The sequence below is a fragment of the Salvelinus namaycush genome, chromosome 41 (genome assembly GCF_016432855.1).
Source record: "Salvelinus namaycush isolate Seneca chromosome 41, SaNama_1.0, whole genome shotgun sequence".
NCBI lineage: Eukaryota > Metazoa > Chordata > Actinopteri > Salmoniformes > Salmonidae > Salvelinus > Salvelinus namaycush.
Window position 1 is genome coordinate 6,868,341 of NC_052347.1, and position 144,179 is coordinate 7,012,519.

The following is a 144,179-nucleotide window of genomic DNA, read 5'->3' on the forward strand; positions in this document are numbered from 1 at the left end:
GTTGCCACCGGACCTGGCATCGGGCCAGGAAGGCTCTCCTTAGAGTTTCTGACCGGTATCAGATACAGGCGAACCGTCGCCGTATTCCTGCCCCAGCTTATACGGTTGGAGATAAGGTTTGGTTGGCTACACGGGATCTTCCTCTACGGACGGAGTCAAGGAAGTTGTCACCTAAGTTCATTGGTCCGTTTGTAGTGGAGAGAATCATAAATCCTGTGGTGGTTCGACTCAAGTTGCCTGCAACACTTAGAGTGCATCCCACTTTTCATGTCTCCTGTCTCAAGCCGGTTCACCTCAGTCCTCTGTTGCCTCCTCCTCCTCGTCCTCCTCCTCCTCGGATGATCGGAGGTGGTCCTGTCTACACGGTGCGCCGCATCATGGACTCCAGACGGCGGGGTCGAGGGTACCAGTTTCTAGTGGACTGGGAAGGATATGGTCCAGAGGAGAGGAGTTGGATTCCTCGGCGACAGATTCTGGATGACGACCTGATTCGTGACTTCTACCGCCTCCATCCTGGCGCTCCAGGTAGTCCGCCCGGTGGCGTTCGTCGGAGGGGGGGTACTGTCACGAATCCCGCTTCCTGAGTCTGGGTTTGCCTGTGTGTCTGTCCTGGAGTGTGTTTCAGGTGTCCTGGAACGCACCCTGTCTGGTTGCCGGGCGAATTAGCTCATTGGGAGATTGATTTCACCCGCACCTGTTTCCCGTCAGTAATCTGCACACCTGTCCTGATCATCATCTCTACCCTTCAAAAGCTCTGACCTGACTTCCATTCCCTGCCGGATCGTTAGCCATGAACAGTATGTTGTGCCTGAGTACCAGACTCCAGTTGGATAGAATTTGTTTTGTTGTTTTCATTTACGTATTGCTTGCCTTGAACTTACCTCCGTTTGTTTTGTCTTCAGTTACTCACCTGGATCATTCACTCCATTCTCGCCTGGTTGACAGAGGATTCTGCTACTACATTGGATTCACCTATTTCCTCTCATCTACTCACCACCGCTGCCCGCTACGCCATCTGGATATATCTACCTTTTCACATTTCACTGTAAATAAATACTCACCTTCTTCCTACGCTCCTTGTCCTGGTCTGCTTCTGGGTTCGATCTTGAAAGATCGTGACAAGGAGAGAGATACTCAACAACAACAAAAACACCCTTTTGAGAAAAAGTAACACATACTCTCTCCACCAAATACACACACAGGTGCAAAAGACATAGCCCAGCTCATCCAGTGGGAAAAATAACCATGGAGACAGAAAAAAAACATCCATTGCATTGTGCCCTTTTAAACTGTCAACTAATGATTTAGGATGAGTCTGGGGCACATGTCGCCCTTTCTTCAAGCTAGGTCCCATCACTTCGGAGAGCGGGAGTGAGGAAAGTGGAGCAGTGTGGGAACGCAGTGAAAAGAAATCCATATTTACGCCTGGAAACATCCGTCCGTTCCGTCGCTCGGAATTCATCTGCAGTCAAAAGCAAAATGTCACACCTTTCATCTACCCGCCCTCTGCCGCCGCTTAATTGCACAGGAGGAACCTGGAGTGATCGAAGGGAATGTGGCGTAGGAACAGGGGTTACGGGTCTAGGAAGGGCAGCGGGGGTTGGCCAGGGATGGTGGCAGATAGCAACAAGACAGTAAAGCAATAAAACTGATAAATGATGCCAAACTTCTCAGATGCTAGATGTCCCCCCACCCACACTTCCACCCCCCTCCACTACCTCCATCAGAAACACAACTATCCACTACAGCAGTCGTTCCCTCCCTGGGGTGCTCAGCGCCTCCTATTGAGCACCAGTCTGTTTACAGAGCAACACTTCCCATCGGCTTTTGGGTCAATGGGATTATATTTCTTATAAAGCAGGATGGAGGACTGAGCGAAGTGGAGGAGGTGGGGCTGGAAGGAGGGGAGGGGACGGCTTGTGTTTGTAGAGGGGACTTGAGTGGCAGGGCATGGGTTGGGTTGGGTTGGGGGATTTAAGAGAAGGAAAAGCCCATGCACAGAACAGAGATGGGATGGGCAGTGGTTTGTATTGATCTCCTGTCTGTCTTGCTGTCAGAGGATCAGTCCCAGACAGAGAGCTGGCGTTCGTCATTTAGCCAACGTGAGGATGAGAGAGCACAGTCTGAGGATATGGAAATACACAGCAACTATTCAATAGAACCTTTTCGCTTACATGCAGATTGTGTGTCAATGTTTGAAGGTAATTCAGTAAATGGCTTACGCAAGCCACTAATTACTACGTGTATAATGTTGTGTATTGGTCTTGCAACAAGGAAGAGGAGAGGAGAGGAGAGGAGAGAAGAGAGAGAGAGAGAGAGAGAGAGAGAGAGAGAGAGAGAGAGAGAGATGTTGAGTCCTTTTACAAGGACTATGGAAAAACAAAGACACTCCCAGCAGAGCCAGAGTGTACAATATATTTGAGAGAGAGAGAGAAAGAGAGTATTTGTGTGTGTGTGTGCATTTTTGTTTTTGTTTTTGTTTTGGCATAGTTAATAATTAAGCAGAAAAGATCTGTGCCCATTTGAAAAAGATTAGCCATTACTCAAATGAGGTTGAAAACACATATGGGAGGAGGGTGAGAAAAAAGGGGATGCTTGCCAAACATTAGATGGAATATGCTTACTTCAACAATGCTTGTTGAATATATTTGCATATTTAGACAAATCAAATGCAGGAGCTTCAAAAGTTACTGATTCCTAAACTGCCAATTTGAATTTTCTCTTACTGAGTTCTAACAGATTCAAATCACATTGGGAGGGATGTGTACGTGAAATAGAGCTGTTAGTATTCAATTGGGATTACGTTGTCTTGTTATGCCTGTCACTAAATGGACTGAAGACAGTTGGGCCTATGATTTTAAATACCATATTGAACTGGTTTTGCTCCCAATGCCTTCTTACTTGACCAGGCTTTCCTCCCTGGATCAGCACTGATCGTTTGGAAGTTGTGGGTTTTAGTCATTTTGATGTGTGTTGTCTAAACCCATTTCCTGAGCAAGGTTTCCTCTCCTTGTCCCCTCGGCAGGCAGTGACACAAATGTATTCATACAGCACAGCGCTATTGATTTCTCTTTGGAGGGGGAATTATTCCATGCTGAGCACAAATAATCTTTAAACCAGGCGTTTATTCACACTCTCACTCCAAGTGCACCGCCGTGGATGCTTTTAATCGCTCCGTAATTTGAGAAGGGTGATGCACTGGCATGCTCTGTCAAGTTAAAGCCTCCCTATCTTTAGTCCTCCTCTTCTCGCCCTCTTGAAAACACGCGCAGGTCTGCAAACACACACACACACACACACACACACACACACACACACACACACAGAATAAATGAGATTAACGTCAAGGACTTTTCCCCTCTGCTGAGAATTCTAACATTTGTTAGAGGAGAATTACAAACACACAGGCAGCCATGCACCTGGACTGTTCAGAGTTCTCCCCCAACCCCCTCTTCCCCCTCATCCTTTTATTATCCCTTTTTCAAAGTGGCACCAAGTGTAATCCCCCTTAATGGACGTTTAATATTTATACTTATAGCATAATCGCTTAAACATTCATTTACGGGGCCATATTTGGTTGTTCTCGGGCCCTGACAGCCTATTCATCAAAAAGGTAACGTGCAGAACCTTGCGCCCCCTGCGGCAATCAATCAGCACGCTCCTCTCTCTCCTCTCCCCACTTTACCGCCATCCCCAGAGATAGGTCTCAGGCCAAAATGAATCACACGCTGAAGTTTACATAATCCCCCTCTCCTCCCGCCTCCTCCTCCACCCATTAGCCCATGTTTGAGAACCTTTACCTTTTACAGACTATTCCGATGGCTTGAAAGGATTCATCAAAATAGTTCATTCACAGAGACCTATGCATTTATACGACTTCTGCACAGCCATAATATGATATGTAAAATGGCGAATTTGCATACAATCATTGGATCACAATCCTTGTTGATTAGACAATTTAGCATTTCTTCTATACTGGAATGAAGCATTCAATGTGTACCTGGCGGACCATTAAACATGACTGACTGGAAAGTTACATTAAAGGGTAGTATAGATAGATAGGGTTTAGACACAGGAAAGACTGAACGTTTCCTCAAAATTGAATGCTTAGTCATTGGTAAGTGGCAGGTAATGGCAGACTGACTGAAACTGTTCGCGCTAAGTTGAAATTCATAGACAAAACAAAATACATGTTGTTTTTAAACTCTTGTTTCACATGAACTACATGTTCACTCATTACATGGTTCTCCAATAGAACATGTTCCCGCAAATGAATACTTAGGCATTTAGATTGATATTGTCGTGTCTTTGGCATCATTAAATTGAAGACTGTTATTTTATCAAATCAATTCTTTGAAATGATTATTACGTGATTAAACTAATCATGTAAATGTAATTAACTAGGAAGTCGGGGCACCAAGGAAAATCTTCAGATTACAGAGTTATAATTTTCCTAATATAACTCTTCAGATATTTTTATATCTGATCAATTAGTCTTCTAATTAATGAATTATTCTTTACCTCACGTTAGTCTCATTCCGAACGTCGTAAATCGTTGGTTATCTGCACGAGCCCAGCCTTTACTATGAATCATTCATACATCAATTGTCTTAATCATTTATTTACTAACTAAATAATCACAGAAATGCATAAACAAACAAACAAACAGTAGATATGGTTACAAGGAAATGATAGGGGAGGTTCCCTAGTGGTCTAAGCCGATATGACGGCTTGGTGGACAAACGGAAGTGGGTGTGGACTGAGAAGGGCGGGAATTACAAGAGTCACTACACAGTTGATAATTATTAATTGAAATGCTAATCCTTTGCACATGAACGCTCACTCATTCGGGAATCATTGCAATCAATATATATTTACGCTCAGTGTGTCGTCAGAGATCTCTGTTGGAATCGTCCGTCTTTCTGTTGTAAAGTTCATACAAACTTCTCTCTCCTTACCCTGAAGTATTTCGTGGTTAGAATGGATACTTCAGAGTCCCATTCCGAAATGTTCTTATAGAATAGATGTTTCAGCGGTTGTCGGTCTTCGCATTCCATGGTACATAATTCCTAGCTGCAGACTAGTAATTAGTATCGAAGATTTGCTCTTATTCTGTCGGTATCGATATTTTCAGAGTTTCAACAACCATTACAACCTTAGCTTCTACTGAGGTTTTTTTGTGGTCTCTACTCAACCTTCGCCCCCTCAGCTGACCGAGGTAGGCATGGTCTGAAGAGGATTCCTTCAGGTGGGGGTTTTATTCGGAACAGTAGAAAAGGGCTGTCCCATGATGCCAGATCAATGTCTGTGCTCATGGGGGTGGGCCTATGACCTAATTAAACTTTGAAGGGAATACGATTCTCTCACATTAATGGTTCAACATCACCTTACATCATTTCACAAATAGTTTCATCTTTACTCATTCATTTTATACAATAATTAGATGCAAACCTCCTGTATAAACAGAGTTATGGTAATGTGACCGTTTTGTCTTTCCTGAGGTCACAATCATAAAACAAAACGGACCGGGTCATAGCTGGCTTCTTCACCGACCGTTTACACATTCTCCAAAACATGGATATTGTTCAGTTCTCAAGTTCTGTGATGTAGAAGAAGTTCCTTTGTTCTACTGTGAAACCCTCTCTCTCTCTATACTGCCTGGCCCTGAGGAGAGTCTCCTCATGGAATTTACGACCTGAGATAACAGAACCTGGGTGTAGGGGGAAGAGAGAGTTGGTGAGAGAGAGAGGGGGAGGGTACTCGCTATACCCAAAGAGGGCCATGTCATGACAATATGAATTTGACGTTTAAAAAACATATAGATGAGCCGGTTAAGAAGCTAAGATTTAAAGTTGGCTTTTTCTATAGAAACAGATTGTGCCTTTCTCTAAGCAGTAGGAAGCAGATTATTCAGTCAACCTTTTTATCTGTTCTTGATTATGGTGATGTTATTCTCACCACCAAAGTGCCCTTCGTTTTGTTACAGGTGACAGTTTTGATACTCATCACTGCATCCTGTATCAAAAGGTTGTCTGGACTTCGCTAAAGACCCGTAGAACTCTACATTACTCCCTTTTTGTGGGCCCTACATCATAAACTTCCGTCTTATCTAACTTTGCTGTTGAAGTATAGACACTTGAGTTGCCTAACCCATTCACAGGATTGGTTAACTCTTGAGGTTCCTATGGTATTTTAGTTTTAATGCACCGTATTGCTTGAACAAAATTACAAATACATTTAATCTTGATGTTCTGGTGCCTTTCGAGCAATTTAAAGTATTGACCGGAGACTTATTGGTCGAGGAATGTAACTGTTCTTCTGGGTGATGTTTTATTTGTGCTTCCCATGACTGTGTTTTTGTTTTGTAATGTATGTATGCATATACAGTACCAGTCAAGAGTTTGGACACACCTACTCATTCAAGGGTTTTTCTTTATTTTTACTATTTTCTACATTGTAGACTTCAAAACTATGAAATAACAGATATGGAATCCTGTAGTAACCAAAAAAGTGTTAAACAAATCAAAATATATTTTATATTTGAGATACTTCAAAGTAGCCACCCTTTGCCTTGATGACACCTTTGCACACTCTTGGCATTCTCTCAACCAGCTTTACCTGTAATGCGTTTCCAACAGTCTTGAAGGAGTTCCCACATATGCTGAGCACATGTTGGCTGCTTTCCTTCATTCTGCGGTCCAACTCATCCCAAACCATTTCAATTGGGTTGAGGTTGGGTGATTGTGGAGGCCAGTTCATCTGCAGCACTTTGTCACTCTCCTTCTTGGTCAGATAGCCCTTACACAGCCTGGAGGTGTGTTGGATCATTGCCCTGTTGAAAAACAAATGATAGTCCCCACTAAGCGCAAACCAGGTTTGATGGCGTATCGCTGCAGAATGCTGTGGTAGCCATGCTGGTTAAGTGTGCCTTGAATTCTAAATAAATCACTGACAGTGTCACCAGCCAAGCACCCCCACACCATCACACATCCTCCTCCATGCTTCACGGTGGGAACCACACATGCGGAGATCATCCGTTCACCTACTCTGCGTCTCACAAAGACACAGTGGTTGGAACCAAAATGTTCACATTTGGACTCAGACAAATGGACAGATTATTGAAAAAGGAAATGCCTGACAAACTAGTCTGACATTCCAGATATACTATAGATGGATGTGACTGCTAGTATCAGTCTTGGATATGGTGCATCAGGGATGGGGCAAGATACAAGTTTGGCATAGACAGCAAACGATGTCTGGAAGCCCGGTAGACAGTGAGTCAGGAGTCTGAGTGCCTCAGTCACCCTCTTTGTCTCCCTCTCTCTCTGTCTGCTTCTTTCTCTCTCTTTGTTCTTTATTTCACTCTTATTATTATCTATCCTGATGCCTAGTTACTTTACCCTGCCTTCTAGTATATATCTACCTCAAATACCTCGTACCCCTGCATATTGATCGGGTGCTGGTACTCCCTGCATATAGCGCCATTCTTGTGTACTTTATTTAATTCCTTTTCTGTTACTATTTTCTTTTTCAACTCTGCATTGTTGGGAAAGGCTCATAAGCAAGCATTTCTCAGTAAAGTCTACAGCAGTTGTATTCAGCGCATGTGACAAATAAAATGTGAATTGATCTCTCTCTCCCTCTCTCTCTCCTTCTCTCTCATTACCTTTCTCTCTCTCTCTCAATCTCAATCTATATTTTATTCCCAACATGTGTACTGTGCATTGTGTAGAACATTCCATAGCAATTTGCCATCAACCAAGCAGAGCACGTGATTGTCTTTCTTCAAAGATTGATATACAGTAGGTGTGTTAATGTCAATAAGAAATGGTTCCATATACAGAACAATGATATTTCAGAAACTTTGGGCTTCTATGCATGAGTAATAATAGTGTAATATGCAGTTCTTCAGTCACGGATGAACCCCAGCGACAAAGATAAAAGACAATCTAGGCATAAACTATAACAGTTACTGTGACCGACTATTGGATTTTCACTGCATCTTGTCGAATGTTTATTGTGTCTTCAGCTCTTATCCGGTTATGGTTTTTAGTTTTGGGTGTGTAAGTTTAAAGAGGACTTTGAATGTAAATAGTATGACTAATACGATTAGGTTAAGATTTTTTTTATTAACATATCCCACTTACACAAACACAATTACCAAGATGCATTTAACATTGTGACTCTAGTCCTTATGGCCGAAGGTTGCTGTGTGTCCTATGTTCACAGCAGTGGAGGCTGCTGAGGGGAGGATGGATAGTAATAATGGCTGGAATGGAGCAGATGGAATGGCATTAAACACATGGAAACCATGTGTTTGATGTATTTGATACCATTCCACCAATTCCGCTTCAGCCTTTACCACAAGCCCGACCTCCCCAATTAAGGTGCCACCAACCTCCTGTGATTCACAGTTATTGTTATTGACCATAACATGAAATTCAGAGGAAATTTTCACAGTACTGTATAAAATCTGTGCAAGAATAAATGTTAATTTCTGATATTGAAAGGTCAAAGGGGTAGGTGTGGTTTATTGTCAAATTACAACACAGAAGCAGCGGTGCATTTCTGAAAGCATTGCGACCTTGGTAAAGCAAGTTCCGTTTGTCCATAAGGCTGACCATTCAAACTGTAAGTGCATGTTTGGCGCCATCTGGTGAAGTCTGAAATCTGGCAGCACTATTACAGTAGTCAGCAGCGGTCCAATTACACCAGCACATCTCACAGCATTTAGTGTGTCCCAAACGGCACCTTATTCCATTTATAGTGCCCTACTTTTGACCAGGGCCCATAGGGATCTGTTCAAAAGTAGTTCACTATATAGGGAATAGGCTGCCAATTGGGATGCACCCTTAGATAATTACATGGGTTTCCAAAGCACACATTTGTAGCTCTTGTTCATTCAGTTGTCATTCCCAGCCACCAATAACCAGCAGACGTTTTGGACATCCAGTATCCACTGGGTTTCTCAATTGATGCTGAGTAATTATTGCCCCGCTCAGTTTTTACATTAAAAGAAGGGTGTGTTTCTTTTTCCATTGACAAATGTGAGTGAGGGAGAGGCTTGTGAAGCCGGGGTGTGTCAAAGGATGTGTCACGATGTATTGTTGTGATAGGGTGGTACCTGGCTGTGAGGAATCTGTTACAGGTCAGTACATGCACATGTACAGATGCAGAACCCACATCTTTTCCAGACCTGCAGTGACAGCAGCAGCAATGTTTTCAATTTGTTCTCCCTCATCATGTCAGAGCACAAAACACATTACTCCGGAATGTGCTATGAGTATTGTAGCACTGGCTGTATGGATAGCATTTGTTACAACAGTCTCATTGGCACAAATCCCTTACACTTTATTTTGCATCTAAAATATCTCCCATAGTATTAGATGTAATAGAACCAGCAGTAGCCAGTAGAACACCAGCAAATACAGGAAAAGTCTGAACTATTACATTGGTATGCAGTATTCCCTGTTCTTCGTTCAAAAGAATGCCTCATTTTCTGTGTTCCGTGCCACACCTGTGTTTGTGCACGAACACGCAAAAGTGTAATCAGAGTAGGTGTGACTTCAGCCAATTCCTCCTCTCCTCCACCAGTCTGGGGAAACACGAATCTACTCTACTCTGCCTGACACAACTGGAGTTTTCTGAACTTAGAAGGTGAATATCTTTACATTGTCTTCATCATAATTCACATCTTCTGCCTGCTACAATATTTAGCAAGTGATGCATTGGGATCAGAATGGTTTGTTTGCTACCTTGCCTAGACTTTTAGCAACATGCATCTGCCTGCAAACCGTTCTGACGTTCGAGTTTGAAAGGGAAGATTAAAGAGATTTTTAATGAATGTTATTTTGATTGTGTTGGCAAAGCTACTCTCATGAGAGAAATATTATGTATTCAGCTGTCATTATCTTTACACTCCAGACGTACTCTGTTTCCACACATCTAAATATCACTAGACAGCTTTTTTCCTCTCTAACTCACTCAGACCAGCCAAGATGCCAGAGAACGCAGAGGCCGTTTCAGCCACTCTAACCACCAACAGGAACTGTACTATAGAGCTCACCAATGTCACCACCGGTTACTGTCTCATCAACCCCAAGTATGTTGGCATTCAATACTCTAATCTCCTTACATTACATACAGTATACCACTATGGAAAATAAATGAATTAGCCAAATAACAAACCAGCTGTCCATCCCCAGATTGTTATTTGTCTGTTACTTTTCGGTGGAATTTCTCAGAGTAAATATATTTTATGACAGGCTTCTCTTGGATGGGTGGTTTTCATGTGTAACGTGGCTTTGAGTACATCCACCTATCCATCATGAAGTGACACAATGTGGCTCATTGCACACTGCACGCTGGCTCACTCTGTGTTGCTTACGAATCCATAGCAGCTCTCACACTCCATCCATCAGCACAGAGTGGCTGGACAGGAAGAAAGAAACAGTGAAACGACTAAAAGTAGAGGGACAGTGACCGTAGAAGTTAAAACGTGTATTTTCACACAACTTTAAGTCCAGTAGTAAGGTTTAGCATTTTATCAGCAACATGAATGTTCAGCTAATTCATTTGAACTTTAATGACACCTCATTCCCGTTACTAACCCCCCCAGGGTGTATATGTCCAGTGGTTACTGCTACCACCCACCCCAGCCCACCGTCCGCCCCGCCAAGACAGAGGTGTGCTCCTTCACCAAGGATGACGACACAGCCACGGGCGCCGTGGGGGTCCTGACCTACGACCTTTTCCACATGCAGAGCCGCGTGTGCTCAGAACGCATGGCCATCATGTTCTCTGTGCCCTACGACTACAACTTCTACAAGAACTGGCTGGGGGTGGGCGTCTTCGACGTGGCACGCGCCTGCGACAAGCAACTGTACAACCACATGTACAATGAGAAGGACTTCAGCAAGTTTGTCCGATCAGAGGCCAGTGGGTCAGGAGTGGTGTACAAGGCCCAACACGTAGACCTGAGGGCCACCATGTCCAATGTTGGGAAGTCCATCATTAAGGTGGAGCTCTATGATCAAATGGGGCACAAATAAGGGTAGACAAACTGGTAGCTGAGCCCTTTTACCAACTCACAGCAGGGAAAGAGTTTATATTTACACATAATCATGTACTAAATATAATAATGAACGAATCAACCAACTTAGCTGGTTAATGTTATCCAATTAATAAATCTTTATCAACTGGAAGATATTACTGTCTAATTGTTCACAATACTTGATTCGGTGTCTTTTTCTGCACCTGTACATGTTTGTTTAAATAAAACATTCAACAATGAATTGGTGTATGTTTTAGTGATGACCTTTAACCTACTTACACACCTGATCTACTGAACGGTTTCATGTATCATTAATATTTGCCATTAAGAATAAATGATTGTACATTGAATTTCCTAGAACTGTCAGTGTTTAATGAATCATAAAAGGACTTTATACTAGCCATAATACAATAATCCCATGTGATTCAGTGACTATTGGCTCAGAAATTATCATTATCCTGTCAGGATTTATATGGTTATTGGTCTCTTGCCTTGTCCATCGTCCTGTAGAACTGCACCATATAAGAGATGACCATAGCTTCAGGGGTGCATGTATTTACTTGTTCAGCTTATTCAGTGCCTCTTTTGCACAATTCCATTGCAACAAATTACCCAATTCCTCCAAGTCAGTCAAGCATCCAGTCACACATGTTTGTACATGTTTGTACATCATGAGAAACGGAGTATACTGCAGAGTGACTGCTCCCTGCTTACATAATGGGCCTTTATCCACCAGGAACCATCTATTGTTCTGGTCTGCCAGCTCCAACCCAGATTAGGGTGTGGTACTGACTCGTTCCCACAGAGCTAGACAACATAATGTTGGCTATAGACATTATACTGTACTTTAGTATGAGCTCCAAGATGTATTGGTGGCAGTGTGTGCCACACGGTACATGTGTGTGTGGGAGGAGGGTGTTTTTTTGTTGGGGGGGGGGGGTTCTGAGGGTGTTTGACAGGGTAGTGAAACTGTTTCCTGGTTTGAAAAAAAAGGTCCCTCCTTTCAGGTGCATTTTTACTAAACTAAACTCTAGAGCTGAGAGAACACGCTGAGAGTCTTTTACAGGTAAGATATTACTCCTTTTCATGACCACTTTGAGTATTACTGGAATAAGTAGTACTAGAGGTTGTATAGAAATTGTAAGGGTGACAGTATTCCACCTACATTTGATCACTTTCCAAGATCTATTTTTAACACAAATCGTATTTCCATTTGGTTCTCCCCCGGTAACCATTGGTATGATGACAATTTAGAGATTCATTACTGGGCATATGTGAATCTATTAGTGCAGTTTACATGTGGGACATCCGTTTGATTTGTAACCGTTTCCCTGCAAATGAAAGTGGAGATGATTTTCTCCAGGTTTCGCCTCTCTAAACTGGTTATTGCACGGTTACTTAGTAGTGTAATTAAAGAGCCAGGCTTCCTAATGAGCCGAGCAGAGTGAGCAGCCATTCTGTTATTGTTGAGAACTGCCTTGAAATCTTCCTTATTACACACAGGCTCTCAGGCTTTTCTTACATCTCCCATTCTAAACTGGCTATTTAATACCTGTGTGTGTCATCAGGCAAACGGCCAACAGAGGAGAAGAAATTGCTGTTGAAATTTGAAAAAACTGTTCTCTACTGTATTTGATTCCGAGAAAAACCTCTTGACACTGAGCAGGGCATGTCGTAATAAGAGTGAAGCTTTTCAGAGGGACACTTACAGTAACTGTATTCTACAGTACATTTTTGGACGGAATTGGATCAGATACGAATACAGATCCTCTTGGCATTCCAGGGGGTCAACCACACATGTATTTCTGCACAGCAGTCTAACTGAAAGGCTTAACCCTGCTAGTCTCTGTATTATAGAACTAAAGAGGTACATATCAGAACCACTCCAAAATGGCAGAGTCAGCCGAGGCCGTGGTAGCTAACCTGAGCAGCAGGAGGAATGTCACCATTGAGATCACCAATCTCACAAACAACTACTGTCTCATCAACCCAAAGTGAGTACACACCTCACCAAGCTACTGTTATTGTCACACTGTACATTCAAGGAAATGATGAAAGTGTAACGTTGTGCGTGTGTCCTCACTAGGGTATTCCTGGAGAGTGGGGATACCTACCACCCTCCCCAGCCCACAGTGCGCCCCCTAAAGACCGAAGTCTGCACGTTCAGCAAATCAAGCGCCAAGGCAACGGGCAGCTATGGCGTTCTGACCTATGACCTCTTTGAGAAGTCCCGGAACGACTACATCGAGACGGTGGCCCTCATGTTCGGTGTGCCCTGGGACTACAACATCTACAAGAACTGGTTCGCCGTGGGCATCTCCAACAAGGGCCGAGCCTGTGATGCGTCACTGTATAAAGAGATGTACAACGAAAAGACCCAGAAAGGTTTCATAAGAGAAGAAGCCAATGGCTCAGGGATCACCTATGAAGGGAACTACCTGGACATCAAGGCCACCATGTCCCCCATGGGCAGGGCCATCATGAAGGTGGAGGTATGGGACAAGCTGTTCACTCCCAGCCAGCAGACCCACTAAGGGGAACATCCAGCCTCCACCCTCTCCACCAGCACTACAGTATACCTCTGCTGTGTTGTACCTCTGTAACCAATCCATCCACCAATAGATATTACTATTCTGCCGTACTGCTACTGTTTGTATGTTTTGTTGCTGACATGTCTGAATTTCAAGACAACACCTTTCAGTAAATCTGCTTAAGATCACAGTTTAGTTTGCTTATGAATCCAGGCAGAAGCGATATCTGCTCTTTTCTGTAGAAGTCACTGTTCTGTTCATCTCTCAGTAGCATCCTCTTTCAACTGGCATCTTCTCTAGAAATGTAAATCAAACAATGACTCACCAGAGGACGAGGGTGCATAGCTTACTTAACAACACATGGCCAGGAGCTGTCTCTGTCTGTATCTTCTTATGGCATTACTAGTCTATGAAATAAATGTTGTTGTTTTGCTAAAGCTATTTGTGTATGATGAGTTTCTCTCTATTGATTGAGCCTGGAAATATTATGCAACAGTGCCCCTGAAGGAAAATTATACTGGCCTTTAATGGATAGTTAATACTGATATGAAGTCTTCAACTTCTGAATAACATTATGCATTGCATACCATGCAGGTTATGTGCAGTGGTGGAAAAAGTACTCAATTGTCATACTTGAGTAAAAGTAAAGATACCTTAATAGAAAATAGCTCAAGTAAAAGTGAGTCACCCAGTAAAATAAGACTTTTATAAAAATCTAAAAGTATTTGGTTTTAAATATACTTAAGTATCAAAAGTAAATGGAATTGCTAAAATGTACTTAAGTATCGAAAGTAAAAGTATAAATCATTTCAAATTCCTTATATTAAGCAAACCAGATGGGGCAATTTTCTTGTTTATTTATTGACGGACAGCCAGGGACACACTCCAACACTCAGACATAATTTACAAACAAAGCATTTGTGGTTAGTGAGTCCGCCAGATCAGAGGCAGTAGAGATGACCTGGGATGTTCTCTTGATAAGTGTGTGAATTGGACCATTTGTGACCCGATTCATGAGATTCAGGAAACTAGGCGAGTCACAAGTCCCGACTTCACAGGAGAGCCGTTTGAACTTTTAAAATATGTTTTACCAAAAAGCATTTTTTGGCAGAAATGCCTTCTTGAACATGTGAACTTTTATGTGCCTTAATAACAAACTTGTATGCCATCTGTAAATACGAATAAAAGAGTTAGGAACCTTGTTGGTTAAGCCACAGAAATGTTTCCCTGTCTAAATGTAACGAGTACTTTTTGGTGTCAGGTAAAATGTATGGAGTAAAAAGTACATTATTTTCTTTAGGAATGTAGTGAAGTAAAAGTAAAAGTTGCCAAAAATATAAATAGTAAAGTAAAGTACAGATACCCCAAAAAACGACTTAATTAGTGCTTTTAAGCATTTTTTACTTCACGCCACTGGTTATGTGCAGTATGTAAGACATGTAATTTCATGTCTTTAAAAAAAATGGTATCAAATAGGAAATTATCCTTGGTGTGACCTTCTTAAAACAATTCCATATGCTGTAGCTTAGTAGAACCCCCCCCCGGCTTAGACAGGGCTTAGTCTGTAGAGTGTACCTGTAATCAGCTAAATTATAGTGTATCTGTAGCAAGATGAGTGACTCACAGAGTTGTAGTGAATGGCCATGCCTGGCACACCCGAATTCCACCACAATATGTTTTCCTAAAATGTTTCAAGGCGTAATGCACAGTTTGCAATATAGTAACCCTTGAGAAGCACAACCATGTCAATATTAAACCTCTATTGAAAACAAATGTAGCATTTGAAAGGCTCTTCAGAGGAACAGTAGGCCTGCCGACTGCTTCGAGGGCCTGACGGAGGAGATGACAGCCAGTGAATAGGAAGTCTCTTCAACCTAACAGCTATCATTCACTAAATACCAACACAGAGAAGAAACCATTATCACTTCTACTTACAGTCTAATTCTAATTCCCTAGCCCTATAGGCAGAGGCATGGGTATTTCTTGAAAAGCTATCAGACCATCAACAATACTGCACCAGCCCCACAATGGGAGTGACTTACACACATAGAGTACACACTTATTATGCTAATAGTACTGCTACGATTGGAGGGATGCAATCATTAACCTTGTGAAAATGAGGGTACTGCTAGGAGAGAACGCTGCAGAAGCTCTTCAATCACATCCCAGCCAGATGTTATTGTGTTTCTAACAGCAAATCCACTTACAATTCCAACTCTGCATTTCTAACTCTGTTTCCCCCCGCGCGGTAGATTCATTCTGCTTTAGCTGCGTTAACTGGTTACCGCCACAAAGAGGCCCTGATCAAAGGTTCCTCTTCCCGCTGTAGCATTTACATAAGATAGAAGCATAAACTAGCTCTATTTAGGCTCAATCTCAGAAGCGTTGTTGAGTGGTGCATTGAAACAGCGACAGGCACTGGCGCCTATAACAGATGGGGCCACTCGGCAGCGCTAAGCAGGGCTTTTTGTCTGTTACATCTTTGAAAGAGGATAAACTCCCTCACTCCTTTCACATTCTCCCTCTTTCAATCTCCCACATGTATTCACTCATACACCTGCATATACTTATGCATGCTTTCATGTATTGTGTTGTATGTGATTGTGTTTTGTGTGGGTGCGGGCGGGCGGGCGTGCGTGACTACATTCGTGAGTCTGTTCGTGTGTGTGTGTGTGTGTGTGTGTGTGTGTGTGTGTGTGTGTGTGTGTGTGTGTGTGTGTGTGTGTGTGTGTGTGTGTGTGTGTGTGTGTGTGTGTGTGTGTGTGTGTGTGTGTGTGTGTGTGTGTGTGTGTGTGTGTGTGTGTGTGTGTGCATAGACTCATACAATAGTATGCTTGGCATTTAGTACATTTCCTTAAAAACAGCCAAAGCACATAAGCCAGTATCACAGCAGTCGTTTGGTAGTCAGCTTAAGTCCCTGCTGATTTCCTGTACTTTTACTCTTTGATTTGAGGAGAATCAGTTGATTAGAGCTGAACATTCTCCTGTCTCTGGTGTTACACATAACACTGGCAAGATAATAATGCACCTTCACCTGCTAAAACATTCCATGGTCTGAACTAACGTTACCAATTTATTGTGTTATCCCAGTGCTCTGTATTACTGTGAAGTGCTGAGAGCCATCTTTATCTGCTTTCAAAGACTGCCACCTAGAGGCTGTCCCAGGTAATGACTCACACTGCATTACAACAGAACATTAGGGAGCATTTATCTAACTAATACTGGGCACAATATATAGAGGTACATCTAACTTGATGGTTAGCTGCCATTGAACAAAAACGAGGAGACAAGAGGAGGAGAAAGTTCTGAAAAATCCCAAATGTCAGTACAATGAACCAAAATCTCATGATAACAGATTTGAAAGGACACAATATCCTCAAGACAGCCTTCATCAGAGAAGAGGAGGACTGATGTCGTACTGAGAGTCAAGGGGTTAGAGTTGAGAGGTCAGCTCACCCAATGTCTCCTCCCTTCAGCAGCCTGCGGCCTTGATGTCCAGCCGGGCCTGGTACTCCTGGGAGCTGCGCTCTGTGTCTGCCCTGATCTGGGTCAGCTGTTTCTCCAGACCTGTCCACTGACGCCTGTAGGCTCATCCTCATAGCTCCGTAGCAAGCTTCCATCTCCGCAAGGTTCCCCTCCATAGAACCTTCTACAAGGGCAGGGCCACAGACACACAGTGAGAACTGAGCTGAACTCTGATTCTTCATTCCTTTTTGGTTAGGTCTGACTTGGACACTTTTTTTCTGGAGGTCATTTTGCATTTTATTTTCCAAATAGATGTATTTTCAATCCCTACAGCAGACAAGTAAGGGGCAAGAGTTGTGATATCTTTAGCTGAAGTGATCCTTGGCACTGTAAAAATCATTTGTGGCTTGTTTTGAAACTCTTTAGGCCTCTTTGTTATGAGTAACATGATGCATGATGTAATAGCAAATCATACGGTCCAAACTGAGAGTCTTATAATGTCATAGGTAAATGAGAAACTAAAGTGCTTCTATCCAAGAAGTTCTAAGTCTTCCGTGCTGGATGTGCCACCTTACCATGGAACTCTACATCGGTTGTGTTGGGAATGTGACTTTACCATGGAGTGTGGACACTGCAGCTCCAGTTCCAGGTCTCTGGCGGTGGACTGGCCGCTCTTCAGCTCTACACTGGTAGTCTGCAGGACCTCGGTACTGGAGCTCTTCAGATCTACACTGGTGGTCTGCAGGACCTCGGTACTGGAGCTCTTCAGCTCTACACTGGTAGTCTGCAGGACTTCGGTACTGGAGCTCTTCAGCTCTACACTGGTGGTCTACAGGACCTCGGTACTGGAGCTCTTCAGCTCTACACTGGTGGTCTGCAGGACCTCGGTACTGGAGCTCTTCAGCTCTACACTGGTGGTCTGCAGGACCTCGGTACTGGAGCTCTTCAGCTCTACACTGGTGGTCTGCAGGACCTCGGTACTGGAGCTCTTCAGCTCTACACTGGTGGTCTGCAGGACCTCGGTACTGGAGCTCTTCAGCTCTACACTGGTGGTCTGCAGGACCTCGGTACTGGAGCTCTTCAGCTCTACACTGGTGGTCTGCAGGACCTCGGTACTGGAGCTCTTCAGCTCTATACTGGTGGTCTGCAGGACCTCGGTACTGGAGCTCTTCAGCTCTACACTGGTGGTCTGCAGGACCTCGGTACTGGAGCTCTTCAGCTCTACACTGGTGGTCTGCAGGACCTCGGTACTGGAGCTCTTCAGCTCTACACTGGTGGTCTGCAGGACCTCGGTACTGGAGCTCTTCAGCTCTACACTGGTGGTCTGCAGGACCTCAGTACTGGAGCTCACCTCCTGCTGCAACACTTCAGCCTGAGGGAACCAACACACACAGGTCAAAATCATTAACTCATGAATAAACGTATAAGACATATATAAAATATATGATATAAAAACATAATAATAAAAAAGCATACTGTTATTTCTTGAATAGAAATAATAATCTTGAAATGTTATGTATTCAGATCCCTGTAGTCATACACTATGGATGCGTTCCAAATGCACACTATTCCCTACATAGTGCACTACTTTTTACCAGAGCTCTATGGGCCCTGGTCAAAAGTAGTGCACCCTACAGGAATAGCGTGCAATTTGGGACGTAATATATGTCTGTGTGTTTGTCCCCTTGCCTTGTTCTTGAACCAGGCCTCGGTGTCTCTGGTACTGCTCTCTGATCTCAGTGATGACAGTGTTCAAGCCCTTGCCCGGGGCCACGTCCACCTCCACCTGCACCTGACCACTCATCGTGGCACAGAACGACATGGTCTTCTAGGAAACAACAACAACATCAACAACAACAACATTACAGTAGTATCAGCATAGGAATTGGCAAGACAGCACAGGCAGATCTGGGACCAGGCTACCCTACAGTACTAAGAGATCTACCTTCTTATGGTTCTTCTTGAGGTAAACCACCTCCTCCTTCAGGTCCTCCAGCTGCATCTCCAGGTCGCTCCTGGCCAGGGACATCTCCCCCAGCATCCTCTTCAGCCCCCGATGTCAGCCTCCACAGACTGGCGCAGACCAAACTCACTCTCAAACTTTGTGGTTGACACTTAGTTTGGACTCCAGTTGATCAAATTATAATATAAATATATCTATGATATCTGACATTTCAGCAATTGTAATGCTATGGAATAATGTTGTTTTATTCATTCCTGAAATATTCATATCAATCTTGAGTAAAAAGGGTAACTAATTGCTAATGGCTTATATGTTAGACTCACTGGATTCTGAAGCCAGTTCGGTGTTATTCACTGGTAGGGCCAATTCAGCCACCACAGTGCTGGTTGCCAAGAACTTCACACAGAGAAAAGTATCAGGTTTCAGGTTAGATTATCTCCCGCCACTGGAGACACCTTTCAATTTCATCATGAAGTAGTTTGGCATGACGCCAATGTTATTTTGCGTATGTCACAATATGGATTGAATGCATCAGCGCTCAGGAAATGCAGAAACGAATTGCAGATACTCTAGTTAATCTTGTGCATTGTAAAAGTCTTGGCTGGCGGCCAGGTTACAGGGAGTTTAATGAATAAAGGCGACCAGCACTCACAAATTATATTCATGTTATGTACAGTAACACAACAAAATCCATCAGTATTTGTGAGTTTTCTCCATCCCTCGTCGATGGGTGCTGATGTCCCTGGTGTCGACCTTGACATGGCTGAGCCCCCGCACCCTGAACTGCAGCTCCGGCTTGGTGTTGGCCTCGTCCAGGGTGGCAACCCTCTCCAGGTACGTACCCAGGCGCTCCTCTGCCTCCTCCAGCCCCACCATCCATGGAGAAGCCACAGAAGATCATCCCTCCACCACCTCAAGAGCCAAAGCCCCCACCCATGGAGCTGAATCGGCCCCCACCAGCAGAGGAGGAGGCTGTAGTAGAGGAGATGCCAATCCCCTTACCCCCGGTCCCTGTGTACACACTTCCAGACCTCCCGGAAATCATGGACATGCCCGTATCAGAGCATGAGGAGTTGAAGTTCCCCATGGAGGCTGCTGAGCATAGCCCGACTCCAATGCTAGAGAAGCTGCTGCCGCGATTGGAGAATGTGGCCATGATGACTTCAAAGAGCGCAAGAAGCATGGTCTCTGGTGCGAGATGCACTGCAGGCGGGGTGCAGTTGTGGTCCCTCTGTGAAACACTGTTATTAATGGGCATTTGGAATGTGCTGACTTGGGTCTGCCTTGAGCCATCTCTGTATTTTCATGTTCACGATCACAGGGTCTCTCTCTCTCTCTTTTTCTCTATCAGACATACACTCTGACCCTGCTGGGAGTATCTTTGTTTTCCAGAGTCCATGTAAAAGGGCTATGAAATAAAACAAATCTGTTTCCCTTTGGTTGCTATGTGTTCTGCCAACTTGTCATATTGGGGATGAGTAACATCTCTCTTTCTCTCTGCCTTTCCTCTGCCCTCCCTTATTGTAAGGCCAATACACTACATTTCACAATGACTAATTAGTGGCTTGTGTAGGCCATTTACTGAATTACATTTAAACATAGACACACAATCTGCATGTAACTAAGCAAAAAGGTTATATTCAATATTTCGCTATGTATTTCCATAGCTCTCTCATCCTCACGTTGGCTAAATGACGAACGCCAGCTCTCTGTCTGGGACTGATCCTCTGACAGCAAGACAGACAGGAGATCAGTGCAAACCACTGCCCATACCATCTCTGTTCTGTGCGTTGGCTTTTTCTTCTTTTAACCCCCCCCCTAACCCCCCCCCCCCACCCCCCCCGTCTATTCCAACATGGAATAGACGTTGAATTGACGTCTGTGCCCAGTGGACATGCTCTGCCACTCAGTCCTCTCTGTCAGCTAGTCAGCCCATCTGCAGGATGTCCTCTAGCTCTTTCACTCACAAACATGCCACTCCCTCCCCTCCTACCCCCTCCTCCAACTCGTGTATGTCCAGACATGCAAACAAGAATGATAGGGTCATAGGTCTACACTGGAAGCTGCTTAGGGGAGGACGGCTCATAATAATGGCTGGAATGGAGTCAATGGAATGGTATCCACCACATGGAAACCACGTTGTTGATGTGTTTGGTACCATTCCATTGGCACCATTCCAGCCATTATTATGAGCCGTCCTCCCCTCAGCAGCCTCCACCGACACTACTGTACAACTGTAAACTGCAGTAACTGCACATTTGGTCAAAATTGAGTTAAGACCGAAATCAGGTTTTGTAGTATCTGTTTTATCTTGTGCCCTGGTTCAATTATCTTCAGTTTCAGAGAAAATACTGTAGAGTGTCAAATTTCCAGTAACTACAAAATCCAAATAAAACCCAAGGCAAACAGCAGTAACTTAAGTTACTAGGTGAAGTTACTGCACTCTGGGTTTGTTCCACTGTGTTTTGACTGCAGTTACTGCAGTTTGCCCATTCTATCGAGTTCAGGCCATCCCGATCCTGACCCACACACACCATGAGACAGCCGGTGATCCAGTTATTACCAGAATAAACAGGGCACAATCCCACAGACCAATTATGGCTGAACTCGCATTGAAATGCAAATACCCAGATTATGTATACATCGTTTGTGATCTTGTACCTACCTATTTAGTCACAGATTTAGTTCCCTAATGCAATTGGTAACCTTAATGTCATCATTTGCATATTGCATCCAAACACATCGTTGGATCTTTTTGGATGTGTTTACAGACTAAGCTTCTTCTGCCTTTAGGTTATCCCACCAATGTGAAATGAAAGGACTTGAAAAGCATAAATGAATCCAAGTATATGTCAGATATGACTGGTGTTACGTAAGTGAACGGGTCCATAGAGGGGTGTGTACACCATATGGATGAGATGATTAATGAGCTGAGCCAGCTAGCTTGACAAAACATTCAGAAGTAACTTCATATTTTTCAGAAAGACGCCCTTTCGAACGGGCATGGTCTAATTGAATCAACAATCAAATACACATGTCTGAGTTGAGCTTTCTTAATGAAACGTCAAATCTATTGTTGTTTCGGGTTGTTTATCAAAGTCAGCGGGCTAACTTATTGATCCTGCTTTGTAGCATAACGCTCTGGTCCTTTCCCAGGGAGGGAAGCAGGGAGAAGAGAAGGGAACAGCCGCCAGCGACATGTCAGCCTATGTCAGCAGTAGATCTAGGAAACGATGAGGCCGGGAGAAGTCTCTTCTATATCACTTGACTTGAATCCCTTCCCTTTAATCTGCACGTTGAGACGTCTCACAGCATTATTTTAACAATGTCGTCGATCTTCAAAAGAGTGTACACAAGGCACGGAACTCAGGGGTGTTTTTGCATAACACTAAATGCATTTTCAAAATGTAGTTGCTTTCTCAGAACAGCAAATACATTCATCATAAATATCATAATAACACATGATCAAAAGAACACGACTGCCTGCACAAATAATAACACAACCATACCTCTTGAGTCAAGTTGGAAAAAAAGTCAAGTTAGTCTGCATCCGATGTAATCAATAGATCTTCATTGCGGAAACATCATGATGATCGAAATACATCATGATGATCGAAATAGGAAAAACAACTATTAAAAGGTGCAACTACTCTCCTTTGTGCATATGCAACATTCCGTTCTGCACACCCCTGTTCTGTTGTACTGTCCCGTTATTTGTCTGTTTGTGGCCTGTTAGCTTGCATGATTATTGCCATTCTCCTTCAACCTCTCTCATCCACGAGTTGTTTTGAGCCACAGGACTGCCGCTGACTAGATGTTTTTTGTTTGTTGCACCATTCTCGGTTAACCCTTGACGCTGTCGTGCGTGGAAAGCCCAGGAGGGCGGCTGTTTCTGAGATACTGGATCCGGCGCGCCTGACACTACCACGCTCAAAGTCGCTTAGGTCACTCGTTTTGCCCATTCCAATGTTCAATCAAACTGAATGCCTCGAAGCCTGTCTGCCTGCTTTATATAGCAAGCCATGGCCAATTGACTCACTGGCTGTAGGAGCGATCCATTTTCGTAAACTCAAAAAGCCAGCGAAAAGTTTGTTGAATTCCCTAATGTGTTATCACGAAGCATAACCAAATTCCAATAAAAAAACAATGTCTGGTTTTTGGTTTAGTTGTCAGCTGTAGTGTATATTTTTAGTTGGAACGTGGGTTGAATTGAAGCTATATCAGTTGATGACCTCGCAAATGCGATATAGGCCTAAATAGCATCATTGATGTTATGAGTGATAAAGTATGGTCAAATTTCATTTGCTATGTTAAACCTACCCTTTGGAATGACTTCAATAGTAACAGCGAATTGAGTGGAGAATTGAGTGGAGAATTGAGTGGCATTAAGTGGAGATCTCTCAAGAATCATTCTCAAGATACCACAATGGTAATAGTCAGTGGCAAATATCAAAGCTTAGAAGGATTGGGCTTGGTTAAAAACCTGGATGGGAAACCAAAGGTATAGATGTATATCATGGCAGAGCAAACTGGGGACCGTGGGGCAGCCCGTAACAATGCTTTGTTTGGCCCATCAGGACCACTAGGGGCCCCCTACCAAAAAAAGTATATATATATACTTCAACCGTGGGTTGACCGGTCAAAGTACTGGTCAAAAGTTTGGACACACCTACTCATTCAAGGATTTTTCTTTATTTTTACCAGTTTCTACATTGTAGAATAATAGTGAAGACATCAAAACTATGAAATAACAGATATGAATAATGTAGTAACCAAAAAAGTGTTAAACAAATCTAAATATATTTTATTTAGGTTCTTCAAAATAGCCACCTTTTGCTTTGATGACAGATTTGCACACTCTTGGCATTCTCTCAACCAGCTTCACCTGGAAGTCTTTTCCAACGGTTTTGAAGGAGTTCCCACATATGCTTAGCACTTGTTGCCTGCTTTTCCTTCACTCTGCGGTCCAACTCATCACAAATCATTTCAATTGGGTTGAGGTCGGGTGATTGTGGAGGTCAGGTCATCTGATGCAGCACTCCATCACTCTCCTTCTTGGTCAAATAGCCCTTACACAGCCTGGAGGTGTGTTGGGTCATTGTCCTGTTGAAAAACAAATGATAGTCCCAAGTGCAAACCAGATGGGATGGCGTATAGCTGCAGAATGCTGTGGTAACCATGCTGGTTAAGTGTGCCTTGAATTCTAAATAAATCACATACAGTGTCACCAGCAAACCACCCCCGCACCATCACACCTCCTCCTCCATGCTTCACGGTGGGAACCACACATGCGGAGATCATCCGCTCACCTACTCTGCATCTCACAAAGACACGGCGGTTGGAACCAAATATCTCAAATTTGGAATCACCTGACCAATGGACAGATTTCCACCGGTCTAATGTCGATTGCTTGTGTTTCATGGCCCAAGCAAGTCTCTTCTTCTTATTGGTGTCCTTTAGTAGTGGTTTCTTTGCAGTAATTCGACCATGAAGGCCTGATTCACACAGTCTCCTTTGAACAGTTCATGTTGTGATGTGTCTGTTACTTGAACTCCGTGAAGCATTTATTTGGGCTGCAATCAACTCTAATGAACGTATCCTCTACAGCAGTGGTAACTCTGGGTCTTCCTTTTCTGTGGCGGTCCTCATGAGAGCCAGTTTCATCATAACGCTTGATGGTTTTTGAGACTGCACTTGAAGAAACTTTCAAAGTTGTTGAAATTTTCCGGATTGACTGACCTTCATGTCTTAAAGTAATGATGGACTGTCGTTTCTCTATGTTTATTTGAGCTGTTCTTGCCATAATATGGACTTGGTGTTTAGCCAAATAGGGCTATCTTCTCTATATCACTCCTACCTTGTCACAACACAACTGATTGGCTCAAACGCATTAAGAAGGAAAGAAATTCCACATATTAACTTTTAACAAGGCACACCTGTTAATTGAAATGTATTTCAAGTAACTACTTCATGAAGCTTCCTATGGCTTACCGCAAAGTGGTAGGCCACATTGGGACAGCCAAGTGCTGCCTGTCCTCTGTTGCAACACTCACTACCGAGTTCCAAACTGCCTCTGGAAGCAACATCAGCACATAAAATGGGTTTCCATGGCCAAGCAGCCGCACACAAGCCTAAGATCACCATTCGCAATGCAAAGCGTCGGCTGGAGTGGTGTAAACCACTGGAGCAGTGGAAACGAGTCCTCTGGAGTGATGAATGACGCTTCACCATCTGGCAGTCTGACGGACAAATCTGGGTTTTGCGGATATCAGGAGAACGCTACCTGCCTGAATGCATAGCACCAACTGTAAAGTTTGGTGGAGGAGGAATAATGGTCTGGGGCTGTTTTTCATGGTTCGGGCTAGGCTTCTTAGTTCCTGTGAAGCATACAATGACATTCTAGACGATTCTGTGCTTCCAACTTTGTGACAGTTTGGGGAAGGCCCTTTCCTTTTTCAGCATGACAATGTCTCCGTGCATAAAGCGAGGTCCAGAAATGGTTTGTAGAGATCGGTGTGGAAGAACTTGACTGGCCTGCACAGAGCCCTGACCTCAACCCCATCGAACACCTTTGGGATGAATTGGAACGCCGACTGCGAGCCAGGCCTAATCACCAAACATCTGTGCCCGACCTCACTAATGCTCTTGTGGCTGAATGGAAGCAAGTCCTCGCAGCAATGTTTCAACATCTAGTGGAAAGCCTTCCTCCCTTTGAGATGTTCGACATTTGGTCATGTAGTGTATGTAGACACTGGTTCAGTGCTGGAGATGATGAAAATGATGTTGAAAAGAGGAGGAATTGCCCTTTAACATCATGCTGTTATTGTTTATGCGTGTAGATTAATCTCATATCAAGTGTTTTGTTTTTGCTGTTATATGATCAAAGAATACACAATAAGATCTCTGTATGAAGAGCACTGTGTTAAGGGTACAGTTGGTTTGATTATGTGGTTTTGAAGAACAAAGAAACAAAAGGTTTTTAGAAAATGTTGTTCTCACTCCCTCTATCTAGCAGATGAGTTGCTCCTAGAGACACTAGAATCCACAAACGCAAGCTATGTTTCGATTTAAGGCATCTTCACTGGAGTGTTGACAACTCAGCTGTTGGGATTGGTTATTTTGGAGTGTTGTTATTGATTGATCTGTGACGCTATGATGGAGCAGGTAAAATGTATTTGGGTGCCTGGGCTGCTGGAAGTGCAGCGATAGCGGCCATTGAGAAGATCTCACCTATGCTTGAGGCAGAATCCACATTAGGGGATCTGATGGGGGCAGTTTGGGCAGCTGGGGTGTCTCGTGTTGCAGCAGGAATGTCAGGAAGAAGGTTTGGAGTAGGAGCAGCAGGAGCAACTGGGACAGCAGTATGGGCAGCACTTAGTACTTTTCTGTCTGTTGGAGGACAGGTGAGAATGTACAGGATGTTACTAAAGTTGGTCTGCCGCTGAGATTCCACTCGTGACGGCCTATTATGTCAGAGTGAACTGAGTACTTTGTGAAAGACAGATGTGCTCAGAGAACTATCTCAAATTGCTTACATTATTGGCATCGAATTAGTTTGGGATTCAGATGAATCATGTATGTTTAATGACATAATAGTTAACTATACTAACCAGGAATTTAGATATACTTGGTATATGTATCAAAATGTATCTAATATTTTGTAATAATCTTGAATCGAATGAATGAGGGACTGAACACAGACCCAAAGTATCTTTGCGTTTCAAAGGGTTTCAGTCTTTGTTAAATGACTTTTTTTTTAAAGAAATTTGCAAATTTAAACTAAATGAGATTAATTTAAGTGTCAATAAGTATCAATCATTTTGAACGTCTGGATGGAATAGCTTTGAAATGTTATTTGAGAGACTAACCTCTAGAGGGCAATGTCTTGCAAGAAGAAAGAAATCACTTTTTTTCAAGTAGTCTAGCCAAGCAAGCCTCTTAAATGACTCCTTACTTACTTTGCTTAAGGTAGTCCATCGCATTTGATGATGACATCCACCACTGCTTGTGGGTTTGCTGAAGACTGTATAATCTGATGTGGTATGCAATGTCTGCCACAGTCAGAGCACACAATGGCCAGTCCTTTTTTCCTCAGCCAACTGCACACCTTGATGGAAGAGCCCACGCCATGTGGAATGGTCCGTGGCAACAGTCTTTAGGAAGGCAGAGTTTACCCCACACTTCTTTAGTGAGTGTCTTCAAGGGATCCTTTAGAGTGCTTTTTCTGCCCAGTGCGACGGCCCAGTTGTAGCTGTCTGTACTGCATCTTTCCAGGAAGGCGGTCCTCTAGCATCCGGATGGCATGGCCGAGTTATCTAAGCTGCTGGTGTGTGATGGACGCCTCAATGCTCCTGCTTTTGTTTCCTTTGTAGGATCTCTAAGTGTGAAACACGGTCCTGCCAGGTCACTTTCAAAACGCGTTGGAGGCGTTTTATGTGAAAGGATTCCAGTTGTTTTAAGTGTCGACTGAAGACTGTCCGTGTTTCACATCCATAAAGGACTGTAGATACACACACTGCCTGGTAGACTGCAACATTGGTGTCTAGGTGCAGGTTGTTCTTGTTAAAAACAGCTTCCAAGGTATTTAAAGTGTGGTACAATGGCAAGTGAGGAGTCTGAGAAGGAGAATGCGGGTGGTGCAGGTGGAGGATCAGATTACCTGACATAGGACCTCTGTTTTTGGGATGTTAACAGACAGCCCCATTCTGCTGTATTCTCTCACAGCTGCTGTGAGGGTGGCTTGTTGAGCTTCTAGGCTATGAGCGCAATCGTTACCCAATCATCTGCCTACTGAAGCTCATGTCTCTTTAATGACCCCTACAACCGCTGACACAAACACACACCTCACAATGGTTGGGTGTTGGAGCAAAAACCTTAGCAAAGGCAAAAGGAGGAGAGGTGGGAAGCCAGCCGCTGATGTAGATATCTGCATGTATTATGAGATCTCTGCATATTGGGTCCTTGCAGAAATGGCCAGCTCTAACTGGCTGGTCCTGCATGGTAAGGTGTGCTATGACCATACACATATAGTTCACAGAATGGACACACAGTATGCCCTCTGACCATGGGAATGTCCATTCTAGAAATTCTAATTCTATGATTCTGACCCACTGGGACCAGAAGAGTGACACTGGAAGTGGGTGAGGTCACTAGGAGGGCGGGGGTGAGGATGACCTGACTTTTAGAGAGGAAGAGGGTCATCAAACACACTTTCCCACCCCACCCAGCCAGACAGACACAGAGATCCACCCAACAGTCGTGTCTATGCCAGATAAGGGTGTAGATTACACAGCTGCTGCCACTTCTTCCTTCGAGAGGAGACCTGCCTTTGATACCATCGATCACCACATTCTTTTGGAGAGATTGGAAACCCAAATTGGTCTACACGGACAAGTTCTGGCCTGGTTTAGATCTTATCTGTCGGAAAGATATCAGTTTGTCTCTGTGAATGGTTTGTCCTCTGACAAATCAACTGTACATTTCGGTGTTCCTCAAGGTTCCGTTTTGGGACCACTATTGTTTTCACTATATATTTTACCTCTTGGGGATTCATTCGAAAACATAATGTTAACTTTCACTGCTATGCGGATGAAACACAGCTGTACATTTAAATGAAACAAGGTGAAGCCCCAAAATTGCCCTCGCTAGAAGCCTGTGTTTCAGACATAAGGAAGTGGATGGCTGCAAACTATCTACTTTTAAACTCGGACAAAACAGAGATGCTTGTTCTAGGTCCCAAGAAACAAAGAGATCTTCTGTTGAATCTGACAATTAATCTTGATGGTTGTACAGTCGTCTCAAATAAAACTGTGAAGGACCTCGGCGTTACTCTGGACCCTGATCTCTCTTTTGACGAACATATCAAGACTGTTTCAAGGACAGCTTTTTTCCATCTACGTAACATTGCAAAAATCAGAAACTTTCTGTCCAAAATGATGCAGAAAAATGAATCCATGCTTTTGTTACTTCTAGGTTAGACTACTGCAATGCTCTACTTTCCGGCTACCCGGATAAAGCACTAAATTAACTTCAGTTAGTGCTAAATACGGCTGCTAGAATCCTGACTAGAACCAAAAAATTGGATCATATTACTCCAGTGCTAGCCTCCCTACACTGGCTTCCTGTTAAGGCAAGGGCTGATTTCAAGGTTTTACTGCTAACCTACAAAGCATTACATGGGCTTGCTCCTACCTATCTTTCCGATTTGGTCCTGCCGTACATACCTACACGTACGCTACGGTCACAAGACGCAGGCCTCCTAATTGTCCCTAGAATTTCTAAGCAAACAGCTGAAGGCAGGGCTTTCTCCTATAGAGCTCCATTTTTATGGAATTGTCTGCCTACCCATGTGAGAGATGCAGACTCGGTCTCAACCTTTAAGTGTTTACTGAAGACTCATCTCTTCAGTGGGTCATATGATTGAGTGTAGTCTGGCCCAGGAGTGTGAAGGTGAACGGAAAGGCTCTGGAGCAACGAACCACTCTTGCTGTCTCTGCCTGGCCGGTTCCCCTCTCGCCACTGGGATTCTCTGCCTCTAACCCTATTACAGGGGCTGAGTCACTGGCTTACTGGTGCTCTTTCATAATGTCCCTAGGAGGGGTGCGTCACTTGAGTGGGTTGAGTCACTGACGTGATCTTCCTGTCTGGGTTGGCGCCCCCCCCCTTGGTTTGTGCCGTGGTGGAGATCTTTGTGGGCTATACTCGGCCTTGTCTCAGGATGGTAAGTTGGTGGTTGAAGGTATCTCTCTAGTGGTGTGGGGGCTGTGCTTTGGCAAAGTGGGTGGGGTTATATCCTTTCTGTTTGGCCCTGTCCGGGGGTATCATCGGATGGGGCCACAGTGTCTCCTGACCCCTACTGTCTCAGCCTCCAGTATTTATGCTGCAGTAGTTTATGTGTCGGGGGGCTAGGGTCAGTTTGTTATATCTGGAGTACTTCTCCTGTCTTATCCGGTGTCCTGTGTGAATTTAAGTATGCTCTCTCCTTCTCTCTTTCTCTCTCTCGGAGGACCTGAGCCCTAGGACCATGCCTCAGGACTACCTGGCATGATGACTCCTTGCTGTCCCCAGTCCACCTGGCCGTGCTGCTGCTCCAGTTTCAATTGTTCTGCCTGCGGCTATGGAACCCTGACCTGTTCACCGGACGTACTACCTGTCCCAGACCTGCTGTTTTCAACTCTCTAGAGACTGCAGGAGCGGTAGAGATACTCTTAATGATCGGCTATGAAAAGCCAACTGACATTTACTCCTGAGGTGCTGACTTGCTGCACCCTCGACAACTACTGTGATTATTATTATTTGACCATGCTGGTAATTTATGAACATTTGAACATCTTGGTCATGTTCTGTTATAATCTCCACCGGCACAACCAGAAGAGGACTGGCCACCCCTCATAGCCTGGTTCCTCTCTAGGTTTCTTCCTAGGTTTTGGCCTTTCTAGGGAGTTTTTCCTAGCCACCGTGCTTCTACACCTGCATTGCTTGCTGTTTGGGGTTTTAGGCTGGGTTTCTGTACAGCACTTTGAGATATCAGCTGAAGTAAGAAGGGTTATATAAATACATTTGATTTGATTTGATTTGACCTCACACAGAAACACACAAGCTATGTTCTGTGAGTAAAACAGCTTCAATGGACTCTTGCAGGACTGCAATAAAGAATGGTGGAAATGCCACCCATGCAGTCACAAGACAGGGCAAATACTTTTTTATTTATTATTTTTGTATCTACAAGAGTGCCCTATAGGGTGAAGGTGCAAAGGGTCTATTTGGAATTCACAATAACACCCATCTCTGCACTGGGTCTGAATGAGTAAAAACCTGACGAATAATCCATATGGCGTTATCAGCTGTGCATTCCATTAAGGCAGGGGGTTTAACCCAATTAGATCCAGTTAGGAGACTTCACTTTGGACCTTCTGCGAACTTTACAACAATACAATATCTATTTCTGCAATCCCTTTCCGTAGCGTACAAAACAAAGTCAAGCGATTTGGCTTTAACATATTTAATTGCAAAATATAATTATATACAGTACATTGTGTAAGGAAAGAGGCTATGCTTTGACTAAGACCCACACCCCTCTCACAGACAGTACAAAGTCCTGTAAGTCTTATGACCAGAGTAAGAGCAGAAATACAATACATAAGCATACATATTTCTTTGTTTCTGAAACTGAACGCAATTCAATGCTTTCAGTGTCATTCACGACAGCATAATAAAAGGGGAAGGATAGACATTTGTTTTTCCTTCTGTCTTCAGTCAGTGCTCATTGCTACACTGAGCCGGGGGGAAGACCAAACGTTTGTAGTCTTTTGATCTAGTGCTTGATTCATCTCTCAGGCAAGCGTCGACTGGCTCATCATGGGCGACAGTGGGGACCGTCGTTGTCAAGAGGGAGAGAGAGAGGTTGAGGCGCTGGGCCCTTAATGCTGGGAAATAGACAATTCCTGGAAACGGATCTCATAGACTACATGTTATAGGCGTAGGCTACTCACACATTGTGTCTAGTTCCTGACTCCAACCTTCCTCACAGACTAATGCTTGGCCAAACCCCTTCATCTTGGCCCCATACTGCATACATTCTAAACCTTACACTCGGGGGTAAAGAGGGCTCTCCAGAAGCATCATACAATTCTAATATACACAAAACCCATTCAAGGACAGGAAAGCTACCAGGTGAGAGGGTACATCACATTTTGTTCTGTAGTTACAAACAGAAATAAACATAATGGAGATCCTATACGGATAACTACACTCTTAGAAAAAAGGGTTCCAAAAGGGTTCTTCGGCTGTCCCCGTAGGGGAGCCCTTTTTGGGTTCCATGTAGAGCCCTCTGTGGAAAGGGTTCTACTTTGAACCCAAAGGGGTTCTATTAAAAGGTTTCTACCTGGAACCAAAAAGGGTTCTTCAATGGGTTCTACGAGGACAGCCAAAGAACCCTTTTAGGTTCTAGTTAGCACCTTTTTTTCTGAGTGTACAGTAAATGGAGAGTGGGAATTCCTCAAACAGAATGCCTTTGTCATTGGTTATCAACTCAATTGGAATGTCCAGCAAGGCGAGACTCACGTTTTCCCAGCCAGAGGGTAGGAATTCCACTAACAAAATCGCTTTTCCGTCATCTTAACAAGCTTTACAGCTTCTGTCATCCTCCCCTAACCACAATAATTCCACAAATGCTGAAGAATATCCTGACTTTTGCCATTCTTTAATCACATATATATATATAAACAATTAAAATATTGTAAAACATGTAACCATTTTAGCATAGTCGCTGTCAGGGTTCACATCTGGGACAGGATGGAGATGGGCATGGAATGTAATGGATTGTCAAGAATGACATAAGTCCATAAAACCCTACTATCTTAAATACTTTCCTAAGGCGTGTATGGAGTCGAAACGTTTACATGGCTGTCGCCACTTTTCGTTAGAGGAGCATCGAGGAATGTGGAGAAGATGAGTTTTCAAGAAGCAACCCAGAGGATGTTGACCTGACACGCTACACAACACTGACGGACCATTTCTTGAACCCCTGTATCCTTGGACGATGCCGATGTGGTATTACTCATTCTGTATCAGTGCATCCATAAAGGTCATGTGTCAGGTGTTTGGGCTGTGAGATTGTTTTGATAGGACTCCACAGAGCTAAGCCAATCATCAGTGGCTGGAAGATGATAAGCAGTGCTCTGTAAAATAGTTGAGTCAATGGCCCCAGTCAGGGGATGGAGAGAGTGAGTCTGAACATGGAGGTGAGCCAGGGTGGATGAGGACTGATCCAGGACGTCCTATCAGGAGCTGCCATCTCCGTTCTTGGTCTTGAGCACCACCAGGACCACCATGATGGGGATGAGGCAGATGGGGGTCATCACCAAGGCAAACACGATGCTGGGCGGGGGGTCGCTCAGCGCCTCGTTGGGACAGTCCCGGAAGAACCTGGAGTGGATGTTTACAAACTCATTCTCCACCATCCTGTTGGGCCAGGGGATCAGCAGACACTCTGCTATCTCCTCCGTGCACATGGTGAAGGTGTTATACATCCTACAGAGAGGGATAGGAGGGGTACTATTAGTACAAGAGAGGGCAACATTATGTGCTCTGAAAGACATTATTAAGAGTTTCATGGTATGGATGTGCCATTAATGAGTGAGTTAACTCTGATTTCACTTGACTATGTGTTGGGTTTCTCAAAACTACTGTTTGAACTAAGCATGTGATAATGCAAGACCGACGGCATGATAAGTTGGATCAGAAATAAGTTAAACAGAATAATACGTTGATTAAAATAAGCATTTAGGCCTACCTCTTCACATTGTTCCAGTTGCACCAGTCTGTGTTGTTTAATGACTCCATGGCACTTACAAAATTAATGTAGCAGGTTCCCATAAATAAGGTCGCGTAGCACTCCGTCCTTGTGGGAAAATACTCACAAACTTCACAGTATTGTTCACAGTTAACATACGTATTCCCACAACCTGTACAATAAGAGAAAGAGAGAGGGAGAATACTGTAACGTTAGAAAATCAGTTCTGTGAAATGATCCAATCATCTAAAATGAATCCATAAAATGAAGGATTAGAAGGATGTCTAGAAGATTCATGGTTACACATTATTACTAACAAGGCCCAGTCTAATCTTATGTTGATTTAACAGCAAGCAGAAACAGCAGTGTCACCTCTGATTCAACACTATTAAATAGCCTACATGTAGAGTCAGAAAGGTAATAATGGCCCACCTAATCCACTGGAAACTCTTCTCTCTTCGATGTCTAAGAAGAGAAAATGACAATACATTTGGTTACATTTGACTGACCAATGGTTGTAATCACAACAGAAATGTCTGTTAAAAACAGCCTCTCAAACAGACAGACTGAACAGCTGTGTCATTCAACATCTTTTTTAAAGAAGGAACAAATCTTCTGAAAATGTTTTTCAAATGATCAATGTAACATTTAAGATACCAAATCGAAACGAAGCATGCAATGAATGTTATCTTTACTGCCGCACATCGTGTCAGCAACTCAATCTGACTGTCCAGCAACGCGAGACGTGCGTTCGCTGCCGCCCGGGCCGAGCCCACACACTCACCAGAAAGAACAGAGAGGAGCATCCCAAAGAAAACAAGCGCTCCCTTCATGTCAGAGAAAGTGAACATAGGAGAGTTTCCCCCACTGACTGACGACCATCTAGACTGAGCCTGAACTTCTAACACCGAGCCCTGCAAGGCATAACAGGAAACTAGACATGGGTGGAAGCAGCTAGACTCGGCATTACCCTCGGTTACCAGATGTCAGATCGGTGTATCCCGCGGTTAGGTTACCAGATGTTGCTCGAGGATCTGTCTGTCTGCCCTGCGCCTTGGCATCAAGCTCTTCCCCTCTCCAGTGCATGTCTTTAGGATTGTCTTGCCTTTTAAAGGGGTGGAGGCTCAAAAGATTGTCCTCTCTCTCTCTCTCTCTCTCTCTCTCTCTCTCTCTCTCTCTCTCTCTCTCTCTCTCTCTCTCTCTCTCTCTCTCTCTCTCTCTCTCAAATAAAAGGGAGCACACCCAAGTTGGGCTGGACTCACATCTGAAAACCTTTTACTCTTTAAGTCTCACAAACTTTTTAGTCTCCATTTCTCACAGTCAAAGGTCTGGCTGACTTGCAGCTTGTGATTTATTTGCCTTGAGGGCTGCCTCTGCCAAATCGGAAACATAAGTAAACATTTAGGACCAGGGCGTTTAGGGTGGATGTAATCATGACTCCGCACGGTGTGCTGTGCAGACAGCTGTGGATTCATATCTGGGTTAATGTGATCATATCTGGAAGATGTTATTAGAGTCAGCCAGCTGTTTGCAAAGACCAACTCTCTATCTACCCCACAGCCACAGGCAAGTAATGCAAATCTCCAACTCACTAGGACTTTCAGCGTTCACACAATAGGATAAGCCTGGGAATATGGGTGGACTCCTTCTGGATCTGTATGTAGTACCTTGAGCCATGTGGAGCTGCATGACTGTTACCTCAGCAGATTACTGTCTCCGTTTCATACTGCTTTTCAAAGACAACGCATTAGACCACTTCTTCATCCTCACTAAAACGATTATTCATATCTCAAGCTCCTTATCAAAAAGGACGTTTTTCAAAATAACAAGTCTTTGTCGATTACTGGGATGAAATAAAAACATTTAAAGTGACTTTAAAAAGATTTAGAAGATGTATTCTCAGGACAATCTATGCTACACAATGTGGTTGGGCCCCTGAACACATCTGTTTGCTGAGCAACGGTTTTGATTTAGTAATGACATCAGGAAATGTGTCTTTTCAGCAGAGGAGGAGCTCAGAGTTGGAGGGGAGCGGAGCGGAGAGAGAGAGAAAAAGGAAATCGTAGGGTGAGGAACAGTGAAGGGGAGCTAACTGCTCCAAAGTTCCAGTTGTTTCACAACTCTAGAGTTCATGTGTTGAACACAGCCGTCACATGGGGCGAATGGTGAACAAATACAGGAAGTGCAGCCCAGTTGGGGGGGCTGCCTGTAACGAGGTTTCAGTTAACCTTTGACCCCAGACAATTATGGGCCTTGTGTCAGCTGCTGCTGACCCACCACTGGTGGGGACCTCCCCACAGGTTTGTCTTGGCTTCACGTTATGCTAGAAGCCTAGGACTCTTGGCAGAGAGCTGCATCTCGGTTTACTTTTTTTTTTTTGTAAGAGGTTGGCCAGTTCAGTTCTGAACCCATGTGTTTACAGTGCTTGTCCAACAGAGTCCCCCATGGATTAAAATATCATTTCACATCAAAGCGTTGCGCGATAGCGATGACGAAGGACAAACCTCGACGGTAATGTTTGTTTAGAACATTAATGGGGTGTTACACCATTACAAACATTTACAACATAATCCATCTGTGATCATTATGTTATGCAATACCAATATTGTGAAATAGGTATTAAAATGTTGCCTAAAAAGTTTTTTATTAATCTGGTAACTTACCATGGTTTTGGTCGTTTGTATTTCTTGTTGAGTCATGCCGTGAAGTGAAACCTAATTGATGAGAATAACATACTGTTTAATCAAAGTATTGTTATAAATGTAGTTATCATTGCATTTACATGCAATGATAACATAATACATTTACATCTTATCCAGAGCGACTTGCAGTAGTGAGTGCATACATTTTCGTACTTTTTTGTACAGGTCCCCTGTTGGAATCAAACCCACAACCCTGTCGTTGTAAGCGCCATGCTTTACAAACTGAGCCACACAGGACCCCAACGGGACCCCAAGGGGACCCCCGTCAAAGTGAAGACAGCCTAACAAAAAACATGTGTGGTTGTTCCCTTGGTCTTTAACACTAGTTGACATTGATGAGTTGTGTTAGTTGATGTAGAGACCATGAGAAGAGGACAACAGTCAGTTACCTGGTGTGGTAGCTTGTGGCGCCTCGTAATGTCCTATCAGACCAGCTGCTGTAGAGCTCAGTGCTACAGGGACAGACACGAAACAGGGACAATGTCAATGGAGAGTTCTTTACAGAAAAGTGTGCACTCACATTCTCACACGTGCACAGTCAGAGAAATAGACAAAGACAAACACAAGCAAGCAGAAATACAGAAATGAGTTGACAGATTTTTTTACATATAGAAGACTGATGAACATATAGGACAGACAGAGAGAGGAGTGTGGGAAAGAGAAACAAATGAAGAGAGAGAGCTGGTCAGTGGCAGGGAGTGTCTCCTCCCTTTGTTCTCTGAATAAAGTCTGAAACAGTTCAGCCATTTCCTCAAACACAAACTATTTAATGTAGTCTTTGGATAACTTGGTTTGTTTTGTTTTTTTGAAGGAGAGTGATCTGGTCTGGCAAATTGAGTCTAAAGTTGAGGTGTTCCTTATTAAACGGTTATTGTGACATTGTGTTCTGTGAAGACCGTGATTTTCTCAACTACATTATCTTATGTATTTGTTGGTAGAAACAGATCCTCTAAATTAGAACAATAATCTGCTTAAAATCTTCAAGAAAGACACCAGATCCATAACATCCTCATACCTATATTTAACCTCTGTTTCTTCACCATTGGAGCAAGAAAATGTTTTTAACAAATCAAAATCACTAAGTTTAGGCTACTTTAAAAAATAATCTAATATTAGATCTGCCAAGCTCTTACTAAAATCCCTTACTTCTAAGCATTCCACTTTCTGTAAGAGGTGAAATCTAGGGCAATATTTTACATACTTTTTCTCTCAGTAATTCAACATACTTCTCCATACCCCTGGCCCTTTTTATATACATATAGTACTCTGTAAATCATCTACTTACCCCAGAGAAGAAGAGTCAGAAAGCAGCAAGAAGAAGAAGACACGGGAGACGGATTAGGGGCTTTCATTTCTGCCTGACACTGCTCTGTCCCTCTTCCCTGGTGGACCCAGATTACATATCTCAACCTTTCTGCAGGAAAGCTCTATAAAACAACAGGAAGCTCTCGTTTCCTAGGATGGGTGGCTTGGGCGGGTTCCCACAATAGTGCAGACAGCCCCAGATAAGGGGAGAGCTACTGTAGCCCACTACCACTTACAATACAATTCATCTCTCTCCTACTCTCTCTCTCTCCTTCTCACTCGACTGCTCTCTCTCTTTCTTTCTCTCCCTCTCTCCCTCACACTCTTTTTCCTAGTTTCTCTCTCAATTCAATTCAATTCAAGGGGCTTTATTGGCATGGGAAACATATGTTAACATTGCCAAAGAAAGTGAGGTAGATAATATACAAAAGTGAAATAAACAATAAAAATTAACAGTTAACATTACACATACAGAAGTTTCAAAACAATAAAGACATTACAAATGTCATATTATGTATATATACAGTGTTGTAACAATGTACAAATGGTTAAAGTACACAAGGGAAAATAAATAAGCATAAAAATGGGTTGTATTTACAATGGTGTTTGTTTTTCACCTTTTTCTTGTGGCAACAGGTCACAAATCTGTGCTGTGATGGCACACTCTGGAATTTCACCCAGTAGATATGGGAGTTTATCAAAATTGAGTTTGTTTTTGAATTCTTTGTGGATCTGTGTAATCTGAGGGAGGAGGTTAGGGAGGAGGTTAGGAAGTGCAGCTCAGTTTCCACCTCATTTTGTGGGCAGTGTGCACATAGCCTGTCTTCTCTTGAGAGCCATGTCTGCCTACGGTGGCCTTTCTCAATAGCAAGGCTATACTCACTGAGTCTGTACATAGTCAAAGCTATCCTTAAGTTTGGGTCAGTCACAGTGGTCAGGTATTCTGCCACTGTGTACTCTCTGTTTAGGGCCAAATAGCATTCTAGTTTGCTCTGTTTTTTTGTTAATTCTTTCCAATGTGTCAAGTAATTATCTTTTTGTTTTCCCATGATTTGCTTGGGTCTAATTGTGCTGCAGTCCTGGGGCTCTGTGGGGTGTGTTTGTGTTTGTGAACAGAGCCCCAGGACCAGCTTGCTTAGGGGACTCTTCTCCAGGTTCATCTCTCTGTAGGTGATGGCTTTGTTATGGAACGTTTGGGAATCGCTTCCTTTAAGGTGGTTGTAGAATTTAACAGCTCTTTTCTGGATTTTGATAATTAGCGGGTATCGGCCTAATTCTGCTCTGCATGCATTATTTGGTGTTCTACGTTGTACACGGAGAATATTTTTGCAGAATTCTGCATGCAGAGTCTCAATTTGGTGTTTGTCCCATTTTGTGAAATCTTGGTTGGTGAGCGGACCCCAGACCTCACAACCATAAAGGGCAATGGGCTCTATGACTGATTCAAGCATTTTTAGCCAGATCCTAATTGGTATGTTGAATTTTATGTTCCTTTTGATGGCATAGAATGCCCTTCTTGCCTTGTCTCTCAGATCGTTCACAGCTTTGTGGAAGTTACCTGCGGCGCTGATGTTTAGGCCAAGGTATGTATAGTTTTTTGTGTGCTCTAGGGCAATGGTGTCTAGATGGAATTTGTATTTGTGGTCCTGGCGACTGGACTTTTTTTGGAACACCATTATTTTGGTCTTACTGAGATTTACTGTCAGGGCCCAGGTCTGGCAGAATCTGTGCAGAATATCTAGGTGCTGCTGTAGGCCCTCCTTGGTTGGTGACAGAAGCACCAGATTATCAGCAAACAGTAGACATTTGACTTCAGATTCTAGTAGGGTGAGGCCGGGTGCTGCAGACTTTTCTAGTGCCTGCGCCAATTCGTTGATATATATGTTGAAGAGGGTGGGGCTTAAGCTGCATCCCTGTCTCACCCCACTGCCCTGTGGGAAGAAATGTGTGTGTTTTTTGCCAATTTTAACCGCACACTTGTTGTTTGTGTACATGGATTTTATAATGTCGTATGTTTTACCCCCAACACCACTTTCCATCAATTTGTATAGCAGACCCTCATGCCAAATTGAGTCGAAGGCTTTTTTGAAATCAACAAAGCATGAGAAGACTTTGCCTTTGTTTTAGTTTGTTTGGTTGTCAATTAGGGTGTGCAGGGTGAATACATGGTCTGTTGTACGGTAATTTGGTAAAAAGCCCATTTGACATTTGCTCAGTACATTGTTTTCATTGAAGAAATGTACGAGTCTGCTGTTAATGATAATGCAGAGGATTTCCCCAAGGTTGCTGTTGATGCATATCCCACGGTAGTTATTGGGGTCAAATTTGTCTCCACTTTTGTGGATTGGGGTGATCAGTCCTTGGTTCCAAATATTGGGGAAGATGCCAGAGCTAAGGATGATGTTAAAGAGTTTTAGTATAGCCAATTGGAATTTGTTGTCTGTATATTTGATCATTTCATTAACGATACCAGCAACACCACATGCCTTTTTGGGTTGGAGGTTTTTTTTTTATCCTGTAGCTCATTCAAGGTAATTGGAGAATCCAGTGGGTTCTGGTAGTCTTTAATAGTTGATTCTAAGATTTGTATTTGATCATGTATATGTTTTTGCTCTTTATTCTTTGTTATAGAGCCAAAAAGATTGGAGAAGTGGTTTACCCATACATCTCCATTTTGGATAGATAATTCTTTGTGTTGTTGTTTGTTTAGTGTTTTCCAATTTTCCCAGAAGTGGTTAGAGTCTATGGATTCTTCAATTACATTGAACTGATTTCTGACGTGCTGTTCCTTCTTTTTCCGTAGTGTATTTCTGTATTGTTTTAGTGATTCACCATAGTGAAGGTGTAGACTCAGGTTTTCCGGGTCTCTATGTTTTTGGTTGGACAGGTTTCTCAATTTCTTTCTTCGATTTTTGCATTCTTCATCAAACCATTTGTCATTGTTGTTCATTTTCTTTGGTTTTCTATTTGAGATTTTTAGATTTGATAGGGAAGCTGAGAGGTAAAAGATACTGTTAAGATTTTCTACTGCCAAGTTTACACCTTCACTATTACAGTGGAACATTTTACCAGGGAAATTGTCTAAAAGGGATTGAATTTGTTGTTGCCTAATTGTTTTTTGGTAGGTTTCCAAACTGCATTCCTTCCATCTATAGCATTTCTTAATGTTACTCAGTTCCTTTGGCTTTGATGCCTCATGATTGAGTATTGCTCTGTTCAAGTAGACTGTGATTTTGCTGTGGTCTGATAGGGGTGTCAGTGGGCTGACTGTGAACGCTCTGAGAGACTCTAGGTTGAGGTCAGTGATAAAGTAGTCTACAGTACTACTGCCAAGAGATGAGCTATAGGTCTACCTACCATAGGAGTCCCCTCGAAGCCTACCATTGACTATGTACATACCCAGCGTGCGACAGAGCTGCAGGAGTTGTGACCAGTTTTTGTTGGTTATGTTGTCATAGTTGTGCCTAGGGGGGCATATGGGGGAGGGAATGCTGTCACCTGCAGGCAGGTGTTTGTCCCCCTGTGTGCTGAGGGTGTCAGGTTCTTGTCCGGTTCTGGCATTTAGGTCGCCACAGACTAGTACATGTTCCTGGGCCTGGAAATGATTGATTTCCCCCTCCAGGATGGAGAAGCTGTCTTCATTAAAGTATGGGGATTCTAGTGGGGGGATATAGGTAACACACAGGAGGACATTTTTCTCTGTTAAGATAATTTCCTTTGAATTTCTAGCCAAATGTAAAATGTTCCTGTTTTGATTAATTTAATGGAGTGAGTTAGGTCTGCTCTTTACCAAACTAGCATACCCCCTGAGTCCCTTCCCTGTTTCACACCTGGTAGTTTGGTGGATGGGACTTACAGCTCTCTGTAACCTAGAGGGCAACCAGTGGGTCCGTCTCCTCTATACCAGGTTTCTTGCAAGATGACAATGTCTGTATTACTGACTTATTTGGTGAAGTCCGGGTTCCTGCTCTTTAGGCCAAATGCAGATGACCTCAGGCCTTGGATATTCCAGGATGATATAGTGAAGGCTTTGTTCCATAAAGTGTCCAATGTTGTTGGTCGTGTGGTTTGGCCTCAGGCCAGTAAGTGTGAGCAAAGCCTGCTGAGCATCTGGTACATGCCATTGGCTTGGGCTAGTGTAAGAGTGGGGGTTGGGCCTGTTTGCCCGCTCACTGCCTGGGCGTATGTGTGACTTCCATGTTGAGGCCCTCTTTGCGGGGGTGGGGTGCATGGGGTGGGCAGGAGGGGCATAAGTCTGATCTGTCTCTGTCTCTCTCTCTTCTATTCTTCCTCACACTCTATCAGACGTTCAGTTTGGAAGGAATAGACATCTATCTGTACAGTAGTCACTAAAGGTCTTCGTTTTGAAAATAGACTGATGACTGTAGCTTTTCTCACTTGCTCAAATCCTGTGAGTAAACTGATTTGCAGACTAATATGTGCTCCAATACACTGTTGTCACGTTCTGACCATAGTTCTTGTGTGTTTTACTTGTTTTAGTGTTGGTCAGGACGTGAGCTGGGTGGGCATTCTATGTTGTGTGTCTAGTTTGTCTGTTTCTATGTTTGGCCTAATATGGTTCTCAATCAGAGGCAGGTGTTTTGTGTTGTCTCTGATTGGGAATCATATTTAGGTGGCTTGTTTTGTGTTGGGGTTTGTGGGTGGTTGTCTTCTGTCTTTGTGTTCTGCACCAGATAGGACTGTCTCGGTTTTCACGTTTGTTGTTTTTTGTATTTTGTATAGTGTTCACGTTATCGTCTCTTTTGTTCATTAAACATGTTGAACACTAGCCGCGCTGCATTTTGGTCCTCTCCTTCATCCCAGGAAGAAAACCGTTACAACTGTAAAACCATTTTTTTCTAAATGTGTTGATTCAACTTAAAATACTCACAGCAACCAGCTGCAATGCGATTTCCAATTTGCTAAAAATTTGGGCATATTATCGACGACGTCGAAATGTCAGTTGGAGCATAACTAGAGTGTGCAACTTTCTTTATGTTTACATATTAGCTAAACAAACATAAATTCTCAAGTTGAATTGTATGTTCACTCAACTTTACATTTTAGGTTGAGGGAACATACAATTCAACTTGAGAATTCATTTTGGTTCAGCTACATATGTCCAAATGTTGAGCAAACTAGAAATCACATTGCAGCTGAACTATTTAAGCTGAACCAGTGTAGCGAATTCAGGCATAGCACCAACCAGGACACAAACCCTGGTCCAACGACTGTCAACCCAACACATTAGAAGTTACGCCAAGAGATCCGAAGTTGGGGGAACTATAATGGAGATGATTGTTCAACTATGGAAATGATTTTGTTATTGACAGATGGCAGTTATATTTCTTATTTTGGTTGATTAAAGTATGTTAATGACATAGAATCCCCTTTGACGCCTTTCCAGTTTCAGTCATGTTTCAATTAATGGACCAGACAGTGGATTATTTTAAATCACCACAGACCAGATAAACAAGTAAAACATTCTCAATAATGGTTTGAGCAAATAGACAAACTTTTTTTGCAATATATGGTTTAATGCATTGTATTTCAGCCTCTGAAGTAAATGGTTTAGTTGTAAACTGGTCCCTCAAATTCATCTGACATTGACCTGAAATCATTGGGTTAGAGTAGTATCATGTCAGCTCAACAATTTAAGTCCAGTCGGAATGGATATGTACGCTCCGGGGACATTTTTCTGAGTTGCATTCTTTACACAGATATCTTTCTCTGAAACACAAAAATACAACCTGCTAGACTTCAGCTGTCAAAAAGCTGTGGGTGTCTATTCATATAGACTGGATATACACTGAGTGTACAAAACATTAAGAACACCTCTTTCCATGACATAGACTGACCAGCTGAATCCAGGTGAAAGCTATGATCTCTTATTGATGTCACTTGTTAAATCCACTTCAATCAGTGTAGATGAACGGGGTATGAGCGGGATATGGTAGTAGGTGCCAGGTGCACCGGTTTGAGTGTGTCAAGAACTGCAACGCTGTTGGGTTTTTCACACTCAACAGTTTCCTGTGTGCATCAAGAACGGTCCACCAGAAGAAGAACATCCAGCCAACTTTACACAACTGTAGGAAGCATTGGAGTCAACATGGGCCAGCATCCCTGTGGAACACTTTCAACAACTTGCAGAGTCCATGCCTCAACAAATTGAGGCTGTTCTGAGGGCAAAAGGGGGTGCAACTCATTATTAGGAAGGTGTTCCTAATGTTTTGTACACTCAGTGTAGCTTGCTTGAAGTGGAAAACTATTTTAAAGATGTATCCTCAGTGTTGATTCACAGTAATTGAGATCACAAAGGCTGAAATGAATAGCTTCAACATGAATAGCTTCAACATTGACAACACAAACTGTCAATAAAAAAATGTGTTGCTATTTGATATGTCTCAAGGCTAGAGCTCCTTGTGAGAAACAGACAGAGCTGAATCAAGTTTGTAAGGAAACTTATATCAACTTCACTTTGTTTGTAGGGAAACGTTTATTAACTTAACACTAACAGTGAAGTGTACATAGGTCAAATATGATTTGGGTTTTCTGTCACTGTCAGCACAAGGAGTGTGGGGGAAGTCCCAGCTGGTGATGAGGGGATATATGTTTTTGTGTTTCTGTATTTATTGTGTGAGGTAATGGCTGATGACAAATCTATCCCCCCAGCAGTAGTTCTGTGGAATGTCTCACCCCCTGCAAAGCTGTCATTGGCATATCCACAGAGCTGCTGTAGTACATTGAGACACTGCTGGGCCCTCCAGTACACACAAAGAATGACGCATTCATCATGCATTCATCCACGTCACTGATGTACTGTCTGCCTCAGCTGGGACTGAGCTTGCTAGGACTCTGGGCCGAAATGACTTCCACATTTCAACACAGATCAAGGATTTGTTTTTCTTTATACAACTGATTGAATAAACCTCCAACGTTTAAGGACTTGAGTACATTAGCTAATCTGAATCTGCGCAGAGCCATCAAGGGATAAGGCAACACATGTCATCTGTACTATTGGTGCCATCGTAGAATTTTCACCATAAACTCAGCTACACTTCTTCTCTCTCTAGCGCATCAGCTTCTACCAAACGATTCCATTGGGAGGCTCAAATAAATGTCCAATGGGCTACAAGACACAAGCATATTTTGAGGAATGTCAAAAAACGCTTAGATCAGCACCTCAATTTGAGAATTATTTGAGATGATTAATAACTGTGTAGTGTATTTCACCAGCTGCACCGATAGGCCTCTGAACTGATCCATCTCCACTCTCACATCTGACGATTTAAAACCCTCTTTCCAGGTGCCAAGAGTTACACACACCGTTTACATAGAGCACAATTAAGAACTTTCCCCTGATAAGGGCCTCCCTCTCAGGCATGTCTTCCTGCTTTCTCATGTTTGCTATTGTTTCACAGTCTAGTATAAACTCGCCACGGCCCAGATCGAGCACCAATGTGGATGTGCCAGGAAAGAGAGAGAGAGCGGGCAAAGAAAAACGCACCGTAGAAGAGCACTCTAGGTGACACACTGAAACTGCCTTACTGTCTGCAGTGTCAGAATTACGGATCAGGGGCTGTATTTAGCAAGCATCTCAGAGTAGGAGTGCTGATATAGGATCTAAAAGGCAAGTCAGCGCTCCTACTCTGAGATGCTTAATGGCCTCAGGAATACACAGCCAGTAACTATGAGTGAGAATCAGAACTAATTGTACACAAAAATGATTCCATTGTAGGTGGGCCGGCCATACTGTGCTAAATGTGAATCAATGATCAATACATTATCAATAAGGCCCGATGACACAGAGTAAAGACTGAGCATATGGTTTACGTCAAAAGACAGCAACTAGACACATTTTGAAGATTATTTCTTACTTAATCACTCTTTTATTCTGGTTGGCCTGGCGTTTTGAAGATGATTTCATTACTTAATCATTATTTTATTCTGGTTGGGCCTGGTGTTTTGAAGTGGATTATGTTGTCCTTTTCCATCCTGTTGCTTGTCATTCGGCCCACCCCTGTTCTATCACTTACACTATCACCCAATGGCCCGATCATAAACCAGCCGTAGACTTGTCATTCTACACCCTGGAAGAATTGTAGGCCTAATATAGTGATATTGGTACAACTGTAATATAATGGAGAACTTTAATAAAAGTAGCCCTACAGTGCCATCTTGTGTATGGAAAAAAAGACAGCAGGCTTCACTTTCACCAGCAGTTTTGTTAGTTTTCACTCCTACCTGCACAGTACTTCATTTATAAAGCATTTACATTGCCATCATGATGTAATATGTATCTATTAGCTGTTTCTATGGTATTTATGAACACTCTATAATAGATTATGCTTTGCATAGAGTATTTTCTTTCTATCCTCCAGACAGTTATTTGCCATTTAATTTAAACAGACATAGTGTATCATAAAAAGCAGTACGTCTCTAATGGTAGGCCAGGCTACTGTTCAATGAGCACTGACTGTTGAACACAGCTAACATTGGCCTGGCTGGGCCGCTGGGTTGTCTGTGTTTCTGGACCAGTCGAGTTCTCCTTCCTCTGAGAATCACGTGACTATGAGTAGCGTACCACAGCCCCAGCTCGCGCTGCGCACCCGCCCCCTGAGAGAAGGAAAACAACATGCGCTAGACTGGAGGCTGGAGGCTTCCTCTTCCATGATCAGCATGATCTTCCTCTTCCATGATTGATTGAGGAACAATACTCATTGATAATATATGTTTATTTTTACCCCAGTATAAATGTGAATGACATTTATACATGAATTATGGAAAAATACAACAGGGCACCTTACCAATATACAGTATGAGAGCAAAGGTTGTTGGTGATGAACGAATGATGTTACTATAACCTTCCCAAATACCATCACCTGACCCTCATATTAAAATGCATTACATCCATATAGGTATAGGCATGTGTTCTATTTTACTTTTTTTATTTTTATTATATCTCATTATATGAACAAATAATAAACATATTAAACATCATTATTATGACTACCTATCAACTGTAGCATTTTGATACATTAGTACTATCCACTAGTTATTAGAAGCCTATAGTAGCTTGGTCGCCTATATAATAGTTGACTAATAGTAATAGTATTCTGTTTGTAGTAATAACGTTAGTAGTAGCCTTATACTAGGCGTGTAGCCCTTGTGAGTAGAATCATTCATAAGCTACATGTGGGCTATCCAAATGTCCATATACGTTCAAGTCGCACGCTTTTTTACCCCAGTCCAGCTACCAGTCACAGTGTGATCACAATAAAGACGTCACTCTCTAACTGAGCCAGTTAAGTGCGCAGCTTTTAACTGTACAACTTCAATTTCAGCATGCTTGCGGACGACATAGGAATCTTCGGATCCCATCGGCGTGTGAACACAAATACACTGACCCTATTATTTACTTCGCGTCCGTAGCGAAGAAATCCGTATTTTATGGTGGATTTCATACGGGGAGTTCAACGCTTTAGTGGCGAGCTCAAGTCGCTACAAATAAGAGGACACGAGGATCCTTAAAGGTATTTCTAACTGCGACACTGTATCAAAACTGAACATGTGTGCGCGAATCCCAGAGAAGCGCATTAGAAATATCACATTATAATGTTATTGGTTGGGCGTGAAAGCTGTCCATTGCGTAAAACGAACACAATTGAAATGGATAGGCGATGCATCAACGTATGTGACTTCTGTTATCGACTGTTGGTGTAGGATTCTAAGGGTGTAGGATTCTAAGGAAGGCTAATGCCTGGTACGGTTAATACGACTCATTTGCCCTGAAAACGAAAAGCCTTTACGCAGCGCGACATTTATTTTGCTTCTCACCTGGATAGGGTTATAGAATTCTGCAGAAGAGGTTATGAAATCCTGGAAAAGTGTACTACGCACTTAGCTGCTCTGTTTTCATATTGGCTTTCAGAAGAGAAACGCCCACTTTTACTAATGTTGTATGTGCATGGGGAGAACGTGTTTTTCAGACTGCCATTTGGTCTAGGTATATGACAAGTTTGACGTGCTTGCGGTTTCACTTTATTATAGGCCCGTTATTTTCTGATTCCGTTGTTCTAGTCCCGCATGATACGATTACGAATGGCACATTATAGCGCTGACCAGGATGCACTGGAAGGTGTTTTTTTTAAAGCCTTTTTAATGCAGTCCTTGGTGCTTTTGCTAACAGAAGGGGGCGGTGGTTCGCTCACGCACACGCATGCAGAAGTTTGAGTCATGCGTTTCGTTTGGCTGTGTGTGTGTGGGGGGGGGGGGGGGGGGGGGGGGGGGGCTGAATCACTTCTCTTACGGGAAGCTCTTGGAAAATTACTTTTCCAATTGCCATTGATGTTATCACATCCCAGATCCAAGTAAAACGTGTTTTTGGAGTTAGGCACAACCAATTCACACACCACATTCACACGGACAGTGACATCCTCCTTTAATACTACTTCTAACAACACACAAATTGACCCTTAAGAATTGGTGAAATAGAAAAGTGTTATTTAGCATGATTGACCAGGGCACTTCCATGTGTTTCGTCTTTGTGTCAGTGCCAGTAACTCCAGTCTTTTCTATCATTGTGCAGGACCATGGAGGAGGCCCCAGAGGTCCCTGTCTCAGACCCAGTCCCGGACCCGGCCCTAATCCTGACCCCAACACCTTGTTCTGCCTCCAACATACCCTCCCAAAGCCTGTTGGAGTGGAGGAAGAGGGTGAAGTCTGAGTACATGCGCCTCCGTCAGCTGAAACGCTTTAAAAACGCAGAGGAGGTCAAGGTAAGGAGAGAAGAGAGAGAGAGAGATTGTGTGTATAGGTATTACAAACTCTTCTTACATTTCCTGTCTTTTCCAGGCTTTGTTCATGTCCAACCGGCAGAAGATAGAGGAACGTACCAACCTGCTGAACGAGGAGTGGTCCAAGCTGAGGATCCAGTCAGTTCCCCTGTCTACCCCAGGTGGAGCGCTACCCGGTAAAAAGGTGAGAGAGAGAGAGAGAGAGAGAGAGAGAGAGAGAGACAAAATGATAGAGAGACATACAGTAGGAGGCGACGCATCACATTTTCTGGCCTATCCAGACAAAGCAACGATTTCCTGTGCCAGTGAACCTCGTAGCTGCGCTTGCAATAGCTCGTATGAAACGGGAGAGTCTAGCAGATGCAGCAATAGAAGTTTCATCTCCCAATGATGTTCTCAGATGGATTTATAGCTCTCAACAGGAAAAAATCCAAAAGAATTTTGTAGAATTGAAACAAGACCACTTTCTCTTGGTCACAGATGGACAAAAGCCCTTAGTGCTTAAATATGAGGTTGTAACGAGTCTGCACCATATACTTAAATACGTGTCATTTTGTCTTTGAAACATTTAATTTAAATAATTTAGAATTCCTTTCATTCCTATGGAGGACTGCTCCTACTGTGGAGTGCCAATATGGCCGACCGGTTGCTTCAAAGCCTCTCAATGGCCAATACATAGCATCAGCAATCCATGGTTTGTAGACATTGTTGGTCTGCACACATTTGAATGGTGTCTCTGGATTGCCCAGAGAATGTTATTTAGAACGCATTTCAATCATTTCAAGCCCTGTTGTGCCACTTTTGTTGAACAGGAAAAAATCATATCAGATTTTTCATCATATTTGTACTATGTACTTGAGTTTGTGTCCTCAAAGGGAGTACACCTCAGCAATTTATAAGAAAGATAAGTTCTAGGCCTTTCAAAAATGTTGCAGCACTACCAGTTATTGTTTATGGCCATCTCATGAAGAATATTTACTTTTGTGTATGTGTATTTAAGGGGAAATCTACATTTTGGCCATTAACTAGTCCATTCTGGCTCCTGCCTCCTCATTAACCAGGCCAGGGTCTGCTCTCCCATCAGGCAGACAGAGGACTGTGATGTTTCATCCCTTTTCAGGGAGATGCTAAGCTGCCAAAAAGGGGTCATGAGGCTGCCTTACTGAGGTCAATAACTAAACTCTCTCAGAACCTATGATGAAAACAGCCTGGAGGCAGACAGAGCAGCATCTTGTGTTCCTGAAATTCTCGCTATGCTCTTCTCTAGTGTCTTGGTATTTGTTTCCTAGTTCATTTCAGAGTAGTGTCAGTGGATATAGCGTTGTCTTTATCCATTTGGGTAATAGTAGCCTACCTGTTGGTTATAATCCAGTGCTGGTCAGTCCTCCTTTGTCATACTCACCCATCTGTCTCTGGTCCAATCACAGTTGTGCATGGTGGAGTTTGGCTTCCCAGCGATTAAAGCTCAGGCGGTTGCCATGCGGCCCCTGACGACCGTGGCAGGAATCCCCTTCATGTACTCCTGGTCCCCTCTGCAGCAGAACTTCATGGTATGGGGCTTTCCTGACAACACACACACAGTGAAACACACACACACATTCAGTATACACTACCGGTCAAAAGTTTTAGAACACCGACTGATTCAAGGGTTTTTCTTTATTTTTACTATTTTCTACATTGTAGAATAATAGTGAAGGCATCAAAACTATGAAATAACACATATGGAATCATATAGTAACCAAAAAAAGTGTTAAACAAATCAAAATATATTTTAGATGTAGAAATGTAGAAAATAGTCAAAATAAAGAAAAACCTGTGAATGTGTAGGTGTTTTAATACTTTTGAACGGTAGGAAAAACACGTCCTTATTCCACTTGTGTAATAACAATAAACGCTCAACCCCATCTCTATGCAATAGCAAAGTCATTTCTCAATTACTGTGCCACAACATGATAGGTCACTTCTAACGTTACTACGTTGTTATTACACAGGTATAAAAACCCTAATATGAACATATGCACACAGATTTATTCATGTACCACATTAACACACACACACAGCCAGATGTGACTATGTGTTTGTTGATTTGGAGTCACATAGGGCGGGTCACAATTGGCCCGGTCACAATTGGCCCAGCCTCGTCCGGGTTTGGCCGGGGTAAATAAGAATGTGTTCTTAACTGACTTGCCTAGTTACATAAAAAAATACAATAAAAATTGTTTCCTAGGTGGAGGATGAGACGTTCCTCCATAACATCCCCTACATGGGAGACGAGGTGTTGGAGCAGGACGAGGCCTTCCTGGAGGAGCTCATCGACAACTATGATGGTGTCCATGGAGACAGAGGTGACCTGCCTACCTACATAGACGAGGGATATCATCCTTTCTGTCCTGTTTCGATTACGCACACTGTCAGTCTGATCTATCACGGAGTTATATTATTGGAGACGTGGGGGTTAGGCGTGCTCCAGGATGTCACCGGTACAGTACGTGCGTTGCTGTGTGCTGCTGGGGCAATCTTAATTGTTTAGGGGATATGTGCTGACGTATATTGCATGATGTCATCAGTAGGTGCTGACATGTTGACTGTGTGGTTTGTCTCCCAGAGGGAGGGTTCATCAACGACGAGATCTTTAAAGAGTTGGTGGAGGCCTTGAGCCAGTACTCAGACCAGGAGGAGGAAGAGGAGGAGGCGGCGGAGGAGAAAGGGGGGAAAGAGGAGGAGGAGGAGAAGGGGGTGAGGAAGAGCGCTGGGGAAGGGACTGAAGAGGCCAAGGTGGGCCCCACAGCCTTCTTCAGGAGGAAGAGGAGGAGTGTCATAGAGGGTAAGTGTCCTCCAGAGTCTTTTGACTGAAAGATGGAACCACAACTAACACAGTTGCTCATGTCTCCTAGATGTGATTGGATGCTTATCTAGCAAAAGGCAATATGTGCTGTTTTCTATATGAGAGTCACTGGTTTTACTATGCTGGACTATCTGAAGGGAAATGTGCTCGCTTATTTGTATTTGCTATAGACTTGTCCTCCTACTCTTATCAGTGGCATGAGAGAACAGCGGGTACAGGTCAGGTAGATCACTGTGACTGTACTGTACCCCACGTTGTACAGGAGCCAGCAGGCCGCTCTGTCCCAGCACGGTGGCACTGCCTGGCATTGTCTACATAGAGACTGTCCCAGTCCCAGGGACAGACAGGGTGGATGGGGGGACATGTTTGGTCATAACACCAACACTGGTTACAAGGCCTTTTGACCTCTGGCACATAGAGAGCACCAGGGATTATGGGAACTGGGGGGGGAGCACATGGACAAACAGTCCTTCTCAATAGGCTCATGACTTTGCTATCGTTCCGATATGATTGCTTACATGACAAAAAGTGCAAATACAATTACATCTCAATGGGAATTTGGAACTAGAAAAGGGGTGGTTGAGTTGCTAATTATCTGCTCTTTGCTTTTCTTCTCACTACCTTCCTTAGTGAGGGATTTGCCTGCCAATAAGAAGATCCCGCATGATAAGATATTCACGGCCATCGCCTCGATGTTCCCCTACAAGGGTACGACGGAGGAGCTGAAGGAAAAGTAAGAAAAGTGCCCAACAACTGTGCTGTGCTTAGCCGAGCGTTGCTTAGTGTTCACCATGGAGATGGGAGCTCGCCGGGAGATGCTAATAATGCTCTCGGCCCTCTCTTCTCACGCTCAATAGAAAAGTTGTTGCATCCCCACCTGAAAGGCCTTTTTCTTAGAAAATACCGCAAACTAAACACTCTCATCCAAATCCACCTGCAAATGAGCATAGACCAGGGGTCGGCAACAGGGCCCCCCAAAGTTTTTAGTAAAACAAAGAATAATAATGTTTTGTTTTTCGTAAAAAAGAAAAGGACTGTAAAATCACCAGGACCTCAGCAAAATATTTGTTTCATTTAGGAAATCTGTTCCCAAGTATTCCCACAAATATTTTTTTTTTGAGTTGATCGTGTCTCAACGTAATCAACGTATGAAATTATTGTTATTTCCAAATGCAGTTTCTTTTTGGGCTTAGTTGTGGTCTATTTGCAATGTACAAATTATTATAATTATCTTCCGGCCCCCCAACCATCCGCTCCGACAAAAATCGTCCCGCGGCCTGATCTAGTTGCCTACCCCTGGCATAGACCTACTTGAGTCAGAATACAGCTACTTACTGCAGTTTCCCACTTCTACTGTAAATCATGCCATATACCATGCTCATACAAAATACAATCCTAATACAAAGTTATATTATGCATGGTAAGGCTATGTTTTTTGTTTTTATCCCCTTCTTCCCCAAATGACACCTCCCTAGGTACAAGGACCTCCTGGAGCCCCCCAGCCCGGTAAAGCTGCCCCCCCTCTGCACCCCTAACATAGACGGGCCGTTCGCCAAGTCTGTCCAGCGGGAGCAGTCCTTACACTCCTTCCATACGTTGTTCTGCAGGCGCTGCTTCAAATACGACTGCTTCCTCCACCGTAATGTGTCCTATGGGTTTACTCTTTTCTCTAACTTTCTGTATCTCTCTCTCTCTAACTCTCTGTGTTTTTAATCTATTGACATCTGTCAACATGTGGCTTTTCCTCGAGATTTATGTTTTTTCTCTCTCTCTCACTCGGACTCTCTTGGAATCAACACATCTCTAGTGTTATAATAAATGCATTATTACTAGCCAGGACAAACATATTTTCACGATTTCACTAATATCATCAAAATCAATGAATCGTAGCACGTTTTTGGGCTCATTCAGTAGTTTTTACCTGATAAAGTAGAATTCAGTTTTAAAATCATTTTTAAAGTACCGTTTGTAAAACATTGAAAATGATACTGTTGCTGCTTCTTGTTGTCATGGCTTTTTGATTTATGTCTGAGTGTTAATGTCCAAATTCATAATCAATATGCTGAAATACTTGTGATATTTTGAAGACCAATACATAAAAGTTACACCCTACACACACGTGTCACACATGTTCAGAATACTTGTATTTTGCTAAATGGTTAGTGCGTTGGGCCAGTAACCGAAAGGTTGCTGGATCGAATCCCGAGCTGACGAGGTAAAAATCTGTCGTTCTGCCCCTGAGCAAGGCAGTTAACCCCCTGTTCCCCCTGGCACTGAAGACGTGGATGTTGATTAAGGCAGCCCCCCGCACCTCTGTGATTCAGAGGGGTTGGGTTAAATGCGGAAGACATATTTCAGTTGAATACATTCAGTTGGACAACTGACTAGGTATCCCCCTTTCCCTAAATTAGCACCTTTCATACTGCACACGTTTAAATATTTACCGAGCGGTCACTCAAGAATGGAATTGATTAGCTTGCTCTACTGTAATCAATAGCATATTAATCACTCACATCGATAACGTATTGAAATCAATAGAACTGGGACAATAACCATGGCGATATGTACCATTAGCACTCTTCTACCAGACAAACCTCAATGAACTTGGGTATACTACATATATATGTCGAATGATGACAACCTGTCTTAGCCATTTATCAACTTATTTCTGTGAGAAAATGATTTTGGTAGATGGCCAATACGGAAAAGGAAACACTTTTTTGACTGGATAATTTCAACCAATCACCACCTCATCGGTTTCTAAGAGCAATAGGGGTTGGCTTTCATTTGAATGATAGCTTAACCCTCAAATCCATTAATTCATGTCATGCCAGAGCGCCCAATTTTTTTCTAGCCACTGTGGTCTAAAAATGACAGCTGCATTCTAAGTCCCACTAAGGACTGGCGTGTATGACAAAAACAGTGTCAGTGTCCAAAATATCTGATTATCAGCTGTTGTCAAACACACGTCGGTCTCAAAATTATTCTCTTCCTCAATAGTGTGCAGCGAATTCTACTAGATGAAAACCCAAAGTTAGTATGACATCCTGGCATTTAAAATAGTATAAAACGTTCTATTTTTGCACACCCAAAGTGCCTACTATTTAGAACGCAAGTACTAAACCAAAGATATTGATCTGTTTTAAGCAATCGATTTTGTGAGATCATGCTGACTATAAACTGTAGTACTAACATCACCAATCTGAGGTAAAAAGGATGTGTATTTCCTGCAATTCTTGTGTGGCAAAAACGTTAGTAGGTGTAATGTAGTAACACGTTCTGTCCACCATTGGGAAATTAGCATAATGTAACCTAATTAAATATGTCAAAGTAATTCAATATTTTAATATATGATAATAGTAAATGTAGCAGACTCACACATTTTTACAACAATGACATATATTTCTTCCTACTTTAATCATGGAGAGAATTTATATGCTCCTAAGCACAATTTAACCAGGCGCTCTAGACTAGAGTGTCCATAGGGTCTGTGCAGCAGGCGAAATGTTTTACGTCCCTACTATTACTGTTCTACTAACATACAGTATATTGTTACTATCAGTATACTAATAGTATGTGTCTTTCCAGCTTTTCACGCTACGCCCAATGTTTACAAGAGGAAGAGCAAGGAGATTCGCATGGAGACAGAGCCCTGTGGTCCGGACTGCTTTCTGCTACAGGTGTGCTCAGATCCTCTACGTGTCCTCTGTGTTTAACTCTGCCCGACAACAGACAGACAAGCCAATGATGACGCTCTGATCCATTCATCCCTCCTTTAACACTCTTCTACCTCTTCATTTCTGTCCCTCTCTTCCTCTCTCCCTCCTCTAAAGAAAGGGGCCAAAGAGTTTGCGGATCAGGAGATGCTGCGCTCCCAGAGGCCCCGGCGGCGGCGGCGGCAGCCACGCCCTCCCAGCTCCAGCTGCCCTGGCCCGTCAGGCACCACTGAGGAGGCCAAGCAGGTGGATAGTGACCACGAGACCACCAGCTCCTCAGGTAGCTTGGGGAAACACTAGCATTATAAGGGACAAGACAGACCAACACGAACGTCAGCGGTGCGCAGTAGAGCACCTGCTGGGTGTTGACAAACGGTGGCGATTCAACATGTAGAATCGTTGGGAAATGAACAGAAAATGACGACCGATGTTCTGTGGTCAGAGGCAATAGGACGGCCACCCACTGCGCACGGCCGATGTTCATGTTAGTCTGGTACGTAAGTACTTTAAGAGACAATTATGGGAAAGACAAGATTCTAAGGTACTATTCATAGGTTGCATCTCCGTCACTCGGTCGTGTCATGCCATTGTTATGAACGTTCTCAAGGCGCTCTCTACCGGGCGGCGCCATAGTGGTGCCCTAAAGTGGTGATAAGCCCAGTCATTCTGGACGGAGGCTAACGACTGTTCAGTCTAAATTACACTATTGTGCCTGGAAATACAACAAATGTACTTTAGACAGATGGCAATGTTGTCATAAGCTAGCAAAGTTTTTTAAACATAGCTATCAATGCTAACAGTATCTAGCTAAAATCCGGTGTCCTTCCCTCAATCTTAGCTAAATAGCTAACGTTATACTGCATCTAAAGTCAATCTGGCGACATCAAAATGATGACAAAAGATTTTTATTTATTTGCCTTCTTTTTTAATTGCATTGTATTTCTAAGCCACTGTAATTCCCCAGCTAGCAACGAGGAATCGGCCCAGAAGCGGTCAAAATGAATGACTGCCCAGAATCGGCCCAAGTACATCGGGCCATTTCCGTCTACCAGAATTTAGCCGACCCTTGCCGGCATCTTACCAGAATCCACCCAGAAGCAGCCCGATATAAATGTATCCAAAATTACCTGATTTAGTCATTTTAAATATTATTATTAAACATTTTGTACATACAAATTATACCCATCCTCAGAGGAAACACCATATACATCGCTAGAGAGCGATGGGACAAGGACATTCCGGCCGGCCAAACCCTCCCCTAACTCGGACGACGCTGGGCCAATTGCGCGCCACCTCATGGGTCTCCCGGTCGCGGCCAGCACGGGTCTCGAACCAGCATCTGTAGCAACGCAGTTTGCACTGCGATGCGGTGTCTTAGACCGCTGCGCCACTCGGGAAGCTCCATACACACAAAGTATCACACAAAGTATCACAATACTAAAATACTACACAGGACTCTTAAAGAATTTCATTTAAATGTTCATTGTATTTTTGATCACAGAAACAATGAGAAAATATGGAAAAATAAATAATGAAATGTTCATTATATAAAGCGGCCCGTGTAATCATCTGTCAGAGAGTAGCCCCAATCGGCCCGAGGCCCCAAGTAATACATTTGGGCCAGATAACTCACACAGGAATCGGCCCAGATCCACTGTGCTAGCTGGGGTACTTTTGATTACATTTTCATCAGCGCTCATTCACAATACATCGAGTAGGATGCTCAGTTGGGCATCAGTCCAAAACGAACGTTCAAAACAATATTGTGACGAAAGATGCAACCCATGAATAGAAGACTACCAGCTTCCTGTCTTCTCAGGTAGGAGAACACTAATGCCTCAGCTGCTACGGTACTACAGTATGTCTGTCATACCTCAGTGTATTAATGACAGAATGGATCGACTAAGTTCCCCATAACGCTCATCTGCCAGAATGGTTCATGTGTGCTGAATGCAGTACATCAGAAAAGAGAACCTTGGCTGAAGATGATTATATAAATATATTTTTTAACTATTCACTCTCACTCGCTCTCCAAACACAAGAATCCAACCATGCGTTTCAGCCCCAAAACCAATAGATTCTTCACTCAGCCTCTCCCCCTGGTTTCCTCTTTCTGTTGACAGACTCATGTGGAGAACAGTGGGAGGGGAGAAAGCACTCTCCTCAGGCTCTCGTTTTCTCTGTCTTAATCATTCACTCACTCACTCTCTCTACTGTCGCTCTCTTGCATTCCGTTTGGAAGGAACTAATATCTGTACTGGGATGTCACTGCAGCTCTTCATTTTGAAGACAGACTACTGACTTAAGCTGGTGGCCCAGCGGCCTTCCCCACTAGCTCAAATCATGTGTAAAAACAGATTGGTGAGCGGACTAATAAGCATTCCCCAGTCATAGCATGTGGTCACAGTAACACAGCCTTGAACCTGTTGCCAAGCAACATGTCACTCTCTGCCTTTTGCAGTGGGTGTATGTGCGTGAGTCTCAAATGCCCCCCACCCCCTCTCTCTGTGCGTGTGCGTGCGCATGTGTGTGTTTTTGCGTACGGTCAGAGAGCAACTCTCGCTGTCAGACCCCCACCAAGGTGTGCCCGGCGGAGGAGCACGGGGAGCAGGTGGAACCTCCTGTCCAGTGGAGTGGGGCTGAGGAGTCTCTGTTCAGAGTGCTGCACGGAACCTACTACAACAACTTCTGCTCCATCGCTCGCCTCATCAGCACCAAGACCTGCAAACAGGTGAACCACCAAGAGCCTACACACACCAGATGTTCATATACTCTATTGAAACGCCAGATAAAGCAAGTCTCCTGGCCAACACGCTAATGACTAAAACACATTACAGACTAGTACAGACCGACAAGACAACGAAGTGGTGCGGTGACTGTGTTGTAGTGTGTTGGCATTGATACAAGTGTCGTAACATATAATACTGTGTGGGAAATTGGGATGATTACAAATGGAATGTAAACAACACGCGGAGTCATAAATTAGGACTTTTACGATATGACATCTTTGTTATTCTCCGAGACTCCGTCACGGTCTCCGGGCTCAGACGGCTTCTAGCAAACGGATCCCTTCCTAGCTGAGGTATTGTGGGGATGTTATGTGTCTCTACTGTGGGGGAGTTATGGGAGTATTGTATGGGGAACATATTAGGCCTTCTGATCAGATTTACAAAGCTATTGAGAGACACGTTCCAATCCTCCAAAGCAAAACGGAGAGACAAAGACCCGAGAAACAAAGAGGGCGAAGCGCGACGACAGAGATCCGCCACAGACATTGCAAAGTAGTTTTGCCCCCTGCAGCAGCATCCCGGCCCCCAACACAACACCAGTGTGACTCTATAGCATGGCCTTGTTATCCCTCAGAGAGCCTGTGGTTTGGCTGGATGGAAACACCGTTGCTACGAGCCTCCCAGTCCCTCCCTCTGTGTAATGTGTGTCTGTCTGTTTTAGGGAGGAAGCCAAATCTGTTTCTTTTGGCAGGCAGAAGTGGTTTGGGGCTTTGCGTGTGTGTGTGTGTGTGTGTGTGTGTGTGTGTGTGTGTGTGTGTGTGTGTGTGTGTGTGTGTGTGTGTGTGTGTGTGTGTGTGTGTGTGTGTGTGTGTGTGCATTACGCTGAGATGGTGGTGGGTTCAAATAGGGGAGGAGAGGGCCGGGTGTTTTATGGCGTAATCACATGCAGCGATGCGCTTCCCAGCTTAATTTGAGAGACACTCAACTACACAATGGGACCAAGTCCAGAACCACACAACATTCTGCGTAGTTGTGTATAGTTGCGTCATATCTGTGTGTATGCTTGTAGTGTATGCGTGGACAAATATGCCTGCATGTGTGTGTTCCCTCTCTTCTTCAGGTGTATGAGTTTGCTGTGAAAGAAGTCCTGATCCATCGTGTTCCGTTGGAGGATGGTGGCAACGCCCCTCAGAAGAAGAAGAGGAAGCACAGGCAAGATGGCCGCCGACTTTTACACTTGCTCACTCCCAGTCCCTGTTGCAGCATGATCTCATAGGAATGTAGTGATACACAAATACACAAATTAGTGGGAGAAATAGATGAAACCTTACAGAAAATGAAAGTAACTGCTCTTTTTCAAATACCTTTGTACAGAAATAGACATGATTATTGTAAGTGTTTTCATTTTTTCTGTAGGTTATGGGCAAAGATACAGCTCAAGAAAGGTGAGTTCTTCACTTGACTGAAGTATTGAAATAGTCAAATTAACATTGTCAAATGCATTTCTTATACACATTCAGAATTATGTATCTGCTCATTGTATAATTAAAGCCTTTGTCCTCTCTAGATAACTTGTCCAATCAGGTGTACAACTACCAGCCATGTGACCACCCGGACCACCCATGTGACAGCTCCTGTCCCTGTGTGATGACCCAGAATTTCTGTGAGAAGTTCTGCCAGTGTGAGCACGAGTGTGAGTATCACCTTACCCAAACACACATCCACTGCTACCACCACGTCCTAACACACACACACCACTTCCCAACTCGGACAGACCCTTTGCAGAAGTCCAAGACATATCAGTATAAAAAAAGTCATATTTCAACACGTACTGAACATTTCTTCCACTAAACTGGCTGTGGTAAATGTTTACTACAATTACCTGCACTGACAGCGAGAGGTTTCACAGCTCAACTCTGTAATGGGAATAGGAATGTGTTCTTCTGCTGAAGACTAGCTCTCTTTTACTCGGTGGATAAAAAGGCCCTTTTGACAGGCCATAATAGACAGTGGAACAGTGTGTAAGGCGATCCTCCTCCTCGCTGTGTGTTCGCAGGATAAGCTGTCCTCTGGCAGGCAGGGTTTGGTTAGCTGCATGGGCATCTGTTCAGCATGGGGCTGTGTTCACAATGCTCTGACACATTCATCCCAGGAGAAATGAGCCTGAACCGCTGGGCCCACGCACTTCCACAAATGGCCACAGGGCGGAAGGAAGGAATGTTGAGAGAGAGAGAGAGAGAGCTTGGCTCTGAATTCACAGCTTTGGGTCATTTTGTGTTCTAATAGAAATACAGTCCTCCCTCCCCCTCCCTGGTTCTGACAGGAAGCAGCGTAGGGAGGGTTTTATGTGTGAGCTCCACAGCCCTGGAGAGGAATCAAAGAGATGTGACAGGCACATTGCCTGAGCTACAACATCCATCCCTATATTTATACGAGACAGACCGCTACGAATGAACACTGCTCGGTGATGCACACACACAGCCACACAAACTGTAGGGAAGAAGACTTAGGAAGGAGGAGAGACAAGACTAATGTTACTGCTCTGGTTATGGAGTATTGTCCTCCAGCTAAACCTGTTGGAGAGGAGAGGGACATTTTAAGTTGTCTGCTGCTCGTTTTCCTTCTTCCTCTGCCCGGAAGGCTTTCCATTAGTCTCAGCACAGCTGTATTTCAGCATAGCTGCCAGCAGAGGTCAGTGATTGATGAGTTACATTACAGAGCAGCAGCTTTTTTTACCGTTGAGGCAGCGTTCATTAATGAAAATGCGGTTGCCGTTCGCCACACAGCGACAGAGAATTCTGTTACAAAATAGTTTTCTAGTCCACTGAGGCATATAACTCATATAGCCTCTCTGTTACCACAGTATGTTTCTATGCCGTTTCTAAAAGTGACTATAAACCTCTCCGCTGAACGTTCCCCTGTCTGACTCTGAACACTACCCTGGGGTGTTACGTTGTTCTCCAGGCCAGAACCGTTTCCCGGGCTGCCGCTGTAAGACCCAGTGCAACACCAAGCAGTGTCCCTGCTACCTGGCGGTGAGGGAATGTGACCCAGATCTGTGTATGACCTGTGGAGCCGCAGACCACTGGGACAGCAAGGTAGTCTCCTGCAAGAACTGCAGCATCCAAAGGGGGCTCAAGAAGGTAGGCCAGTGGGTCATGTTCCAGTCCAAAGGAATAGAAAATAGAAGCTGGTTTCACAGGTTGCTTGATAGCTGATGATGTGCTGTATCTGAATTCAGGTCGGAGTCAGAACCCATATTAACATGCTTATGACTTGCTGAGGAATGAAAGGCACACTTGTATTATTCCAGTGTTGTCTTGTCATTTTGTGTGAATGTCAGTCAACTTTAACCTCTGACCTCTAACCTCTGACCTCTCCCAGCACCTCCTGCTGGCCCCCTCAAACGTGGCAGGGTGGGGCACCTTCATCAAAGAGTCAGTTCAGAAGAATGAGTTCATCTCGGAGTACTGTGGAGAGGTGAGGCTACATAAAGCTGTTGAACGTAGTTTTCTTTATCCTGTAGTGGGGTATAGTTGGATGTGGGGTTCATACCGTATCAGTATGCGTTTGTATGAATGTCTTTGTTTTAATGTATAAAACATTTATTCTGACCATCACACTCTGAAACTGTCTGTGTCCGCAGCTAATCTCGCAGGATGAGGCGGACCGACGGGGGAGGATCTACGACAAATACATGTCCAGCTTCCTCTTCAACCTGAACAATGGTAATAATGACTCCTCAACGCTCTGATGATGCACAGTTAGCCCTTTAAAGGACATCACAGTCGCTGTGTCCTGTGATCGCTGAGCTGACACTGTTCCTGTTATGTCTCAACAGACTTTGTCGTGGACGCCACAAGGAAAGGGAATAAAATCCGATTTGCGAATCACTCGGTGAACCCAAACTGCTACGCTAAGGGTAGGATCACATAGAAAATTACAAAGCCTGTTTTGTGGGATGATTTGGTTTGGTGACGTGTACAAATCAGTGATGTGATGGCTGTTGTTGTTGCAGTGGTCATGGTGAATGGAGACCACCGCATCGGGATTTTTGCCAAACGGGCTATCCTACAGGGGGAGGAGCTCTTCTTCGACTATAGGTAGAGCCCTGTGGCCATGGGAACACTGGAGCCTCGATACAATACGGTATCGCAGTCCTTCTTTGGTTGTCTCTGATATTTGTGGGATGACTTGCATTTTTTTTTTTTTTACTCTGACGCTTCATACTGTCCTGACTCTCTCTCCTGCCTCTTACAGGTACAGCCAGGATGATGCCCTGAAGTATGTGGGCATAGAGAGAGAGGTCGACGTGACCTAGCATTAACCTGCTGCATTTCAACCACCCGCACTGACCCCTTGCTGACTGACCCCCCCCCCCCCCCCCCCCCACCACCTGGTAACGCTTCTGCTCCTCCCCACAATGCCACAACAAACAGAAGCTCTTTTGGCCTCTGTGAAACATTCACCGTAATGGAGAATTAAAATGGCTGATCTATGTTGCTGACAATGGGGGCATTGACAACATTGCTGTGACCAAATGGTTTTCTTCTCCCTTGGTGACAATTTCCTCCTGCTACCACATCAGTGAAATCACTTCTTCTCTGTATGACGCACTTCCCCACTGCTTTATCACTCACCTATCGAAACTGTACGTGAAGCTTCTGGAACGAAACAAGCAATTAGAAGGGCAACAAAACCTACTATCTACAGTATATATTCAATGTATCGCTTATACTGTACCATCAGCCTCACAGCATTGTTGTTATTTTTAACATGAAAACATGCTGTGTGTTATTCTCTCTGTATTTTTGTTACTGTACTCACATCTATTAACTATTGCTTGTCCTCTCAATGAGCAACGCTAGCTTTTAGCCTACAGTGTATCTATTAACAGTGCAAGACAGCGCACGTGTTGTCTTTTGGTTTAAAATGAACTGTAAGCACATTAGCAAGATAATTAGCTTTTATTTTCAAATGCAGCTCGATGGAGGAACTCAATATCCTGTCATGTTACCTTTCCTGTTACTCAGAAAAAGCCTCTTCCTGGTAGCTTTTTGGAGGCAATGCTAAACTCCTGATAATGCTTAAGCTCTGTATCTGACCTGTCTCTGTGGCTATAGCATCAACACCACCCCTTCATACATAATGAAATAACTTCCTGTGCATTTATATCAATGTTCTTCAAAAAACATGCCGTACCATACGAGAAACCGACTAACTGAATGTGAACTCTGAAGTGGTGGTTGATGGGAGATCTCATTCCTCCTTTAGTCTGACAACTCTAGTCACCTGTGCCATTGGTACTCAGTGATATGTATACTTTATGAAGCATTTGCCATTCAGTTTACATGAGCGTCAGCTCTTCTAACTCCAAAAAGACTATATTCGTATATAAGAACCATGAACACTATAGTCTTCCCTGAACTAGCTGCGCGTGCCAAATGAATCTAAACTGAAAGAGAAGGGTTGTCATTATGGTGTTTGTATTGTATATAATGGACAGGACTGTGTTACAGGTAACCATTTTACGGTTATACTCGCCACGGGAAAATGAAATGGGGGAAAATAATGTGTTTTTGACAATTTCAATTTTCAAGTGCCCCACCTGGATGTTGTGTACGTACAACCATCCATCTGATCACGTTGTCACACTACATAAAAGTGAATTGTGGAACTGACATCCAGGTCTGATATTCACCCAGGATTTTATCCTTAAGTCCAAAACATTTACACCCACGACAAGATGAGATCTTTCTGCACGGAGGTGACTGAAACTATATGGAATTTATCGTTATGTACAACTTATGCCTATGAAAATAAAACTTTTAACTTTATACATTATTACCATATGCATCTTGTCGTTGAGTACCATTGTCAGTCAAAGTGGGGGAGCGCTATTCCGGGGGGGCGGGGGGGTAGGATGAGTCAGGGTTGAACATACCCTAGCGTCAACCACAACCCTAAATGTAGCCTCAACCCTAGTTTCATGTCCACATCCTGGTTCAACACTAACCTTCAACCTTAGCTTCTTGTCCACATCCTGGTTCAACCCTAACCCACAACCCTAGACCTAACCCTAGTTTCATGTCCATATCCCGGTTCAACACTAACCCTCAACCACAGCCCGAGCCCTAACCCTAGTTTCATGTCCACATCCCGGTTCAACACTAACCCTCAACCCTAGCCCTAACCCTAGCTTCTTGTTCACATCCTGGTTCAACACTACAGTCGTGGCCAAAAGTTTTGAGAATTACACAAATATTAATTTTCACAAAGTCTGCTGCCTCAGTTTGTATGATGGCAATTTGCATATACTCCAGAATGTTATGAAGAGTGATCAGATGAATTGCAATTGATTGCAAAGTCCCTCTTTGCCACGCAAATTAACTGAATCCCCAAAAAACATTTTGTTAGTGGAATTAAATAATTCCTCTAATGTACTCATTAATTAAATTCAATCTGTCTATTTATAAGAATTTGTAAGATACTTATTAACATAAAATAGACAGGATACAGTCTTATTAAAATTAGATAATAGTGTTTATTCTCGGAGCACGCTACCATTTGATCATAAACAACAGGTTTATATACAAGATATGACGTCATAGGTTACAGAATAAGTCTCCTTGTCCTGACAAATAGAAAACAGGTTCAAAAGTTCATTCCAACTTCACAGCGCACACACATGACACACAATATAATCTATTATCCTGAAGGCTCACTATAATTTATTACCACTTTAGCAGACAACTCCAGATAATGGAAGACCTAAAAAGCCTTATCTAAACATCTCAGGGCTAAGTTGGGTCAGTTCAACCATAGTTTAATGACCCTTTCTGCTTATTTTATAACCCACAACACAAATCTCTTTTCACCAGGCATGCAGAGTTCAATTAGTTATAGTTTTATCTAAAGCTAGAAATTGTTTTAATTATTTATTAACAAAATTCCTAACACATTTCCACTGCATTTCAGCCCTGCCACAAAAGGACCAGCTGACATCATGTCAGTGATTCTCTCATTAACACAGGTGTGAGTGTTGAAGAGGATAAGGCTGGAGATCACTCTGTCATGCTGATTGAGTTCGAATAACAGACTGGAAGCTTCAAAAGGAGGGTGGTGCTTGGAATCATTGTTCTTCCTCTGTCAACCATGGTTACCTGCAAGGAAACACGTGCAGTCATCATTGCTTTGCACAAAAAGGGCTTCACAGGCAAGGATATTGCTGCCAGTAAGATTGCACCTAAATCAACCATTTATCAGATCATCAAGAACTTCAAGGAGAGCGGTTCAATTGTTGTGAAGAAGGCTTCAGGGCGCCCAAGAAAGTCCAGCAAGCGCCAGGACCATCTCCTAAAATTGATTCAGCTGCGGGATCAGGACACCACCAGTACAGAGCTTGCTCAGGAATGGCAGCAGGCAGGTGTGAGTGCATCTGCATGCACAGTGAGGCGAAGACTTTTGGAGGATGGCCTGGTGTCAAGAAGGGCAGCAAAGAAGCCACTTCTCTCCAGGAAAAACATCAGAGACATACTGATATTCTGCAAAGGTACAGGGATTGGACTGCTGAGGACTAAAGGACTGCTGAGGGGTAAAGTAATTTTCTCTGATGAATCCCCTTTCTGATTGTTGGGGGCATCCGGAAAAAAGCTTGTCCAGAGAAGACAAGGTGAGCGCTACCATCAGTCCTGTGTAATGCCAACAGTAAAGCATCCTGAGACCATTCATGTGTGGGGTTGCTTCTCAGCCAAGGGAGTGGGCTCACACAATTTTGCCTAAGAACACAGCCATGAATAAGAAATGGTACCAACACATCCTCCGAGAGCAACTTCTCCCAACCATCCAGGAACAGTTTGGTGAGGAACAATGTATTTTCCAGCATGATGGAGCCCCTTGCCATAAGGCAAAAGTGATAACTAAGTGGCTCGGGGAACAAAACATCGATATTTTGGGTCCATGGCCAGGAAACTCCCCAGACCTTAATCCCTTTGAAAACTTGTGGTCAATCCTCAAGAGGCGGGTGAACAAACAAAACCCCACAAATTCTGACAAACTCCAAGCATTGATTATGCAACAATGGGCTGCCATCAGTCAGGATGTGGCCCAGTAGTTAATTGACAGCATGCCAGGGCGGATTGCAGAGGTCTTGAAAAAGAAGGGTTAACACTGCAAATATTGACTCATTGCATCAACTTCATGTAATTGTCAAAAAAAGCCCTTGACACTTATGAAATGCTTGTAATTATACTTCAGTATTCCATAGTAACATCTGACAAAAATATCTAAAGACACTGAAGCAGCAAACTTTGTGGAAATTAATATTTGTGTCATTCTCAAAATTTTGGGCCACGACTGTACCCCTAGCCTCAGCCACAACCCTAACACTAACCCTAACTTCTTGTCCACTTCCTGGTTCAGCACTACCCCTAGCCTCAACTACAACCCTAACACTAACCATGGAGTATTGTACTATATCCTACTTTGAATACCATGAGGTGCTGGAGCTTGGCTTCAGGTAACACCAACTTAATTTACCCACTGGTTTCATCTGAGGTGTTCCAATTTTCCCTATACCAACGTGGATTTAATATGACTGTACACCAGGCAGACACATTGTGCCTTTGTAAACAGGTAAAGGGAAAATACACCATTTGAATTTCCTTCAAGATTCTTTATTGAAGTGTCAGTTTGGTTTTGCTTTGATTAACATAGTTATGGTCATTTACAGTGAAATTATTACAAAACAAAACCAACATAACAGAAAGGGAGAGAAAAAAAAACTCCACGATTTCAGTGTGGTCACAAACACAAAGTCCTGCAGTCGGTCACCACCTTCAGCAGGGTTTTAAGAAACCTGAAACATCCGGTTTTCAGGGATACAGCATCTTCAACCTAGCTTCTTTTCCCCCTGAAAACCAGATGTGGGGACCCCGCTCAGGCATTTACTTTACACCTGCTACATTAGGTCATACAGTCACTAACTGTCTGGTGCCTCCTCTTGCAAGATTCTATAGGGTAGCGACCCACAGAGGGGTCTGGCCCTCTTAGACTCCCCTGCCTGCTCCTCCCTCTAGCCTGGCCCTAGCTCTGTCTGTAGGCCACTCCTCCGCTGTAGGGAACAACACTAGTCTGTCATATGATGACACCCTGCTTGTAGGACGGACAGAATCCTCGTCTTTTTCAACCTTGTGCTCACTCCCTCAACCCCTTATTACATTTGAGTCTCCTTTACACAGAGAACCTTAGCTGCTCACCCTGGCGGTCACCCTATAGGGATGGCCAAGTTGATCCGCGGCTAAATTGATATTCCACTCTTAGAAAAAAAAAGTGCTATGTAGAACCATAAATGTTTATTTGGCTGTCCCGATAGGAGAACACTTTGAAGAACCCTTTTTGGTTGCAGGTTAAACCCTTTTGGGTTCCAGGTAGAACCCTTTTGGGGTTCTACATGGAACCAAAAAAAGGTTCTCATATGGAGACAGCTGAAGAACTCTTTTTTTCTAAGAGTGTAAGGTAGGGAACTTGCTATAGACTGCCAATCAGCACAGATCTAAGAGCTGATGGTGTCATACAGTGTAGTAAAGTTTGTGGTCAATAAAGTCAATAAAGCATAAACAATGTTCTGGTCTTCCTGTTCTTTTCAGTGTAGTCCCTGATTACCAAAAACTGTAGAGCAACATCCGAGTAGGGAGGAGCCTGTCTGGACAGCACCCAATCACTATCTGCTCACTGTTCTGCTATTGGTGGACGACAACAAGTGAGTTGGATCATTCACATCATCAGTGCAGAGACTGTCCTCATCATCAGTAGGGAGGGTTAGGTGACAAACATAACTGTGAACACACAAACCAACACGTCTACTGTACATTCAAGCACACACACTCCAGGGACCACGCATGGATGGACTAGCTAAGGTGTGGCATCGAAGTGATGCTAGGCAGGATGCACATGTACTGTAGTCTATTTCAAATAAACGGATCGCAGCGTAGACATTTACATAATATATCAATAAGTCGACTATTTCCCTAAAAGGCTTCAAAGCACATTTGACCCAGGTTGTTGACTGGTTTAATATGAACTCTGTAACAGGTGATTGTCCATCTCTGTACAAAAACAAAAAAATCCTATTTCTCCAGAGGTGGAACATGTTACTACTCTAATTGCCCAATGCTAACATTTATACTATTGAAAATGGTACATTCTTACAAATATGGCTTGGGAAAAAGCTAGGCTTTTCCAATTCTATCTTATAGTTGATTGTAATTGTAATGCTTTTTACCATCTAGTCTTAACGGGTTGTCCTCTTTAACAGGCTAAACCAAAGATGTTGAAATATGTTCTATGATGTTTCTACTGAAACATCGGGAGGGTACTGTATTGTCCACATCCTGAACATGTGAGAAAGCTATGCTGAATAGTTTTCTGTTTAATGAGTGTTCATACCATACAGAGCACACACAGAGAGGAGCAGAGCAGGTCTTGGTGCAGAGCCTGTCCATATTACAGGGTCATGATTAGGATTTACATTCGAACCTCTCAGCCTCATTTTCAACCGTTTCATACAAACCATAGGAATGAAAAAGTCGATAAGCACCTTATTCATATATTCACATATACATATTATGTCTAGGATCCTAACTGCTGCAAGTTGCTGCGAACGGAACAGACACAAAAAAATATCTTTAGGTGATCTGCGCTGGAAGCGGCTGATTTTATTGCATTTCATTGCAAGGTGCGATCATCATGCTCTATATATGCATAGCTTATGATTTTCAAAATGCTCTTATGTTTTCTCTCTTTTTTTTCTATGATGTATTGCTGCTTTAGCTTCAAAGGGCGCTGATTGATGATGTCAGAGACATAAGCTTTGGTTACCACGCCACACATTACATGGGTCCAATGGCGTTTCACCTACTGGGAAAATCTTCCCTGACCGTAACCTCACCCCACCGTCTAACCTGAAATCGTGACTTTCCAGACAGGGAAATATCATTGGACCTAAAGGAAGAGATGCACCATAAGAAGCACCTACTCACTGGGCACAGACGTCAATTCAACGTCTATTCCACATTGGTTCAACGTGATTTCATTGGAATAATGTGGAAACAACGTTGATTCAACCAGTGCCCAGTAGGTAAGAAGCAACAGCAGCGGGGGCGGCACAGCACAGTACTGTCCTACAGAGCAGTCAGATGCAAAAATAGTCTAGTGTGGTGAGAAGAAGTACAAGACTGGCATTGACATTGTTGTGGTCCTCTATACAATATGCCAGTGTGTGTGTGAGTGTGTTTGCATGTCCGGATGTTCATGCGGAGCAGCTCTTTTCCTGAAAGACATTTATAATGATTCCTGACCAGGCTGGTCGACAGGGCTGCTGTTGGTAGGGGCCCCTCCACGCTGGGGCCTCTGAATCTGAAATAGCCCCCAGATTTTGGCTGCATTTTAAAAAATATATTTTGGCTGCATGTTCACTAGCTACTGGAAGTCAAACAGAAAATGAAGCGTGGAATCAGGATTAATAGCAATAAGGAGTCCTGTCCCTGGTTCAACATCTCCATTCCCTTTTCTGCAGTGCACCAACGGTCAGTCTCACAATAACATGATAGCACTACCGTTGGGAAACGTCAAACTACGGTCTAACTATTCTTAGCGCTACCCACCCATTTCATATGTTACTCTGAGGATTCTGAAGAAGAATAGGGCGATCGTCTTATATTTCAAGCCAAATGTCACATGTATTCCGTATGTTTTGCTGATCGTACATGACTGCTTAATTGATTGGTTGGGAATCGGCTAGGAATCGCAGAGCATACTGTAATTGGCCAAGCTGCTATCTAATGAAACTAACCATCAATACATGTTCCTCTTTTGTATAGCTATGCAATTTCATAGGCTGCAATACAACAAATATATGTTTATATACCTTCCATTATTCTTTAGATATGTCATGTCAAAGCTTAGAGCTCCATGCTTTTTATAGCTTCTTCAATTGGTGTTAAGCAGGAAAGACTGTTTGCAGATGCCAGATTGTGCTTGTTGTTGTTGTTGCTGCAGTTGTTGTTGCTGCACAGTTGCAGCATCTCTCTGTGGTGGATCCTGGCTCACTAGTCAAAGGATCGGACGAGTGGGATAGTTTGGATGTCTTTATCAAAATGGCTGCAAGAGTGGATTGTCGGAAAGAGTTGCACAGTAGATGGCACTGATCTATCAAGTGATCTCAATAACAGACCTACGAACCAGAAGAGGCTGCTGAATACGTGTTACTGCATGTGAGGATATTAGTAAGATGTAAAAATGTCACAATTCAACGTGACCTGAAATCTAATTCCCTCAGTTTATGTCTCACATCCTGAATGAACTCATGGGGTTACTTCTGATCTCGTTTTGCTCTGTCGAGGCACTTCAGTTGGTCAACCCTTCAATACAGTGTGAGCTTGGTCGGTCGTCACTCACGCAATACGGGCTTGATTTGATCTCCGAAGCCTGCAAAACGATGAACCCATCAGAAAAACAACACTATGTCGAGGACCAGGCTTAAGATAACACATACCTGGGGAAAGGAAAACAAAACCGAAAAGTAAATCAAAAAGTTAAAGGAATTATAAAACATAAACAGGTATTGTGGTTGTTGTAAGCCCCAAAACCTCCCCACTTCAATCCCTCCCTCCCACCGTTCCCCAGCCTGAGGCTAGTCACTCCGAAAGTCTTCCTCTATCCCTGGAAATCGCTTCTTCTCCAGGGTCCCTGTCAGGGGCCTGGAGCTGCTGCCTCCAGGGGACTCCAGGAAGTTCTTGGGCTCGTTGGTGTGGTAGCTGCCCTTGTATCGGTACAGATAGATGTAGATGCTGTACAGACCTATGAACAGCAATATCACGGCCGCGATGACAACAACTAGAGGGAGAAACACACACAGTCAAGGTGTGGTTAAAAAAGCAAACAGCTGAAAATCCATTGTTCGTCACAGTAGGGTTCTAGGACTCACGTTGGAATTGCCACTGTGAAAAGATATACCTGTATCTCGATGGATGACACAAATATCCCTTTCAATCAATATCATTATGACTCAGTTGGTTCTCTGCCAAACTCACTTAACTTCCCTTTAGAGACAAGCGGAATCATTTCTTATACAGCCACATATTGTTATGAGGGAGCCATCCATCTCAAATGATGTCCAATAACTGGAGGAGGTCGGCAAGGGGACGGCAGGACCGGCCCAGACATCAGAAATCAAACTCAGATGTTCTGTGTTACCATAACACCCCAGTACAGATTTATCCAGTACATTAAGCTGAAGCATATATCTGTGATGAATAGTGGAGGGAGGGGCAGCTCTAAATATAGTTGATCCGGTGAGGATCTCAGACAGGGATAGAGTACAGACTACAGACTCTCTGAGCTGCTGTCTAGTCCTGGGCTTCCTTCGCCTCTCATATTCAGCAGACACAAGAAAATATCCTTCTACGTTCCAGCATTTGTTCTTGTACATGTCACATTTTTTGCTTTTAGCGTGAGGACGTAAAGCCTATTCTGGAATCTGATAGTCTCAGATTTTAGGATTAGGGGATTTTAGGAAAATAAAAATGAGAATTTCAACTACTGCCGATCTGTGTCAGTAGGGGAGAGAGAGAGGTAGCAAGAGGAAGAGAGAGGGAGAGGTAGTAAGAGGAAGAGAGAGAGGGAGAGAGTGAGAGGAGGCTTAATCTGAATCTTGAGGTAAACTAAGGTCAGGACTCACAGATGGCAGACAACAGATGAACACTTACATTAATAGATTTCACAAAAATCATCAAAGTATAGTTTAATGAGAAATGAGTCACATTATTGTGAATCGTAAGCAGTAAAGACTTACCTGTCAACCAAAACAGGCCTAGGTCATCGTGGATATAGATGTATTCTGAAATGAAAAAAATACATCAATTATGTTATTATGGGGAACTTATACTATCATCACTAGGTCATGATTGCTGATGGGATATGTAGTCCCGTGTAAAGTAGATCTACTGAAGGCTTCTGGGATATGTCGTCTCACCTATAGAAGTGAACCAGTGGTCCGCCTCCCAGGGGACATATCCATGGACAGGAGGGAAGGCCCCACAGTTAGACTCGGAGACGAAGCCCTGCACGGTGACCGGCGGTTCCGTCTCGTTCGGCCGGAAGAGGGTCTTAAGAGGGGCGTAGATGTTGTACCTCACCCCAGATATACAGCCCACCAGACCAGGACTGTTATGCCTCTGGATCTCATAGTCAATGTCACCCACCTCTGAGGGGGTTAGAGAGAGGGACAGAGGAGTTACAATGTGCACATCCACCTCAACTAATTCCCAAACTTACAGTGGAGTGGGACAACTGATACCTTACTTCCATGGGTAACAGTTTATTTGGATAGTCCATCTGTAGATGCTCTAAAGACTATCAGTAACATTTCAACTATCTACAAACCCTAGTTCCTAACCCTAACCCTTATGCTAACCCTAAACTTAACTCTTACCCTAACCATTATTCTAACCCTAACTGTAACCATAACCTTAGCAAGCAGTTGTTTATCAACAGATAGTTTGTCGATAGTATGACCATCTGTAGAGCACCTACAGATGGACTATACGGACTATCCAAATAAAGTGTGACCAAATCAATTCTCAAGAGGAAAGCAGAAATGTTTCAGCGGGGGGGGGGGTGAAATGTAAATTACCCATCACTCTCCCCAGGAAGATGTTCTTGGGTGAGTCAAACCTGCCGTCCTCCACTAGGGTGATCTTCTCCACTATCGGCTCCATGTAGTCCACCTAGGAGTTACACACATCACCACAAACACATTGATGTTCACACACAACCATAAACATGAACAAATAAATCAAAGACTGAAAATACACAAATGCACACAACTTACAAACCAAGCAATGTGGTACCAGACAATACTGATTTGTGATTGACTTTTAAACTGTGGTGAAGGAGGTAGGTAGTGTTAACAGGTGTAGACATTGGGGTGGAGCATCAGCGCACCTGTGTCCTGATGGTCCTGTTGTGTCTGGTTATGTTGACGTAATGGGGGTATCCATCTGCCAGGTTCCTGAAGGACAACTGGTACTTGTGGGTAATCAACCCCAACCTATACCTCATGTCTAAGGTTCCTGTGTAGGGATGGTGCAACAATTCACTCCACAGTTCATAACGTAAGGCATTAAAACATTATATTTCCATGAACTATTGTGAGGAGTATGGCTTGTGGCTGCTTTGCGTGAGGTATCGTTGTCTCTACCTTCTTGCCCTTTGTGCTGTTGTCTGTGCCCAATAATGTTTGTACTATGTTTTGTTCTGCTACCATGTTGTGCTACTGCCATGTTGCGTTGCTACCATGTTGTTGTCATGTTGTGTTGCTACCATGCTGTGTTGTCATGTGTTGCTGCCTTGCTATGTTGTTGTATTATAGGTATCTCTTTATGTAGTGTTGTGGTGTCTCTTGTCATGATGTGTGTTTTGTCCCCCCCCAATTAAAAAAAAATAATCCCAGCCCCTGTCCCCGCAGGAGAACTTTTGCCTCTTGGTAGGCCGTCATTGTAAATAAGAATTTGTTCTTAACTGACTTGCTTAGTTAAAGAAAAAATTAATTAAAAAGATTGTAAAGTACAGTGATATATTTTTGTCCAAGGCCTATCTTTGTTTTGTGTTTCCACTCAAATAAATGGGATGACTAAAGAACATACCACAGGAGGTTGGTGGCACCTTAATCGGGGAGGACAGGCTCGTGGTAACGGCTGGAGCGGAATCAGTGGAATGTCATTCCATTTGCAACCTTCCAGCCATTATTATGAGCCGTCCTCCCCTCAGCAGCCTCCCGTGGAACATACAGTAATCCAACTTCAATCAGGGACAGTAAAATCTTCATTCAAAAGCCAGGTCAAACGAACACTCTCTGCCTTGAATCTTAACCACGATAACCCATAATGTTAAAGCGCTCCTCCCTGCCGAGCGTTCCTACCATCTTTCTTCAGGATGACAGCCATGTAGTCCTGGACGAAAGAGCTGATGTAGAGCAGTACAGCCGGCGTCTGGAAGGTACTGAAGCTGAACTCTATCTCATCACTGGTGTCGTTGTAGCCCAGGCTGAAGTTGTGGTAGTGGGGGTCCAGCCAGTTAGCCCACCACTCCTCATTGGTCGTAGGCTTCTTTCTGATGTTGTAGCGCAACCACGAGCCTATCTCAAAGTAGGCCCCAATGTCTAAGGGGGTACAAACAGGATCAAGTTGAGCTTAAATGCCTATTTCGATTATGAAACTTTGTGGTTATCGCCAACACTGTCAAAAATAAATCAAGGTTTTTGTTACTGTAACCCAGTGTGCTTAAGGCAGTCTTAGTGATTCTGGGGCTCCATGAATAACCGAGGTAACCTGTGTAGAGCTCACCTTTGTGGCAGTAGAATCCGTCGAAGGCAGTGTTGCCGCAGTCACAGGTGTAGGCTGCGTAGCCCTCGATACACTGGGCGGCGTTTCGACACGGTATGGTCGCGTTCAGACACTGGCCCGTACAGTTCCGCCGTATACCCTGTTCTTCATTCGCTTTGCCTTCCAAGTTAAGGGTTACACCGTTCATTCGTAACCCTCGGAGACAGCCCAGGAATGGCCACAGCGTGCGATTGGCTGCGCCTGGATATATTGGGACACCGTCAGTTAATCATCACATTGCAAAGTTTAGCATTTTGGATTAAGAAGAATAAATAAGTGTTCGTTATAAGAACAAAAAAACGTCTGTTTCCCATGCTGTAGTGCTGTTTAAACTCATAGGAGTGGACTACATCAACGGGAGAAGTCGAAAATCCTTGTCAACTACCACCCCGCCATCCCCAGCCCCAGCAGCCAGGTGACGTACCCACGAGGAGAGGGTGGGTGAACTCCATGGTGACAAAGGTCTGGCCAGGGAAGCGTCTCACAGCCCATGGCTGGTAGTCCACTTTGATCCTGGCCAACTTCACGTTGAGCTCTGCCTGGACAAAATGCCACTCGTTGTCGTTTAGAGGCACCGGCGAGCGTAGCGTCACGTTGAGGATGCCGTCTCCCACCATGAATATGAAGACCAGGTTCTGGGTGGCTGGGAGAAGGATGAAGAAGAGACAAAACAGAATGAGGGATGAAATATATTATAGAAATAAATACAGGAAAATATTGATAATATCATTTGTAAACCTTTTCATTCATGAAGTTTCATTGCACGGAAATTGTAATTCGGGAATTATGTTTCCTGCCTTTGTCCTATGTGGCTCAGTCGGTAGAGCATGGTACTTACCATGCCAAAGGTTGTGGGTTTGATTCCCGCTGGGGCCAACCATATGTAAATTGTATACACACATGACTGTAAGTCGCTTTGGAGAAAAGCGTCTTTTAATAGTGTATATTATATGACTATATATGAGTAATTTCCTGATTCACACTAGGTAATCTGTGGTAATTTACTGTTGAGCTCAATGCGTATGAAGTTACGGAGCCAGTCGTCTGAGTTCTCCAGGAAGACTCCGTGGGGGCGGTAGGTTTTAAAGTGGAAGGAGATGTCGACGGTGCTGCCTGGCCTGAAGGTGGGGAACTCGATGTAGGTTGGCTTGGTGAACGATATGGTATTCCAGATGCTCCCTGTGAGGACAAAGAGGCCATGAGATCCAAACCAGAACCACGATAAACAATCATTTGACAAATTATATACCGCAGAATGGTTTTACTACAACTCACTGTCGCCGTGGCAACGTAGGGGCCCAAGGCTGATGTGGGCCTTCGACCCGGTCCTGTTGGTGTCCCCCACCACCACCTTCCTCACTGGGAGGTGGTCCTTCCACATCAGATAGCCCTTGTCTGAGTACCTGCACAACAGGTTCCATTTGTACAGTAATGTATATCAATCTATGAAAACACTTTTCTAAATGTTATAGAAAAGAGTCTTTCAAATCCTGTCTCTCTCACCATTGGCGGTAGTCAGCGTCACAGTTACAGTGAAACCTGGCGTCAGTGCAGGTCTGGTTTATAGCACAGCCACACTTCCCACTCTCAGGGAAAGCCCCGCCCCAGTACTCGTGACTCTCGTTATTTCGACCAATCCAGAAACTGTACGGTCTCCCATCTGAATGACATGACAATAGAGCAAAGGAATGTGATTATTATGATTTAATCATTGAAATGTTCTATGATATATATACAAACAGGTACAGATTCAGGTGCTTTCAATAGCTACCATTGCCCATAGGCCCTAACCACTCCTACTCACTGGGCGTGTTGAGGATGCGTGACTTGTAGCAGGAGTAGTCGATCCACTGTTCACAGTACATGGAGGTGTTGGCCAGTGCTGAGACATCGTCCCAGGAGGCATTCCAGTAGTTGACGTTTCCTATGTAAGGACGGTCCACCGTGCTACCGGCCACCTTGATGCCGTCGATACGGTCATGCATCACTATCGTCCATGCCTTGTCGGCTTTGTCAACAGACAAGGAAGGGGTTGACATTAAAGGGTAAAAATGTATGATTGCGTAAGTGAGAAAGAGAGAGAAAACTAGCGAGAGACAACGTGAGAGATAGCACATCTACTACTGAGGAATCTGTTTTTGTGCCATGCTGTGTCCAGAGAGCTGATATTATCACAGACAGCTCTAACGCAGTAGACCCTGACTAATCTACGGGATTTATATGGAACCTACAGTAATAGGTTTCGGTTAATTGGATAGGATTGGATGGAGAATACTCTGTCCCCACAACCAATTACTGATCTGGCCCCAAACTGGTTCTCCATTGTCCTTGGTGGAGTTCATTATTACATGATCAACATCCAACAGATGGCCCTGCTGTCTCCTCTGCTGCTGCTGTAGCCTTCTCATTCCTCATGGAACATACAGTCAACATTCACCTCAACCTGAACACAGTTTCATATCAGGGTCTCTGCCTCAACATGTTCAATAACAGTCCATTTCTGAAAGGTACTGTAAGCACTGACTACCGCTATGTTCGATATGCACCATGGAGTCATGTTGGTCAGATGGTAAAATATAACTAGTATGCTAGTGCATTTTATGAATGTAGAAAGTACATTTGAAAAGCCAGTCACTCACATTTCATCGTGCAGTACACCTCGAATGGTTTCAAGGGTCCGCTCAGGTCCGGGTCTATGGTATAATTCCCTGACCAGGATTTGCCAGTAAGTCTGTAGGCCTCACACGACTCTTTGTAGACCGCTGTTGGGGAAGAGAGAAGTCGTATTTTAACTTACACCAGCAAGGTTTTAATGATGACATGGGTCTGTCTCACACTACCGCAGTATATAGGCCTCAACAAACTGGTTGTTACACTGGTGAGGCTACGACAACACGCTGTCATTAGTACTCGTAAACAACATTAGGCTCTCGCAGGAAATACTCACACATATGGCACACCTCCCCTTTGTAGCCTGTGTTCTCACACAGACATATGAAGTCATCCCAGGACTGGATGCATCTGCCCTCGTGTTCACAGGGGTTTGGAGTACATCTAGAGAGCATACCATGCAGGAGTGTGGGTAAAAGTGAAAAGTGAAATGGGGCATGTACAGTGCATTCGGAAAGTATTCAGACCCCTTGACTTTGGCCACATTTTGTTACGTTACAGCCTTATTCTAAAATGGATTAAATGATTGTTTTCCCTCAACAATCTACACACAATACCCCCTAATGACAAAACAGTCGGGCAGTATTATTGGTTGTTTGACTGCGAGCATTTGATGAAAAGCACACAGCATCTTAATTTGAGATATTTGAAACATTCTGTGAAAACCAGCGCATTTATGAGCGCATTCGATGCAGATTAGGGGAGACGGGGGCTAATAGCGGGGATATACAGTAGGATACTGAATATAGGCTATTCACGTTGTAGCTAGAGCGGTTATTGCGCTGTTTCCTCCCGCATGTTGTTGGAAGACCAAAGCCAAAATAATATGAAGATTGGGGCACACAAGTGATGCTTGATGATAATCATAGATGGATTTAACGTGAGCATTTTTGTCCAATAAATAAACAGCTTACATGGACACGTGGTTTTGGTTAGGAATTTTTGTTTGTTTGATATTTGGCAATGTGAAACCAACCCGAACCAAATGAAAAAAAATACAATGTAACAAATAATAGAACTCTGAATCGAACTATAGCTCAAAAACTATGTGTGAAAATACTCTGAAACACCAGGAAACCAGGATGACTCTGAACCACCCAGGTTGACTGCTCAACAGACATAGTCATGCTGATTCCCTCGTGAAACAGAGCAGGCACCGAGAAAGTATCATAAATCATAAAGCAGATGAATACGTAACATACTGATGCAAGCATGCGATAAGAATACATACTAGTACACAAAATGGCGCTCCTCCTGAATCTTTTTCATAAAAAAAGGAGGGGAGAAGTGGAAGAGGAGACAGGATTGACTGTAGAAAACTGTGGACTGAAGTTTACGTGACATTACATTGACATTTTTCTAAAATGTTGATCTCGCAAACGTTTTGCAGTGAGAGAGGTTACATGTGGCGTGGCCGTCAAAAAAACGTTATATCATATACCTAGGATACCATAACAAGGAACCTACTCTGGTGTAAATAATCCTCCCTGTCCAGGCAGGTGTATTCAACTGAGCATAGCCCCTGTCATCTCCTGGAGGTGTCTGAGTGTTATAAGTCCCACATCTGCCATAGGGGCTGAGATGAGAGGCCAACTCAGAATGATTCATCCCTATAGCAATGAGCCTTGACTCTGTCTGTCACATTGGTCCATCAGGAATCAGGATGGAACATTCCAACCCTATCTCTGCACTCCACTGATATTACAAGGCTGAGTATAGCGTTTTGGAATGCATCCAATCAGTTTACCCATGGATTCATCATGGATACTGTATGTAACCTTTGCCCTTGTGCTACTACTGTCTAGCCCAGGACTGGGCAAAGGCCAGCCCGGGGGCCGTATGCAGCCCACGACCTGATTCAATACGGCCCACGGAAACATGCTCAGATAACGTAAAGAATTTGCGATAGTAAAGTTTTAAAAAACGTATTTGTTATTCAAATTAAAAGCCTAATGAATACTCACCTTTGTGTAATGATTTAACTCCCACCGCTTGTGGGACATTTCTTTTGAAGGCACGTATAAATAACAACTGCACGAGGACAGACTGACTGACAGACACGTCACAGTTACAAATAGTAGCTAGCTAGAAATTGCGCCCAAAAAAATGAGTTTTTCAAAGATTTCAAAGAAAAGGAAAGTAGACAATGAATGTAGGGTGTTCCAGCAAGAGTTGACATCGAAATATTTCTGTATTGAGGTATCAGGGGAAACTGTGTGCTTAGTGTGCAAAGAGAGCATTGCTGTCTTGAAAGACTACAACTTGTCCCGACACTTCCAGACGAAGCATGCAGAGAAATATAGGAATGTCTTCTGAGCAGAGGGCAAGTGCATCGAAAGAGTTGCTTTCTCAGTTGAAAAAGCAGCAAGGACTTTTCACAAAACTGCATTCAGCAAACGACAGAATTGTGAGAGCTAGCTATGTACTGTCCCACAAAATTGCTAAACATAGCAAGCCATTCGCTGAGGGTGAATTCATTAAAGAATGTTTAATTGACACTGCAGCAATACTTTGCCCCAACAAGAAAGAGCTGTTTGAAAATGTTTCCCTGTCAAGACGAACAGTGACACGGTGTGTTGAGGACATCACAGAGAATATGAAAAACAGTTGAAAGACAAGGTAAAGGATTTCACCTATATCTCCTTGGCCCTGGATGAGAACAGTGATGCATGTGACACGGCGCAGTTGCTGATATTCTTACAAGGCATAAGCCCAGACTTTGAAATTACAAAGGAGCTTGCTTCAGTGCAGTCAACGAAGAGCACAACCACAGGGAAAGATTTATTGGAGGAGGTTAATTAATAAGTGTGTGGCAAAGCTGGGACTGAGTTTTGAAAAGTTATCCAGTGTGACCACTGATGGGTGCCCAAACTTGACAGGAAAAAAACATTGGCCTTTTGAAAAGGATACAAAATCAAGTAGCTGAGCTGAACCCAGATCAGAAAATGATTGCATTATTCATCGGAAGGTGCTCTGTAAATGTGTTCTGTAAATAAGCCATGTTGTGGATACAGTCACTAACGTGGTAAACTTCATAAGAACAAAATCTTTAAACCACAGGCAGTTTGTCGCTGTAACGCTCGTCGTAATCCTCCTCGTCTGAGGAGGAGCAAGGATCGGACCAAAGCGCAGCGTGGTTTGAATACATACTTTAATTATTTAAACGAAGACGAAAAACACTTGACAAAATACAAAACGACGTAAACGAACGAAAACAGTACCGTGTGGCGAACAAACACAGACACGGCAACAATCACCCACAAACAAACAGTGAAAACAGTCAACCTTAATATGGTTCCCAATCAGAGACAATGACAAACACCTGCCTCTGATTGAGAACCATATTAGGCCAAACAATAAACCCAACATAGAAACACATAACATAGAATGCCCACCCAGCTCACGTCCTGACCAACTAAACAAGACTGAACAAAGGAAATAAGGTCAGGAACGTGACAGTCGCACTGTTGGAAGAGACAGAGTCGGGTCATGCAGATCTCCCCTACCACACAAACGTGAGATGGCTGAGTTTGGGGAAGGTGTTTAAAAGGGTGTGGAACCTGAAGTCAGAGATTGCTGAGTTTTTGCAAATGAAAGGATAATACGTGGATTTCCCTCAACTGCAAGATAAAGAATGATTGGCTGATTTTGCCTTCACCATGGACATCATGGCCCTCATGAATGAACTGAATTCCAAACTACAAGGGAAGGGCCTTTTTGCACATCAGATGTACAGCCTATAAGGACACAAGGCGAGACCCAGATGCAGATGGTTTGAGTCTATGATATTTATTACATCCAAAAGTGGTAGGCAAGAGAATGGTCGTGGACAGGCAAAAGATCAAAACCAGTTCAGAGTCCAGGAGGTACAGTGTGGCAGGCAGGCTCAAGGTCAGGGCAGGCAGGTACAGAGTCCAGAAAACAGGCAAGGGTCAAAACCGGGAGGACTCGTAAAAGAGAATAGAAAAAGGAAGGCACACGGGAAAAACACACTGGTTGACTTGACCATACAAGATGAGCTGGCACCGAGAGACAGGAAACACAGGGATATATACACCAGGGATAACAAGCGACACCTGGAGGGGGTGGAGACAATAACAAGGACAGGTGAAACTGATCAGGGTGTGACACAGCCTTGTCAAAGCCTTCAAGGGAAAATTACTCCTCCTAACCCACCAAGTAGAAGCTAACAATCTCACCCACCTTCCGACACTACTAGTCTGTTCCCTATCAGATGACCAGTGGGAGGAGTATACATCGCTGCTGCTTTAAACGGTGAGTTTTCTCGTCGTTTTGAGGATTTCAAAGTGTTGGAAAATGACGTTGTTGGTTTCCTCTCCTTTCACCTTCAATGTGGATAACGCTCCTACTGACAATGTCACTGACAAGGTTCTATGCATCTCTTGATGAACAAAACTTTCCAAAGATTAGGAGTCACGCTCAGAAGATTTTCAGTGAAGAAATGTAACAAGTCAAGGCACAGATCATCTCTTACTGACTCTCACCTCTCAGCAATCCTGCGCATAGCGACGTCAGAAACTACACCTGACTTCACTGCTCTAGTCAATGCCCATCAGAGACTTCACTCCTCATACTGATTGAGTAGTTTAAATGTAATGTTGAGCGCTCTCTCTGTCTTGTGTTTTTGTGCATAACCGTTAAAGAGTTCCGTGGTGCTGAATGCACAGTGTACTTTTCCCTCCGTGTAGTTCATTGCCTGTTTTAATAAAGAAAATACCTACCAAAAGGAGAACATGGATGTGATTTATTTCTGTGCATTTTAAAATAAGTAGCATATTTGGATGTGATTTAGAGTAGATATATCTGTCAATAAAGTCATACACATGAAGTATGATTCTGGCCCGCGATGGCAAAAATATATTCTGTTGCCCTCCATGGAAAATAATTGCCCAGGCCTGGTCTAGCCTGTTGCAAACAAACCATAGTATCTTAGTCTGTGCCCCTGCCCCTCTGCCAACCTCCTCCTCCTCATATATGTCTCTGATGCCCCCCTCCCTCTGCTCTGTCACTGATGCCTCCTACCTGTCAGTGATACCACAGGTGCCCAGCAACAGTTCAGCGTAGCGTCCCCAGCGTCGCTGCAGGATGATGTCGATGTCCACCGGCTCGTTGTCGATAAAGATCTGCTGCATGCAGCCGTGGAAGTGGTTCAGCTTGGTCTCACACTTCCTGATCGTGTTGTTCGTCTTCGGACACCCTGAGGATCAAAGCACAGAGGGAGGTATGAAGATATGTTCCTACTGGGTTGTTATTTTGATAGTGAGAACATCAAAACGGTGGCTAGCGGTTAAAAGCGTTGGGCCAGTAACAGAATGGTCACTGGTTCAAATCCCCAAGCTGACTAGGTGATAAATCTGCTGATGTGACCTTGAGCAAGGCACTTAACCCTAATTGCTCCTGTAAGTCGCTCTGGAGAAGAGCGTCTGCTAAATGACAAACAAATCAAATATTAAACAAATTATGTAGATGAACAGTGTTCTGGTATATAAGAGCAAAGGTAGTGCACATTTGGGATAAGAGCAAAGGGAATTGGGTGCCATTTGGGATGTACCCCAGGTCTGGTCAACAGCTCACTTCCAGCGGTTGCTATGGTAATGTATGTTGATGTTGGGAACAGTAAAGTGAAGAGCCAGAACCGGTGTGGTGAACAGCTCACCTCCAATGGTTGCTATGGTAATGTATGTTGATGTTGGGAACAGTAAAGTGAAGAGCCAGAACAGGTGTGGTGAACAGCTCACCTCCAATGGTTGCTATGGTAATGCATGTTGATGTTGGGAACAGTAAAGTGAAGAGCCAGAACAGGTGTGGTGAACAACTCACCTCCAAAGAAGTAGCGGTCCCCTGTGCGGACAGTGAAGGGGTTGGTGATTTTCAGCGGAGAGCCCTCCTCCTCATCTATGGTGATGGACAGTAGGTTGTCCCTGGCTGCTACGTCTACCGTGTGCCAGAAACCATCATTCAAACGGTAACCTGAAGAGGAGAACAAACGGAAACAATATTAGAACATCTTTAGATGTAATGAATGAGCAATCGGTATGAATGCAACATAATACAGTATTCATTTCCCAAAGCTGCCTCTTCTACCCTCTCAACAAATGTTCTGCACATTACTTATAATTTGTAGAAGGGTAAGAATTTATTAACGAGGCAGGGTGAGTTCAGTTCCACATTTTGGCTCACCTGCTGCGAACTGTAGTTTCTTCTTGCCTGGCTGAAAGAGTGTGACATTGACCTGTCCTTCACTTAGGCCCAGCTCCAAGGCTCCCAGGTCGTCAGCGAAGCGTGTAAACATCAGCAGGCCTGTGTAGTCCCAGGAACGGAACTTAAACTTGACAAACATCCGAGGCTTCCTGAAGAACCCAGGCACCTGCAGGTAGTTGTTGGGCCCGGCGAAGGTCATGGGTTTCCACAGGATGTCACGACACGCGTAGTGCATCTTCTTCTGAGAGAAAAGAACACGAGGTACGAGGAAGGAATAATTGCATTTACAACTAACTACGGAAGAAAGATTAGCAACATCACTGTAGGTCACAGGTAAATCGTGTGTGTGTGTAGGTAAACAAGTACGTGATGCAGAGGTGAAGTCTGATGAGAAGCTACACCTGCCGAGGGATGCGTATCTCAGGCTCCTGGTCCTGGGCCATGTTGATGACGTTGATCCCATTGATGAAGACGTTCTCCAGGCAGCCACGGAAGTTAGGAACCTCTGGGAGGTGGGGCACATTGGGCTCAATCACTCCGCCCACAAACATCTAGGAGAGTACCAGCAGAGGAATAACTTAGATACATGTACCCTTATGATCAATGGAATATTATACTCAAAGGCACACATTTATTTGTAGGTTTAGATCATGTGTATATCAACAAAGTACACCCTGAATGACTAGCAGGCGCCAGGTAAATAGTAGGCTGATCCCTGTCTACGACCATTGACCCCTTCAATGACCACTTCATTCCTGTCCTTATGGACCACTGTCACAAGCCTGACTCCAAACTCTCCAGGCCCACTACCTTCTAATGTTCAGCAACAAAAAACATGTCCAGACATGTCTAGTTCTACGACCAACCTGAGTGTCCAGGTCTATGTAGGTGAAATCTCCTTTGCTAATGGCCGTCTCAGTGTGGGCGTCCACTGTGAAGTTGACCTGTCGACCGTAGCGCTTGATGGTGACGTAATGCCAGTGCTGGTCATCTAGTATGTTGCCAACGGTCATTGTGGTCTGACCGTCCACCTGGTTGACCATACTGCTTCCTTTGATAGGAGAACGGAAATGAATGACGTAAGAATTTGATAGGATGATGGGAGTACTCCTGGGTAAAACTCACTCAATAATCAAGTTCGCTATAGTTCGCTACAGTTCGCTATAGTTCAAGCTATAGCTATACTGTATGCCCTTTAGCAGATGCTTTCATCCAAAGCGACTTACCGTTACGCGTGTATACATTTTTCTATAAATGTTTCCTTTAGAGAAGGTGGAGCTGAAGTAATGGCTATACCAACCTGAGTTCTCCTCACAGATACAGAAGCCTAATGTCTGCTTCATCAGTAATGGAGGATTGACAGGGATATTCACGCCCTAATCTAGGAAACTGAACCCCTAAGTCATATCCCAGCCTATTGTGGGGTTTTTATAAGGTTTTTTGACATGCTTAACTAACTATAGCTAGTAGGGCTTCTTATGCATTAAAGTTTGAATTACTGACTCATGTGAACCTGCATTTTCCATTGGTCTCTACTCTTACCAGTGCTCAGGGCCTAACCATGAATAGCAGCCTGAAATGTGTGTGTGTTAAAGAGAGCGCTGTACTGTGTGAAATATGTGTGTATGCAACAAATGTATCTGAGCTAAGATATGAACAGCAGTGTGAAATGTGTGTGTGTTAAAAAAGGGCGCTGTACTGTGTGACCGAGACTGTGCTAATCTTAGAGAGGCACAGGAGGGGGGTGAATCAGGAGACTGCTGACTGTGGTGTACAATAGACAATAACAGATAAACTATACACACGAAGAACATATGTGAGGTTCTGAGTTATGCACTATAACCCAATACTATAACACACGTGATTGAATATTAGCAACTGTATTATATGTGATTGAATACTATAACAAACGTGATTGAATATTAGCTAACTGTTGGTCTGGGCGCCTGGATGTCTGTGTGTGTGTGTGCTGGAAGTAACAGTTAGCCTCAGATAAGAGTGCTGGGAAGCTGTAGTTAGCCTTGAGCGAGAACAGTGGACATTGTATACAGGTGCGAATATCTCAGACAATGTTATAAAACTGTCTGACCCCAGTCTCTGGGGTGAGGGAGCGTAATCTACACAGCAACAGCGACAGGACACCAGAGAGCGCAAAGGGGCTGGGACCAGCTTATGTGCCAACACCAACGATAGGCTGGGTGAGTCTAAACCACGCCCAGTCTCTACTCTGACAGGCCGGCTCGGAAGTGGGAACTAATCTCTGTCATGAGTATAATATACTATCTTTGTCAGGAACAAGTGTCTTCTCTGTTCCACCCTGCGGGGTGGTGCAGTGAACCCGTATATACGAAAAATGTATTTGCCATTTATTAACTTTTGAATTAAACAATTATTTTAACCAAGTTCAGGTGTGATATTGTTCCTATCTCAGTTGAACATTCGCAGCCCTAACAATTGGTGACCCCGACTGTGAACTGAGGGAATTTCGCTGGACATTGAGCCGCCAGCCTTTGGCCTAGACTGTCGCCAGACGGGGTCCTCTCACAAAAAGACCGGTCTACTAAAAAACAGGTAAGCAGAGCCTATTGTTTCAAAACTGAAATTCTGCATATTGTCGTTAACCAAATTTATTTTGTGAGAAAACCTAACTGGTGTAGGTTACTAAATTTTCGAACCATATGTTCATTTCAGTAAAGTAAGGATAAAACGATTTACGTATTATTTAATTACGTACTACTTGATGGCGAATGCATTTTCAGTTGGCCAACAGAATAACAATGGAATGACTGTATGTGTATGAAGTGAAATTAAAAGCCTGATTGTGTGTGTGTATGTATGTAAGCTAGGGTTGTCTCAAATGTCTATAAGATTAGGGAAGTGAGTGAGGACAATGGCAACATAAACCACCGTGAATGGCGGAATATTGGACATAAGACAAGTTCTAATATTGAACGGCAATATACCGGGTTCACGGATTTTTATGTGTTTACATGGTGTGTTGGATATAAGACAAATTGTCGATTAATGTTTAAAGTGGACGGCAACATAGTCCAGGGAAAGGCAGAAGTATTGGAATATAAGACAAGTCTAGGTGGACCCTCGACGGCAATACACTGAGTAAGACAGGTTCCCTGTAACAAGTAAACGGCAAGACATTGGTGAAGAGAGGTTACGTTATATGCGCAAATAATTTAACGGCAATGTTTTGGAGATAAGACAAGTTTACTGATTGAATAAGACGTGTTGGATATAAGACAAGTCACACTGTATGATTGTTTTGCTTTATGATTGTATCCCTCTGTATGTATTGAATCAGGCTGTTTTATTCCAGGAAAAGTAAGGACATGTATATACATTTCGTAACCATATATTCTTAATTTGCACTATAACCACGTAATACAATCACATATCATTAATCACGCTCTCACTAGGTAATAACAGATAAAGACAAAATTATAAAACATAAAACAAAAAGAGATTAGAGACTGAGTGAAAAGCTATGCAGAGAATGGACAGAAGAGGGCAGTATTGCAGCGCTCAACGTGCTCCCAGTCGACGGGGAGCCTGGTTGAATGCTGGTGACATAACAAAAAACTTAAAACCAATTCGGAGTAGAAAGAATACAGATAATCCTCGCTGGGGGAAAGCTTTGACCTTTGAATTGTAATATTTTCTGGGAATTGTCTCGGTGCCGGAGTTTGCGAATACAGACAATTATAATTATATACTTGTTGGCGGGGAAACTCAATTATTTCAATAGTGTTGGTGGTTCAGCGGTAGAGTTTTTGCCTTCAACGCGGGAGACTGGGGTTCGTATCTCAGCCCTGACATCGATAGACTAAAATTAATTCTAAATGGTAATTCAAGTATTTATAGGTTTTGCCAGGTAAGATACGGTTGTTAGTGTTTGTTAAAGAAATGAACTGAACGTTTTAATAGGTTGTTTAGGTTGAATTGAGAGACTAATTCATTCAAAATAATAGCGAGGCGATTTCGATGGAATGCGTTGTCTTGCCTAAATGGTCCGCTGGAACAACGTATTGGGAATGGAGTCGTGTATTTAAAATACTGAATCATAGGAGAGACATTTACCTAAATCTGATGAATTCTAAAGAATAACGGGGAAATACGATAAAGTTTTGCCCATCGGAATGTTATAATTATTATGGATGATTGACATGCGATTTAAATTTAGCGAAGTATATGGTACGTTTACACTTTGGAGTAGAGAAAGTTGAGAAGTTGATTTTACTTATACGATAGTTTTGATGCACAACTCAGTTGGAGTAAGTAGATATTTTGCCTAGAGGCATGAATAAGACAGTTAGTTTTGGTATTGTATTGGCTACTAATTTTCAGGGTACGTTGCTGGAGACAGGATGATTTGTTTTGTAACGACGTAAAACAACGTCATTAGGTGGGATACACGATTACGTTACTCGAATGGATTTGGCCATTGTTCAGGTACACTATTTTCTGTACTTCTGGCAGTATAGTTTTGATTAAGAGATGTTGATTGACGTTGTAAATTCTATTCAAGATCCAACCTTTGTGATAAATTGGGTTTGGTTTATCGAACCCGTACTATTGCCTGTTGCAGTTAGTCAACAATGATTTACAGTGAACACAGGTTGAGCGCTAGTAAATGCATATCTTGATTTGAACTATACTAATCTATTTGATAAAATTACTAAACCTATATATTCAACATTTGATAATGATTGGCAAATCCGTATATTTAACCACAACTTTGAATTTAACATTGGGTATTATAGGAGGAACGGGATACAATTTGTACTTTCCCCACCGGGTGTGGTCGTATCAAATTATGCCAGAGAAAATTGTTTGTGTCATTTAGAGGGAAAATGCGTGCATTATAGCTTTGAGTCACTTTTCAAAAGTGTCTAAAAGTTCTTGGTTTTTGGTTAGGTGACACCAGGGAATTCGAACAAGAAGTAAACGTATTCTAAACGTGATCTGTTTTCATTATGGGGAACAATGAACGGCCCGCAAACTGGTATGGCTGGGAGTGTTTTATTTTAGAGGGACAGTACACGTTTATCACAGTTGTGTGAATGAGTTACATGAAACATCGGGGAAATTTAAAACGAATGATTTGAGGGTATTATCATAATTATTAGGTTTTGTTTTTGTAGTAAACGTTTGGGTTAAGGGGTTTCCGTGTTCCGAGAGACAAGATATCTTAAAGGGGTAAACTCATATATGGAATATTAGGAGTTTTATTTTCTGAGTTTTATTTAGACAAGGGACTTTTTTAAGATAAAGGGTTCTTTTAGTATGTCTAGACATGGTATGGAACACGAATGTAAGGGGGTGGTGTAACCTTTGACCTGTTTTCATTGCATTCCAAGGTGGTTTGATCACCCACAGGGGGGGGGCAGTGAAGATAATGAATTTGTGGTCATTTGGGATACTAGTTTTGAGGTTAATTGATTATAATAGAGTTTATAGCTCTTGAACATAATTGTAGTTTGAACCACAGAGGAGTCAGGATTCTGTTTTTAAACATTGGCTATGAAGGTTTTGAATTTACAACAGAAAAAATCCCATTTGTCATCGATAATAAATGGGGGAAGATATGATACATTGAGGTTTGAACAGAAGATATTTTAAGCCAATAGGGCAGGAAAATACATAAGCATTTAAATTATTAATAAAAAGAAATGAGTTTCAGTTCTTAGGAGTGGTAATTTACTGTGGATAAGGTATCCACAATGTAAAACATATATTAATTATTTATGAGACTGACTTTAAGGATAACCAATGTTATTGTTAAATAAAATAGGGGGAGAGAGCTTATTAGTAAAGAAAGGATTGACAGGGGTATATGACATATGTGATGATTTAGGATTATTGATAGGATGGAGATAGGTTGATTAAGGTTATGTAAGGACTTTAGAGATTGACACTATACGACATGTTGTTGTTTTTTAAATCCATGCTTTTAGATAAAGTCAAAACAGTGAGACACTTAGTTAATATTTCAAAGGAACACATAGTTGTTATTGACTATTATGAGAAAGAGGCAGACAGAGGGGTCTACCCCGCACTGTTGAGACCTTGAAGGTTTGAGAGCAGAGTGGAGAGGGGGGACCAGGAAATGAGCAAGGTAGGCTGTGAAATAAGATAGGAGAGAAAAGGGTTAACATATATAAGCAGCACAGATACATTTTAAAGTAGATAAGTCACTTGACATATAATTGGTAAAGGATAGATATGAATGGACGCCCAAGCCCAAGGGACAATTGGACATGTGGAAAATGAAAGGGGCGTTCCTTCATGATAATGTAGAACATAAGAATATTTTACTAATCTTACCTAAGTCATTATTTAGAATAGGTAAGGTTGATACCTGGCCAGAGCCAGGTATCAAAAGGGGGATGGGTACATTGTGGTCTAGGATAGGATATGGGGCCTATTGGATAATAAACTAATTTAAAATAAAAAATCTAGCTAACAAATAGGCATAGAAGTTAAATATATAATCAGATTGAACAAATGAGAAACTGTTTGTTAACCAAACCTGTATGTCCAAGATTTTATGCATTACAGGTGAATTAAAGGAGAAGGTGATTCACTCGACCTGGGGGCATATCGCACTTGGAGGGTGAGACACACTGACACTGCCGAATGATCACAGAGTTAAGGAGAAGAACCGTTGCTAATAGAGTTCGGGGGTCAACTCCTTAATGAAGAATCCCTGACCCCGCCCTCTCATCACTGTGTACGTTCATAGAAGTGAAAGTGTTGCTTGGTCTCTGGCTGATGATGTGTTCTCTGGGAGAGGGTGGGGCTTTACAGGACTGCTTGTAGTCCTGAGCTGTCTGATTGGGATACGATGGGGATGGTTACCATCACAGTGCTGCCAGAGCCACCACCAGTTCCAACAGACCGAGTTTCAGCCGGCCTCCTCCACCACTTCAAGACCAAGTCCCACACCATCACCTAAGCTCTCCAATCCGGTACAGGTAATAAATGTGAAAGACATCTCAGATAGTGACCAATTGGGGACTGAAACTGGTTATGAGGGAAGGGAAAATATGTGGTTGGCCTATATGAGATACACAGCCAAAACACTTAATAGAAAGAACTGTGTCGTATGTGGACATGCTAGACCTATTCTGGCTGCTCACCCATTTGCCCTAAGTAATGGGGAAGGTTGGATGTGCATATTGGAAAGTTTAAGCCAAATTCAACCCTGTGTAAAACTCTTGAGTCTTGTGTTCCCAGAAGTCCCTCCCCAGAAGGCACCGTGGGGAGTTGAGGCATATGGGGGATATTACAGCTGTAACACTGGTACAGGTAGAGGTATAGACTATGGGAGGTTCCCTACTACCGACTGCATCACTAATGTCACTATTAACTAGAGGTGTTGCTGATGTATGGTGGATGTGTGGACCTGCCAGGCGGTTGACCCCCATTTTGAAAGGAGACTGGCAGGGGACATGTGCTTTGGCCAGTCTGATAACACCATTGACTATTATTTGAGGTTACAGCTAACCACCTCCTGGGATCTGCACATGACACAGAGGCTCGGGACCAACCCAGGAGACGGCAGAAACGTGACGCTCCTTGGTCCGAGGGTACAGATAACATCCACACCAACCTGTTGGGGTCCCAATAGGGGTCCCCCACGAATTCCAGACATTAAACAGGAATGATGGCCTGTGGCATTTATTGCCCATTATTGGCCCAGCTATTGTTGATGCTAAGCAGAATGCCTGGATCAATTATATCTACTATAATCAACAATGATTTGTTAACTACACCCACACAGCACTTAAGGGGATGGCTGAACAATTGGATGCCACCTCTCGAACTGCTAGACAAAATAGACTAGCACTAGACATGATTCTGGCCAACCAGGGGGGTGTTTGTACAATGTTTGGAGAACAATGTTGCACGTTTATCCCTAACAATACCAGTCTGGATGGGAGCATTTCAAAAGCTTTGAGCGGGTTGGAAAAGTTATCTGTGGAGATGAAGGGTCTTGCAGGTGTGGAGGAGAGTGGACTGTTCTCCTGGCTGGATGGTTGGTTTGGTGAGTACACTGCATTGATGGTTACTGGATTTCTGACCCTAATAGTTGTATTTCTTATATTAATGTGCTGTGCTGCATGTATTATCCCCTGTTTGAGGAAATCTTTTACAGATGTTGCGCACGCTGCAGTTATGATGCCACTGCTTGCTCATGGGGGGATGCTGAGACTGTCTTGACAGAGGATGATCCATGGTTTGCTATAAAATAATAAAAATAAAAATTTGCTTATTTTTAGTTTTAATTCATTATTTTTTGCTTCACAATATATCTTTGTAATCTTTTACCCTGTATATTGTCCTACCTTATGTCAAGGTTTAAATTTCCTGGGTGGGAGGTAGCCAACCTAGTACCTGTTAGGGGTAGCAGGGTGGACTAGATGGTTTTTATTTTCTATACAATAAAGGTGTGTTTCTTTTAATCTTTGTATTCTGAGATCAAAAGGAGGAGTCGAAATGCAACTTAGCGTATATCATTTGTTGATTTTTTCTTTGTTGATTAAAAAATGAAATTAATTAATTAATTAATAATAAACTTTTTATTATTTTCATGAAATGCTATTAACATATTACTATAATGAGTGACACCCTTGTGGGTGTCAAAAGGGGGAATCAAAATTTCTATGTAAAGAGATCTATGAATAACACTGTTCTCCCTAAGAAGGTTATAAGTTCCTGGGTGGTAACGAGCCCACCTAGTATATGGAAAAGGGATGAAATGTTTATTGTATGTGACACCTTTCAGGTGTCAAACGGGGGAATCAAAAATGTCTATGTTGACAACTTTTAGGTGTCAAACGGGGGATTGTGGGGTTTTATAAGGTTTTTTGACATGCTTAACTAACTATAGCTAGTAGGGCTTCTTATGCATTAAAGTTTGAATTACTGACTCATGTGAACCTGCATTTTCCATTGGTCTCTACTCTTACCAGTGCTCAGGGCCTAACCATGAATAGCAGCCTGAAATGTGTGTGTGTTAAAGAGAGCGCTGTACTGTGTGAAATATGTGTGTATGCAACAAATGTATCTGAGCTAAGATATGAACAGCAGTGTGAAATGTGTGTGTGTTAAAAAAGGGCGCTGTACTGTGTGACCGAGACTGTGCTAATCTTAGAGAGGCACAGGAGGGGGGTGAATCAGGAGACTGCTGACTGTGGTGTACAATAGACAATAACAGATAAACTATACACACGAAGAACATATGTGAGGTTCTGAGTTATGCACTATAACCCAATACTATAACACACGTGATTGAATATTAGCAACTGTATTATATGTGATTGAATACTATAACAAACGTGATTGAATATTAGCTAACTGTTGGTCTGGGCGCCTGGATGTCTGTGTGTGTGTGTGCTGGAAGTAACAGTTAGCCTCAGATAAGAGTGCTGGGAAGCTGTAGTTAGCCTTGAGCGAGAACAGTGGACATTGTATACAGGTGCGAATATCTCAGACAATGTTATAAAACTGTCTGACCCCAGTCTCTGGGGTGAGGGAGCGTAATCTACACAGCAACAGCGACAGGACACCAGAGAGCGCAAAGGGGCTGGGACCAGCTTATGTGCCAACACCAACGATAGGCTGGGTGAGTCTAAACCACGCCCAGTCTCTACTCTGACAGGCCGGCTCGGAAGTGGGAACTAATCTCTGTCATGAGTATAATATACTATCTTTGTCAGGAACAAGTGTCTTCTCTGTTCCACCCTGCGGGGTGGTGCAGTGAACCCGTATATACGAAAAATGTATTTGCCATTTATTAACTTTTGAATTAAACAATTATTTTAACCAAGTTCAGGTGTGATATTGTTCCTATCTCAGTTGAACATTCGCAGCCCTAACACTATCAGATTGTATAATCACCCCACACATGAATATTTATGTTCCATTAAGCATTTCATCGTATCCTGTATCTTGTGTTTATGACAATAAACAGATTACATTTCCTTTGACTTCCATTTATTCGATTTGATCCTTCACAGACCAACTGGTCAGAGTGCTTCTTATCTGTCCTCCATCCATGGCATACAGCACTCTGACCAGTTTAGAGTCTCTGCCCAGCCGTACCCCACGCATTCCAGCTGATCCTACCTAGGCCGATGGTGAGGACGAGGCGTCCTTTCCTCAGCTCCAGGGTCAAGATGTCTCCCTGGACTCCCTCACTGTGTAGCAGCAGCCCGTCCTGCTCCAGGGTCTTAAAGTTCACGGCAAAATGGTCCTGCAGGGTCCGGAACCTCTTCCCTGGGAACATGTAGGCCACCGAGTCGTCCCCGTTCATCTGCATCACGTAGGAGTCTGGCCGAGAGAGAAGGGGAAAGTGGTTAGATGTTAGAGGTTGAATGGCACATGTGTGATCCTATGAAGATTCAAATGGTTGAGAGGCTCAAAAGTGTTCCTGTGATATGGTGTAGATAGATGTTTGATAGATACTGTTTGACGTTGGTGTCATTGAGTTGTGAGGGTCGACTCAATTGACTGTTGAGGTTTGTTACTGACTGTCAACTGTGTTAGTTGCACGACTGTTGAGTGTGCTATCTTGAGATTTCGAAGAAGACTCCGACAGCAAATGATAGTAACACTGATTCTGAAAGATGTCCTCACCGTAAGCACAGCCAAACACCTCCAGCCTGACGCCAATCTTGCCTCCATTCTCTGTGTTCCACCCCAGGGGCAGGAGGCGGATGTGTTTGGCTGTGAAGGCATAGTGGAACACATTCCTCTTCACCTGGTGGTAGTTCCAGTTCCCAGGCATCGTCTGTGCACAGCAGAGGGAGAGCGAGAGAGAAAGAGAGATAGAGAGAAGAAGAGTTATTCATTCACTAATAAACAGATGAAAACAGATTAGTGTTGTCAGACTCTCTCACTGAGGGATAATGTGGTAATGTTGTCTCTAACTGTTACTCTGTGGTGAACATTTCTAAAATGAACATGAAATCAAACAACCCACTGGGAACACACTGGTTGAATCAACGTTGTTTCCACGTTATTTCAATGAATTTCAATGATATTGCGTTGAAACAACGCAGAATAGACATTAATTTGAAGTCTGTGCCCAGTGTGAACAGACTGCCAAGGATTACATTTGAATGACTGTTTTTTTTGACCTGACGGACCCCAACCTAAATGGATAGTTCACTCAAATGTCATAATTTAATCATCTTCCTACCAGTCACTCCTAGCCTGTAGACAACTTTCAAGCTGAGAGCAAATAATAAATCATTTGAGTAAATTATCCCTTTAAACCCCCCCTCCCCCTCTCCCCTCCCTACCGAGTTCCCTCCTTTCATAACGTAAGGCGTCCAGGAGTCGGGGCGGTCACCATAGAGAAGGGTGTACTTGGTGACCCAGTCATAGGAATTGAAGGTGCCCTGGGTGGCGATGGCCTGGATGCGGTACTTCCTCTTCAGATCAATCTGCAGCCAAGGCTGTCTGTCCCGGGGGGACGGGGACCAGCCACTGCTTCCTGGAGGAGGAACGCAACGCACACACGTCATCAACCAGAACTCACACCATGTTTTCATTACACACAAAACACACACATAGATATAGGAAATATTCACACACTGGCCATGCACACACACACACACACACACACACACACACACACACACACACACACACACACACACACACACACACACACACACACACACACATACTGTAGATAATAGGCAATATACACAAGATAAATCATCCAATCACATACACAACACCAACTAGTCTACATAGAGACATAAAACAACAAATGAATCAATGAAGTAGAAAACTAACCATACAATTTGGCAAAGTTGGCTGAGTACAAAAAGTTATATCTGGAAGAGGCCAAGAAGGAGTTGGCATAGAGCGAAGATACCAGGGGATCAACACATTCATCTAGGACAAAAGATGAGAGAGAAGAGGTGGTTAAACACAGAGATTACAGTAATACTCAGACTACACAATACATCATTCTCCAAAACCGTTCAAATCACATCATAACATCAGGGATTTCAACTGAACAGAACCCAACACGTCTAGTGGTGCCTCTCCTCACACAGATAATGGACAGACGTTGGATTGCAACTAATTAGGCATTGCATAATCTGTCCTGTAGCTGGGCACAAGCTATGAACATTTAAAAAGTCTGATTTACATTCAGAGGCAGGAAAATAAAAGCACAGAATAATTTGGCCTCTCTGTGGTGTGCGGTAATAACCCTTCCACAATATGACCTCCCATCTGCACAGTGCATGGTGCAGTCATCTGTAATGCTACAGTATAAAATGGCTCCTTAAGAACAGGTGGAGCTGTACTGATGAATCTAACCATCAATCCTCCCAGATAAAGATGCAGAGACCTAACTAATGTCTTTATTTCAGCAGTAATGGATGGTGGATTGAGTCAGGCATGAAACCAGAAGCCAGTAAGTATTTTTCCACTGTGCCTGTGAGATGAATGATCGTTATCAAGAAGAGAACCTCCACCCGTCCCCTTTTTATTGAGCTAAAGAAATAAATGGAATATGCAGAGGGCTTTCAGCTTTGCAAACACATTTGGAAATGAACGGTGCGAGTGTGTGTGTCTGTTTGTGAGTGTGTGTGTGTGTGTGTGTGTGTGTGTGTGTGTGTGTGTGTGTGTGTGTGTGTGTGTGTGTGTGTGTGTGTGTGTGTGTGTGTGTGTGTGATCTGTTTTGCATGAAATAGTATGCAGTTAATGATACTGACTGTCTCTCAGGGAGATAGCTGGTGTTATTCTATGGGTGCCTAGTGGACAGATAGCAGCAAAATAAATCAGAGGCGTTCCCTCATCGTCTCATCAACCGTATGTCTCATCCGCCGTCCCCCCTACTCGATAAATACACTCAGCAATTAGGAATCACTATAATTCTGCCTAATCTTGTCATTGGCACAGATAAACCCACTATGTCCTCGCCACGGTCACTAGAAAATACTGCCATATCTTCTGCAATGTCATAACATGTCTGTTACTCCTCCGCCCAGCTCAGAGTCATGTCGATAGGTAGAAAAGGAATAGATAGAGGGATAGATGGACAAACAGGCTGAGAAGATGGAGAGAGAGAAAAAGACAAGGGGGGAAAGAAAGAGAGCCCCAAATCTCACAGTATAAAACCTGGGGAGGCTAAAACAATGCCCCCCACCCGTATGTCTTGGGAGTAATCCTCTCTGTGACACGGTTGTTGTTTAAAACTAGTTTCACCATTGTAGCTTCTATTAATACAGCCTTCTCTGAGGTCAAACCGATGAGGGAGGGAGACAGGGAGCGACAAAGAGAGGTCGAAAAAAAAGGGAGACGTTTGCAGAATTAGTATTCAGGCTGCAGAGGGAGGGAGGGAGGGTGTAGACTCATCTTTAGAACACCTCTTGAAGAGGGAGAAATTAAATGGAGACAGGAGCGTCGGAGCGGAAGAGCTCAAACAGGAACAACTATCAGGGAATAACCTCAGCTGAAGAATTAAACCTTATCTCTGGACCCTCCATACTACCCCACAGTATGATTGAACTGGTCAGGCAGAGAGGTCCATGTCACAACAGTCAGTAGTACACTATGCCACTCACTCTGAGCCTAAACACCTTCCATTTCATTCCCCACCGTCAAAACAGCTCAATCTGTCACGGGACCGTGAACGCTGTCATCCAAGGACAAGTCCATTCAGGTGGTTAGAAATCAGCTGAGCCAGAGACATGTGCTGCCTTTGACCTTGAGTGTTATAGTATACTGTCTCTGTCTGGGTATCTGAGTCTGGACTGGGTGACCTTTCTGGCCATGTCCCCTGATCCTCTCCTGCAGACATTACAGAATGAGAACTCACTGTTAATGAAGTACGTCATGAAGTACAATTGCTGCCTATAGTTTGTTAGTCAAGTCAATGATTCTTCAGCTAACTCCAACAACAAAGCCTATAACTAACCCTACACTCATAGAAGTTAAAGTTTACTTCCAGTTTAAGGAACATAGATTTTTGTTAATTTCCGTGGTGAGCAGTGGAGAGGGTTGTAATGGGTGGAGAAGAACTACAGGTATTAAAGGCATAGAGAAAGCAGAGAGCCAATAGGACTGCTGGAGGTTAACCCAGGCCTTGCCACTCAACGCCCACCCCCTACTGAAAGGATGCTCTTCTCTCTTCCTCTACCCCCTCCATCCGACTCCAAACTTCCCTCCACCCTCTTCTCTCTCCTCACATCACCTATCCCTACATCTCACTCAGCACGCCTCCTCTCTCTCTCTCTCTCTCTCTCTCTCTCTCTCTCTCTCTCTCTCTCTCTCCTGAGCCAAAATCATGAGGGAGCGCCTTACCTAACACCTTCTCTCTCTCTTCCTCTCATTTGATCTCTTATCTCAAATGCCTCTCGAGTGGGTGTCGCTGTGTCGCAGTTACTAAAAGATGTACCCAGAGCTTATCCAGAACATTCCACCCTCCGCTCTCTCTTCCTTTTCTTCTCTCTCCCTCTCACTTTTTTCTCTCTCTCTCCATCTCTTTCTCTCTCACCCCCTCTCTCAATCATGCTACTTCTCTCACCCTCTCTCTCCCTCTCTCTCTCTTTCTCTCCTCCCTCTCTCGCTCTCATAAATTGTATTTAAGGGCTTTATTGGCATGGGAAACATATGTTAAAATTGACAAAGCAAGTGAAGTAGATAATAACAAAAGTGAAATAAACCATACAAATTAACAGTTAACATTACACTCACAGAAGTTCCAAAAGAATAAAGACATTTCAAATGTTATAATATGTGCAAATAGTTCAAGTACAAAGGGGAAAATAAATCAACTTAAAAATGGGTTGTATTTACAATTGTTACGGCTCTCGTTTGTAGAATGACCGGACCAAGGTGCAGCATGGAAAGTGTTCATGATTCTTTTATTTCAAAAAATAACAAACGTGAAAACGAAATCGCACAGTTCTGTCAGGCAGAAACACTAAACAGAAAACAAGATCCCACAAAACCCAAAAGGAAAATGACAACTTATATATGATCCCCAATCAGAGACAACCAAAGACAGCTGCCAAAAACAAAGAAATAGAAAACATACACTTTCCCACCCGAGTCACACCCTGACCTAACCATAGAGAAAAATAAGGATCTCTAAGGTCAGGGCGTGACAGCAATGGTGTTTGTTCTTCACTGGTTGCCCTTTTCTTGTGGCAACAGGTCACACATCTTGCTGCTGTGATGGCACACTGTGGTATTTCACCCAATAGATATAGGAGTTTATCAAAATTGCGTTTGTTTTTTCGAATTCTTTGAGGGTCTGTGTAATCTGAGTACGTGTCACTAATATGGTCATACATTTGGCAGGAGGATAGGAAGTGCATCTCAGTTTCCACTTCATTTTGTGGCCAATGTGCACAGCCTGTCTTTTCTTGAGAGCCAGGTCTGCCTACAGCGGCCTTTCTCAATAGCAAGGCTATGCTCACTGAGTCTGTACATCTCTCTCTCTCTCTCTCTCTCTCTCTCTCTCTCGCACTCTCTCTCTCTCTCTCGCACTCTCTCTCTCTCTCGCACTCTCTCTCTCTCTCTCTCTCTCTCTCTCTCTCTCTCTCTCTCTCTCTCTCTCTCTCTCTCTCTCGCTCTCTCTCTACACCACCACCAGGGGTTCTCTCAATCCATCAGTCATTAAGGGAATGGCTTGGTTCAGTTGGCCATAAGTGTGAAGAGCTGCTGCCGGCATATCAGAGATGCTGACGCATCAGTCTAGTGTTACTGTGGGATGGAGAGGCTGCAAGGGGCTGGGGCTGTCTGGGCTGACACATCACAATTGCTGTGCATATTGAAACAGCCTCCTCCGGACACATCATGCAGTGGCCCATGATAAATGATGTACAGTGTGATGAATATCTCTGCTTTTTCATGTATGGTTAGGAGCCAATAATCCTAATGTTAAATGCCAGATTTTTTTGTAATGGGGTTGTGTGGCACACAGAGTGGAAGGCAGGTTGGTGCGTGTTAGAGTGCAGATTTTGAATTATTCATAGCCAAAGTCAGGCCTCACAGTGGGGAGAGTCTGCCTGGCGACACGGAGGAAAGAGGAAAAGTTTTTTTTAAATCTAAATATTTATGAGCCGTCCTCCCCTCAGCAGAATCCTGTGGTGTGTGTGCATGTATGTGTTTATTACTGTGAAAATGTGTATGTATCTGTTTGTATGTGTGTGCACTGATGTGTGTTGTTCCGTCTTGGTGTGCTGCCCATGAATCTCCAGTCCTCACAGAGACTAGGTGTGTGTGTGTGTGTGTGTGTGTGTGTGTGTGTGTGTGTGTGTGTGTGTGTGTGTGTGTGTGTGTGTGTGTGTGTGTGTGTGTGTGTGTGTGTGTGTGTGTGTGTGTGTGTGTGTGGGGAATTGATATGGAGGATAGAGGTGCACCAGTGAGGAAACTTTGTTCGGTTCTATTCTTAGACAGATATACGATGCTGTGGGATGATGGTCCTGTATATGAGATGTTTTGGGGCTTTGATGTAAGCCCAACCAGTTATGTGGAGGACTGACCTTGACCTACAATAGGGCCCTGAACACACACACACACACACACACACACACACACACACACACACACACACACACACACACACACACACACACACACACACACACGCACACACACACACACACACACACACACACACACACACACACACACACACACACACACACACACACACACAGCAGTATGCAAGGGCAGTAGCATAGTAGGAGTGCTCCAGCAATGCTGTGTGTTAGCCCCACCCCAGATGACCATGTCCCAGAAATGGAGTCTCCGTTTTAATCTGGCTCAGTTCCACTGTGTACCTCACATCCCATCCACAGCAGATGTAGAGTATATGCCTGGCTGCCTGCCTGCCTGCCTGACTCGCAGCCTAAGTCGTGGGCACTGCCTCATATGCCTGCCAGCACCCAGATACACAGGCCGCCAGGCCAAACTACAGGGGGTAAATCACCACAACACCATCACAGTAAACCAGTCAGCTTCCAAACACTGTAGTGTGATACTACACCCATAATAGCCAGTACTTACAACCAACTTCCCTGAATACTGAAGGCATACAGTAGAAACGCAATAGACCACAGAACAAAATGCCAAATACTCTACTGGTGTAAACACATCTAGAAAAACGGTGTGGTTACCCCAACACACACACAAATTCTATAACACCACCTAGTTACCCAAAATGGAATCCATGTGAGACCACAACAAAAAATACATGTCGCACCACATGACCATAACAAGTGTTCACAACGTATTTATACAACCAAATGTACCATACATGGACATACAGTACAACTCACCACAATATCACACCCAAATGCCACAGATATTTAATTCCCACCTTAATCACTCTATCTGATAGTCCAGCAGCGCAGGGTAGCCTGCCTGTGTGATCCTCTTACAGTAGGCTAACACCGCCACAGCACCAAGAGGGCACTGGGGCAAGTATTCACTAGTAATCCCTAATATAGCCTAGAGAGAGAAAAACGAACTACCTGCCCTGTTTACTGTACTATATGCAGTGATATGAAGTGAAGTAACAATGTTTTTCAGAAGTTTCGACCTTTACATGGTACATCCAAATATCATGGTGTCAGGTGGTCCTAACCCACCATCCCCCCCTCTCCCTTTCCCTTTCCCTCCCCCTCCACCCCATCTCTTTTTTTAACTGCTTGGTGAATCACGCTGCAGCCTTTAATTCATTCATGATCAATGCAGTTCAGATCTTCTGAGGTAATTGTTTCGACATTGATGTATGGAAAAAGACACCACCACCAAGTTTTCCCCCACATGCATCTCAAATCTATCTCTCTATGACCTTGCATGTTATACCCTGCTGTACAACCACGTCAAAAGCGACTATTAAAAAACGATATACGTCATTGATCACGGAATTCCTATTAGGAATTTTTGCCGCGTCATGCGTGTTCATACATGAAGGGGACGTTTTGCTCGCGGACAGGTGATGAGCACACACTCTGCGAAAGTACTGCAGTGGGGTGGTCCCGCACGCGGCAGGCAGGTTAGTACACGGCTCTAATCATTCCTTTTGCTTTTACAGATAATAAACCACATTTTCAGAGCCATCATTAACACACAGTTTGGGATATTCTCTATGTCACAGTGGTAATTTGGCATGACCGTTACAGAGTGCTAGAGAGGTGGGCGGGAAATGAACCATGCGATGCAGAAACTTGCACGCTGGCGCGAGAAAGCACTGCAATGCAGAAAGCCCAGTACGAGACTGTAACCGCCGCGCGCCCTCAGCCCGCAGGAAACATGCCACTTGACTTTCCTCAGAATTCAAAGCAAAAATATATAGAATATGCAACTGTGTAAAACATAACAGCCATCGTTAACCCTTATACAATGTTTTGATGATTATTGGTCATTTCAAATCAGATGTTCTGCCCTTCAAAGACTAGATGCACCTATTGCCCTGAGGTTTAAGCCACTTCTTTCTTGATTCACATTTTTTACAATGAATCCCTTTTTATGTCAATATTGTTATCGATATGCTGCATATACAGGCTTAGGCTATTTAATTAATCTGAAAGCAATAGGCTAACGAAGGACAAGACACTGACAGAAATGACCATTACTGTTTCACAAGACTTACGTGATGAGCATTCTTGAAAACCCCAAAATAAAAGGCTTATGCTCAATATTTTGCAAAACATCCTTTACAGAGGACACGCGTCTCCGCACATGCTATGTTAATTAGATCGTCGGTTGTGTTCTCCTATCCACAGGGCACGGTAGCATCCTTTCACCCCCCTTTTCCCAACTTTAACTCGCGCAGCTCCAACTCCTCTTCCCGGGATCTCGGGTAGCCTCTGCCGGGGCGGGGACGCGCATCAGTTACTGGTGCTGATGCTGCGCTTCACCGAGAGCGCGCACTGCTAGGCTATATTTTATGTAAATTGTTTTTAATAAAGGTCACATATAGGGGACACAATTAAAAGTGATCATTGTGATCGCTTTGTGGATGTGAAATACTAGCAACGCGTGCTTTGACACTGTGACTTCAGTGGATCCTCCAGAATTCCGCGTAGTTTTTGGTCCAGGGGAAGGAAGGTAGGAAGGAAAGGGTTGGAGAGAAAAAAAACTTTTTTTTGTCCAGCAAGCTACTTCTGTTTCCCAGTAGATAATTTTAACGCTATACGTTTGACTTTGTTGTCAATAGTTCCGCAAATACACCTAGTCAGAAGCTTAGTGACCCAGGATTTATGCGATTCGTTTTACCGTCGTAGAATACGGTTGTTCCTTTCCCGCATCGTTACACTCGTATACTGCTTTGGTTTGGCATCTCCCATATGATATCAGTGGGCTTGGCATGCGGTACTTCTCACGGCCTCGCACTGGTCATAGGCGCACTGAGCCTATCAGAGAGCATCATCAATTTGGTCAAAAGCCTCTTACTCCCCTGAGACCAGAAGTCTGACGACAATTCTGACGTTTATAATGTCTGCCGTTGCTCCCTAATTATGTGGTCGAGAATAATACTGTGCTGTACAAGAGAGAGTAGCCTACAGTAGGCTACACCACAACCAGTTATGTGGAGGACTGACCTTGACCTACAATAGGGCCCTGAATAGGTACCAACAAAATTACAAGAGACTGATAATGTGTGGCCCGGGTTACTGACTGCCAGTTTGTGGCTGATGCTGAGACAGGCAGAGGCAGAGAGGATAGGGTGGGGGCGGGTTGGTAAGATTGACTGGGGGATTTATCTATGACATGGGTGGCACACTGGCCATGAACTAAAAAGGCTTTGGGATTAAGAAGTGGGTTTATGGGACAGCGGGCAGCGGCAGTGTCAGTGCCGGGATGGGGTGAGATTGGACGTCGAGGCCAGTGTGGGATTTGCATTTTCAATCAAATCAGATTGGCATTTTGTAATCTCTCTGCCTCCACCTCCCCCAGCAATATCAAAACATACTATATACCTTTGGAAATGGAATATATGAAGCATATACTCTCTAAGAAGATGAGGAAGAGGAGGAGTTATAGTCTAGAGTTCTTTTTCTTCCCACTAATTGCTTGTATAAGCATAATCATCTTGGTTTTAAAATGCATGTCACATTGATTGGATTGTTTCTCTCATCAAAACACTGGTTGGTCAACAGCAGTGATAAAAATAGAGTTATGGGCCGTACGGCCAAGGCAGATTATATCAAACCTAAAAGTCATAAATAAAAAAAATAGCAGACACACACACACACACACACACACACACACACACACACACACACACACACACACACACACACACACACACACACACACACACACACACTAGAAAGTGTTCATCTCTCTCATTCACACACATGTGTATACATTCAGGTTGGGGTCAGGGGTCAAACTGAATGCAACATCTATCTTGATTACCATCTGTTTACAGGGTGACCTTGACCTGTCTCTTCTTACAGTTTGTGGTGAACTCTTAGTACAGAACTCCAAACTGTTAACATTTGTAACAGAGCCAGTATTACGTTAAAAAAACTTTCATTGTGCATTAATTTTGTTTGGAGACATCTTTCACCACACAACCATTGATCCAAAATAGAAGTTTACTGTGAAATATAATGAATATAATAAATTAATCACCAAAACACAACATAATGATATCTTCTCAATTTAGTTATTTTAACAACCCGTTAGCAATAGCAAAAATGTAAGATAAATGTTTCAAAATTGCTATTTGACTGTAGATGCTACGGTACTGTAAATTACAGTACATTACACTGTTTTCACATTAGGCAATACACTTGCACTACCCATTAAAAGTGACTGAACATCAAATTTCCAAAATGTTTATCCCATGTGTGATCAAAGTTGTGATCATTGAAGACATCTTTCACAATATACACTGTATATACATGAGTATGTGGACACGCCTTCAAATTTGTAGGTGTATAAAATCGAGCACACAGCCATGCAATCTCCATAGACAAACATTGGCAGTAGAATGGCCTTACTGAAGAGCTCAGTGATTTTGAACGTGACACCGTCATAGGATGCCACCTTTCCAACAAGTCAGTTCGTAAAATTTCTGCCCTGCTAGAGCTGCCCCGGTCAACTGTAAGTGCTGTTATTGTGAATTGGAAACCTCTAGGAGCAACAATGGCTCAGCCGCGAAGTGGTAGGCCACACAATCTCATAGAACGGGACCGCCAAGTGCTAAAGCGCGTATCGCGTAAAAATCGTCTGTCCTCCAAACGTCAGCACAATAGTCTGGAGCTTCATGAAATGGGTTTCCATGGCCGAGCAGCCGTATACAAGCCTAAGATCACCATGCTCAATGCCAAGCATTGGCTGGGGTGTGTAAAGCTCGCCACAATTGTGGAAATGCGTTCCCTTCACCATCTAGCAGTCGACGGACTAATCTGGGTTTGGCTGATGCCAGGAAAACGCTACCTGCCCGAATGCATAGTGCCAACTGTAAAGTTTGGTGGAGAAGGAATAATGCTCTGGGGCTGTGTTTCATGGTTCGGGCTAGGCCCCTTACTTCCAGTGAAGGGAAATCTTAACGCTACAGCATGCAATGACATTCTAGATGATTTTGTGCTTCCAACTTTATGGCAAAAGTTTGGGGAAGGCCCTTTCCTGTTTCAGCATGACAATGCCCCTGTGCACAATGCGAGGTCCATACAGAAATGGTTTGTCAAGATCGGTGTAGAAGAACTTGACTGGCCTGCACAGAGCCCTGACCTCAACCCTATCGAACACCTTTGGGATGAATTGGAACGCCAACTGCGAGCCAGGCCTAATCGCCCAACATCTGTGCCCGACCTCACAAATGTTCTTGTGGCTGAATGGAAGCAAGTCCCCACAGCAATGTTCCAGCATCTAGTGGAAAGCCTTACCAAAAGAGTAGATGGCTGTTATAGCAGCAAAGGGGGGACCAACTCCATATTAATGACCATGATTTTGGAATGAGATGTTCAACATGCAGATGTCCACATACTTTTGATCATGAAGTGTCCCTTAAAAAAAAGGTAGGGGCGTGGATCAGACAACCAATCAGTATCTGGTGTGCCCACCATTTGCCTCATGTAGCGTGACACATCTCCTACGCATAGAGTTGATCAGGCTGTTGATTGTGGCCTGTGGAATGTTGTCCCACTCCTCTTCAATGGCTGTGCGAAGTTGCTGGACATTGGCAGGAACTGGAACACGCTGTCATACACGTCGATCCAGAGCATCCCAAACTTGCTCAATGGGTGACATGTCTGGTGAGTATGCAGGTCATAGAAGAACTGGGACATTTTCAGCTTCCTGGAATTGTGTACAGATCCTTACGACATGGGGCCATGCATTATCATGCTAAAACATGAGGTGATGGTGGTAGATTAATGGTATGACAGTGGGCCTCAGGATCTCGTCACGGTATCTCTGTGCATTCAAATTGATAAAATGCAATTGTGTTCGTTGTCCGTAGCTTATGCCTGCCCATACCATAACCCCACCGCCACCATGGGGCACTCTGTTCACAGCGTTGATATCAGCAAACCGCTCGCCCAAACGACGCCATACACATTGTCTGTGGTTGTGAGGCCGGTTGGACGTACTACCAAATTCTCTAAAACGACGTTGGTGGCGGCTTATGGTAGAGAAATTAACATTACATTTTCTGGCAACAGCTCTGGTGGACATTCCTGCATTCAGCATTCCATTTGCACGCTCCCTCAAAACTTGAGACATCTGTGGCATTGTGTTGTGTGATAAAACTGCACATTTTAGAGTGGTATTTTATTGTCCCCAGCACAAGGTGCACCTGTGCAATGATCATGCTGTTTAATCAGCTTCTTGATATGCCACACCTGTCAGGTGGAGGGATTATCTTGGCAAAGGAGAAATGCTCTGTAAGTTTTTTGAACATATGTATCTTTTATTTCAGCTCATGAAGCATGGGACCAACACTTTATATGTTGCGTTTATATTTTTGTTCAGTGTAGTATACTGGTCTATGACTGGCCCAGTGGATATTAATTAAACCATAGGGACTTTACACTCTAGTCTATGTTACATGACAGGCCTTAATAGTTATTGAAAGTAATGGATCAACTGCTTAACAAACCATTTCATAGAGTCTCATCGCACCGAAATGTCCCAGACATCATACCGAAATGTCCCACAGACATCATACCTAAATGTCCCACAGACATCATAACTAAATGTCCCACAGACATCATAACTAAATGTCCCACAGACATCATACCTAAATGTCCCACAGACATCATACCTAAATGTCCCACAGACATCATAACTAAATGTCCCACAGACATCATAACTAAATGTCCCACAGACATCATAACTAAATGTCCCACAGACATCATACCTAAATGTTGCTCCAAGGACGTCATATGAAACAATCAACATTCCAAAATATGTTTTGAAGGCAATAATTCTACCTACTGAAATTGACTACTATTTACTTGATCAATGTATTCATTTGTATTCATTTGTATGTATAGCATTAATGAAAATAATGTCTGTCTAGGATTCGTTGCATTCTTGTGTTATACATCAACTGACCACCAGATGTCCCCTGAGGCTCAATGTGACTGCTGCTGTCCACATCTCACCTTGTCTATTCATCACTAGACTTTATTCTCCACCTCAAAAATGTGCCTTTTTACTGACACTAGGAAATGTATGAAAACTGAACACACTGGATGAATAATGTGCAAATAGCTACTGGGTCAATATGCTACTTCAAAATTATTACATATTCCTAAATGGTAATTTTTATAGTTTAGCACTTTTCTCACTCATTCTCTCTCTCTATCGCTCTCTCTCTGTCACACAAACACATACACACACACACACACACACACACACACACACACACACACACACACACACACACACACACACACACACACACACTATGTCTCCTTTCTCACAGGGAATTTTTGATCAGATTGTACTTTGGCCAGTCCCCAATTGGAGAGTGTGTATTTTCCATAGGGGTGCCATTGTACAAGGCAAGGGACACAAGCTGTGTACACACACACACACACACATGGTTCGGTGATGCAAAGAAGGACCTAGAAAAACTGTAGCTGGCCCAATACTATGCATACACGTCTCTCTCATAAGTATCACATCTTGATTTTATGGGAAAAAATGTGTTGACACACACACTTACCCCACCATACATTTATTTTCACAGGCCCCAAATCAAGTGAACAGAAAACCTGGCTTTTAAAAACAGATAAAGCAACACCTCACATCACAGCGCCTCTTGCCTGTTTTTTACCTAAATATTTTGTGTGTATGTACTGATATGTATGTACCAGTGGAGGCTGTTGAGGGGAGGACGGCTCATAATAATGGCTGGAATGGAACAAATGGAATGGCATCCAGCACATGGAAACCATGTGTTTAATGTTGTTGATACCTTTCCACTGATTCCACTCTAGCCATTACTCCGTGCCCGTCCTCCCCAATTAAGGTGCCACCAACCTCCTGTGGTATGTACTGATATGTATTGTACTTGATATGTACTGTACTGATATGTATTGTACTGATATGTACTGTACTGATATGTACTGTACTGATATGTGCTGTACTGATATGTATTGTACTGATATGTATTCTACTGATATGTACTGTACTGATATGCATTGTACTGATATGTATTGTACTGATATGTACTGTACTGATATGTACTGTACTGATATGTGCTGTACTGATATGTATGTGTAAATGATATGTATTGTACTGATATGTGCTGTACTGATATGTATGTGTAACTGATATGTATTGTACTGATATGTACTGTACTGATATGTGCTGTACTGATATGTAGTGTACTGATATGTATTGTACTGATATGTACTGTACTGATATGTATTGTACTGATCACATACTGATATGTGCTGTACTGATATGTACTGTACTGATATGTATTGTACTGATATGTACTGTACTGATATGTACTGTACTGATATGTGCTGTACTGATATGTATTGTACTGATATGTATTGTACTGATATGTACTGTACTGATATGTATTGTACTGATCACATACTGATATGTGCTGTACTGATATGTACTGTACTGATATGTGTTGTACTGATATGTACTGTACTGATATGTGTTGTACTGATATGTACTGTACTGATATGTACTGTACTGATATGTACTGTACTGATATGTATTGTACTGGTATGTATTGTACTGATATGTACTGTACTGATATGTACTGAACTGATATGTACTGTACTGATATGTATTGTACTGATATGTACTGTACTGATATGTATTGTACTGGTATGTATTGTACTGATATGTGCTGTACTGATATGTACTGTACTGATATGTATTGTACTGGTATGTATTGTACTGATATGTACTGTACTGATATGTACTGAACTGATATGTACTGTACTGATATGTATTGTACTGATATGTATTGTACTGAAATGTACTGTACTGATATGTGCTGTACTGATATGTATGTGTAACTGATATGTATTGTACTGATATGTATTGTACTGATATGTACTGTACTGATATGTACTGTACTGATATGTATTGTACTGATATGTATTGTACTGATATGTCCTGTACTGATATGTATGTGTAACTGATATGTATTGTACTGATATGGGCTGTACTGATATGTATGTGTAACTGATATGTACTGTACTGATATGTGCTGTACTGCTATGTACTGTACTGATATGTATTGTACTGATATGTACTGTACTGATATGTATTGTACTGGTATGTATTGTACTGATATGTGCTGTACTGATATGTATGTGTAACTGATAGCCTACGGTAGATGCTACTGAATGCAAATGTCATATATCTAAATGTAAATCATAAATGTAGGCCTCGAATATTAATGTTCTGTATTATGTAAATCATAAATGTAGGCCTCGAATATTAATGTTCTGTATTATGTAAATCATAAATGTAGGCCTCGAATATTAATGTTCTGTATTATGTAAATCATAAATGTAGGCCTCGAATATTAATGTTCTGTATTATGTAAATCATAAATGTAGGCCTCGAATATTAATGTTCTGTATTATGTAAATCATAAATGTAGGCCTTGAATATTAATGTTCTGTATTATGTAAATCATAAATGTAGGCCTCGAATATTAATGTTCTGTATTATGTAAATCATAAATGTAGGCCTTGAATATTAATGTTCTGTATTATGTAAATCATAAACGTAGGCCTCGAATATTAATGTTCTGTATTATGTAAATCATAAATGTAGGCCTCGGGTGGACCCCAGGAATAGTAGCTGCTGCTATCGCAACAGCTAATGGGGATCCTAATAAAATACCAAAAATACCAAATACACACACAAAAACATACACAATACACAACCGGGGATGCAGACAAGTCCTGACGCACACCCACATGTTCTCCAGTTTCATTGATCATGGATGAGTGCTAGATGTCATGAAGATGGATGGAAGGAAAAACGTGGTATGATGAGCACGTTCTTCGTTTATATGTGTATACTGTGTGACAAGCAGACAATGAAGTTACAGTAAATTGAAGAGGACCTCTGTGTGTGTGTGTGTGTGTGTGTGTGTGTGTGTGTGTGTGTGTGTGTGTGTGTGTGTGTGTGTGTGTGTGTGTGTGTGTGTGTGTGTGTGTGTGTGTGTGTGTGTGTGTGTGAGCAAGTGTGTTTCCATACGTTGAAGTGTATTACTCATGATAGCTGGGTGCTTTTTGTAGACAGGCATTTCTCCAGCCCCCACCCATGGGAGCCACGAGGACCCCACACACTGGTGGTCTGTTGTCCATCCACCTGTGTGACCTCCACCAGGATGACTCAGTCCCAGCTGACAGCATGGCCAGCAGGGGGCATCCAGACTGGGATCCCACCTGGTGTCAGCCCCCCTCCTGGTCCAGCCACACTGTTAGCTCAACTGGTGCCTCCTGGACAGCTGCTACAATGAGCAGAGCCCGCTCCAACACTCAGGACTTAGAGCGGACATAGACAAACAAAATAACCAAGCAAACACGCTTAAAGGAGTGATTTCCCAGCCATCCTAAAAACAAATTTGGAATACTTTACTTTACAGTTCATGAAGTGTGTACAGTGCAACAGATATCTCACAAGTGCATCTCCAGCAACTTCCTGAAAATGCTTTGTGAAGTTCCTCTTACGTGAAATAACTTCCCCCTAAGTAAAGTTTCCCCGATGGCACTGAGAGGAACTAATCCTTTTTCGTCTTTTCAGCCAGAGCAGTAGAGGTAGGGTTATAATAAGTCTTGGCCAGTATTCACTGCTCTATCATCACATTCCACTTTACTATGTTGAAGTGCCATGACAGCAGCATGGTGAGGTTCACTCAGGTCACGTGACTGGGGAGTGTGAACACTGTCTGGGTGTCACTGGGCCTCCACCAACACGCTGCTAATGAAGGACCACTTCATCATCTTTCTCTTACACACCAGCACGTGCGCACACACACACACGCACACACACACACACACACACTCGCTCCGTTCATTTCCAAATGTTTTTGCAAAGCTGAAAGTCTTCTGCATATTCCATTTATTTCTTTAGCTCAATATTAACCGTTCACACACACATCTCCAACAAACACTCAAACACAAGGAGACGATGGAGGCGCACTGGTAGCTTCCCAAAGACTACAGCACCTGCACTGAGTTTAAATACCAACAGCTGTGGCCTACTGGAGCAAGAGCTGAGGCTCTTTTGTTCCCACTGTTTGCTGCCAATCCCACACACAGACACACATGCACGTTTGCCTGCACACACACACACACACACACACACACACACACACACACACACACACACACACACACACACACACACACACACACACACACACACACACACACACACACACACACACACACACTCACACTCACACTCACACTCACACACAGAGAGAGAGACTCATGCACACTTCACCATGCCTGGTCCTATATTTCCCCACACACCAGACAAGCCATACGTGTTTAGTCTGTCTGCCAGTTTGTTTGCCCACTGTCTTCTCTTTTTGTTGCCCTGTCTTCTCTTTTTGTTGCCCTGTCTTCTCTTTTTGTTGCCCTGTCTTCTCTTTTTGTTGCCCTGTCTTCTCTTTTTGTTGCCCTGTCTTCTCTTTTTGTTTGATGTTGATTGCTGACTGTAGCACTTGACAATTGCAGCTGGGACGAGAGGGTAAAGGAAAACAGATGGGATCAGGTGACCCGAATGTGAGAAAGGACTGGTTTGAGTGATGGGAATTCAACTTAGCACAACACAAACAGTGAGTCTGAGTATACAGTACGAGACAGTTTCCAGTGAAGTTTGTCCACAAAGGACACCTTGTGCCTGTGGAAGAAGATCTTAGATAATAGACACAATGAGGTGGGAAACCCTGTGATTCACTTGGTTTGGTCTCACTAACACTGTGTGTTCATCCTCAATGTAACTACATTTTTTTACAATCACTTTGGCACTAATTTCAGAACCTTGTAGTCATTTTTCAAAACTCTAGACACAAAACTCAAAACGGTCATCACTTGTAACACAGGCTGTCCAATGTTCAAAACATTGCATTGTGCATTCACATCTTTAAAGAAACCTTGCACTTGCAGAATCATTGGTTCAAATAACTCACTTATCATGAAATACCATAGAACCATTCATTTAGATCACCCACACGCCAGATACCGATAGTTTCACTGTGTAGTTGTTCGTACGGTCATTAAATATTGTAGTACAAAATATGTGATACATGTTTCATTATGGTACTACACGTAAATACATCACTGTAAAAGGACTAGTAGAGAGAGTACTACAGATACAGTGGAATCATTGAACAAAATCTGAAATTTATTGATGAAATACAATAAAATCACTCATAGGTTTCTTTGAATCAAAGCAAAAAATAATTAGCTACAAAAAATAAAAAACTACAGTAAAATATGAACTGCAGTGTTCCTCACCTGGCTTACTGTAAAAAGCAAAACAAAGAATTGATTACTGTACTTCTACATTTCCATCAACCCTGTCTTGTGGATTTGGCCACAGGTTCTCATCCACATCACAATGGATGTTTTCATTAGCCAAACATCTTGGGAAGAATCTTCGGGCGAATCCAGGCCTGACACTGGTCTGCCGTGATGTCATTGCATGCGTCATTCATGGCCTGGAGAAGGGTGGCTTGTTCGTGAGGGCGCCTACAATATACCTTCCACCTCCATGTGGAGAAAAATTCAGGTTAAGGAAAGGAGAGTATGGGGGTAAGTACAGGGTGGTAAATTGTGGATGGGCCTGAAACCATGCTTGCACCATTTGAGCATGGTGGAACCTGACATTATCCCACACAATGACATAAGTCATGCCATCAGCTCTACAGACCTGATTTAGCTCATCAAGGAAGGTTACAAGGAGAGCTGCATTATATGATCCAATACGAGGTCTGCGTCCCACCACACCATCTTCCGAAATACACATGGTGATGTTGTCCCCACGTTGTCCAGGTACTTGGATGGTTGCCCGCTGGCCAATGAAATTCCGACCTCTCCTCCTTGACTTGGCCAGGTTGAAGCCTGCCTCATCCAAAAATAGGAATTTGTGATGGTTTTCGTCAGCATCCAGCTCCATCTCCCTCTAAAAATACATTTTGGAAAGAGAATTACTGATTACAATGATGCAGAATTTTTGGGGAATTTTTCACAACAGGCATCTTGAAACTGAACATACCTGAACATACTCAGTCCTCAGTTGCTTCACTAGGTCTGCATTTCTTTCAAAAGGCACACAGTATAGCTGTTTTAGGGACACCTGGTGCCTTTTCAGCATGCGTGCATTAGTCGGCAAACTTATGGCTCCACATTGTTGAACATGTCGTCATTGTCCAAGATGTGCAGCCAAATTTTTGTATGGCGAATATCATTTCTGTCCCGAGCCAAATTGACCACAGCCCGCTCTTGTTGGTCAGTCAGAATTTTTACTCTGCCTCCCCTCTTTGGCCTAGTCTCGATTCTGCAGGGAAGAACACAATTAGTCACATCATCTAATCTGTGGTACACATTGGCATGCAGTATACGTTCATTTGACAATTGAGAGTAGCCTAATGTTTAGTGAATGCTGAAGACTTACCGGTTCTCATTGCGAAAAGTTCTGATGATTGAGGCCACTGTTGATCTTCTGAGGTTTGGTTGAATCATTGTAGCTGCCTCAGTCGTTGTCATGTCATGATGTACAACATGGTCTACAACTATTGCTCGGATTTCATTGGACACTCTTTGCTGTTGTTGCCGCTGTCTTGGTCCGTGGCCTTGTCCTCTACCACGTTCCCCCACACCTCTCAAACCAGGCCCACAACCACCTCTCAGAAGGGGTGCTTGTCCCCTGCCCTTCCTTTGACCACCACGTCTTCCTCGTCTTCCTCCTCCCACTGCTTGACCTCTATTGTGACCTGGATCACATGCCGGCTCCATGTTATTGCTATGTTGTTGTACTTGGATACGACTCTATATACGTACCATAATGTGAAATCCATCATCACTAATGAGTTGACAGTGTTGGAAAAGCAATTACAAGGGCCTGCATACATACACTCACCGGCCACTTTATTAGGTACACCTACGTGTTAACGCAAATAGCCTGCTCCTTCGAACAGCGAAACGTGTGGCTGCCTGCAACTCAATATATAGAGTATATAGAGTAGAGAGCTTTAGTTGTTGTTCGACCAAACATTAGAACGGGCAAGATGAGTAATCTAAGCAACTTTGACCGTGGTATGATTGTTGCTGCCACACATGGTGGTTCCAGCATCTCAGAAACAGCTGCCTTCCTGGGATTTTTACGCACTACAGTCTCTAGAGTTTACAGAGAATGGTGCGATAAACAAAACACATTCAGTGAGCGGCAGTTCTGTGGGCAAAAACACCTTGTTAATGAGAGAGGTCAGAGGAGAATGTCCAGACTCATTCAAGCTAACAGAAAGGCCACAAATACTCAAATAACAGTCGTTCAAAACAGTGGTGTACAGAAGGGCATCTCTTAACGTATAACACCGTGAATAATACCCAGTACTAGATAGGTGTACCTAATAAAGTGGCCGGTGAGTGTACAGTAATGTCAAATCTGAAAACATGGTCTGGAAAGTGGTACATGGGACCATAGAAACAGTGTCTGATAAAGAATGATGATGAAATATTACATCCATAGATAATGTAGTCCAATTGATTCATGTTCCACTGTAATTGGTGTAAATGGATCTCATTATCCTGAAACTTTCATGATCTAAACATGGAATATTGTTCGTCAGTTTCCATAAAGCTATGCATTAAGAGTAATGCAACAGTGTGAATTGCATTTTGAAATGGTAATACTTTGATGTTAAGTTGTGTCATTTTGAACAGGTGATTTTAGGTCAATGATCAAATGATCTTAGCTTTATGTGTATTGTATCCAAGCAATTGGAAAGTGTTAGAGTTAATCGGTTGTGAGAAATAACATCAAAGTTCTGAAATAAGTGCCAAAGTGATTGTAAAAACCTGTAATGAGACTCAAAGCAGAAAGGCTTGAGGTGATCCATGGGTTCACCGAACATATTTACTTGGAATATCCCACACCAACCCCCTCAAACCACCCTAGACACACTCACGCACACACACACCACACACACACACACACACACACACACACACACACACACACACACACACACACACACACACACACACACACACACACACACACACACACACACACACACACACACACACACACACACACACACACACACACACACACCCTGAGACACACACAGAGTTGGCCAGACTGTCCTACAGTCCTTCACCCTGGGCCAGTGCTGATTTCTTTTCCTTGGAGCAGAGAGCTGAGCTCCAGTAAAGTACCTCTGGCAGTACGGCCTGTCCTCTCAGCGCTGCAGATGGCCCCCACTCAGCCCAGAGCACACGGTTGTGTGTGTGTGTGTGTGTGTGTGTGGGGGGGGGGGGGGGGGGGGGGGGGGGGGGTGCTTCTCTGGATTGGCTGCTTTTCCTCTATCAGGCAGACTAGTGGCAGAATATGATTTTAAATGGAAAGTAATCATGTGATGTTTCTTTAATCCAAGCAGGCTTGTGTTGCACCAGTTGTTTGGAGGTCAAACCCACATTGAGCCTGTGTTAAATGTCTGACACTGCAGTCTGTGTTCCTGCATGATGAGAGAGAGAGAGAGACCTCACAGTGAACGGTGGCCATTCTGACTCTTCTCGTCAGCCAAAGAAAAATAAGGCCATCAGCATTGTTTGGTGGGGACTTTAAGAGATGGATGTTGCTCCTAGCATTTACAGAATGAACCCATGAGCGGTTCCTGAAGGAGACGGCAGTGGTGTGTGGTATGTGGTGTGTTTGGAGGAGGGTGCAGTAATGAAATACTGCCCCGCACATAGAAGGGTTCACCCTCCGCCCAGGAAACTGTTGCTTTTGGAGGTCACGGCGCCTAGCAACAGTCTGGATCTGGGCCTCAGAAGAACCTGAGACAACACACACACACACACACACACACACACACACACACACACACACACACACACACAGACACACACACACACACACAGTATATACATGGAAGACATGCTGACGTACTTTTCAACCTTACTACCTTACATTGAGCTAAACACTCCCACAGGCAGAGCCAAATCAAAGGAGCAGAAGTTTGCAAAGGTCCTCTGTGAAGGTTCGAGGTACAGCAGTGGCCACTTGTTTTCCCATATTCAATAACTATACCGCTTGTATTGCTAAGAGCCTTTCTCAAGGCTGATATCTAAACACAGGAAACTAGGGCAAAACCACCTACAGATACACAGGCATCGTATTAGTCGCACACAGCAAAGGGTTTCCACTGAATCTGCCAATGTTTCTGACATGACCATCTTTCAGCAACGCCCTGTTGTGACTCCCAGTCAACACATTCCCCCACCATGTATACATGCAGACACAGACACACACACACACACACACAGTCACGCACACACTTACAGTACACACACACACACACACACACACACATATGCATGCTCACACACACCTGCACACGCACACACACACACGCACACGCACGCACGCACACACACACACACACACACACACACACACACACACACACACACACACACACACACACACACACACACACACACACACAGAGGTCGGTCCAGAGTTTTAGTTTGGCAAAGTACCACACATTCTGTATTCTGAGTACTGAGCACACAGTCGAAAGAGCTAAAAATAGCTCAAGGACCCAGGCCATCTGCCCAGTCCCTTAACTCTCAATAAGTTATCCTCTCTCCTCTCTCCCAAACACTGAGCCTTTTACCCTCCCTTGATTCTCAACGAACCTCAGTTTTACTGCCTCCTACCTCTCCAATCTCCACCATGCACGGAAGAGTGGCAATGCACGCACACTAACTCCAAAAAACAATTCGAAACGCTGTTTTGGCTTTCGAGCAGTGAGCCTTGCCCGAGGACAGAATAGACGGAGTGTAACTGTATTGAACTGCGCAGTGTGCATTCCATCAAGCCTTATCTCTCCTGCCTTTTCCCTTTAATGTGAAAATACCAGGCAATATGAGGGCGTCTGGCCTCTGTCTCTCTTCACTGTTTGTTTGGCTTTTTCCTTGTTTTGTCTTCTACCTCTTCATCGCAAGCCCAGCATCTGTCCTATCCCGTCATCCCTCCTTCCCTATCTCCTATCTCCTATCTCCCTGTTTTTTTCTCCCTCATTTTGTCTCAAGGCTGTGAAGTTCTTTCCTGCCTGTTGTTTGGTTTAAAGATTAAAGTCGATGATAAGGGAGCTTAAGCTTTTGTTTCTTGTCTTGTTTTCATTTTTTGGTCTGTTGAGGAATTAGCGCCTATGCCTATTCATCTATCTATGAGTAACGGGGGGTAATGGTGTAAAGTCCTGTTATGTAATTCTACTGAGGGCACGCACGTCTTCGGTGTCCTTGGTATAACCTTATACTTAATCCGAAATTACAGCACTGTATACGCCTACTGTAACTCAGCTCAGAGAAAGATAACATGTTTTGTAAACTCAGATTAGCTCTTTCATTTTTCAGGAGAATATCGTTTAAAAGGAGATAAATCAATGTCTCCAGACTCCTAAAAGAGTTCAACAGAACCCAGGGAAAAGTATTAAATGTCCCCTACTCTGACTGAAGGGGCGGTGGGTGGGGCCAGAGATTTCTATTGTAAGTTCTAAACTGTCCCTTGTTTTATTGTCCAGAGGGTGAGGTAGCAAAACGCTTGGTTAGTTTGTGTATGCTCAGTCAATATGCACACAGCCAGTCAGTTCAACTCCTGTCCTCCTGTGGACATACACCACAGTGGCCTGCTTAAACAGAAGAGGCTCTTTACAACAAAACATTCCTCACGCAGTAAACTCCTATCTCTCAACACAACACTAGCAGTGTACCAGTAACACAGTATAACACAAAGTATCTTCCAGCCCAGATTGAGGGGTGTACTGGTGTGACAGGCAGGTGTGCTCAGTGTAACAGGATGGTAGTGCTAGGGGTATTAATACTGTACTGGAGCCAGAGAAGGGTTGTGGGTTAACTTGGGCGAGGGGGTCAGAAGTTTAAACTGGGAATGTTTCCCCTTCTCGCCCTGGCCCTGACACCGGTCCCTCTGCTCCGCCACAGGCTCCCTCTCTCTCTGGGAACAGATGTGCCCGCGGCAACAGTTCAAAACCCCATGATCCTCCACTGCTAGTTAACATGACCCCTCAGGCTGGCCAGAGAGACCTGCTGTACACACACTCAAGCACACGCATGCGTTACACATGCACATACACACACAACATACACAAGACAAGAGCTGATTATACTCACAGTCCACATCGTCATTCCTTTAATTCTCTTTTTTTCCATTACATGGCCTTTCTGTCACATAGTATTGGGTGGCGCAGCGGTCTAAGGCACTGCATCTCAGTGCTTGAGGCGTCACTACAGACACCCTGGTTCAAATCCATGCTGTATCACAACCGGCCATGATTGGATGTCCCATAGGGCGGCGCACAATTGGCCCAGCATCTTCCAGGTTTGGCCGGTGTAGGCCGTCATTGTAAATAAGATTTTGTTCTTAACTGACTTGCCTAGTTAAATAAAGTTTAAATATATGTATACAATATATACAGCTGGATATTCCTCAGAGGGAACTTCCGGTCAGGTACTGTAGTTAAAGGTGTCACGTTCTGACCATAGTTCTTGTGTGTTGTGCTTGTTTTAGTGTTGGTCAGGACGTGAGCTGGGTGGGCATTCTATGTTGTGTGTCTAGTTTGTCTGTTTCTGTGTTCGGCCTAATATGGTTCTCAATCAGAGGCAGCTGTCAATCGTTGTCCCTGATTGAGAATCATATATAGGTGGCTTGTTTTGTGTTGGAGATTTGTGGGTGGTTGTTTCCTGTCTTTGTGTTTTCTCTGCACCAGATAGGGCTGTATCGGTTTACCACATTTGTTATTTTGTATTGTGTAAGTGTTCACAGTTTCGTTTAATTAAACATGTTGAACATGAGCTACGCTGCGTCTTGGTCTGATCCCTGTTACACCCCCTCTTCTAGTGAAGAGAGGGAAGGCTGCCGTTACAAAAGGGCTCCACAATCCTCTATCCAGTACATAATGGGCCAATAGTGCAACACCCCTCTATCCACCAACTAACTGTAGCCTCATAGCGTAAACCTCCACCATACCTAACAGCAGTAGGGTGAGGGGTGGAGAGACGAGATGGGGGTTAAGTTCAACGCTTGACCCAGTGGGGACTCAGGAAATCCTGTAGTAGACTGGGTTGAGAGGTCAATAGGGTAAAGTAGATCGTCTAAATCCCTATTTCAGAGGAATGAGATGACCCTTGACCTTTGAACACTGGGACTGCATCTGCAAGATGCTGGTTGTAGCTAACTCTTCAAAGACAGATCTCCTCCCAAAGGAACCACCCTCCGTCCATTCACAGCGTCGACCAGTCGTAGCTTCATTTATTGTTTGTTGTTGAAAATCTAGATGGATCCAACTTTATTCAACTTCTGCACCTGTAAGTAAATACCACAATTGTGCACCAATAAATAATACCTGCTCCAATCCCTGACAAGACCGTAGGGTCCACTAACTTACACTGACTTTTAAAGCTTCACGGAAACGTTGATGTTAATAATCAGTCAAGTACACCCCCATAAGACGTGTGCAGTAATCCCACATGTAACTGGATGGTGCACAGAGAGACTGTGAACAACAGGGCCTGCTCTGCTCTGTCTCCCATCAGCCTGACATGTGTGACTTGGGTCTATTCTACAAAACGTCTCCCTTGGAAACACCAAACCACCAATGTCAACAAACGGGCTGGGGGCGGCCGTGGAGAGGAGAAGAGAGGAGCGGAGAGGTAGGAAGACAGGAAGTGGGTGGGATCAGCCAGCAGAAAGGCTTGGGGGAAATATTTGATGAATACCCCACCAGGAGAGAGAGAGTTAGTGAGTGGGTTGGGAGAACGAGTGGAAACAAGAGTAAGAGATATCTTTATGGTTTTACAAGATGACCCCTACCCTGTCTGTCTCCCTGTATGGACCTCCTCCCCAAGAATGACTACAAATACTAGAGCAATCTCTCCTACACACCTATGGTCTTTTTCCAGGGATAGCAGAGTCTATCCCAATCTCATACATACGAACCAAGCAGCACCCCCACCCCATCATCACAGAGCCCCCCCCCCCCCCCCCCCCCCCCTGATCTCACACTACAGGGGCACACATAAAAAGGTCAGATAGAGGGTGGTTATATTTGTCCTGTTTCACACATGTACAAGTGTGTGAAAATGCATATCCCAATCCCCCTGAGACACCCTCAGAGAGTGGGGTCACAGACATGGTTCCCCACTCCCCAGGCTAGAGAGGAGAGGAGCAAGGCTGGCCTGTGTTTGCACTGGGGGGCCCACTACCACATTCACCAGCCCCACTAACTCTCTAGTAACTTCCTCCCTCATCGACCCCCTACTCCTGATCTGGTGCGTCAGCCTGAAACACTGTATCAGGTTAGCCTGCCTGAGTGAGTGTGTGAGTGCATGTGTTAATGGAGCATCATATCTCATCTGAGGGAAACTGAGAGGCAGGAGAGAGGGGGCCTGAAGGAGGAGAGCAGGGGGAGAGGAAGACAGCGGGGGGAAGGGGAGAGATGGGGGAAGCGATAGAAAGAAAGAAAGAAAGAAAGAAAGAAAGAAAGAAAGAAAGAAAGAAAGAAAGAAAGAAAGAAAGAAAGAAAGAAAGAAAGAAAGAAAGAAAGAAAGAAAGAAAGAAAGAAAGAAAGAAAGAAAGAGGGGAGCTGGGTGAGAGTGAGACAGTTTGGAAAGAGACTGTAAATGAATGGGATCAATCGCTTTGTGTTGGCACACAGTGATGCAAACAGAGAAAGAAGAATATTGAATATTTTGGATGCTCCTTCCTTCAGCAAACAAAGAAAAACTAATCTGACACACTTTGACTATGAATTCTCTTGATCTATGACGGTAATCATAATAACAGCCATTCACTTTCTGTGACACTTCAACTCTCAGAAACCGTATGGAGGGAGAGGCCTTTCTTTTTTTCAGTTTTATTGCGTTGGCGTGGGCTGAGCGAGCTCTAAAAATAAAACATATGTTACTGCAGGTCTGTGGGAGCTGGGCCTCTGGGGTATTGTTCTGGGAGATGGGGGAGGATCTGGCCCAGAGAGAGAGAGAGTGAGAGAGAGAGAGAGAGAGAGAGAGAGAACTGAGAATGAATACAGATAGAGGGGAGGTGGGGGAGGGCCGTTCACTCAAGACAAGGAGAGAATTACCGAGGAGAGCTGCTGGGGAAACTCTTCACACATCCATACACTCACATACATACTCACTATAAACAGAACAAAAAATTCACGCCCGCACCCCAGGCCACCCCCCCCCCCCACTCTCTCGCTCTGCCTGTGTCATGGTACAGTTGTTGTGAAACAGTGAGCAGCTCCTTTCCTCTCACCCTCATAGTGCTGGGGCTAGGGGTGGGCTGAGGGAGGGAGGCAGGCAGAGAGCTTATGGTACATGACAGCATGGCGCTGCCACTTGGCAGAACAGGGACATACAGGGCTTTTATTGAGCTGCTGTGCTGCACACAATAATGAGAGTTCATCCCTCACAGTGCTATGGGGTACAGAAGAGGTGGGGGGTTCACAGAGCATGGGGGGAGACAGTAGTGTGTGTGTGTGTGTGTGTGTGTGTGTGTGTGTGTGTGTGTGTGTGTGTGTGTGTGTGTTTGCGCGTGTGTGTGTGTGTGTGTGTGTGTGTGTGTGTGTGTGTGCGTGAGTGTGTGTGTGTGTGTGTGTGTGTGTGTGTGTGTGTGTGTGTGTGTGTGTGTGTGTGTGTGTGTGTGTGTGTGTGTGTGCGTGAGTGAGTGTGTGTGTGGGTGTGTGTGTGTACACATGCAGACATGTATGTTTAAGCATGTGCTTTAGAAATGCTAAAGGGATTGAGCCAAGAGTGGCACGTACACAACCAGTAGGGAATGATCCTCAGACAGACCAGTAGTCTGCAGCACACAGCGATCCCTTCTGTATGTCCCTACAGTCAAGAATGAGTTAAGGCCGGCTGAGCATGAATGCACGGGGGAGTTTGCTCCAAGCAGCGCAGGGGAAATGAAGGGATATTAAGGGAGAAATGAGAGTGAGCGCCGAGGAGTTTAGAGAGATATCACGTGTCTGGATTTAGTACCAGTCACTCTGCCTTCTACCACGGCACCTTTACAGAGTGCTCAGCAAAGTGGAAGAGGGGAAGGTGGGGGGGGGGGGGGGGGGGGGGGGGGGTGTAAGTGTGTGTGTGTGTGTGTGTGTGTGTGTGTGTGTGTGTGTGTGTGTGCGTGTGTGTGCGTGCGTGTGCGTGTGTATGTGTGTGTGTGTGCTTGTGTGTGTATGTGTCTGCATGTGCGTGTGTGTGTGTCTGCGTGTGCGTGTGTGTGTGTGTCTGCGTGTGTGTGTGTGTGTTTGAGGGCGTCAGAAGGACAGTATAAGAGTTAGAGTTTGGGTTGGACAGCGGTGGAGTGTTGTAGTGTAGAAAGAGTTTTATTGACACAAATACAGTGAAATGCCTTTCTTACAACCTCTTTCCCAACAACGCAGCAATCAATATCCCTGGTACTATCAATTGAAGTGAAGTAGGACAAACACACATGAGAAATAGAAATAAGAAGAACATGAAAAAGTAAGTAAGCTATATATAGGGACAGTTCCAAGGTCTGTAGCTATATATAGGGACAGTTCCAAGGTCTGTAGCTATATATAGGGACAGTTCCAAGGTCTGTAGCTATATACAGGGACAGTTCCAAGGTCTGTAGCTATATACAGGGACAGTTCCAAGGTCTGTAGCTATATACAGGGACAGTTCCAGGGTCTGTAGCTATATACAGGGACAGTTCCAAGGTCTGTAGCTATATACAGGGACAGTTCCAAGGTCTGTAGCTATATACAGGGCCAGTTCCAGGGTCTGTAGCTATATACAGGGACAGTTCCAGGGTCAGTAGCTATATACAGGGTCAGTTCCAGGGTCAGTAGCTATATACAGGGTCAGTAGCTATATACAGGGTCAGTTCCAGGGTCAGTAGCTATATACAGGGTCAGTTCCAGGGTCTGTAGCTAATATACAGGGTCAGTTCCAGGGTCAGTAGCTGTAGACAGGGTCAGTTCCAGGGTCTGTAGCTATATACAGGGTCAGTTCCAAGGTCTGTAGCTATATACAGGGACAGTTCCAAGGTCTGTAGTTATATACAGGGCCAGTTCCAGGGTCTGTAGCTATATACAGGGTCAGTTCCAGGGTCTGTAGCTATATACAGGGTCAGTTCCAGGGTCTGTAGCTATATACAGGGTCAGTTCCAGGGTCAGTAGCTATATACAGGGTCAGTTCCAGGGTCAGTAGCTATATACAGGGTCAGTTCCAGGGTCAGTAACTGTAGACAGGACCAGTTCCAGGGTCTGTAGCTATATACAGGGACAGTTCCAGGGTCAGTAGCTATATACAGGGACAGTTCCAGGGTCAGTAGCTATATACAGGGTCAGTTCCAGGGTCAGTAGCTATATACAGGGTCAGTTCCAGGGTCTGTAGCTATATACAGGGACAGTTCCAGGGTCAGTAGCTATATACAGGGACAGTTCCAGGGTCAGTAGCTATATACAGGGTCAGTTCCAGGGTCAGTAGCTATAGACAGGGTCAGTTCCAGGGTCTGTAGCCATATACAGGGACAGTTCCAGGGTCAGTAGCTATATACAGGGTCAGTTCCAGGGTCAGTAGCTATATACAGGGTCAGTTCCAGGGTCTGTAGCTATAGACAGGGTCAGTTCCAAGGTCTGTAGCTATATACAGGGTCAGTTCCAGGGTCTGTAGCTATAGACAGGGTCAGTTCCAGGGTCTGTAGCTATAGACAGGGTCAGTTCCAGGGTCTGTAGCTATATACAGGGTTAGTTCCAGGGTCTGTAGCTATAGACAGGGTCAGTTCCAGGGTCTGTAGCTATATACATTGTCAGTTCCAGGGTCTGTAGCTATATACAGGGTCAGTTCCAGGGTCTGTAGCTATAGACAGGGTCAGTTCCAGGGTCTGTAGCTATATACCGGGTTAGTTCCAGGGTCTGTAGCTATAGACAGGGTCAGTTCCAGGGTCTGTAGCTATATACATTGTCAGTTCCAGGGTCAGTAGCTATATACAGGGTCAGTAGCTATATACAGGGTCAGCTCCAGGGTCAGTGCCTGTAGACAGGGACAGTTCCAGGGTCTGTAGCTATATACAGGGTCAGTTCCAGGGTCTGTAGCTGTAGACAGGGTCAGTTCCAGGGTCTGTAGCTATATACAGGGTCAGTTCCAGGGTCTGTAGCTGTAGACAGGGTTAGTTCCAGGGTCAGTAGCTATATACAGGGTCAGTTCCAGGGTCTGTAGCTATATACAGGGTCAGTTCCAGGGTCTGTAGCTATAGACAGGGTCAGTTCCAGGGTCTGTAGCTATATACAGGGTCAGTTCCAGGGTCAGTAGCTATATACAGGGTCAGTTCCAGGGTCTGTAGCTATAGACAGGGTCAGTAGCTATATACAGGGTCAGTTCCAGGGTCTGTAGCTATAGACCGGGTCAGTTCCAGGGTCAGTAGCTATATACAGGGTCAGTTCCAGGGTCAGTAGCTATAAAACAGGGTCAGTTCCAGGGTCAGTAGCTATATACAGGGACAGTTCCAGGGTCAGTAGCTATATACAGGGCCAGTTCCAGGGTCAGTAGCTATATACAGGGTCAGTTCCAGGGTCAGTAGCTATATACAGGGTCAGTTCCAGGGTCAGTAGCTGTAGACAGGGTCAGTTCCAGGATCAGTAGTGATATACAGGGTCAGTTCCAGGGTCAGTAGCTATATACAGGGTCAGTTCCAGGGTCAGTAGCTGTAGACAGGGTCAGTTCCAGGATCAGTAGTGATATACAGGGTCAGTTCCAGGGTCAGTGCCAATACCATATTTACAGTGTGCATGGATACTGGAGTGGTAGAGGTAGATATTTATCGGGGTAAGGTGACTAGGCATCAGGATATATGATAAACAGAGTGGCAGCAGCGTATTTAATGATTGCATGTGAGTGTGTGTAGAGTTAGTATGAATGTGTTTGCGTGTTATGTGTGTGTGTGTGTGTGTGTGTGTGTGTGTGTGTGTGTGTGTGTGTGTGTGTGTGTGTGTGTGTGTGTGTGTGTGTGTGTGTGTGTGTGTGTGTGTGTGTGTGTGTGTGTGTGTGTGTGTCTCAGTGGGTGTGTAGAGTCCTGTGAGTGTGCATAGAGTCTGAGCAAAAATAAAAATTAAAGGGTCATTGCAGATAGTCTGTGTAGCCATTTTGTTAGCTATTTTGCAGTCGTATAGCTTGGGGATAGAAGCTGTTCAGGAGCCTGTTGGTGTCAGAATTGTTTCTCCGGAACCGCTTGCCGTGCGGAAGCAGAGAGAACAGTAAATGGCTTGGGTGGCTGGGGTCTTTAACAATTTCCCTTCCTTTCACACCACTTACTATAGAGGTCCTGGATGGCAGGGAGTGATGTACCCGGCTCTCCACACCACCCTCTGTAGCACCATGCGATCAAGGGCGGTGCAGTGGCCGTACCAAGCAATTATGCAGCCAGTCAAGATGCTCTTTTTGAGGATTTGAGGTCCCATGCCAAATATTTTCAACCTCCTGAGGGGAAGAGGCAATGTCGCGCCTTCTTCACGACCGTGTGCGTGTGGACCCTTTTAAGAGGTTGTAGGCCTATGTAAGTCAGGGGAATGTGGATAGAAGTTTGGAGGTGTTGGTTGTTTTCTAGTTCTCCTGAATTGCTCTCAAAGCAAATTTCATACACTAGTCTAGTATATTAGTCTAGTGTCAAAGCTATATTGTCTGGTAATTACTGATCAATATTCACTCTCTGGAACAAAACAACAAGTATAATTTGCCAAATTTATATTGGCTAAAAACACATCTAGATATGATCTGATCAAGTCTGGTAGTCATGTTTAAGAAGTTCCAACCACCAAGTAATACACTCATGAGTTCAATCTGATATCACAAGTAGAGAAAAATGCTTCCTTGTAGTGCAAACCCGAACAAAGTCACAGACAGGCTCATCTCTGTTAACAACTTTTGGGAAGGAGAGCTCTATCTATTAGTGATCAGTGATCACCACAACTGCCCGTGAAGTCATTGAAGGGAGTTTACTGGAATAGAGAATAAAGGGACAGAGTCCATCTGCTTCCTATTGAGGCATTTCTTGTGTTTCCGAGGGCAAATGCCTGTATTAAAGTCACCATTAGGCACTCACACACTTGCACGCACAACACACGCGCACACACACCCTAAATAAACCAGAAAAAAACTGCCAGAAAATACACAATTACACAAGTACTGGCTTAGGCCTACCAACACGGTATTTACAGTAGCCTTCACACAAACGTGAAGTAGATGTGGTAAGAAAACATATTTTCTCAAGAATAATGGGCAAGGATGCTAAAGTGGTAGGTCATCAAAGATGCATGTGACGCAATAGTCTGTTGTTAGAAGGGGCGTGTAAGATGGGCGTGCCCTTTCTGGGCGTGTTATAGTCCAGCCAGTTATATTTCGCATTCGACATGAGGGGACGGCTCGACCCGCCCATTCAAGGCTGGCTGATCTCTGGCACGCTTTTGTTCAAACTCAAGTCAAGTCAGTCATAATCGCCTGCCTAACCTTTAGTTTAGCTACTACACTGTAGTATGTGAATAGCAGCAGGCAACACGAATTTCGCTCTTCATATTGATTTCTTTAGACGGCTCTTATTTACAATATTAATGGTTTGGCAGCCAGTAGTGGCATTTAGGCTTGAAAGTAGACATATTGGTATTTTAGTTAGCGTGTGATAACTTGCGCAACGACTTCAGATACGAGCAAGGTCTCGGGACAAGGCATCACCTTTTGGAAGGACAGATTTGACACATCTTTCAGACTAATTTTCACCAGGTTGAACTCTTCGATAGCTTCTATGTTTATTCTATAGGCTAGTGTTGGACTGTCCTCTTGGCGTATGTGTCTGTTTGTCATATTCCCTCTGGAAGTCTATGGAGAGAAGCTGTTCAACTTGGATGTTATCCTCACGCGACTCTGGATTTAGTTACGTACTGTGAGACGTACACGCGTACTCCCAGAGGCCAGACGTTGAATGTTGACTTTACGACAAGAGTAGTCGAAAACACCTGACTTTACCCGATTTGAATGCCTGTGCAAGGATTTTGTTGGTTTCTGTGCTGCAGGCAGGGTTTCAATTTGCTCAGACGGGACTATGGGGAGAAAGAGGAGGAAGAATCTTTTGAGTTGCGCAACAAGGAGGATCTGACTTGCAACGGACGTGTAAGGAACCTTATCTGCATGCATTATTAGTATTACCATGTTAATATGATTTGTCTGCCCCCTCCTCCCCTATGATGCAGTTATACGGCGTTGTTAAGACTTGTCATACGCATCTATGCATAGCCTATGTATTATTCTCATCGTCCTGACTACTAAATAACAGCCAATATGTCAGTCAGTTGGGATTTTGCTATATAGGGAGACATAAAGGCTGACGCTATATGTTTATAAAAAGTAATCAAGCATTTAACCTGTATGGAACACGTTTGAGAGTACACAAAGTAGAAATTGTATTTGAATCTGATTGCTTACTATGACACATGCACATGTTATAACATAGTTATAACTAATAATAGGCTACATAGCCAGCATAAATCATGGTGCAGCTTGCTTTGAAGGGAAACACACAAGTAAGTGGCAGCTATAAGTTGATGAACGAATTTCATTCCTCGCCACAGAGAGGTATAGCTGGCTACATGACTCCTTGTCACCCAAGTTACCCACCTTTCTGATGTTGCCCTGAACACCAGCTCATGAATACACTCACTGCTGGCTATGGATTCAGCAGCTGGAAAATGAAGTGGAGTTGGGCCAGGGCAAGGTCTATCCATGCAAAAAATAACCATATTCCACTTTAGAATCTTATCCAAGATTGATACACATGGTAACATGCAGACATAGGCAGGAATGAGCAGGCCTATGTGCACAAAGATAGGCCTAGACTAGAGGTTGTGTTAGATCAGCTTTGTCACAGAGCCCATATTTACAGTTTTGAAGTGGTACCACTACCATCATGCTGACCTGACTGATTCATTTCCCAGGATACAGGGAGTGTGTCAGGTCATTCATGTGACCTGCTCCCTCCATCATAATAAAATACAGTTCCACTGTCATGGATACAGGGCACACAGACAGACAGAATCTGTGTTTGGCCTGTTCTTTGAGGCCTGGGCAACATTGAGTAATCTCATGCAGTGTGATGCAACCAATAAAGCCCAGTGTTGAATGGAATCGATCCTGTGGCCTCTGTCCACTGTATGGCAAACAAGACTGTGGCCTTGTCTTCTCTGTAATGTCCGTCATATAATCGGGCACAGAGAGTTCAGCATTGTGTGGGGTCATTGTTGCCCTGTATTGAGGTAACCTCTTTACGTCAATCTAGGACACAACGTACTGCACCCTCCTCACATGTCCATTAAAAAGGAGCTTTACCTAGAATTCATCGTCAAAGTCAATATTACCGACCGCAGCTTAGCAAGCCCTCTAGTTGTAGGCCTAATTCAATATTTCTTCATGTTACACTTTCAGTCATATTTTCTGTATTGGGAAGCATGTCTTCTTCCACAACAAGAACATGAAACACCCATCCAGCCGAATAGTCCACTCTCCCCTCCTGTTCACCTCTGAATATGTTATGAGTGATAGTCTATATCCATTCGTGTCATCCGTTCTGTCTGCCAGCTGTTACATACGTATGTTTTAGAATCTGGAGGGAGATACGGTTTTGATGAAAATGGTCGTTGTTGCGATTGATAGGCAGGTCTCTTCCCAGCAGTCCAACTGCACTAACAGACTGGCCTGGTCCGGAGATAAGAGGAACATCTGGTGTTCAGGGGGATCCAGAGAGGTGTCAGTACTGGAGAGTTGTTCTCCTTGGCAAACATCCCATGTCTTGATCATTATGCACCATCTGTCTGGCAGTGATAGCTAAAATAAAAAAACTCCAACCATGGTCCATTTCCTCAATCAATGCAGGGTTATTGTAGTATGTCTCAGTTAATGCAGCTTGATGTGCTTAAAGTAAGACTCTCTCCACCCCAGTGGAGGCTGCTGAGGGGAGGACGGCTCACAATAATGGCAGGAAAGGCGCTAATGGAATGGCATCAATCACATGGAACCCATGTTTGATGTGTTTGATACCATTCCACCCATTCCGCTCCAGCCATTAGCACAAGCCCGTCCTCCCCAATTAAGGTGCCACCAACCTCCTGCACTCAACCTCCCACCATATAGCATAACCCCTCCCATCTAACCTAGCCATGCATATCCAGGCCAAAAAAATGTCACCACCACTTTTTGCCCCTCAATCATGTCTTCTCTCTGTCACTACCTCTTTGTGACTTACAGTAGGGTAAATGCATTTGAGTTCACTCACTTTTTGACAGCACCCATTTTGATTTGAACGAAATCTTCCATACATATTTGCCCGTTGTAGAAGTGGTCAGAAAGTGACTTTTTGGACCTGAATGCCAAAACCTTCAAGAGATGAAGGTGCTCAAAGTTGACCTATTTTGCATACCCCACCATATCATAAGACACGTCTTCATCACTGGAAAAGATAAATGGTTGAGATTAATCTAATTTAAAAGCTTACGAACAGGGTTGTCAAACTGTTTTATAATTTATTTATTTTTTAAATTACATATTCGCATATGTTGTAGCTTAGACCCTATTTTACATCATCTAAGGTTTTTGTGTTGTGCCCGCCATTGGTTGAGACACAACATGCACTTCAATACAGGTGGGTGTCATGTTTTGGCTGATAAATGTACTAAATGAGAATCAAATAGACATTTAGACTTTCAAGCAATACCACAAAGATGGTTGGAGGTCCACATATCAGAGAATGTTGACTTGAATGTGAATATGTTGTTTTACATTTTAGGCTACTGTTAATCCTCCATAGGAAATCTATTGAAAACATTGAAGAATAGATAATATTATAGACATGACCAGTTGACATTCGACGGTGGGTGGACCGGCGGCCATCTTTGTGGTAGTAATTAGAACTTAAAATTGCAATTGAATTTACATTTTAATGGTGTACCAGCTACAGATAGTCTGAAGGGATAGGTCCATTCTATTAGTTCTATTTCTAGGATTGAAATGACACTCACCCTGTATTCAAGAGCATGTTGTGTCTCAACCGATGGCGGCACAACACTAAAACCTCAGAGGATCTAAAGTAGGGTCTAAGCTACAACGTATGAACAAAATCGGAGTTTCCACGTTTTTAGATAATTAACGTTAAAGATAAAAAATATATACATTTCTATTCATAACATTTTTGTGCAAGTAATTATTAAATAGTTTGACAACCCTGTTTGTAAGCTTTTGAAATGAATTAATATGGATTTACCCAACAGTGTGCTGCACACTTCCTTTCCCAAAAGAGCACAAAGAGAGTAACCGCTAAAGAACATCCCTGTTCAAATCAATAATGATCTAATTTCACATTCATTGTTTGGCCGTCCATGTTGTATTATCTGAACTACAGTGAGCATAGGCTACGTGAATGAGTGGTGATGGGGGTTTGGTCTATTGTTCACACCACTGGCTTTGGTTTGCTCCAGTGACTCCAGTTATTGTGTGTTCATACCCTTTTCTACAACAGTAGGCCTAACCTCCCGCTTGAGATTGTATCTGCTTCTTAACTATAACCGGACACAACTCCCGAGAAAATATTGATTATTGATTTCCTGCCTACTGCTAATCCTGTTTCCTCCCGGCCTGACCCTTCTCACTGATGTGTGCTGGATATAGATACGACCAGTCAATACTACCTGCTGAGCCAACCATTAGACCTCAGCTGAGCCAGACTAAGAATGCACCATTACAGCACAGGCTCCGAAGGCCGTCCATGCCAAAGAAAATCAAAGGATTTGTGAACTGTAATATTTAGCTTTCCATGGTGTCAATGGTGGTTTTGGGGGTGGGGTCAGAAGGTGGGTGTCATAGATGAGTCCTGGTCCTGGGAAAGCCCTACAGGGAAGTTCCACTGTTTACACAGTGGCCTCAGTTACGTTCAGAGTTGGACAAGCCGCACTTTGAGGCAGTATGTCAGACCTCCCCTCCCAGTGTGTGTGTGTTGGAACGTTTTCTCTGTAAAAGCTTGTTAGCTAAATGGTCCCTGCTGCTGCCAGGGATGACCACAGCTACCCACAGGCCTGGTGGAGGAGTGAGGAGTCTCCCCTCCGCTCCAGATACATCCATCCAACATCTTCACCACCACCACCAGCTCCTACGTCAACGTTTTCCTCTGCGGTGCCAAGAACGGTTAACAGCCGTAATACTGAAACCCTGGAGTGACGCTCTGTGCCCGGCCTGTGCTCCAGCTGTAGTTGGAGGCACGAAGCAGTTGTGACGCTTGTGCAGGCTTGTCTGGCAGAGCGGTCACTGCCTGGGCCAGTTCAGAACCTTTCCCCTGCATGTTTACAATCCGGATTCTAAGAAATTGCTCTCCCAACAGCTGCCCAAACAGTCAGGCAGGCTGAGCTGAATGCCTTCAGTGTTGAGATAGCCAGGACACTAATTTTAGGAGAGGACATCCATCATTCTCTCTCCCTTCCATGTTTCCACTTAAATCTCAGCATTCTGCTAGATGCAATGTGAAGTTAGGCCTAGCTATGTTTGCCACCGGGCAATGTGCCTGTCTGCGACAGCTGCCAGCATTACCAGGAAGAATCAAGTCCAGTCGTGGCTTGCACGAAAGTGGGTCCCGTTAACCGGCTAACGGCGATGCCTCTGCCCTCCCCTCCTCCCTCTTTATTAGAAAAGAGTCTTCAGAGGTGTTACGGTACACTGGTTTATATTTGGTTTCCGTTGCGTCGCGGCCTCACCACCTTCAGGCCACACATCTGGTCCTCAGGCTGGCGTTGGCAGAGCCCGAGCATTTCATCCTGGTTACTCAGCCTCCCAGGAGAGCTGCAGGGCCAGGCAGGGGGAGGAGGGAGGAGAGGGTGGTGGTGGAGGGGGGCCAGAGGAGAGCGGAAGTGAGCCACGGAACGAATACATCACGGCATCTCTCTCTCTCTCTCCCCCTCCTTCCCGGGCCCCCGCTCCAGTCCGGATGATTCATCCCCTGCCTGCCCTTTCTTCCACTCTGTCTACTCTCTCCAGCGAGATCGATTCCTCCAGACTTCTGAATAGCACGCCGTTCCCTCCTTCTCTTCTCCTTCTATCATCTTTGGGACTATGCATTTAAAGAGGTAGATTAGATCAGTGGTTCACAAACCGGGGGGCGGGGGGGGGGGGCGAGGGATCGGTGGGGGGCTTTCAACATACTCTTGAAAGTTGTAACGGTAGAATGCACAAGGTGCAATTTTGAAACTGGGTATTACATCATCAGTTTTCCTCTTGTCATGTCAGTCATTGTATACCTTAGAGAGCTATTTATCACTTGTCCAGATCAACTGTAATGTTTGAGTCACTCAAATGTCACATGAATACACATTAGACAAGGCAAAATGTATAGAATTACAAGAAAATGAGCTTTAAATCTGCAACATTTTCTCTGCAACCCCATGACAAAATGTGTAGAATTGCAGGAAATAAGTGTGAGTGAAACAGTTTGGGAATCTCTGGCCTAGATTAACAGACAGGGGAGATCATGTTCAGTGACAGTGTTCTTTTCTTAGAGAGTACCGACTCACAATAAGACTGGGGAGGATTTATTTATTGGATTTATAAGCAGACTTGCCATATGGCAAACAGTGACATCAATCAGTTCCGTCACCAGTTTTCTCTCAGTCAGACATGGCAGGCTCAGGCTGTGCCTGGTGTGAGCAGAATGTCTAGAGAACGGGGACTTGGCCAGACGATTGAGGGTTGCCGAGGGCCAAGCAGAGCCAGGAGCAGAGGAGGGCCACGGCCCGCTCGGGCCTCATTCACAAATTGTTTTACGACACCATTCAGTCATTCCTATCGGGCTCGTCTGACGTTTGCAGTACCTCTCCCTGGGTTAAACTTGAACTCAATCACATTACTCACACCTTCTTCTTATCATTTCATTTGACCTCTGGCCCTCCGCCCGGCGTCTACCCTCATACAGAGCGCGTACTGTAAATTAGTAGTTGGATTTTTCTTTTCCAATTTTTTTTTTTAACTTTCTGAAGCACTTTGCGGAGGCAGAGTCCTAAACTTAGCAGACCCAGCAGTAAAATGTGGTATTTGAACAGCGAGGGGCCCAGAGCTGACCTGGATAGTGTTTCAGGTAGGCCAGAACCCCGGGCTGGGCCGCCGCAGGGCCTCCCTCAAGGCCACAGAAACACACAGCGCACCACGGACATGGGCCAGCTGGATCACAGGCTAGCTCTGATGAGGTTTTCCAAGGCCAGGCTAGGATTCCTAAGGGCCCATACGCAGTAAAAGGAAATCTCCTTTCCAGCCACTGGCTACTTCACAGGGCGTCCAGAATAAAAAGTTCACTGTTCCACCGTGAAAATTGATTTAACTTGACTGCAGGGGCTCCATGTATTCAGTTGACACATCTCTCAGTGTGCAGCAGAGAGAGGGGTGGGGATGGATGGCTGTTTAAGAGGAAAAGTACTGTACACTGAAATGATGTTGGCCCCTCATTGTGATTTTCCAGGAAATGAAAAAAAAAAACTCTGCTTAGTCATCAGTGCAGTTAAAGTAGAAACAGGAGTCTGTCTCTACACCCTCATTTATGGGCCTAGTCTGTTTGTCTCCCTGGTCTGGCCTCTCTCTCTCTCTCACTCTGTCTGTCTCTCTGTCTCTCTCTGAGGGAGGAGTGCCAACAGCATGTGAGGGTAGGCTGTACTGTGTTACAGCCTTGGTTGGTCTAGTGACCTAAAGGTTCAAGTGCTCTGGCTAGAAGTGTTTGCTAAGAAACAAAGTGATTTATTTCTGTTGGTTAATTTTGACACTGTACCAACATTAGTCTTATATGGAACTTGAATATATCATTTTGTCATTTGTGTGTTTATAGACACACACAGCTATGTGAGAAAGGAGTGCCACCGACAACAAATATTTTATGTTATTTGCCTTTTTCACAGAAACGACTGGATGTGAATAAAAGGGTGTGGGGTGTGTGTTGAGCTAAAGTACAAAATAATCCTCTGTTCCTGGTTCTTATGTTAAATGAGCCTGTGTTGAATGCCATATTTCTCCCAACCATCTCACCCTTGGATGTGAAAGCCAACCACTACAAGAACAGAGCAGCTATGTGCCTGGTGTGGATGGCAGGAAAAGCAGGCAGCATGCCGCATTGTAACACACAGGGTTGGCTGGGGGGCAAACCTTCAGAGGGGGAAATCACCCCATATAGACTTCCTGGGAACCTACCATGCTAACTGTCATAGCACATTAACTAGCCTACATCAAATCTCTACAGGGTTATCTACCTTGAACTGATTGGCCCATAGCTCTCTCAGATCACCCCTCATTACACATGTATGTTGTAATCGGAGTGCAGACTCTTCCCAGCTAGCACATAACGTTATGAGAACCATATGTTTCTTAGATCTTGGTGAGAGGGTGTTGGTCCTATGGTTATTTTACATACTACCTTCCCAAAACTTCCTGGGAATGGTGCAGGATAGTTGCTTGGCTTTGGAACATTCTAAGCTCATTTACACTACTTGAACAGAACGTCTCCTAAAAGTTCAAACATGGTTACATTAAATAAAAATGTTGGTAATATTCTAGGAACGTTCTCCAACTGGTTTAACAATTGGGAATATTCTCAAATAGTTCAGAGAACATTAAGAAACAACGTTCTTCTGTGAGAATTTCAGTACTTCAGCATAATGTTTCCTATAGGTTTCCATCGTGGTTCCATTTAAAGTAATGTGCTTACATTGTTCTGAGTATGTTAAGAAACAACATTCTTCTCTGGGATTTTCAGTAGTTTCAGCATAACGTTTCCTATAGGTTTCCATCGTGGTTCCATTTAAAGTCATATGCTTACATTGTTCTGAGTATGTTAAGAAACAACATTCTTCTTTGGGATTTTCAGTAGTTTCAGAATAACGTTTCCTACATGAGGAATCATGGTTCTATTTAAAGCCATGTTCTCAAATAGATCAGAGAACATAAAAACAAGATCCATAAAAACCACAAGAAAACTTTGGTAACGTTCAGAGAACTTTCTAAGAATGTTATTTTAAAAAAGTATTATGTTCTGAGCATCAACAAAACTATCTCTGTCCTCTGTCTTGTTAAGTGTGTTCAGCTGTGTTGGTTGCACCCACTAATTGGCCACACCTGATGTTAATGAGTGCTTGTTTCCTTTGAAATGGAGTCTGTTTGAATAGACTAAAATGAACAGCTTTGTATGAGTTAAAAAAACATGGTATGCTAGCTCCATCCTGGTGGCCCAGTGGACGAATTCCATGGATTAAGAACAGAAGGTCATAGATTCAAATCTCACTGATGTGCCACAATAAAAAAAAAAATACATGTGTTTACATGATTAATGCCTAAGCAAATTCGTTTTGATCTGTGCTTGGAGTTCAAAACAGTTCAACTCAGCTAACGATGTTATTAAAAGTCTTGTTGAAACATGTTCTCAGAACCTTATTTTTATTACCTTCAAATAACCTATCATTTCCATTCTCAGAACATAAATAAACCTCTCAGGAAACGTTCAGGGAACCATAGTAAAATGTTCTCAGAACCTCCCTTCAACCTAAATATGAATGTTCCCAGAACAGGCGAAATGTTCACTTCCGTTCTCAGAACGTTTTACCGGTCAGGAAATGTATGGCTTCATTCCCAGAACCAATGGGAAACCAAAAACGTACATGTCCACAACATTCAAGGAACCAAATGTGCTAGCTGGGTTAAGTGTTTTTTTTTTGTTGCTTTTTTTCCACAGGGTCCACTTGAGGTGACTCTCTCTCAGCCGACTCGCACAGCCAATGGGACAAACGGGTAAGTTGTTTGTGTGTGTGTTTGTGTACGCATGAGGGAACACACGTTGTGCTGCTTTCAGGAAGTCAGCGTTCCAGTTTTTCAGAATGTTTACATCAGAAGTTCCTCAATAGCTCTTGATGTTCGTGTGTGATTCTGTGTAAATGATGTGTCACCAAGCACGGACATCCTTAGTACTCTTTATCTTTTACTTCCCTCTACAGAGCTTGGTTCATGGGGCTTCTCAAATCAAATAAATTGTATTGGTCACATACACATGGTTAGCAGATGTTAATGAGAGTGTAGCGAAATGCTTGTGCTTCTAGTTCCGACCACGCAGTAATATCTAACAAGTAATCTAACAATTTCACAACAACTACCTGATACACACACGAGTGTAAAGGAATGAATAAGAATATGTACATATAAATATATGGATGAGCGATGGCCGTGCGGCATGGCAAGATGCACTAGATGGTATAGAGTACAGTATATACATATGAGATGATTAATGTAGGGTATGTAAACATTATATAAAGTGGCGTTCCTTAAAGTGACTAGTGATACATTTATTACATCCAATTTTTTATTATTAAAGTGGCTAGAGATTTGAGTCAGTATGTTGGCAGCAGCCACTCAATGTTAGTGATGGCTGTTTAACAGTCTGATGACCTTGAGATAGAAGCTGTTTTTCAGTTTCTCGGTCCCAGCTTTGATGCACCTGTACTGACCTCGCCTTCTGGATGATAGCAGGGTGAACAGGCAGTGGCTCGGCTGTTTGTTGTCCTTGATGATCTTTTTGGCCTTCCTGTGACATCTGGTGGTGTAGGTGTCCTGGAGAGCAGGTAGTTTGCCACCAGTGATGCGTTGTGCAGACTTCACTACCCTCTAGAGAGCCTTACGGTTGTGGGCGGGGTAGTTGCCGTACCAGGCGGTGATACAGCCTGACAGGATGGTCTCGATTGTGCATCTGTAAAAGTTTGTGAGACTCATAGTATGCCTGACCACACACGAACACACACACACGCAGAAGTACACGTATGATCTTAATTTGAGCCAATTTTCTACAACAGAAAATGTATCCTGCAGCAACAAGAAATAATAATGGTCATTTTTGTAGGGGTTGATACATTTCTCATGAGGGAAAATCAAGTGGAAATTACAAACTTCAGAAGCCTTTTAAACCTCAAATACACTATAAGTTCTCCTGCAACAGGGTGATCAAATTAAGATTCTATATCTGTAGGACGTGCCAATACCACTACCAGATTCGCAGGCCATCTGTCAGCATGAGACAGGGGGACTCTCAGACCCGGGTGCAAGATAAGACAAACACAGACAGACAGACAGACAGACAGACAGACAGACAGACAGACAGACAGACAGACAGACAGACAGACAGACAGACAGACAGACAGACAGACAGACAGACAGACAGACAGACAGACACAGACACACACACAGACACACACACACACACACACACGGACCACTTGACCTCCACCAGCAGCAGTGGTCATGGCAGTCTTTATTTTACTTTTTATTTATTTAACCTTTATTTAACAAGGCAAGTCAGTTAAGAACAAATTCTTATTTACGATGACGGCGTACCCCAGCCAAACCCTAACCCAGACGAAGCTGGGCCAATTGTGCTCCGCCTTATGGGACTCCCAATCACGGCCAGTTATGATACATCCTGGAATCAAACCAGGGTTTGTAGTGATGCCTCTAGCACTGAGATGCAGTGCCTTAGACCGCTGCACCACTCGGGAGCCAAGACGTGACGTGAGTGTGGGATGGTGGTGGTGGAGGGGGAGATGAGTGATCTCAGGCCTGCATCACACTATCAGTCAGGCATCATATCCTTATCTACCCCCTCCCCTCTCCCACCTCACTCCCAGGCAATCTCAGTCTCAGTCCTCTCAGAGCACAGACAGCGTGGAGTGAAAAGCCCTAGAATTATATAACGCAGCTGATGAACAGTATACATAACTGATAATGTCACAACTCGCTACCAGAGGACAACTCAAGCAGGAAAGGGAGGAGGGCTGATGGTGGGGGCGTTGAGGGAGCGGTGAGCTGAGGCTCTCTGAAGCCTCAAGTCAGACGGGACATGCAGCCTCCTGAGGGAGAGAGGGAGGGAGGGAAGACCGGGTGAGCGAGGTGACTCAATCTCACTTCAGGAACACACCCTGGAGGGGCGAGGCTGGCACAAGCGTGTGTGTGTGTGTGTGTGCTGCCACCTCCACAGAGCAGAGAGGAGCAGGAGGCCTCAGAGCTGTCACACAGGTGATTTACTGCTTGCGCTAGAGGGAGTGTGTCAAATAACTGACTGACTATAATCATCACACTAAGAATTAGGTGCTGCACTACACAACCATTACATGGCCACTGGCCACACCTATCTAATGGCCCATTACAAAGCAGGGAGGAGACACTGTGACGTATAGTCTCACATATATTCGCACAGATTAGACCAGTTTAATTAGTTTTTTAGGGGCCCATTTAGAGTCAAGATAGAAAATTCAAGGCATGAAATTCAGTCACAAGTGAATGTAGGCTAAGCAGAATAGGTCTGTATTGAAAGGCACTGTGATATTGAAGGGATGTTGAGAGTTTGTGCTATTCTGCAAGTGAGCTTCATAGATTTCTGTTAATCTGGAATAAGAGAGTATATAGGTTCCAGCAGGACACTTCCGTCTTTGTGCACTAACCTTTATAGCACCTTCATTTGAACATGATTAGTCATGTCATGTAGTCGTTATTGCTCATTATGAGCCCTGCAGGCTTCACTGTGAGCACGTTCTGTTCTGCGGCTAGAGAGCTTCTCCTGAGCAGCTCAGTGGGCGTAGTTACATGTGTATTCACGTCCACAGTGTCTAGTGTGAAGTGAACAAAAGCCTCTGGTTAGCTAGGTCGATTGAGGTGTGATACTGCAGAGAGAGAGAGAGGAGACAGGTGTGGGATCGGATGGGAGGGCTGGCATATGCCCATATGGGCAACATATGTCCAATTTAGGTTAGGTGTTGTGTGTTAGTTTCCCATTGCGTTGACCTACTAACCCAGACTGGCTGCTCACCCATGGTGCCTGTCTGGTACACAGTAGACCGACAGTAGACCGACAGTAGACCGACAGTAGACAGTTAGTAGACCGACAGTAGACAGTTAGTAGACCGACAGTAGACCGACAGTAGACCGACAGTAGACCGACAGTAGACAGTTAGTAGACCGACAGTAGACCGACAGTAGACCGACAGTAGACCGACAGTAGACAGTTAGTAGACCGACAGTAGACAGTCAGTAGACCGACAGTAGACCGACAGTAGACCGACAGGAGACCGACAGGAGACAGACAGTAGACAGACAGTAGGCCGACAGTAGACCGACAGGAGACCGGCAGGAGACAGACAGTAGACCGACAGTAGACCGACAGTAGACCGACAGGAGACCGACAGGAGACAGACAGTAGACAGACAGTAGGCCGACAGTAGACCGACAGGAGACCGGCAGGAGACAGACAGTAGACAGACAGTAGACAGACAGTAGACAGTCAGTAGACAGACAGTAGACAGACAGTAGACCGACAGGAGACCGACAGGAGACAGACAGTAGACAGTCAGTAGACAGACAGTAGACCGACAGTAGACCGACAGTAGACAGACAGTAGACAGTTAGTAGACCGACAGTAGACAGACAGTAGACCGACAGTAGACAGACAGTAGACCGACAGTAGACAGACAGTAGACCGACAGTAGACAGACAGTAGACAGACAGTAGACAGACAGTAGACCGACAGGAGACAGACAGTAGACAGTCAGTAGACAGACAGTAGACCGACAGTAGACCGACAGTAGACCGACAGTAGACGGACAGTAGACAGTTAGTAGACCGACAGTAGACAGTCAGTAGACAGACAGTAGACAGACAGTAGACCGACAGTGACAGACAGTAGACAGACAGTAGTCCGACTGGAGACAGACATTAGACAGACAGGAGACAGACAGTAGACAGACAGTAGACAGACAGTAGACTGACAGTAGACTGACAGTAGACAGACAGGAGACAGACAGTAGACAGACAGGAGACAGACAGTAGACAGACAGGAGACAGTCAGTAGACAGACAGTAGACAGTCAGTAGACAGTCAGTAGGTAGACAGTCAGTAGACAGTCAGTAGACCGACAGGAGACCGACAGGAGACAGACAGTAGACAGTCAGTAGACAGACAGTAGACAGACAGTAGACCGACAGTAGACAGACCGTAGTCTCCCCCTCATCCCAGCATTGTGGTGCCAAGCTCAGTGTCAGCAGCAGTCAGGGCCATGATGTCTAACAGAGGCCTGTCATACAACCCCAACCCATACAGTCTGGCTGGTGCCTTTATGAAATGCCTCCATGGCCTACTGCCTGCCCCTCAAACATGACAGGAGCCTCTCGCTCCCATATCTGTCTCACATCATCTCTATTTTCTCCCAACTCCTTCCCTCTCCCGCCTCAACCGAGCCCCTCGTTGGCAGCCCAGGGACAGACAGAGGAGTGGGAGGCTAGGAGACACACAGGAGGCAGAACACAGTGGGACCAGTGAGGGAAGCTCTCACTAGCTCCCCCCCCCCCTCTCTCGGTTTCTTTCTCTCTGTCCCTCTCTTTCTTCTCCCTTCTATGAAACACACTCTCTGTCAAGAGCATGACTCTTGGTGTGGGATACCAGACAATGATGGCTGGAAGAGACTGAAAGAGACAGTGTTTACAACTGTCTTTGGAAGTGTGTATCTGTGTGTTCCAAGAAGTCCTTGGATGTGATCTGTGTGGTAATTGCCTGTGTGTGTCAGTACTCGGACAGAACTAGGAGCTCTTATGTCAACTCTCCATACTAATCGAACCATGACGGGTTTATTAAGTTGCCCGGCAGCACAGCTTCAAGTGCCAAGATATCAAGGCTTTGTTAGTGTAGCTTACACTCTATTCAAGCTCCTGAAATGCATTGTTCTCCTCCTTTCAAGACATTCCCTTCCTTCACACGCACATTGTCAAAGTCACGTACACGCATGCGTACACACACACACACACACACACACACACACACACACACACACACACACACACACACACACACACACACACACACACACACACACACACACATGCCCTCACACACACACACACACACTTCCTGTCCTCTCTCTCCGGTTTCCCCCCAAAACAGGTTTATGCACTCCTCTCTGCCTAGTCCAGAATTCCTTGGCAGTGGTCTTGAGTAAACAGGGTATTTTTAGAGCTGGGAGGTCATACACTCTTAATCACCACATTCCCATTTTCCCACCAGCCCCCTCCGTCTCAGCTCAGACAGAGGCCCAGCCAGGCACACTGGAGACGGAGAGGGGGATGGGAGGAGGATAGGATGGGGACTTGAGAGCAAGATGGGCCTCTTCCCTCCCTCCACAGATTCCACAAAGAGACTGTGGTCTGTAATGACCTACCTACAGTATGTGTTGTATTTGAAGGTTTCCCCAGAGACCAGTGTTTGTTTAAGAAGCCTCTGTGTTATATGACAGTTGCTCGTGTGTTTGTTCAGATGTCTAATAAAGTCTGGGTAACTTGCATAGCTTTCATTTCTGTATATGAGCCACGGTTTAAAGCTGGACGTTGACCTCCTGGTTGAGCTCATCATAGCCGTGTGTGTTGTGCGATGAAGCTGTTTTACACCCCCAGTTTGCCGTATCTGGACGTTTGACCCCTCGGATCACAAATCTCAACTCCCATGTCATTTCCTGGGCTGGTTACTCAGCGACTGATGTAACATAACCCTGCATGAGAGGGCTTTGATCGGGCAACCATGGCTATATCCCAAATGGCACCGTATGCCCTATGTAGTGCACTACTTTTGAACAAAGTCCTATGGGCCCTGGTCAAAAGCAGTGCACTACATAAGGAATAGAGTGCAATTTGGGATACAAGCCATGTTCATGAGGGTATACTTTGTATTCCGGAGCGGAGTCTGCCTGAACATAACAGCAGTCTGTCTCTGACCACGGTCCTCCAAGCCCCAGAGCAAGGACACTGTGTTTTTACAACTTTAATTAACGTCTCGTTGCTTTAATTTGATCTCGACCAAAATCAATTACTCATCAGCTCGGCTACTCTGGCCACCGCGAGTCTGACTGACCGGTAGACTCAACTCAGACTCTGAAAGCCGAATCCCTCATTTTATTTAGTCCAGAGAGGACATATGAATGAAAAAAAAATGATTCCCTCGTTATGTCGAGATCACAACTTATTTATCTCCTAATCACGACATAACAAAAGTTTTGTCGAGATCACGAGATAATCAAAAGTACCACGCATTCATTTGTTCACGACAACCACCTCATCAAGGAGCCCTGTGACTGCGTCGATCGCAATGTGGTCGTTGATGCCTGACAGGCTGCACTGTCTCCCAGGCGGCATGCCACCCCCAAGACCACAGCCAATCTCATGCAAGGAACAACACCGCTAATTTGTCTTGTCTTGTGAGTTAGCTAGGTAGTCTTGTTAGCTAGCTAGTTAGCTAGGTAGTCTTGTTAGCTAGACTAACTAATCTGACTGGCTGATCAGATTCAATTTCTGCCTCAGAGGCTTAGAAATAAGGTTGGTGCCTTGTAGGCTGTTTGGTAGATGCATATCTGATCCAAGGGTTGAGCTCTATTTCTGTCAGGCTGATCAGATTCAATAGCAGCCTCAGAGGCTGATAAATCAAAATGCTGCTTTGTAAGATGCTTCATATGTGAGGCTCCTTGCAGACAGCCTCTTTTTTGTTGTTGTTGCCTTTATTTAACTAGGCAAGTTGGTTAAATTGTTATTTTATTTACAATGACGGCCTCCACCGGCCAAATACGGACAATGCTGGGCCAATTGTGCGCCGCCCTATGGGACTCCCAATCACGGCCAGTTGTGATACAGCCTGGATTCGAACCAGGGTGTCTGTAGTAACACCTCAAGCACCGAGACCGCTGTGCCACTCGGGAGCCCAGCCTCTGAGGCTGCTATTGAATTTGATCAGCCTGTCAAGAATGGAGCTCACCCACTCTGTAAATGTAAATATTATCCATAAAGCATGAAGTGTCCCTTACAATTATACACATCAGTTATGCAAGCTAACAACCAGCATAAATAACAAGTTAGCTAGCTAGCTAACAAGACTACCTAGCTAACTAGCTCGCTCGCTCATAAGACTAGCCAAGTTAGCTGCGTTGTTGCTCACATGCGATTGGCTGTGGTCTCGGGGGTAGCACACAGCCCGGGAGACCGGGTTGCCTGTCAGGCATTGTTCAGGGCTTAAATGCCTCGTGAGGGCTTAGATGCCCCATGAGCTCTTAGCTCAAGTTAAGGGACATTTAGCTTGTTACCATTCTAATTCATAAGCTGATAAGCTGATAGCTCCAAACAAAAATGAAAGAATGATACCATGAAATGTACCATACTTTAGTGTAACAATCAATAAAAACGTACGCGCTGATCCACCGTGGGCTCTGCCTCCTCCGCCATACTGTCAATATATCATCAATACGTCCACTCCTATTCATAGAGTTCATCTCGTGATCTCAACAACAAAAAAATGTGTTACGTCATGATCGTGAGAGAATGATCTTCTGATCTCGGGAAAAACAACTTGTGTCGTAATCATCAGATAAGTAACGATCTCAACATAACGAGATAATACTCTTTTTTTAAATTCATATGGCCTCTCTGGACTTCCATGTATATTCATGTGTCTTCCATCAATATGAAGCATGACAGAGATGTATTTTGTCCACTCTGGTCAGAAATGAGGTTGCCTTGTCAGCTGGATCTGATCAGATGCCTTATTTCCTTCCCTGTTGAGGGATTGTGAAAGTGAGCGTGAGATTGAAACTAGGCCACACAGAGCAAAAGCGAGATAGAGCCCAGTGGTGGTGATAATCACGGATAAAATAGAATATTGAACAGTCAGACTGTCATTTGTCAGCCTTCTCTTCCTCAGCCACATGAGACAACAAACATACACACAAACGCACGCACGCACGCGCACGCACGCACACGCACACACACACACACACACACACACACACACACACACACACACATAAAGTATTTGCACACGGACACACAAATACACAGAGATAGTCCCTGTGCCCACGAAAGCGAAGGTAACCTGCCTAAATGATTACCGCCCATTGGCACTCACGTCAGTAGCCATGAAGTGCTTTGAAAGGCTGGTCATAGCTCACATCAACAACATCCTCTCGGAAACCCTAGACCCACTCCAATTCACATACCACCCCAACAGATCCACAGATGACGCAATCTCAATCACACTCCACACTGCCCTTTCCCACCAGGACAAAAGGAACACCTATGTGAGAATGCTGTTCATTGACTACAGCTCAGCGTTCAATACTGTAGTGCCCGCCTATAGGGAGGAGGTCAGAGACCTGGCAGTGTGCTGCCAGGACAACAACCTCTTCCTCAACGTGAGCAAGACAAAGGAGATGATTGTGGACTACAGGAAAAGGAGGACCGAACATGTCCCCATTCACATCGACGGGCTGTAGTGGAGCAGGTTGAGAGTTTCAAGTTCCTTGGTGTCCACATCATCAACAAACTATCATGGTCCAAATACACCAAGACAGTCGTGAAGAGGACACGACAACACATTTTCCACCTCAGGAGACTTGATTTGGCATTGGTCCCCAGATCCTCAAAAAGTTCTACTGCTGCGCAATCGAGAGCATCCTGACCGGTTGCATCACCGGCTGGTATGGCTACTGCTTATCACCTGACCGTAAGGCGCTACAGAGGCTAGTGCGTAAGGCCCAGTACATCACTGGGGCCAAGCTTCCTGCCATCCAGGACCTCTATACCAGGCGG

General features: G+C 43.9%; 6 protein-coding genes across 11 annotated transcripts in view; 4 read left to right on the forward strand and 2 right to left on the reverse strand.

Moving 5' to 3' along the window:
- The first annotated feature begins 9,998 nt into the window (after window positions 1-9,998).
- Window positions 9,999-11,051, forward strand: LOC120033970 (bryoporin-like). The gene is made up of 2 exons (XM_038980370.1): window positions 9,999-10,102; window positions 10,619-11,051. The coding sequence occupies exons 1-2, from the start codon at window positions 9,999-10,001 to the stop codon at window positions 11,049-11,051; spliced, it is 537 nt and encodes a 178-aa protein (XP_038836298.1).
- Window positions 11,052-12,926: 1,875 nt separating this feature from the next.
- On the forward strand, window positions 12,927-13,897 carry LOC120034117 (DELTA-stichotoxin-Hcr4a-like). Its single transcript, XM_038980557.1, has 2 exons — window positions 12,927-13,047; window positions 13,140-13,897. Exons 1-2 carry the CDS (start codon window positions 12,944-12,946, stop codon window positions 13,585-13,587), a joined length of 552 nt encoding a protein of 183 aa, XP_038836485.1. The 5' UTR covers window positions 12,927-12,943; the 3' UTR covers window positions 13,588-13,897.
- An 18,295-nt stretch (window positions 13,898-32,192) lies between these two features.
- LOC120034216 (receptor activity-modifying protein 1-like) lies at window positions 32,193-37,420 on the reverse strand. 3 transcript variants are annotated; one of them, XM_038980688.1, is made up of 6 exons: window positions 37,293-37,419; window positions 36,397-36,459; window positions 35,969-36,019; window positions 33,738-33,770; window positions 33,306-33,477; window positions 32,193-33,043 (listed from the first exon to the last, which is right to left on the reverse strand). In XM_038980688.1, the coding sequence occupies exons 1-6, from the start codon at window positions 37,357-37,359 to the stop codon at window positions 32,794-32,796; spliced, it is 636 nt and encodes a 211-aa protein (XP_038836616.1). In that variant the 5' UTR covers window positions 37,360-37,419; the 3' UTR covers window positions 32,193-32,793. The 3 variants fall into 3 exon arrangements, with proteins under 3 accessions (XP_038836616.1, XP_038836617.1, XP_038836618.1); XM_038980689.1 differs by lacking the exon at window positions 33,738-33,770 and having other exon boundaries at window positions 37,293-37,420; XM_038980690.1 differs by lacking the exons at window positions 35,969-36,019; window positions 36,397-36,459; window positions 37,293-37,419 and adding an exon at window positions 34,090-35,893.
- Window positions 37,421-46,592: 9,172 nt separating this feature from the next.
- LOC120034253 (histone-lysine N-methyltransferase EZH1-like) lies at window positions 46,593-63,242 on the forward strand. 2 transcript variants are annotated; one of them, XM_038980754.1, is made up of 20 exons: window positions 46,593-46,845; window positions 47,901-48,090; window positions 48,167-48,292; window positions 49,536-49,658; window positions 50,336-50,453; window positions 50,714-50,932; window positions 51,584-51,686; window positions 52,429-52,592; window positions 54,542-54,633; window positions 54,787-54,949; window positions 57,219-57,400; window positions 58,519-58,610; window positions 58,815-58,843; window positions 58,966-59,091; window positions 60,363-60,541; window positions 60,783-60,878; window positions 61,045-61,126; window positions 61,240-61,320; window positions 61,417-61,501; window positions 61,659-63,242. In XM_038980754.1, the coding sequence occupies exons 2-20, from the start codon at window positions 47,905-47,907 to the stop codon at window positions 61,717-61,719; spliced, it is 2,307 nt and encodes a 768-aa protein (XP_038836682.1). In that variant the 5' UTR covers window positions 46,593-46,845; window positions 47,901-47,904; the 3' UTR covers window positions 61,720-63,242. The 2 variants fall into 2 exon arrangements, with proteins under 2 accessions (XP_038836682.1, XP_038836683.1); XM_038980755.1 differs by having other exon boundaries at window positions 61,417-61,547; window positions 61,659-61,774.
- Window positions 63,243-70,089: 6,847 nt separating this feature from the next.
- On the reverse strand, window positions 70,090-96,615 carry LOC120033971 (contactin-associated protein 1-like). Its single transcript, XM_038980371.1, has 24 exons — window positions 96,597-96,615; window positions 94,559-94,660; window positions 94,057-94,250; window positions 93,389-93,542; window positions 92,879-93,082; window positions 83,599-83,783; window positions 83,134-83,283; window positions 82,712-82,967; window positions 82,352-82,501; window positions 81,554-81,728; window positions 76,788-76,894; window positions 76,480-76,602; window positions 75,645-75,848; window positions 75,344-75,500; window positions 75,116-75,243; window positions 74,846-75,019; window positions 74,265-74,483; window positions 73,802-74,041; window positions 73,378-73,617; window positions 72,402-72,529; window positions 72,091-72,184; window positions 71,431-71,661; window positions 71,251-71,295; window positions 70,090-70,292 (listed from the first exon to the last, which is right to left on the reverse strand). Exons 1-24 carry the CDS (start codon window positions 96,613-96,615, stop codon window positions 70,090-70,092), a joined length of 3,882 nt encoding a protein of 1,293 aa, XP_038836299.1.
- Window positions 96,616-125,968: 29,353 nt separating this feature from the next.
- Window positions 125,969-144,179, forward strand: part of LOC120034460 (unconventional myosin-X-like) — a 48,283-nt gene continuing 30,072 nt past the window's right edge. For all 3 annotated transcript variants that reach the window (XM_038981027.1, XM_038981028.1, XM_038981029.1), the window contains exons 1-2: window positions 125,969-126,639; window positions 135,263-135,318. In XM_038981027.1, coding sequence (XP_038836955.1) covers window positions 126,505-126,639; window positions 135,263-135,318 — 191 coding nt within the window. In that variant the 5' untranslated portion in view covers window positions 125,969-126,504. The remainder of the gene's footprint in view (window positions 126,640-135,262; window positions 135,319-144,179) is intronic.

Coding starts and splice junctions, on each gene's coding strand:
- LOC120034117 (XM_038980557.1), top strand. CDS start 12,944: ATGGCAGAGTCAGCCGAGGCCGTGGTAGCTAACCTGAGCAGCAGGAGG. Junction 13,048..13,139: donor TACTGTCTCATCAACCCAAA/GTGAGTACACAC, acceptor TGTCCTCACTAG/GGTATTCCTGGAGAGTGGGG.
- LOC120033971 (XM_038980371.1), bottom strand. Junction 74,484..74,845: donor CATACGCATTGAGCTCAACA/GTAAATTACCAC, acceptor TCCTTCTCCCAG/CCACCCAGAACCTGGTCTTC. Junction 72,530..73,377: donor TGTCATCCTGAAGAAAGATG/GTAGGAACGCTC, acceptor ATCCCTACACAG/GAACCTTAGACATGAGGTAT.
- LOC120034253 (XM_038980754.1), top strand. CDS start 47,905: ATGGAGGAGGCCCCAGAGGTCCCTGTCTCAGACCCAGTCCCGGACCCG. Junction 54,634..54,786: donor CGGACTGCTTTCTGCTACAG/GTGTGCTCAGAT, acceptor CCTCCTCTAAAG/AAAGGGGCCAAAGAGTTTGC. Junction 54,950..57,218: donor CGAGACCACCAGCTCCTCAG/GTAGCTTGGGGA, acceptor GCGTACGGTCAG/AGAGCAACTCTCGCTGTCAG.
- LOC120033970 (XM_038980370.1), top strand. CDS start 9,999: ATGCCAGAGAACGCAGAGGCCGTTTCAGCCACTCTAACCACCAACAGG. Junction 10,103..10,618: donor TACTGTCTCATCAACCCCAA/GTATGTTGGCAT, acceptor TAACCCCCCCAG/GGTGTATATGTCCAGTGGTT.
- LOC120034216 (XM_038980688.1), bottom strand. CDS start 37,359: ATGAAAGCCCCTAATCCGTCTCCCGTGTCTTCTTCTTCTTGCTGCTTT. Junction 36,020..36,396: donor GCCACAAGCTACCACACCAG/GTAACTGACTGT, acceptor CTCATCAATTAG/GTTTCACTTCACGGCATGAC. Junction 33,478..33,737: donor AAGAGTTTCCAGTGGATTAG/GTGGGCCATTAT, acceptor CTTATTGTACAG/GTTGTGGGAATACGTATGTT.